The sequence below is a fragment of the Amblyraja radiata genome, chromosome 10, assembly GCF_010909765.2.
Source record: "Amblyraja radiata isolate CabotCenter1 chromosome 10, sAmbRad1.1.pri, whole genome shotgun sequence".
In the NCBI taxonomy this organism is placed as follows: Eukaryota; Metazoa; Chordata; class Chondrichthyes; order Rajiformes; family Rajidae; genus Amblyraja; species Amblyraja radiata.
Window position 1 is genome coordinate 25,085,198 of NC_045965.1, and position 144,179 is coordinate 25,229,376.

General features: G+C 41.9%; 1 protein-coding gene across 2 annotated transcripts; it reads right to left on the minus strand.

Annotated features, from left to right (window-relative positions):
• Nucleotides 1–9,024: 9,024 nt before the first annotated feature.
• fam20b (FAM20B glycosaminoglycan xylosylkinase) lies at nucleotides 9,025–84,713 on the minus strand. 2 transcript variants are annotated; one of them, XM_033028380.1, is made up of 8 exons: nucleotides 84,394–84,713; nucleotides 52,576–53,069; nucleotides 46,104–46,190; nucleotides 38,827–38,936; nucleotides 34,412–34,583; nucleotides 19,467–19,658; nucleotides 14,024–14,083; nucleotides 9,025–10,962 (listed from the first exon to the last, which is right to left on the minus strand). In XM_033028380.1, the coding sequence occupies exons 2-8, from the start codon at nucleotides 53,019–53,021 to the stop codon at nucleotides 10,728–10,730; spliced, it is 1,302 nt and encodes a 433-aa protein (XP_032884271.1). In that variant the 5' UTR covers nucleotides 53,022–53,069; nucleotides 84,394–84,713; the 3' UTR covers nucleotides 9,025–10,727. The 2 variants fall into 2 exon arrangements, with proteins under 2 accessions (XP_032884271.1, XP_032884270.1); XM_033028379.1 differs by lacking the exon at nucleotides 84,394–84,713 and adding an exon at nucleotides 84,258–84,275.
• Nucleotides 84,714–144,179: the final 59,466 nt, after the last annotated feature.

Sequence of the window (144,179 nt, forward strand, 5' to 3'; positions counted from 1 at the left end):
CGAACAACTGGCACCGGTCTACACAGACATTTTCAACCGTCCCTGCCTGCTTCAAACTCTCCACTATTGTCCCTTTAACCAAAAAGACAAGGATTACTGGTGTTAATGACTACAGGCCTGTCGCACTGACCTTTGCGGTCATGAAGACCCTTGAAAGACTTATGCTGCCCCAGTTGAAAAATATCACAAACCCCCTGTTGGACCCTCTGCAATTTGCATACCGGGCCAATAGATCAGTGGATGATGCAGTCAAACTAGGCCTGCACTTCATCATCTAGCACCTAGACTGCCAGAGGACCTATGAAAGGATTTTGTTTGTGGATTTTAGCTCTGCATTCAATACCATTGTGCCAGAGCTACTACACTCCAAACTCTTCCAGTTGACTGTGCCTGAACCCCCCTGTCAGTGGATCACCAACTTCCTGACAGACCGGAAGCACCATGTGAGGCTGGGTAAGCACATCTCGGACCCGCAAACGCTCAGTATAGTAGCACCGCAAGGCTGCGTACTCTCTCCTCTCCTCTACTCTCTCTACAACACCTCCACAGACTCCTCTGTCAAGCTTCTCAAGTTTGTGGATGACACAACCCCGATTGGACTGATCCAGGATGGGGAGGAATCTGCCTACAGACAGGAAGTGACACAGCTGGCATCCTGCTGACACCGTAACAACCTGGAGCTCAATGCTTTTAAAACACTGGAATTGATTGTAGACTTTAGGAGAGCTACCCCTCCCCCCACCCACAATCAACAACACCACAGTCACATCCGTGGAGTCTTTTAAGTTCCTTGGAACCTTCATCTCCAAGGACCTTAAATGGGGGGCCACCATCGACTCGACAGTCAAAAAGGCCCAACAGACGATGTACTTCCTGCAGCAGCTGAGGAAACACAATCTGCCACAGGCAATGGAGTAGAGCTTCAAAGTAGGAGAACTACCCGCCGAACCGGGGGCTCCCCCAACATGGCCGCCGCCGCAACGCACCCGACTCATCTCGCCGCCGCCCCGCCGACCATCCACCCACCGGGACCTCCCACGCATCGCCCGCGGACCCCGACTCAACTGCCACTGGACTCCGACCATCGGGTCCGCTGACCCGCGCCACTGGACTCCGACCATCGGGTCTGCTGACCCGCGCCACTCCACCCCCCTCCAGCAACCCGCAGCCGTCGCCTTACCTGGAGCCTGGACTCTGCACTGGGCCCAGAGCCTCCACGCTGCTCACTCCCACTCTCCTGCACTTAACTCCACTGGGTCCTAGTGCCCGTCTGCCCAGCCTTGTTAACCTCAGTGGCTGTTCCACTGACTCTCCCCCATCCCCCTCCAACCATGTCACACCCGCTCTTCCCCACATTACAGCCCTCTCACCCCCCCACCCCTCCAACACCCACAACCCCCCCCCCCCCTACACATCGCCCCGTCCCCAGTCCACCCACCTGCCTTCCTCTGGCCCCAACTCCCATCCCTGCCGGGTGTTCACCATCCCCCCCGACCTCCCCCTCTCCCACACCGAACGGTCTGTCCTCAGCAGAGGTCTTACCTTTGTCCCCCTCCGTCCCCATCTCAATGAGTTCCGCGCCCACCATGACTTGGAGCGCTTCTACCGTCGCCTCCGCCTCACAGCGCACTTACATGGGAAGGAGTCCTTGCCCCCCAATGATGACCCTTTTTCCCGTCTCCAACGCACCCCCTCATCGTGGAACCCCCCTCGTAACGTCCCGGCTCTGGAACTCTTTATCCAGAACTGCCGCCGCGACGTCAACCGCCTCAACTTCTCCACTCCCCGTCTCACTCCAATCTCTCCCCCCCTGAACGCACTGCCATTGAATCACTCCGCAAAAACCCAGATTGGGTTATCAAACCAGCCGACAAGGGAGGTGCCGTGGTAGTCTGGCGCGTCGATCTCTACAAAGCTGAGGCCACGCGCCAACTCTCGGACACCTCCTCCTACTTACCCTTGGACCATGACCCCACTGACGAGCACCAGGCCACCATATCTAGCACCATCACCGACTTCATCAATTCCCACGCCCTGCCCGACTAAGCTTCCAACCTCATCGTTCCCCAGCCCCACACGGCCCGTTTTCACCTTCTCCCCAAAATCCACAAGCCCGGCTCTCCCGGCAGACCCATTGTCTCTGCTTGTTCGTGCCCCACCGAACTCATCTCCACATACCTTGACTCCATACTATCCCCCTTGGTCAAATCCCTTCCCACCCATGTTCTAGACACCTCAGACACTCCGCCGCCTCCGCGCATTCCACTCTCTAGGCCCTCACCCCCTCATCTTCACCATGGATGTCCAGCCACTCTACACCTCCAATGTCCGGGGCAGCTGATTTGAGTGGCCAGTGCCAGTTATTAAAGTGGCCAGTGCCAGTTATTAAAGTGTCCGTGCCAAGCGTCAGAATCAGGTGGCTGTGAGTACAGAGTGACTGTTTAGCAGCCTCACAGCCTGTGGCAGGAAGCTGTTTAGCAGTCTTGTAGTCCGGGCTTTGATGCTGCGATATTTCTTGCCTGATGGCAGGAGATCCAGGTGTATGTGGAGGGGGTGCAGTTTGTCCTTAGCAATTCTCTGAGCTTTTTTCAGACAGCGGGTCTGGAACATTTCTTGTACCAAGGGTAGGGAGACGCCAATGATCCTCTCTGCTCCCCTCACTACCCTCTGCAGAGCCTTCCTGTCCGAGCAGTTGCAGGTGGAGTACCACGTATTTATGCAGTACATGAGTACAGACTCCACCGTACCCCTGTAGAAAGTCCTAAGGATGTTGGTGGGGAGTGAGGCCTGTTTTAGTTTCCTCAGGAAGTGCAGTCGCTGATGGGCCCGTTTAACAGTCCCAGTGGTGTTCCTGGACCAGGTGAGTCTGTAATTTGCACACCGAGGAACTTTATGCTCTCCACTCTCTCCACTGTGGTGCCACTGATGTTGAGGGGTGTGTGCTGTGGCTGCGCCCTCCTGAAGTCGACAACCATCTCCTTTGTTTTGTCGACATTTAATTCTAGATTATTTTTTGCCGCACCAGTCCACTAGTTGTTTTACTTCCTCTCTGTACATTGATTCGTCATCTCCGCTGATGAGTCCCACCACTGTTGTGTCATCCGCAAATTTGATGATCTTATTGTCCCTGAATCTGGCAGCACAGTCATGTGTGAGCAATGTGAACAACAGCGGGCTGAGCACACAGCCTTGAGGGGAGCCGGTGCTCAGCGTGATCGAGCCTGAGGTGTTCTTGCCAACACGGACTGACTGCGGTCTCTCAGTCAGAAAGTCCAAGATCCAGTGACACAGGGTGGTGTTGAGGCCCAGCAGGGTTAATTTCTCCACAAGTCTCTGTGGGATGATGGTGTTAAACGCTGAGCTGAAGTCAATGTACAGGATTCTGGCGTATGTGTTTTTGTTTTCCAGATGTGTGAGTACTGTGTGCAGCGTGGTAGAGATGGCATCCTCTGTAGAACGGCTGGGGCGATAGGCAAACTGGAGGGGGTCTAACGATGAGGGAAGGCTGGCAGTAATGTGGGGTTTCACCAGGCGTTCAAAACACTTCATTATTATTGGGGTCAGGGTGACAGGGCGGTAGTCATTTAGGCAGGCAACAACTGGTTTCTTCGCTATGGGGATTATTGTGGAAGTTTTGAGGCATGTGGGGACAATGGCTTGACTAAGGGAGATGTTAAAGATGTCTGTTAGCACATCTGCTAACTCCTCAGCACATTCCTTCAGCACACGTCCTGGGATGTTGTCGGGTTCGACTGCTTTCCACGGGTTGACCTTGGGAATGTCAGCTGATTTACATCTAAGACTAAGCGGAGGTTGGGCGATCGTTTCGCCGAACACCTCCGCTCAGTCCGCAATGACCAAGCTGACCTCCCGGTGGCTCAGCACTTCAACTCCCCCTCCCATTCCCAATCTGACCTCTCCTGGGTCTCCTCCATTGCCAGAGTGAGCAACACCGGAAATTGGAGGAACAGCACCTCATATTCCGCCTGGGTTGCTTGCGTCCGGATGGCATGAACGTTGAATTCTCCCAATTTTGCTAGCCCTTGCTGTCTCCTCCCCTTCCTTAACCCTCGCGCTGTCTCCTCCCATCCCCCCGCCCTCGGGCTCCTCCTACTCCCTTTTTCCTTCCTTCTCCCCCCCACCCCACATCAGTCTGAAGAAGGGTTTCACCCCGAAACGTCGCCTATTTCCTTCGCTCCATAGATGCTGCTGCACCCGCTGAGTTTCTCCAGCATTTTTGTGTACCTACCACAGGCAATGATGGTCCAAATCTATACTGCCATCGTAGAGTCTGTCCTCACCTTCTCCATCATGGTCTGGTTTGGCTCAGCCACCAAGCACGACATCCGGAGGCTGCAGTGAATCGTTTGATCAGCTGAGAAAGTTGTTGGCTGCAACCTTCCCCCCAATGCCAAACTGTACACTGCAAGGGCCAGGAAGCGAGCAGGTAAGATCATCTCTGACCCCTCTCACCCTGACCACAAACACTTTGAAGTACTTCCCTCTGGAAGGCGACTCTGGACTGTCAAAGCCGCCACAGCCAGACATAAAAACAGCTTTTTTTCCACGAGCAGTTCTACTCAATAACCAAGTCTGTAGCCTCCTTTTGCTCTGGTATTTTATTTCATTCACATGTTTAAACTATAATGATTTATTCTTAATGTTTTAATGTTTTATGTTTTATTCTTAATTGTTTACTGTATATCGTGTTGTTACTTGCGAGCGGAGCAACAAGGCAAATTCCTTGTATGTGTACATACCTGGCTAATAAACTTATTAATTCATTCAAACTCAGCTTCAAACTCCTGGATTGGAGTCAGCACACCCCTCTGTCACTGAATTCTCAACAATATTTGAAAAAAGACAAGCATTTAGGCAGTGTTATAATGATGAACTAATATTGATGTGGAAGGGGTTTAGCTTGATGCAAACCATGGCCACATCATATCCCTACTTCACAAAAAGAAGCTCCATATGATCTTAAAATTGTTGCGCTCCTTTATTTGAACCATTGGACTAACTACAAGATGGTTACATCCCTATCCATTCTTCTGCTTCACCAGACGTAAGCACAGATCTTACAGTATGTCATGTTATGTTTATTGTAGAGGCATGACATACGGTCAATGCATTTTATACTATGCTTTAGTTCTTTGTTGGTTTGGGCAGTTTAAATTAAAATTAAGATTAAATTAAAGTTAATTGACTGAATACAGAAATTAATCTATATGTTATATTCAATTCAACCACTAGATAGCCTCAGCATGCTTCATACACTTTTGCATTTAATCAACTCAAAGAAAAACAACTCCTTGTTATCAGCAACCATGCATGAAACCCATCACCACTTTTCTCCCAAATACTTCACTCATTAAGCTTGTGTGCTTATACATTTCTCCAACATTTCATTCATACATAGACACAAAAAGCTGGAGTAACTCAGCGGGACAGGCAGCATTTCTGGGGAGAATGAATGAGTGACGTTTCGGGTCGAGATCCTTCTTCAGACTGGTTAGGGATAAGGGAAACGAGAGATATAGACGATGATGTAGAGTGATAAAGAAGAATGAATGAAAGATGGTTTGCCAACCACCCCATCCCCAGGTACCTTCCCCTGTAACCGCAGAGGATGCAACACCTGTCCGTATACCTCCTGTCCAGGACTCTGTCCAGGACCCCTACAGTCCTTTTAGGTTAGACAGAGGATCACTTGAACCTCCTTCAACCTCATCTACTGTATCTGTTGTTCAAGATATGGATTCTTATACATCGGCGAGACCAAACATAGACTGGACAATCGTTTCGCTGAACGCCTTCGCTCAGTCTACCAGTCTACCTGAACCTACCTGATTTCCCAGTTGTTAAACACTTTAATTCTCCTTCCCATTCCCACACAAACCTTTCTGTCCTAGGTCTCCTCCATTGTCAAAGTGAGGCTAAACGCAAATTGGAGGAACAGCATCCCATATCTCGCTTGGGCAGCTTACAGCCCAGTGGTATGATTTTGATTTTTCCATCTTCAGGTAGCCCCGGCATTCCCTCTATCCCGCCCCCATCCAAGTCGCACTAGCTTCTCGTTTTAATTCAACAGCTAACAATGGCTTGTTTCCTTTATCATTGTTACTTTTTTGCATATCTTTCATTCATTGCTCTTTATCTCTCCGCATCACCGTCTATATCTCTCGTTTCTCTTATCCCTAACCAGTCTGAAGAAAGGTCTCAACCCAAAACGTCACCCATTCCTTCTCTCCAGAGATGCAGCCTGTCCCACTGAGTTACTCCAGCTTTTTGAGTTTATCTTCGGTTTAAACCAGCATCTGCAGTTCCTTCCTACACATTTCATTCGTACAACTGACCCCACTGCCTGCCGTTTAGCTCCATCTTTGGTACCCAGGACTGAAAATGTGAAGGTACACAAAAATGCTGGAGAAACTCAGCGGGCGCAGCAGCATCTATGGAGCGAAGGAAATAGGCAACAGTTCAGGCCAAAACCCTTCTTCAGACTTCTTCTTAAACACTGAAAATGTGTCTGCATTTCACCTATAATTGGCCAGAGCTTTCATCACCAATTCTAATTTAATCTTGCTTTCTTCAAGATCATCCAAGAGGGCAAGGTCTTCCTGGACTAATTTAGTTAGAACAAAATAAAAGAAATAAGAACTGCAGGAGGATGGGGACATAGATGATGTTCCCGCCTGCATCCACCCAATTCTGACCTCTGGTGTTATGTGAAGTTTACACCCTCACCACGGCCACATTGTTTTACCCCAGGGGGCCTGGTTTTTTCTCCCATGTTGCGAGTTAATTCAATACTGCAAATTGCCAAGAGCACTGAAAAATTAAGGAATGTTAATGGGGATGTGAGAAGAGGCTACAGGAAAATAACTGTGGAAAATGAGATTGATGAGATTGCTACTAGGAGCTGATGGACTCAATAGATTCCAAATTCCTCAAATATGAGAAATGTGACATCCACTTCTGTCATTCAATAACAATATAGCTAAATTTCAATGCCAATTTCTTTTTGCCCCAATCCAAAATCCTTTGGTTGCCCTCGTTTCCACCTTTCCTATCTTTATACATAAATGTACTTTTCCATCCCTAATAGCTCTGCTCTCTACATATATTTTTAAGCTGACACAACAGTAAATTTGCTGCCATACAGCGCCAGAAACCCAGTTCAATCCTGACTATGGGTGCTGTCTGTATGGAGTTTGTATGTTCTCCCCGTGACCTGCGTGGGGCAGGCAATACAGGTGCGTGGGCTAATTGGCATTGGTAAAATTTTAAATTGTCAATAGTGTGTATAGGGGATCACTGGTCGGTGTGGACGGTGGGCCGGAGGGCCTGTTTCCGTGCTGTATCTCTAAACTAAACTAAAAGTATGAATATTGAATTCTCCCATATCAAGTAAATTCCAAACCACACTTCTCATTAATGACCCCCCCCTCGCTCGGTGGGTACACCATTTCCCCAATACCCTATTAGCATTTTCCCTCCTTCTTCCACTCATCTTCCACCCTCCATACTCCGAGATGCCATTTCCCATTTATCCTTCCTCAGTCCCCTTCCACCCGTATCCTTCCCTCAGCTTTAGTTTTAATCCCCCCTCTTTCTTATCTGGCATTCTTTTGTCTCCATTTCACCTCCAGCCTTTGTCACTATCTCCACCCATCTGCTAATGACCCATCTTCACCTGCATCCACCCATCATTTGCCAGGTCTTGCCTTAGCCCTACCCATCTTTAACAGCTTTCACCCCTCTACCCCTTCAGTCTGAAGAAGGATTCTGACCCAAAACATTGTCGTGATCATTTCCCTCCACATATACCTGACCCAGAGGTCCTTCAGAATATTAAATTTGTATTGCTCTTCCTGAGCATAATTGCCATTTTGTTTTTTACATAACATTTCTATGGTTTTATTTCAATCCTGTCTGAAGCAGAATTGGTAAGTTAATGAAAATCATTAATATTTTAACCTCTTAAACAATCAGCATAGATGCATAAAAAAAGCAAAGTTTACCAGTTAACCAACATCCTCAGACTTGTTTTTTAAGGAAATAACATTCCAAATAACTATATTGCTTCGAGACTTCAGAATGGTATATGTGGTTTATAGTTCAATTCAAAGCTGAGGGGATATCATAAACATATTGATAATAGATAAGAAATAATCTAAAGAGTAGAACCCACAGGTACTCATTTCAGTAGTAATGTTAAAATGGAGAAGAGGAACTTAGGGTTTGCAAATGAACAGTTCTGAATGATTGTCACTATTTCTACTTCACCTGACAAATGGCAAATAGTCCAAAATATTAAACTTGTATTGCTCTTCGTAAGTGCTGGTTAAATTCATGAGCATATGTGGCATTTTCTGTTTTCATTATTTCAGAATCTACAGTAATAAACTGATCAGGAGATATCAGGCAGTGAAGAAATATGGGCTTTCAATAAGTGATACGAAATAAAATAATTACCAGTAAAAAGGAAGGTAAAATCTGAAGTTGCCCAATATGAATTTGTACAATAGGACAAATATTGCAGGAATAAATATCAGTTTTGGAGCATTTCATTTACAATACCTGTTACAGTTGAAGTCTGATCATCACATTAAAGGAAATGCCTAGTTACACTCAAAAGGGTGCAGAAGAGATTTTGTATGGGGAAAGTGGGTACTCAGTTAAACGTACAACATCAACTCATGTCAAACTAGAAGAATAACACAACATAATTTTCCAGTTGCTATTCTAATGTCAGGGAGAGCTGCAGGTCAAAATCTGGAGCAAAGTGGGCAACTGACTGCCAAGAGACTGGCCACCTTAAGATACGTACAGGCTTTCCATGGATGGAATCCTCTTGTATAGAACATTTTTAAGAACGAAGGATTTGTCAGTTTTAAATAGGAACATAAATATTCCAGCATTAAACCCATCCAAAATAAAAATTCAATGACAAATACCGTTACCAACTGATGACTATTAATTGACCTAAGAATTTTCTAATATAATTAATGAAATCGCAAATTTATTGAAGCTGTGCTTTATTTTTATATATTAATAAAATAGAAGGGCTTTATCCTACAGATATTTTAAACAGTTTTTGCACTGAAGTTGATCAGAACATTTTCCAAAGATGATTTATCAGAGAAGTTAAACCAAAGATGTACCCATTCTCTCCGCTAAAATAAGGAACAATCTACCATTTATATCAGTTGCATTATTGTAAAGCCCAGTTAGAAATGGCTCATGGCTACTTCCAACAAATAAGTTATCTGAATAATTATTTTTACATTATTTTCCTACTATACTTCAAGTTTCCACATCATTGTGAAATTTGTACCATTGATTTAAGCAGTACATACCTTCCTCATTTGCAGTATTATTGTAAACATCTAATCAAAGGTGGTGCATCTTAAGTTGAGGGAAAGGGAATCACTATTGACTTTGAAAGTTCTACTGTTAGGTTTTGGGTAATTCACATGTACGCTTAACACCACAAATATGCACATATTAAACCAACAGCTGAAACTTGTCAGTATATAAAATCCTAAAGTATTTTTGAACTGACAATTGGACATACTTTTTTTGTTATATTTAACCTGGGACCCGATATCTTTAAAAAAAAGAATCAGTCAAAACGACAATAAATATATAAATTCACGACTTTTTAATCCAACCTTTCCTAAAAGAGCAGTCTGAATTGTAGACAGAAATTGTTCAATTGGTCCCATGCTTATATATTGCGTAGTTCTCAGTTTAACTCCCTCCCTCATCATGACTGGCGTGCCCAACAGAGGGGCCTGGCAAAAAAAGCAAAGTCTATCTGCAAGGTCAGGTAAATCTGAATTATCCACGGTGCCCCAGAATGCAAGCTGGTTGGGATTTGAACAATAGTGCTAATGTGAAAAAAATTATGGTGTAAAGTTTGCCATTACACTTTAAATAGGACAAGAATGACTGAGCACTACTTTTACAAGAAAAAAATAATCCCCATAAAGATTTAAATACTCTGAAGTTAAAGTAAGAAAATATTTTTTGTAGTTTGGGATAAAATTGCACTCACAGATTCTGTCTCTTGTACATCTTGTTTTTTTTAAGCAATTACGGTACTGTATCATATGACCAAATTTTGAAACATCTTAGTTTCTACAACAGATGAGGTGAGACAATACCTAAATGTGTGGGGTTTATAATGTGTCCATGACATATATTAAATATAACCCTGGTAGGCTTGTAAGTAAAAATTTATCTAGTTGAACAATAATCTGGATTTCACTATTGGCAGTGCAAGATCAAGGATTTAAATAATCTTTAAATTCCCTGCAGGTAATATATACGCAGATTAAGCATAGATTTATCAACTTCCTTTAAGACACTTAAAACAGGTCTGCATTATTTGACATAAGATAAAATCACAAAGACATGCTTATATTTGCATTTAAGGTCAAGTTAAAGCATTACTTCGGAAAGCATTTTATTGCTTCCTTTTACACTTATCTATTTGTCAGTGCTTCCAGGGTCAGTAGAAATCAGTCCAGCCAATAGATTTTCCAGTACTTATCCCAGGTTAAACCTACTTTACCAAATAATTTATAACCCTAAAGAGAATGAAATGATTTTCTTAAATTTCCTTGAGTTTGTACACCATAATGTGCAAATTCACATTGTTTATGCTTCTTTGACATATGCAGGGAAATTAGTGGTGCTCCGTTTTCATTACGAGCACCTTATTTTAAGTGAGATAATTGCATTCTGTCTTCCACCAGCACTGTGTCTGTACCAAATTGTTCAATGCACTGTTTGATAGTTGCCATGACACTCATCAGCCGCCGATCCATGGCTTCCAAATGGGCATCGGTCAAAACAGGGCTAATAGGATCATGAGACATGGCAGTTCGCATTGTTGTACTGAGAACTCCATTCTTTAGGTAATTTAGCCTGTTCCAGGTGGATACTCTAATGCTGTAAGAAAGAAAGACAATCACAGGTTAATATAGGTCAAAACAAGACAGTGAAAACCGTTTAGAAAAATTACAAAGAATCACAGTTGAGCACAAAAACTTAAATAATAAGAATTTATATAGAGTAAAAGATGCACAGTACATGCAAATGTAATTGGAAAAATAATGTTTCACATCCATTTTAGTGTTTCTAAAATCAGAATTTTAATAAGTATTTTGCACTCAATGTTAAATTTAAAATTTCAAACTTAAAATTTCATTTTGCAATCTTTACTTCCAATTTTAAGAAATATATTGCTTCTTTGGATTTGAGAATTGGTTGTTTTTAGGTCTACACTTACGGTAGCATTGGGAGATGAAACTGCTACACTGAATTGTCCACAACTTGATGAGGTTTGTTCATATATCAACTGTGTGTGGGAGAATTTCTGATACAAATCATATCTGATTATTGCCATGTGTCTCTTGTAAAATGCATTTCAGTAACTCTATGTTCTCTGTTATTTAGATATCTTTGTTTAAAAATGGGCATACCATAGAATGGTTCATGATTTAAACCTCTATCAATGTTGCTCTTGTAAGTTAGTAAAGGTCCCCACATATTCAGATGCATTCTTTATTTCCTACAGCTCTGGGTAAGAAGGCAATTCATTTGGCTGAGATACATGATATTTATCTTGAAATGTCGTTGAAGACATTAACAGTTGTCCTATAAAGGCACAAAGAAGGTTTATTTAAAACCACTATTCAAGTCCCACTGTTTCTCACCCCACAGAGAAGATGCCACCTGTTTCCAACATAATTTGCCCCATGTGAGCATTTCTGGGATGTTGCCGCATGGGTTGTTAATTGCACGGGTCTCAAAATGTGACTGACAGATTCACAAATTCAAATCCATTGTGTCACAACTGTACCCTGGTGATATTCCTAACATTTATGTGCAGGTCATCCTTTGGATCCTGCACTATGCTATTTAACCGTGCGCCCCTGCTGCTGTTTGGACTGTTATAGGTTGCAACATGGTACCTCTCACAACTGGTTATGTTAAGAGTTGGGTTGGGGAGGTTGCAAGCAATGGTTCAAGGTAGTGGGTTCAGCCCAGTAAAATTTTGTCCATTCGGTCTATTAGTTTTGAGTACAAATATGAGGTATCACTGATGGGGATGAGTCAGAGTATAGAAGAGAGATCGAGCGACTGTCCATATGGTGCCAGCACAATAACCTGGCCCTCAACACCAGCAAAACCAAGGAACTGATTGTGGACTTTGGAAGGAGTACGATGGGGTCAAGAGCTTCAAATTCCTGGGCGTGCATATCTCTGAAGATCTTTCCTGGTCCGAGAACACTGATGCAATTATTAAGAAAGCACATCAGCGCCTCTACTTCCTGAGAAGATTACGGAGAGTCGATTTGTCAAGGAGGACTCTCTGTAACTTCTACAGGTGCACAGTAGAGAGCATGCTGACCGGTTGCATCGTGGCTTGGTTCGGCAACTTGAGCGCCCTGGAGCGGAAAAGACTACAAAAAGAAGTAAACACTGCCCAGTCCATCATTGGCTCTGACTTCCCTTCCATCGAGGGGATCTATCGCAGTCGCTGCCTCAAAAAGGCTAACAGTATCATTAAGGACCCAGACCATCCTGGCCACACACTCATCTCCCCGCTACCTTCAGGTAGAAGGTACAGGAGCCTGAAGACTGCAACAACCAGGTTCAGGAATAGCTACTTCCCCACAGCCATCAGGCTATTAAACTTGACTCGGACAAAACTCTGAACATTAATAGCCCATTATCTGTTTATTTACACTTTATCAGTTTATTTATTCATGTGTGTATATATTTCTATAATGGTATATGGACACACTGATCTGTTCTGTAGTCAATGCCTAATATGTTCTGTTGTGCTGAAGCAGAGCAATAATTTCATTGTCCTATCAGGGACATATGACAATAAACTCTCTTGAATCTCGAGACATTCTTTGAGCTGTTAAAAGTTTTAATCTGACTGTACAAATCATTTTAACTACTAGGTGCCAGAATATTATCAAGACTAGAAATGTAAGTGCTATCTCGTAGATTTTTAATTCAAATCACAAAATGTGCAAAACCAAATAAATAGCAAGGCACTTTCACATTATAATTTGGACGACGGAAATAATTTAAAACACTAAAATGTCAAGGTTTCAGCCCAGGACAATCTACCCCACCACATTTTGCCACTCAATTTCAAAAATATAGTCTTCATTTAAAAAAAAAACACAAAATGTATTTCATCTGCATTCCTCACATTCATATGTAAACTGCCGTATTTTAATGTATGATAATTGCTGGACATTTCAGAGATCAATTTCATCTTTCAAACCACATTATCAAAGATTTTGACCTTTATTTTTACATACAAATTCAATTAACATTAAAAAAATCTATGTATTTTCCCTTTATACATAAAGGATTGGGATTTACTACTTGGAATTTACATTTTCATTACACTTTGAACTGAAATATTAACTGTTTATCTTTCCATAGATGCTACCTAACCTGTTGAGTTTTTCCAGCCTTTTCTGTTTTTATTTTGTATTCAGTATCTTAATGAACTCACCAAACAGCTTTGTATATTTCTATCAGCATTGGACAACCATTTGTGAATGTACTGGCAGAAGTCACTAAGTTGCCACAAAATTCTAAAGGTAGCTGAATTTATTTTCCATTTGCTGCTAGGGTCCGTGGCCAAAATTAGTTTCTGTTCTGCCATACCAGCAGAGATCAGTAAACCAGTATTTTCAGAAATCTTCCGCAGAATTTTCATGATCTGTCCATCTCATGCCAAGTTACGCAAAAGATTTATGATTCCCTTTCACACATTCTAGCTTGTTTTGGGTGTGATCTTGACTATTCAATATCCTGGACAACCAACAACCAATGCAAAATAATTTTCACATTTCAAGGAGACATCTACTTTCATGTCACAATGGACATCTGCAATAAGAATGTTAAAGCTACACAATAATTCATATATCAGTAGTGCAATACTTTACAGCAACCTTTAGTAATGTATAGTACTCACATGCAACATTGGTAAACAGTTGCTAAAATGCTTCTTTCATCTAAACTTGGATTCCCAAAGCTGAAAACAGAAACACAGATAACTTTAAAATCTTGTTGGTAAAATATTATTTACCTCGTTTATTCCCAACATTAATGCAAATCAATGGAATTTTCTGGTTTTGTACAAAATGTGAACATTGAGGTTCTGAGTTAATTACAAAACACTTTTTTTCCACTGATAAACTCTATATGTATATAAGTTTCCCTTGCAGATTCAAAATCAGTCACAGATGAATATTTTTTTGTGTGCTATCTCCATTTTCCTGAAAATTACTGGAAGCTCAAACTTGCAAAAGTGAAGAAAACATGATGGGCCCAATCATTTGATTGGATTCCTCCCAACAGTTTACCCTGGATTTACAGCTGCAACATGCTTTGCTTCTCAATTTTAGCAAGCTGCTGAACTCCCAACTGAGGCTTGGCCTCTGGTGAACTTCGTTCTCAGAAGGGGGTGTTGTGCACATGACCTGCCGTTATCCACAGTGGTGAGTTTTAGCAGTTAGTCCTCTCAGACTACCTTGGCATAAACTACCTTAATGTAAACCCTTGGTAATGACTCTTAGATTTGTCAATTTTGGGGGATGACAAAGGGCCACATAACTCATCACATCTCAGCTGAGAAACATAACCAAAGTTGCTATATCAATTACCTAACAGGAAGGGTATATTATAAAAGTAATCTTTCAGCCAGAAGTACACATTTAAGATTAACCACCAAGGTGTTTCGTTGATCGCCCAAGAGGACTAAATATTAAATGTCATCATTGTACACAAGGCCCAGCCACTTGCAACACACGCCCCCTTCGATGCACAGAGTTCACCAGTGCCTCGTCTCAGTTAGGAATTCAGCAGATTTGGTAAAGATTGGACAGCAGAGTGTGTTGCAGCTGCAAATCCAGAGTAAGTTGTAGGAAGAAAGTCCAATCAGATATGTTTTAGTCACAGGTTCAACTTGATCAAGTTTGAGTTCCCAGTGGATTAGCAAATTTAAAATGCAGGGATCACCTAGTAATTTTCTCATGAGGCTCATCAGGCAATTCCTGAACACAAAAGCAGAGTACCACATTCCTTCCACCCCAACCCATTCTCCTGAAAATAAGATTCCCTTCTTCAAATGACCTCCTTTCCTAACCCAGACAGCCTTACATCCTGATCTGCTGAGTCTCAGACTGCACTAGAAATTCTGCTTTCTTCCAGGGCCGAGGAGCTTTATTCCAGTGTTTCGTGACCCAAGTCACAGAACTACATGAAATTTTCACATATTGTGTAAAAATATTATATAAATCACCCCTGAAAATCGTCATGAACAAGACTTGCACATTTTAAAATTAAATTAGAGAAAACATTTTGGGTATTTTTCGTCCAATCAAAGCATGTGTAACATTGAGTTGTATGCCAGTTGGCCAATCATGCGCTTTGCTTCAGGCTAGCACACAACATGGCTGAGAGGACTTCACTGATGCCTGGTTTACTGGAGATTCCGATGAAGGTTCTTTCTAGTTCTGTGGAATACATGTCGTGGAAACTTGCAGCACGGTAATTGAATTTAGTGAGAAAAGCATTAAGAAGTCTTGAAAATGTGCAGCTAAGTGGATAGAAGTGGAAGAAAGTCTTGAAAGCAAAGTCCCTGCTGAGATGCTGCAACACAAAGTTGTGAAACCAGTGAAACTTTGTGAATTAACTCAAACTGAAAGGTAAGATCTAGTCTAAATTTATGAAAATTAATCTGTATGGACTTTAATTAATTTAATTGCACCCTTTTATAATGTGAAAAAATGAGATTTGGAGGCTGTACATTCATTCATTCACTCACTCACTCATTCATTCACTCATTCGCTCACTCATTCATTCATTCCTTCAATCACTCATTCATTCATTCATTCATTCACTCACTCACTCACTCACTCACTCACTCATTCACTCATTCATTCATTCATTGAGGGCCTAAACTATATGTATCCATAACACAAGGTAAATTAAACATTTTCACTAATGCCAGCTTGTTGTAGTTTAATAAGTCTTTAACATCTAATCTCGGAGCTGCCTGCGATAACTTATCGGGAAAAAGTGCTCCGATCGCGGAGCCTAAGTACTTAACATAGTGAAGCCGCGGTCTCAATTAAGAAGCGGCCGATTCGCGAACGCGGATCATCTCCGCGGGTGGGGGCGGCTGCACACAGTGCCGTCCGCAGTGGCCGTTTCCATGCCCCGACCACGGGAGAAAAACGGAGGAATATTAATTGCACTTTATAGGCTGCCATTGAAGTGAGAAATGGTCAGAAATGGCTGATGTTTATGTAGAAATGAATTGGTGTATGTGAACTTGAACTTGAACTAATTTTTCTATGGTAGTAACAGTGTTATTCTCATTAACATTAAGAAGAGGTTGAAATGTTATGAATTGAAGTCCATGCAGACTTAATACTATGAGATGTTTTTTTTTGTAGCCTCTGCCTGACCCTTATACTTAATTATATATGATTACAGTCATATTTACAAGTCATATATATATATAGGTATAATAATATATAGTTTAAATGGACTGCAACACGGAAATAGGCTGCCCATGGTGTAATATGGGCATTGGCCACTAGATGGCGCTTACTTTCCCAATCTCATTTTCTAATTAGTTTAATTAATTAATGTGCAACGTTTGGCAATGACGAGTTATGACATCCTTCTCAATTATATTTCATCTAAATCTGTGGAAGATTTCATGTAGTTTGGTGACTTGGGTCATGAAAACTGATTTCTAGACACATGTTTGATGCTCGGCCCACAGCCTATTAGTCTTTTCTTTGTGATTCTAGGTAAGCCAATAATTCTCAGTAGAAGGCTTCCTATCATGCACAGGCTAAATGATAGTCCCTCGGTGTTCTGCACTCTATTTGACTGTAAGAGGAAAGTGGACTGCTTGTCAATCTTTACAATTTGACCAACCTTCACCTGGAAAAAAAAATGCAAGTACCAGCGATCATATTTATAATTTGCAATTCAGGCTGAAGATCCTGTTCTTTAGCTGGATTTGCATAGCACACAGCATATGGCATGACAACTACCACAAAGCATTCATGGTTTTGTGTAGACACTGGCTCCAATTTGGTATTTGATTTATAATGGCACCTTCTACACGACATTTGTGGCTAGATCAAGAAACTTGGTCACGGGGGAGATTGTAGATGCTGGAATCTGGAGCAAAGAACAACTGCTGATGCAAGTCAAGCAGCATTTGTGGCAGCAGAGCGATATTGAATGTTTTGCGGAGTGATCCTGCATTCTCCCCTTCCTCACCTTGTTTCACTCAGCATCTTCCTTACTTATCAACTTAAGTACCTGTCCCACGAGCATGCGACTCCATGCGGCAAGCGCGACCTAACGTGGTCGCTTGAGCCGTACGGCCTCGCGGGGCCGGCCCCACTTCGATCGGCGGAGCCGTATGGAGTTGTGCGGAGCTGGTCCCGACATTGCGCGGGGCTCCGAAAAACTGACACTGTTCAAAAGTTCCGCGCAGCAACGGCCTGCCGGCCCCCAGCCGTCTCGACGGGCGTGCCCAGCGTCTTCACGCCGAACGTCACGCGCGGACTTCGCTCGAAATTCACGTCACTCACTCTACCTCCGCGCGGCCCCCGCTTCCGGGTTGGTCGCGCTTGCCGCATGCAGGTCGCATGCTCGTGGGACAGGCCCTTTACTCATCTGCAACCTCCTGTCTCAGTTTGTCACGTTTCAACCGCTGTCTCTAATTCCACCCTCATCTGCCTTTTTGTTCTCTCATCTGTTTCTACATATCATCCATTAGCCTGTCTTCCAACTCCATCCTTTCCCGTCCACCATCTCCATCTGCCCATCAATCTATCTTCACTTGGATCCACCTGTCACTTGTCTTGTCTCCTCTCCCTCCCCCGACTCACATCTTTATAACAGCAATCTCCCTTCTATATTTTCAGTCCTGATGAGGTTTTGACTCGAAATGTCATGGATCATAACATAAACCTGAATGCTACTATAATGAAACAATAGGAGATATCAGGCCTAAAAAGGATTAACATTTTCTAAAACTAGGTGAATTCAAACAACTTACAAGATAATGTTAGGTTTGTTGTTGATTAGAAGCCAAGTTGATGGAATGACAGTTTGTAAAACTCTTTCAACAATGTTTGACCGCTGAAACTGCCAGGTGAGACAGAGGTTTGCATGCGTCTCTTCTAATCTCATCGACATTTGGTGCTCCCAATGTGGCCTCCTTTACACTGGCTGTACCATGTGTGTCTAGGCGACAGCTTTACCGAATACATGCACTTGGTCTGCTAAGGCTTGTTGGATCTCCCAGTTGCTAACCAATTTAATTTCCCTCCCCATTCCCAAGCAGCGTTGTTGGAATGCATCCAATTTATTTTTCATCTTCACATGGATGCATTCCAACAACGTTGCTTGAGTAAGATCTTGAAGACTAGCTACAGAGACCACATCACAAACGAGTAGATCTACTGGGAAACTGCAACAAAGCCACTCAGCCAGTACATAGAGGTAAGCAGGACGAAATTTGCAGGACATGTACTCAGAATGTCACCAGAGCGTGCACCTAAGATAGAAATGACATGGCAACCAGACAGAAGAAGGAAAAGAGGCTGACCAAAGCTCACGGAGGCGAACATTCCAGGAGGATTTGGAAGCCCAGGACGCAAGCCTATCGAGGGTGGAAGACGTCACACATAACCAAACAGAATGGTGAAAGCTTGCTGCCCAATGTACTCAACAGTGTGGGAGGAACTAAGTCTAAGTGTAAGTGTCCCATTCCGACCTTTTTGGCCTGGGCCTCTTCTGCTGCTGGAATGAAACCACATGCAAGCTGGAGGAACAGCATCTCATATTCTGCTTGGGTAGCTTACAACCCAACGGTATGAACACTGAATTCTCCAGTGTGAAGTAACAACCTCCTCCACCTCTCTTTCCAGACCCCCCCCCACCTCACCTATATCTCTCCCACTGGCTTAACATCTCACTCCACTTCTTTCCTATCTGACACCTTTAATCTTTTCATCTCAAGCCTTTGTCCACCCATCTGCCAAACAACCTCCCCTCACCTGTATCCTGGATAATTTGAGATAATTGAATTATGGCATTGAATCCATAAAAGCAGTCAAATAAGCAACAAAATAAACAGGTATGGGAACTTTTCATCTTTTAACATCACATCCTTGCTTAATTTATATACATACAGTCTGTTTGCATATAAAGAACATGTAAATATGCAGTGGAGGTAATTAGTGTCAATTTATTCAAATAATTTGTTCTGTCATTTTTATTTATTCTCCTTCCACAAGACTGTGTGGACAAATAAGCACAAAAGCCGATCCGAATATGTAATGTACCAATTAGGAGAACTACAATTAAATTTAAAGTACCTTTTTGCATTGTCCAACAAAATTAACATACTTGCTCCACCATCGTCTTGAAAACTTTCATAGTGATGACGGTCTGCATTACCAATCAAGTAGTCAAAAATAGCAGTATCTACAATATCCAGGAGTCGAGGACCTGAATCATATGGCGGGGTCTTCTTTACAGCATCACAATAACTTTCATCATATTCCCACCTGTAGAAAAATTCAGATTAGTTTATCATATACGCTAGGGTGCAATGAAATTTCTTGTTCATTTGAAGCTCACAGAGTAAACAGAATACATACAGTAATGGTAAATACAATAATAAATCCTCCAACAAGTGCAAAAAAGCAGAAAGGTGCAAGATTGTGCTATAATCTGAAATAGTGCATTAAAAATTAAAGTACAATTACCGAATAATGGAATGCGGTAAAGCTAAGATTTAAGAAAGTGGCAGTGGAAAAGGTGTAATCTACATATGGGGAGCAACCTACAGTCCCAGAATAACAACGCATTCACTGATTGTTGCAAGGCTTGCTTTTTGCCTAATAGCAAAGGGGTAGTAATTCTGTTAGGGAATGAGTTACGCCGCATGTGAAGAACATGAGTAATGAGTTATGCAGTTGATCAGCATAACATTTGGGTTGGTAACGGAAAAGACCTAGAAGAAATTTAAAGTAGATCTAATTTCAATGTGAAGAAAAGTGATCTGGCTCAGAAGACGTGGAACCAATGCCAGCAAATAAAAATTATTAAACTGCAGTATAAAACCGGTTAGGTCGTATTTGAAGTATTACTTGCAGTTCTGGTCACCTCATTACAGGAAGGATGTGGAGACTTTGGAGAGGATGCAGAGGAGATTAACCAGAATGTTGCCTGGATTAGTTTCAGGTACAAGGAGAGGTTGGATAAACTTGGATTGTTTTCTTTGGAACGTCAAACGAAGAGGGGAGACTGATAGGTATATAATATTATGAGGCGCATAGAGTAGACAGAACCTTTTTCCACAGGGGGGTTATGTCTAACACTAGAGGACATAGCTATAAAGTGAGAGAGGGAAATTTTAATGGAGATATACGGGTTACACGTGGTGGTGTGCTGGAAAGGATGACCAGGGATGGAGGTGGAGGCAGATACGATAGTGACATTTAAGAGGCTTTGAGATGGACACATGGAAGTGCAAGGAGTTGAGGGATATGGATCATGTACAGTCAGATGAGATCGGTTTAACATTGCATCATGTTCGGTGCAAACATCGTGGGGCCTGTTACTGTGCTGTACTCTTCTATGTTCTATAGCAATTAAACAATTAAAGAGGTGTTTTTAGTGCAGGCTAGGTGTACAGTATTTCCAGAAGAGGTTAGAGATGGGGACCAAAGTGTACTTGACTAAGGAGATAGAATATATGATGGAACAAAATTCAGTGAATGGTAAAACACTGGGGATTGCTGGAGAGAAAGGGATCTAAGAGTACCACTACATAGTTTCCTGAAAATGGCGTTGCAGGTAGATAGATGAGTAGAGAAGGCTTCTCGTACATTGGCCTTCATCAGTCATGGTATTGAGTATAGGATTTGGGAGTTTATGTCATTGTTGTACAAGATGTTGCTTGAGTATTGTGTTCAATTTTGGTCACCCTGCTATAGAAAGGATGTCATTAAGCTGGAAAGAGTGCAGAAAAGACTTTCAAGGATGTTGCCAGGACTTGAGGGGCTGAGCCACAAGGAGAGGTTGGGCAACCCAGGACTTTATTCCTTGGAGCACAGGCAGCTGAGGGGTGAACTTATAGTGTACAAAGTCATGAGGGGATCAGATTGGGCAGATACACAGAGTATGTTAACCAGGGTAGGGGAATCAAAAGCAAGAGTACATACTTTTAAGGTGAGATGTGCAAGATTGAATACAAACTTGAGGGGCAACTTTTTCCACACAGAGAGCGGTGAATATATGGAACAAGCAGCCAGAGGAGGTAGTTGAGACAGCTTTTAAAATACATTTGGACAGGTACATGGAAAGGAAAGGTTTAAGACAATAAAGGAATCAAATCAAATCAAATCAAGAGGGTATAGGCCAAACACAGACAAATGGGACTAGCTTAAATAGGGCATCTTGGCTGGCATGGATGAATTGGGCTAAATAGCCTGTTTCCGTCCCTATGATTCTACAAAAGAAGGTGCTTACGATACACGACAAGTGAATAAATCATCTGAGAAAAGTCCATTTGACATAATACGCTGGCTGACTTGAAATAAAGGAGTCAGTAGCATCAGGAATAACAAAAAATTGGTGAAAAGACTTAAAACAGAATCATGGTAAACAAACCTTTTTCCAATCTGGAAAATGGTTGGCAGTGCTGTTCCCCATTGCTGGGAGCCCATCTTTAACTTGATCTTTATTAATGATTTGAGAATGAGTAAAAGAGGTAAAATCGCAGCCTACAAACATTACCAATCAGAGATGAGATGAACAGTGAGGATTGTCATGGACTGCAAGAGAACATGGGTGTGCTGGCCAAATGGACACATAACTAGCAGATGTCATTTAATTCAGACAAATAAGTTCTGCACTTTCACAGAAAGAATAAGGATGAACACATTAGATATATGCATAGTTCCAAAAGGCTTGAAAAAATAGAAAAGCTCGACATTGTTCATTAACCTTTGAAAATAGAAGTTGGGAGAGTACTAGCCCAGGACTTCATAAGCTGAGACAAAGCACAAGAGCAGAGGAATTAATATTGCATCTTTAGAACCCTCACCGATCAGTGTGTTATAAGAGGCCACAAAAGGGATTTACTGAACAGTTAGAGTTGAAAGATCTCTACTATGTTTAAATTTGAGAAACTCGGGACCAAACATAAGAATTGAGAGAGTACACAATTGTAATAGATTTAAATGAGGTAATTGAAATAAGTTGTTCATATTAGTGGATGGCTCAAAAACCAGGAAACACTGATTAAATGTGTTGGACAAAAAAAAGACTTGGGGAAATGTTTAGAAAACCTTATTTTAAGCAGAGAAAAGAGATAATATTGAACTTACTATTTCCAAGTGTGGTGGAATCGAAGTAAATCAGTGTCCACAAAAGGAATTTAGATAAGGCCTTCAGGGAAAATAAATTACAGAGCTATTGGGAAAGACCAGAGGAATAGAACTAAATAGATTGCTCTGTACTGAGCCTGCATGTAATGTACCAAATAACCTCCATTGGTGCTGTAATGAATCTATGATTGTACGCATCCTAGTTTGTATTATTGTATATCATACTGATAACTGTTAAGTTAAAATAAATTAATCAGATTTCTTGATGGTGCTAGCAAAATACTGAATAAATTTGAATGAGATCAGTCATTGTTTTTGGAATACTATTTTGAAACTCAACAGTTTTTAACAATACCCAATCTTTTAATTGTTCTACACAAGCAAATATGTTACAATAAACATCCTCCTAGTTGTTCAAGGCCACAACAGACACAGGAAGTAGATTCATCATCAATACTTTATGAAAATGCATTTAATAATTCAGGCAAATTAGACAAGAGTATGCAAGCATGTAATTGCTGAAGGCAATAGGAAAGGAAAGATACTCAAGGAGATCCAGGCAAAGAATTGATATTAAGAATTTGGTCGTTCGGCTAAGGGATTAATTTTCTGCTCTAGTTCATTGGAAAGAAATACTGTAGTTATTTTCATTTACATAAAATCTCCATTCCAGCTAGCTGCAGAACTATTAACCTTGAATCACTGGATGCAGTTCTTGTCACCGAGAAACAAGGCTTATCATCAAACACATTACCAATAGAAAGCTGATTTTCACTACATTGAACTTGGACATTCTGCATAAGAGAGTAGGAGGGGTATTCTAAAGGAATCACAAAAATATAAATTCTGAATTAAGTTACATGGGAGCTTTATACCTTGGCGGTCATGGAAACATAATTTCAGGCTAATTCAAAGGTGAGTGCGAAGAAAAACTTTAAAAAGAAATTGAGAAGTATGTTGATTTTTCATTAGAGCAATAAAAAGGAAAATATGATTTTTTTTTAAAGCATTCACACAGGAAAGAAAAATATCCCAAGGCAATTAATATTTTTTTAAATGAAAATACAATTTGACGGTGAGACGCAAAATGTTAGATGACAAAAAGCTTAGCCGACGAGGTAGTTTTTGTAGAGGAGGGAGATAGAGGTGGGAGGGTTCCAAAGAAAAATTCAGAACTTAGGCTATAAGCAACTGAAGTCATAGTTGATTATGGACTGAAAAGAATCAGGAATGGGGATGAGGCCAGAAATAGAACGCAGTGAGAATTCAGCAAATTGCAGGACTTTATAGAGGCAGAAAGGGCAAGGCAATAAATGAGAATTAGGATGAAAATGTTAAAATCAAGATCTCATTGGAACAGAGACCACTGTGTATTACTGAGCAGTCAAGATGATAGATGAATAAGACTTTATAGTTCTTAGGATAAGTTCATGTCATTGGAGTAGAATTAGGCCATTCGGCCAATCGAGTCTACTCCGCCATTTAATAGTAAGATTAAACGAGAACTTACCAGTTTGAAGTTTGATCTGTATTTTATGAGTTACGATGAGGGATTACGTGAAGAACCCCGCCAGGACGCATGCGTGTCATTCTTCAAAGCAGCGGTGTTAAATCACAGATAACTGTAATGACTAAACATAGTAAGATTAGAGAAGAGGTACCAGTTAAGTATATGATCAGGGTGGGAGCGGAGGGCACGTAATCCCTCATCGTAACTCCTCATAAAATACAGATCAAACTTCAAACTGGTAAGTTCTCGTTTAATCTTACTATTTTACTTCGGAGTCACGTGAGTGACTACGTGAAGGTTTTAAAGCTCTGTGATTTCATGCCGTGGAAACGAGTCCATGCATCACGTCTGCCTTGACTGTGGGAGGAATTGTGTTAACATAATTTGGACATGATTCGACATTGTAATCATAAAATTTTTTAACACAAGTTTATAACCCCTTTTATGGGTTTAAATTAATTTACAGAACTTAAATTGTTCCTGCAAACGTTCCAGGTTTCATTACTGGTTTATTACAAAATAATTGGAATGTTTTCCCCTCCAGACCATCTTGCTGCCTTGAGGATTTGGTCCATTGGTACATCCAACTGTATCGCTGCCGATGTAGCTGCAGCCCTGGTGGAAAGAGATTTTTAAAGTTTAGTATCCACCCCAGCCTGTGTTAGCAACTGTTTCAGCCATCTTGAGATGGTCTGGACCGTCACTCTTGGTGTGGTTGCTAGTGGCTGACCAAAATGTGCCTTTTCATTGCCTCTTAGGATATTCGTTTTCTCCATGTATAACGACAGATGTCTTATTATACACAGACGGTCATCTGTTGGGTATGACCTAATTGTATATTGAGGCCTGCTGATCCCTTTTCTGTTCTGCTTACTATCTCATAAATATGAAACGTAATATTTTCTGTTGAGAAAGTCATGTTGTCCAGTCTAATTTTTACAGTGACTGTATCCTCTATGCCGTGACCAATACCATTAGCATGACTGTTTTAATGTCAGTCTGTGTAGGGACAGAACTGTTGCTGGAGACCAATTCCTGAGCATCTTCAGGATTATTCTCACATCCCATATTTGGGAGTATCTGGTTCCCCTCATAGGTTTTGTACCAGTGGGTGAGTCCCAACAGTGTAATGGTCTGTCCCCTGCCATAGGTAAGTCGATAGGGCACTTCTGGCGCAGTAGATGGCACTGTAACTGAGCCCCTCATCATAGTGGAGGCCTGCCAGATATTCCAGAACAGATGGGATGTTCATGTCTGATTCCATGTTTGATACCACTGGGAACCATGGTTGTGTAGGCCAATCGGGTACTACCAATACCAGATGCAGAGTCTTGTTGTATTTCCTTAATACCCGACTGATGAGGCAGGAAAGGAGGGAATGCGTAAATAAACAATCCCCCCCCCCCCCCCCCCCCCCCCCCAATGCAGCGAAAATGCATCTGTCGCCACTGCCCCAGGGTCTGGTCCCTGTGTAACATAACTTGATAACTGGTGGTTAAGTCTGGATGCGAATAAATCGATATCTGGTGTTCCATATTTTGCTGTGATATCAGCAAATACTATTTTATTCAACATCCATTTGGTGTTTTCATTAAATTTGCGTGACCTGGTGTCTGCCACTGAATTTAGTCTTCCTGGGAGGTAAGTGGTTGATATCCAAATATCTCTCTGGATACACCATTGCCAATTTGTATAGCCAGATTGTCACATGATGTCGATTTGTTTCCACCCTGTGGTTAATGTATGCTACCACGGTGGTATGGTATTGGTGGCTCCGCACCCAAGTGCACTGGCATCAGTTTGTAGGACCATGGAAAGGTTACTGACAATGCTTGGATAGGAACAAGGCCAGGTGTTATCTATCCACCATTTTAGTTCCATTTTAGCTTGATTGGCAGTTTCACAGATCTGTCAAAGTGACCTGCATAATTTAGAGTGCTTGTATTTTGCTCTCTGTATGTTTTGGTAATGTAGAGGTCCAAATTGTGTGGCTGGAAGGCAGCCATCATTATCCCAATTACTTTAGCTACCAATCTGATGGATGGTTTGCCGATGTCAGTGAGGTTATTGCAAGCCTCTATTAAATCTCTAGCCTTTCCCTTAGGCAGAGTCATCGACATGTGAACTGAGTCAATGGTGAAACCCCAGGTAGTCCATAGTAGTGGAAGACGTTAGTTTAGATTTAACTGGATGAAAAATGAATCCCAGTTTTCCAAATAACTTTTTTGTGGCTGTTACAGTTTGTTTGGCCAATTCCAAAGTTTTGCCCATAATGAGTATGTCATCTAAATATGCCATGACCATGTGTATACGTTTCCGTAGAAACGCTAGGGCTGGTTTCAATTTGTTTGTGAACAGCCTGGGCTGATGATAACCCATTTGGCAGTGCTTTATACTGTCAGAGTTGTCCCATCCAGTTGAATTTTAAGTAACTTCTGTGGTCACCTCGTATAGGCACTGAATAGTAAGCATCTTTTAAATCGATGCTGGCCATTGAAGTATCCTTTGGGAATTAATTGTTAAGCAGTAACAAAGGTATCTATTTTGTCAGATCTATGATGATGCGATGACCATCATCTTTTTGTTTTTGATAAATATATTGGACACAAATTCTAATGGTTCGTGTTGAGTTTTCTCAATTACACCTTTTATGTGAAGCCGCTTCAGTTCAGCTTGCGCTTTTGATTTCCCTTTATCAGAAAGCACGAACATTCGGTTCAGTATATGTTGAACTGGAGGGCTGTACTTGTGTATAAACTCTGTTGTATATCCCTGGATACTGCTTAAGATGTAGATATCGTTTGTTATCATGCTCCATGCATTCAGAAAAGAGTGTAATCTCCACCCAATCTCCGTGCCCATTGTATATTGTAGGGAACCAGACCCACCTACCTCCATAGTTACTAGTGGCAGGTTTACTTTTTGTAGGTTCTTCGCTGTTGTTGTAGCGCTGGGGTCTGGATTTTCGGTTTGGTTGGGTTGGAGGTCCCACATCTTCCAAGAAGGCCGGCCTGGGCCATGGCCTCCTGCACACTTGTCTTTTCTTCTGCGGACCCCTCTTCCAGGTCAGCCCAGAACTGACCCGCAGTGCTCCCCTCTGATGGGGTAGAAGCACTGTGCAGCCCTCAAAGAGGTACTGCTGTGGGTTTATCATAGGGCCCACAGTGACCCGACTCCATCTCCCGGAGTCTGTCACGTTGGAGCAAAGCTCCATACACCGCTTCTTCCCGCTCCAGCGCTCTCGGGCGCTGGCCGCCAGCGGTTATTCAAAGTCGGACTCCTCTGAGTCCACGACCTTGTTTGTTTTGTGTCTAGCCTTTCCGCCTGGCCGCGTGAATCTGGCCGGTGCGGAGGCGACATCGGGCACAGCTGATCCCACTACGGGTGATCCAAGTGCCGCTGGCTGCTGCTGGTTGCCCGCTGCTCCACGGTCCTCCTTCTCCAGCTTTGTCCTTACTGTCCTTCTGTGGAGTGGATTTGGCCGGTGTGGAGGACATCTGGCACGGCTGATTCCATCTAGCCCACCAGCTTTGTCGCAGCCCGTTGTTTCTGCACCTGCAATCAGCATGGAAATACAAAAAAGACCGCAGCTCTTCCCTGCAGGTCCAAGTTAAAATCGTTGCTACGGGTGAGCGTCGTTCCACCCCGTCTGCTGCCGTTATTGACTGGTCAAAAGTCAACGGCCCCATTTGAATGGTCTCCCGCCCGGCCGTGGTGTTCTGGCCGGCGCGGGACCAAAAGTCGGCACTGCTCTTCCTATTACGGGAGATAAACGTGCCTTCAGCTGCTGCTGGCTGCCTGCGACTCTGCTGTCTTCCCCAGCCAGCTTCACTAGCAGCACTTGTGGACACTCCTTTGTCCAGCTTCCCCTCCTGTACAGACCCAGCGCGGGGAAACATTAGTTTTGCTCCCACTCCCGCCCGGCCCGGTGCGGGAGCGGGTCGGGAGCGAAAGTCGGGCACAGCTATTCCCATTACGGGAGATTAGCGTGCCTTTGGTTGCTGCTGCCGGCTGCCCGCGAATCCGCGGTCCTCCCCAGCCAGTTTCACTAGCAGCATTTGTGGACGCCACTTTGTCCAGCTTCCCCTCCTGAGGAAAACCCCCAGCACGGGGAAACATTAGTTTTGCTCCCTCTCCCGCCCGGACCGGTGCAGGAGCGAGTCGGGAGTGAAAGTCGGGCACAGCTGTTCCCATTACGGGAGATTAACGTGCCTTTGGCTCCTGCCTTTGGTTGCTGCTGCCGGCTGCCCGTGACTCCGCGGTCCTCCCCAGCCAGCTTCACTAGCAGCATTTGTGGACACCACTTTGTCCCGCTTCCCCTCCTGTGGAAAAAACCCAGCGCGGGGAACATTAATTTTTGCTTCCCTCTCCCGCCCGGCCGGACCCGGTGCGGGAGCGAGTCGGGAGCGAAAGTCAGGCACAGCTGTTCCCATTACGGGAGTTTAGCGTGCCTTTAGGCTGCTGCTGCCGGTTGCCCGCGACTCCGCGTTTCTCCCCTGCCAGCTTTCCCGCAGCCTTCATGGATCCGGTCCATGTTTCCACCTAAAGGTGAGTGGAAGGAACGCAGAGTCTTCTTACCTGCTGTTCCCGACTTTCAAATTCTGGAACGCAGTCTTCTTCCCTGCTGTTCCTGGTTTTCAAATTTTGTCGCTAGGGGAACGTCGTTCCCCCTTGCTGTGACTTGTTGCAATGCGTGTAGCGATATGGCACGCATGCGTCCTGGCGGGGTTCTTCACGTAGTCACTCACGTGACTCCGAAGTAAAATCATGGCTGATCTATCTTTCCCTCTCAACGTCATTCTTCTGCCTTCTCCCCATAAGCTTTGACACTCTTACTAATCAACCTCCATGGTAAAAATACCCAAAGACGGCCCCCACAATGTCTGTGGCAATGAATTCCACTGATTCACCACCAACTGGCTAATGAAATTCCATCTTGTCTCCCTTCTAAAGGTACGTCATTTTATTATGGCTAGATTCTAACATCCACTCCAATTCCACTTTATCCAGGCCTTTTATTGATCGGTAAGTTTCAATGAGGTCACCCATCTTTCTTCCAAACTCCAGCAAGTACAAACGCAGAGCCATCAAGAACTCATCATACGTTAACCTAATCATCTCAGGATCACTCTTGCAAACCTCCACTGGACCCTCTCTAATGCCAGCACATCCCCATCTCAGATATGGGATCCAAAACTGCTCACAATACTCCAAATGCAGTCTGACCAGTGCCTTATAAGGTTTCAGCATTACATCCCTGTTTTTATATTCTAGTCCTCTCGAAATGAATACTAACATTGCATTTGCTATGCTTACTACGGATTCAACTTACAAATGAACCTTTTGGAAATCTTGTGCATAGAAATAAAGGCATAGACTGTTTTTCAAATGGGGAGAGAATTCAATAATTGTAGGTGCAAAGGGACTCCCCATTTGAAAAACAGTCTATGCCTTTATTTCTATGTAACATATTTATTTGTAACAGGGAGTCTTGGTGATGTGTAGATATCTAGTAATAACAGATAGTAAAATGGATATTGTGAGTGCATTGTTCACTCTTGATGGATGGAGAAATTAAGTTGAGCAACATTCATAAATTATTTTGAATTTATTGTACAAGTTGAATGAGAGCTCAGAGCTCTTTTTTAAACAAGCATTTAACTGGTGCTGCACTATCACTCCAGAGTTATTCCACAAACACATCTAAAACATCATGTTTTATAGCAATTTAATTGCCATAAAATATCACACTGTAATTAACAGGAGTGTGATGAGATGACTTAACATCCCACTCAGGGCGCACCAGTGACGCAACGGTAGAGTTGTTGCCTTACAACACCAGAGACCCATTTTCGATCCTAACTACTATTGCTCTTTCTACACAGTTTGCACGTTCTCCCTGTTACCGCAATGGTTTACTCTAGGTGCTCGTTTCCTCCCACATTCCAAAGGTATGCAGATTTATAGGTCTTATCCTTTATAACTATAAAACTCTGATCTTGTGTGTGTGTGTGTGTGTGTGTGTGTGTGTGTGTGTGTGTGTGTGTGTGTGTGTGTGTGTGTGTGTGTGTGTGTGTGTGTGTGTGTGTGTGTGTGTGTGTGTGTGAGTGAGAGCGAGGTTGGTTAGTGTGTGTGATGCTGCAGGCCACCCCCTCCCCACGCTGAGGGGACGGGACCCAACGGGTCCCACTTGGTTTAGTATTCTATGTGTGTGTGTGTGTGTGTGTGTGTGTGTGTGTGTGTGTGCGCATTTATTTGTTTGTGTGTGTGTGTGATCACATCTACTCAAAGAAACGACGCGTTAACGGGAAAATTTTTACATATTCCGGTAGAGATTCACCCCCTGGAGTCAAATATCGACTTACCTGAAAATTTTGTGCTTTAATTCTTGAGTTATTAATAAAGATGTTCACAAATCTGAAATGTCTTTGAAAATAAAACCGAGCGGCTTTGGCTGATAACTTCACAATGGCTCTGCGTGCTGCGTCTGCGTTGCGTGCTGCGTCTGCGCTGCGAGCTGCCCCCCCCCCGCGAGCCACCGCCCCGCGTGCTGCTGCTGCCCCGCTCCTCTCCCCTCCCCTCTACCCCTTCCCCCACCCTCCCTCCACTCCCCCAACTCCCCCCTCCCTTCCCCCCACCTCTCCCCCTCCCTACCCCCCCACCCATCTCCCCCCTCCCCTCCCTTCCCCCCCTCCCCCCATCCTCCCTCCCCTCCACCCCATCCCCCCTACCCACGCCCCCTCCCATCCCCCCCACCTCCTCCCATACCGCACACCCCCTCCCTTCCCCATCCCCGTCTAGACGCGCCTGCGAGTTGGAGGCTATGCGTCAGTGGATAGGGTGGGTACGGGGTAAAAGGAGCCAATGAATAATATTAATATAATATCCAGGGGGGTGGTTAGTGTGTGTCTGTGTGGGGGTGTAGTTAATGTGTGTGATGCCCCCCACCCCCCTATCCACCGCAACCGCGCATTGAGGGGACGGGACCCAACGTGTCTCACTTGGTTTAGTATTCTATAAATTGCCCTTAGTGTGGAGGTTCGAACGAGTGATTGCTGGTGGACACGGTCTCGATGGGTCGAAAAACCTGTATCCATGCAGTACAGGTATCTCTACAAGCTAAAACTCTAAACATTGTGTCAATCACTGTTGCAGAACAAATGAATTTGTACAGCACATGTAACTGCAGATGCTGGTTTAAAACAAAGGTAGACACAAAATGGTGTAGTAACTCAGCGGGTCAGGCAGCTTCTGCGGGATATCCCTCAGCTCCGTTCTTGCTCCCCCTCCCCCATTCGCAACAAGGACAGAGTCCCCCTTGTCCTCATCTCCCACCCCATCAGCCGTTTCATACAGCATATAATCCTCCCACATCTTCCCATCTCCACCCCTTTCTGCTTTCCGCAAAGATCGTTCCCTCCGAAACCCTCTGGTCAACTTCCCACCCAAACCACCCCCTCCTCAGGTACTTTCCCCTGCAACCGCAGGAGATGCAACACCTGTCCCATTACCTCTCCCCTCGACTCCATCCAAGGGCCCAAACAGTCTTTCCAAGTGAGGCAGAGGTTCACTAGCACCTCCTCCAACCTCATCTACTGTATCTGCTGTTCCAGATGTCAACTTCTCTACATCGGCGAGACCAAGCGCAGGCTCGGCGATTATTTCGCTGAACATCTCCACTCAGTCCATCTTAACTTACCTGATCTCCCGGTGGCTCAGCACTTCAACTCCTCCTCCCATTCCCAATCTGACCTTTCTGTCCTGGACCTCCTCCATTGTCAGAGTGAGGCCCAGCGCAAATTAGAGGAACAGCACCTCATATTTCGCTTGGGTAGTTTACACCTCAGCGATATGAACATTGACTTCTCTAACTTCAGATAGCCTTTGCTTTCTCTCTCCATCCCCTCCCCAGTTCTCCCACTAGTCTTACTGTCTCCAACTCCATTCTATCTTTGTCCCGCCCCCTCCCCTGACATTAGTCTGAAGAAGGGTCTCGACCCGAAACGTCACCCATTAATTCTCTCGAGATGCTGCCTGACCCGCTGAGTTACTCCAGCATTTTGTGTCGGCTTTCTAACTGGTATGGTTTCAGAAATGAAGAATTTACATGAGACACCAAGTAGGAAAACAGGATTAGACATGGAGGTTTGGATAGAGATGGAATGCAATGGCTCAGGTCTTCAAAATGTTTAAAAGGAGAAAGTTCTGATTCATGTAATATATCAAACAAATTGTCTGAAAAAGTAGAGGCAGTAGATATTGAGGTGAAGTAGAGCTGGATATGGAGATCTTGACATGCATTCAGGTGACATCATCAAGGGTCATGGTCAGATGCTTGGCATCTCCAGAAGACATATTGCAAGTACTAGATAAGAAAACATTGCAAGAAATATGCTGGCTACGTCTGGAAGGTTGAGATGGGAACCGGGTGATTGGAGATATTGGAGTTAGAGTCAGCATTGTGAAAGACTGCAATCGTGCATCGATGGATGAGCTGGCATATTGCACCATAGTTATAGAGACCATTTGTGATTTTAATTAGGACTGTACTGTGATCAGTGCAGTCTGATCTGCACTGAATATTGCATCGGTGATGTATCAGAAGTGGAAACATGATTAAAGAGGTTCAACTCCTGTTCCAGCAAAGATGGGTGTGGATTAGAAACAAGACAGATCAGAACAGGAAGATTGAATACAGGGTGTTAATTGGCAAGGATGTAGGAAGATGTTTAAAGATGGGTTATCAGGGGAATTCCGATGATGACACCAGATATGAATAAAGGCATGACAGGCCTGAGGAGACAAAATCACTTATTGGTGTCTAACACAATGGTCAGGAAAAATCAATTGAGTGGACAGAGACCGTAGTGGAAACAAGGTTATGACAGCATCTGGACAAAATAAAATTAAACGTCGTATGAAAACTATTTAGAAGAAAAACAAATTCAGGTCTAAGACTATAAATTAGGCTTTTTGTAGTGGTGAGGAATGGATTGAGTTAACCGCGGCAAGAGCAGATACTGTAGGCGTTCTAGGTAGGTACGGAGAGGCAAGATAAAGAAATGGAATTTAAGAAATTAGCTCTGAATAATCAAGCATCATGAGAATGTCAGCAATTGATTTAATCCAAATTTTCTCTCCAATCTGAATTTTTGCTAATTCCTTCAATAATCCTTCATGTAAGTACTCGCATTGCTCTCAAGCTTGCTGCAAAAGCGAAGACCAAGTACATGCAAAGCTGAGAGCAGGTTGAAAAAACGAAGACAACAAAAGCTGTTGGAGGCAACGAAAGCTGCCTTGCAGAACACTGTACAAGTGAGTAACAGAAGCAGGCCGATAGATCTGTTTTGCCTTGTTCTTCTTTGTGTTGTTAACGTGTGCACGCGAAAAAAACAAACAAATAGCTCGCAGGAAGCATTTTTGAAAATTTCAGCAAATAACATAAAATTCCAGGAAATATGTGATTCTATTTAAGGAAAAAAAATTTGAGGTGTGGAAGCACTGGTTGCATCAGCGATGGGAGGGAACCGAATGCAGAGGTGTAGTCAACGACTTTGTTGAGTGGTGTGGGCTGAATCACCTGCAGCTCAACACCGACAAGACAAAGTAGTGGTCAACTTTAGGAGGAGAGGAACACCTCTGTCTCCGTCAATGGTGTGGATGTGCAGTTTATCAGGGTGTACAAATATCTTGGAGTGTACCTGGACAGTAAACTGAACTGGTCCAGAAACACAGAAGCCCTGTACAAAAAGGGACAGTCATCTGTACTTTTTGAGATGGCTCCGCTCATTCAACATCTGAAGTAAGATGCTGCAGATGTTCTACCAATTGATGGTAGCCAGTGCCATCTTCTTCGCTGCTGTGTGCTGGGGCTGAAGGGCGAAAGCTGGAGACGCCAATAAGATCAACAAACTCAACAGGAAGGCTGGCTCTGTCCTGGCGATGGAGTTGGATTCTTGGGAGGTGGTCTTTTGGAGGGGAGGATGCTCCTCAAACTGCGGAGCATCCTTGACAATACAGCTCACCCCCTCCATGACACACTGGTCAACCTGAGGAGTACCTTCAGCAACAGACTTGTTCCACCAAGATGCAGGACAGAACGCTACAGAAGATCCTTTCTCCCTGTGGCTATCAAACTGTACAACTCCTCTTCCTTGTCGTGGGATATACTGAGGCTGACCCCCTCCCCCCTCCCCAATCTTTGCACATCCCCAATCCTTTCCATTCGTCACTTTAATTTCATGTTTCATGTATTTTGTGTTTTTATGACGGTTGGCAGATCAATTTCACTCCTGGGATAAATAAAGTTCTATCGTATCGTATCATATCGTATTATTCGATTATGAGAAATAAAGACAATATGTATTAACAAGACCAGTACGTATGAACAGAAGTAGTAATTAACAAGGCCTACCTGGCTAGTTTCCCCTCTCGGTAGGTCCTGCCCCATGGGTGTCTATGTTTTTGCAAAGGCCAGATATCAGGTAGCCATAGTGTGACAGATCCTTCCATTACATGTCCATCTGCACAGGCTGGTTCTGATTCTCTGCAGTAGTAGCATTTTCCATAGAAGCAACTACTGTTCCCTTTAGCAGCAAAATAAATAATTTAGAGAAATACTTAAAAAAGTGCAATTTTAATTTAAAGTAACCCAAAGCAATGGAGATATATTGTATTATTGAAATGGACAAAAGAATATCAGAAATCCAAGGTGTTACCCAAAACACCCTTGATCGTGCTTGACATTCAGTGAAATCCTGGTTCATGCTTTCTTAAGCCCACTTTCCTGCTTGATCTCAGCATACTCCGATACCCATTGTGCCCACAACCTCAGCCTTGACTCTAATCAGCGACAGAGAATGTACATCCAACTTGAGTAAAACATTCCAATTGTTTACAATGATCTGCTTGAATAAATTTATCTTCATCCACTTTCTAAGTAGTTGATTCCTTATCCTGAGACTAGGCTCTCTGATAAACAATGAGGGGAAATCGTGCAATCTTTGCTATAATAAAAAAACACGTGACAGAATATGTGATAACTGCCACAAAATTAAGAAAAATCTCTGATATTGATGTGTGCTGCTTCTTCTAGCATCTACTTATCAAAGCTATGGATACATCCAAGGACGGGCTAGATGTGATAGAAAAATTGGCAGCCAAAACTGGGAGAACTGCAACACATTTCCACAGACTTGTGAAGCTGCAAGGAGCCACGCATAGGTTGAACACAAGAACTGTGAACACATTACAATGGCACAATTGCAATATTGAATTGTAACATATATGCCATTGCTTAACACTGAATTAATGCAGGCATTATATGAAAGATTATATTAAAAGAAAGCTTAGAAAAGACATTAAGTAGCTTTATGCTGTTCTTCAGTTTCCTATAGTTGTCACACAGTCCTAAGCTATGTAACTACATCCAGCAGTTGTGAATCTAACCAAAGGAGCTAAATTAAATGAGAAAGGGGCACGTTGGACAGCTTGGGCCGTCTGACAGAAGGGTCCCTACCCAAAACGACACCAATCCATTTTCTCCATAGATGCTGCCTGACCTGCTGAGCTACTCCAGCATTTTGTGTCTATGAGCTAAATGAAACATCAGGTTTTAATTGAGCTCCCTTAATTGGGCATCCAAGTCAAGCAATTCTAGACTTAAAGATCTTGTCCTGTACAGATTGTGCCCATTGTTAACCTTGACCAACATAGTTGTAAATCGTTGGCTAATTATTTTTCATAAATAGTAGAGAAACCATCTTAGTATGCTTTCAAATGAAGCCAGTGTCATATGGATAAGAAAATAAACTGGAAGTCAATTAAAGTTTAAGTTCCTAGGAGTAAAAATCTTTAAATTCCTAGGAGTAAATAACACCAGCAACTTGTCCTGGACCACCCGTATTGAAGCAATGGCCAAGAAAGCACCTCAATGCCTCTACTTCCTTAAATGGCTAAGGAACTTCGGCAAGTCCGCAACAACTCTCACTAACGTCTGCAGATGCCCCGTAGAAAGTATTTTATCGAGGTGCATCACAGCATGATTTGGGAACAGCTCCATCCAAGATCGCAAGAAATTACAGAGAATTGTGGGAGCAGCCCAGACGATGATACTAACCACCCTCCCTTGCATTGTCTCCATTTACATTTCATGCTAGGTCACCAGCATAATCAAGGACGAGTCACTCAGTCACTCCCTCTTTTCTCTTCTCCCATCAGGCAAGATTTGCAGAAGTGTGAAAATGCACACCTCCATATTCAGGGGTAGTTTCTTCCCAGCTGTTATCAGGCAACTAAATCAACAACTAGGGAGAGGTCCTGAGCTACTATCTACCTCATTGGAGACCCTTGGATTATGTTTAATGGGACTTTCCTGGACGTTATTTTTTACTAAACACTATTCCTTTCATCACGTATCTGTACACTGGATAGTTCATGTATATCATGTACAATCTTTCTGCTGACTGGTTAGCATGCAACAAAAGTTTTTCACCATACCTCGGTACACATGACAATAAACTAAACTAATTATGTACAGTTTGAAGGGTTAACAATTTTCTTAGAATTGTTAAGTGTCTCATCTACCCATGTTAATTTATACTACTTTCATGGTGTTCCTAAATGGAAGAGCAACTTAAATTAGAGCAACATTTGGTTGCATAGCCATGAGTGTATCGCAGCAGATGAACACAGTTGGGCAATGTCATTGTGCTGGAAGTACATACTTTAAGTGATAAAGTGTGATCCGAAGATAATCTCTGGGTCCAATATGAGGCCAAGTCTGATCAGCCTAAGATGACTGCCACAGAAAGAAAAGGAGCTGATGGATTGGTGACAGTCGCTTCACTACCATCAAACTAACAACAATAGTAAATCTAACAAATATTAGAAATTAATTAAAACAAAAACACAATGCTGCTTTTTTAAAGAACAATACAAGATTGTTAGACAGAGCACACATACATTTAATTAATAATAGATAATACAGCGTGGAAACAGGCCATTCGGCCCAACTTGCCCACGTCAACCACACTAATCCCACCTACCTGCATTTGGCCCATATCCTTCTAAATCCAGCCTATCCATGTACCTGTCCAAACATTTTTTAAACATTGTGATAATACCTGCCTCAACTACCTCCTCTGGCATCTCGATCCATATACCCACCACCCTTTGTGTAAAAATGTTGCCCCTCGGGTTCCTATTAAATCTTTCCACCTTCACCTTAATCTCATGTCCTCTGGTTCTTTAAATCCCCTGAAGACCTTTCAATAATCTTTCATTCATCATTAATTTATCGCTGAATTTTATTATACATCTCAATTGTTACATTTAAAATTAAGGTCGACAATTGACTGACTTAGCAGTACACATGAAGAACTTTCATTTAGAGCCTTTAGTGCATTGCTCATTTTACAAAAAATGTCAGAGAAGATTATTAAATAATGAAGCTAAATGAAGAAATACTTGATGAGAACCAGCTCTTCAAACAATTAGTTTATAAGGGCTATCTAATAGAATGTAAGGCAGAAAGACAGCAAGATTGAGGAAGGTGCTTCCAAAATTTAGGATCTTGGTAGTCAAATGAATGGCATGTACAGCAGAATGACTAAAATTGAGGATGGAGACTTTTGGAAGCGATAAGACTGAAGGTGATCAAAGAATTAGGACAGGCAAGATCATGAACAATTTGAAAAACAAGAGACAGAATTTGAAAATTGTTTAATCAGAAGTTATCGAAGTCAATTAGCACAGGACGTTGCTAGTTAGAATGCTTTGAATTATCCGTTTTACAAAGAGGGAACATAGGAAGTCAATCAGAAATGCATCGGAATAATCAAGAATGAAGTAATAATGACATACTGGTTCAATGTCAAATGTACAGGAAAAGGGATCAGTTACGTAGAATGAAGTGGCTTCTGTCTTCCCAGTACAGATAGAAATTCAAACTGAATTAATTGGAATATGGCAGGTAGAAAAAAATGTTGGAGAAACTCAGCGGGTGAGGCAGCATCTATGGAGCGAAGGAATAGGTGACGTTTTCGGGTCGAGTCCCTTCTTCAGGCAATTTTTAGATTTATGGATAAATTCAATCACAGTGAGTGGTAACAAACAAATTAAATGTTATTTGTATGTTTAAAAGTTAAATGTCATGAATATAAAAGTATTAAAAATGTTAAACAGAAACACACACAGATACTGAGTGTTTTCAACATTTTGTTTTTATTTCAGATTTACAATAATGCAGATTATGACCCATTAAAAACTTTATTAATTTATTGAAATTATTACCATTCACAAATATTTCTTGAAGAGTCACTAGCTTCATGAAGTTTGGATTTTGTATGTTTTGGATTCAAGATATTCACATCAGTGATCTACTGTGTTAAACACAAGAGATTCAAGGGGGAATGTTTCAGGAGGGAGAAGAAAAACCATTGCTGGATATATAAGAATGAAGCCTGGTGAACAAGGTCACACCCAGCTGGAAAGAGGGCAAATTAATTCAGTGAGCAGAAGAGAAAAGGAGGAAGAGGAAACGAGAGAAATTGCAAAAAATGAAATCCTATGATTTGAGGCAAAAATAATCCAAGCTTATTCCTGCAATTGCTCTGCTTGATATTTTTCATGGAGGGAGGTAATGATATTTCTTGATCTCAAAATAGACCCACGCACATTCACAGCCTAATAGTCTTGCCAAATTCAAAACTAAATTTGTGAAGAAGATATCTGTACTTCGGCAATTCCCTGACCATTTCAGCCCAAATTGTGCGTTACAGAGGTAAAATATATTTTAAAAATCACCTTGAATTAAAAAGTAGTTCCTACCTATTGTGAGGAAGGTGCTTAGAAGCTGCTCAGATGCAACAGGTTTTATCTCTGTATTTAGATTTACATATCTCCCGACAACTACTGGAGCACGCCGTAATCCTAAAATCCTGTGGGGGGAAAAATAAAACCGAATGGTTATCCCGACCATAAAATTTGCTTTTTAATTTAAAGCTGAACCTTCAAAATAGCTGAATTAATTATTAAATTGCTATCATGGTTGAAAGGAGGAAACAGTAAACAAAAAATGTTCAACGGGTCACATCCAGTCTGAAGAAGGGTCTCGACCTAAAACATCGCCTATTCCTTCTCTCCATAGATGCTGCCTCACCCGCTGAGTTTCTCCAGCATTTTTGACTAACTTTAACAGGTCAAGTACGCAGATTTGTCAGTCACTTCAACTCAAGGCTCGGTGAGAGTGACATCAATCCAGTCAGTTTGTGTTGGAATTGTGCATTTTCTGTACTTAGCTATTTTTAAGAGCTAGCTAAATCTATCTGGCAGAATAACATAATCGATCAAAAAATACATTTATAATTCCTGATGTAGGATGTGCTTTATATTAACCTAAATCTGATAGAACTGTGGGGATTTGTTTTGTGATTTTCAAAATGTGCAAGTTTCATGTGCAGTCACCTCACATTTTATGCGAGTTTGATTTATGCGTTTTTGGAATAACGCTCTTGTTTAATCAATACCAAAGCCTGCTTTACGCGTTCGTATTTTTAAAATAATGCTCTCAAATTTACACGTGACCTCAAAGTGGCTTGCGATACCTGCAAAGGTAATGTACAGTACAACAGTGATGATAGTCAAGTATTAGCATTTACATTCCCAAAAATAGATTTTAAATAAACAGTCTTTATTTCAGATTTCTTTATCGTTTCTTTTAAATTAATAAGTAAGAGAATAATGCAATCATAAATGAATTTTTTTTGGTGTCATGTAGACAGTTATATGACTTTTCCCCCAACCCACCATTTACATGCATTCTTATGGTAAAACTATTTAATTTACATGTTTTTGAGATACGCACTGCTTTTCAAGAACAAAACCCCTGCATGAAATGAGAAGTGGCTGTATATTCCTTATTGTAGAATTCTGGATAGATCATCAAAGTTGTTCGAAAAGTTAACACTTTTCCATTGCTCAAGGTCAACATTCACGTTTTTTTTAGATTTGTTTACCTGTACACCATGATGTCTTTGCTCTGTAACAACTCATACTTTCTCAATAATAAGAAAATAACCCAGCTGTCTTCCCTGTATCCCAAATACATGACTTCATATTGCCCAAGACTGAACACCTGCCACAATGTTTCCCACTCAGTCTGTCTAATTAACCACGTAATGTAACCACAATTAGACTGTCTCATTCTCTTTGTAATCTCCTCCAACCACAGATGTTTGGTGCTCACAGTACAGCATTTTAATCTAAACACAAAATGCTGGAGTAACTCAGCGGGTCAAGCAACATCTCTGGAGAACATGGAAAGGTGACATAGATCCAGATAGGTGACGGGTCGGGACCCTTCTTCAGACTGATTGTGGTGGGGGTGGGGTGGAGGGTGGAAAGCTGGAAGAAAGGAGGAGCAGGACAAAGCCTGACGAATAAAAAGTAGATGCAGGTAAGGGGGGGGGGGGGGGGGGAGTTGATAGGCAGATGGTGTTGTTTCTCCAGTTTGTGTGTGGCCTCACTCTGGCAATGGAAGAGGCCCAGGACAGAAAGGTAAGTGTGTAAATGGAAAGTGGAGTTAAAATGGTTAACAACCGGGAGATCCAATTCCCATGGTCCTCACCTTTCATCCCACCAGCCTTTGCATCCAACACGTCATCCTTCGACGTTTCCGCCACATTCAATGTGATCCCACCACCAGTCATATCTTCCTATTCATACCCCTTCCTGCCCTGCAGAGACCATTACCTCCGCAACTGTTTTATTCACTCATCCCTTCCCACCCAAATCACGCTCATCCCAGTTAATTTCATCTACACCCGTAGGATATTTAACACCTGTCCCTATGGTTCCTCCCTCACATCCATCCAGCTGCCCTTCCAGGTGGAACAGAAGTTCATGTGCACCTTCTCTAACTTCATTATACTGCATGTGGCGTTTCCGATGTGGCCTCTTTTACTTTGGCGAGACCAATTGTAGATTCGGCAGCCGCTTCACCGAACACTTGCACTTCGTCCACCAAAGCCTACTGGATCTCCCGGCTGTTAACTATTTTAACTCCACTTCCCATTCCCATACTGACCTTTCTGTCCCTGGGACCCCTCCATTGGCAGAGTGAGGTCACGCACAAACTGGAGGAACAGCACCTCATATTTCGCTTGGGTAGCTTACTACCCTAATGGTATGAACATTGAATTCTCCGATTTAATGTATTTAACCTACAACCACACCTCCTCCTCACTTCTCTCCTTCCTTTCTTCCTCCCACTTCTCTTCCCTGTGCCCCACCTGTGCATCTATGTTTCCCCTCCCCCTCCTTTCACTTATCCCTTCCTCTGGCTCCTCAACTCTTTTATCTTTATCTCACAGCATTTGCCTTTTCATCTCTGGCCTTTGTTTTACCAACTGCCTATCAAAATCCCCTCTCACCTGTATCTGCTGATCACACATCAGGCTTTGTTCTGACCCTCTATTCCAGCTTTCTCCTCCCTCCCTCCATCACAATCAGTCTGAGATACGGTTCCAGCCCAAATCTTCACCTATTCATGTTCTCCAGAGTTGCTACCCGACCTGCTGAGTTATTCCAGCACTGTGTCTTTTCTTGATAAACCAGCATCTGCAGTTCGTCTCTACAAATTTTAAATGTCTGATTAATTTGCGCATAGTACAAAAAGCTGAAGCCCTGGGGAATACTGCTCGTCTCATCAGATAGGAAATGCGTTATCCCTCTCCTGACTCCCATCCTTCAAGCAATTCCAAACCTAATTTTACCTAACTTTTTTGCTAATTAACTATCTCTACTGCCATTTTAGGAAACACCTTTCTGGCAATTCACATAATCCACCTCCAAATACATTTCCAATCCATATCTGATTGGACATCAAATAGTTTAAATAAATTGTTCACTTTAATTTAAGGATTTTTAAACTCTGTATGTTTGTTTGTTTGTGGGTGCATGTCAGATTAGATTTTCAGATTAGATTTTTGGCCTTTGATTCGTTGGTCCGCCAAAACCACACGCAAAAACTTTTTTTCCATTTCGCTAGCCATTTGACTTTTACATTAGCAAATCCACTCCTCATTAAATGTCATCGTTTTTATGTACACATTTTTAATAAAACCCTTCCCCCCCACTCACTAATTTTTTCGCCTCCTGCTGGCCAGCCACCATAACGGCTGCTGCCGCCCGGCTCTCCTCCAAAAATGCCGACATTTTTCCCAACGGCTGCTGCCGCCCGTCTCTCCTCTACTCCCCCCCCCCCTCCTCCCTCTGCTTTGTCACGCTGGCTCAAGCCAAAGATCGGCTGTTCCCCCGCTGCTTTTCGCCGTCCTCTGTTCGAGGACGGCGAAAAGCAGCGGGGGAACAGCCGATCTTTGGCTTGAGCCAGCTTGTCCGAGCCGGCGCGTCAATGGCCTGTCAGCCCATTGAGGGCGTACGCAATGTCTCGACGGGCGTACGCAACGTCTCTACGCCGTACGCAACGTTTGACAAGGCCAAAGCCAAACTGTCTGTCCCTAATTAACCCATTAGGAACCAAACGGGAGTAAATCCTATTCCAGAAAATCCCCTCCAATAGATTCCCAACTATTGACTTGAGGCTAATCAGACTATAATTCCTTGCATTCCCTCTCCTTCTCCCCTTTAATAAAGGAATATTAGCTACTCTCCAGTCCTCCAGTACCTCACTAGTGGCTAGAGAAGATGCAACGGTCTTCGCCAAGGCTCCTGCAAACTGCAATCTCACTTGTCTTTCACAATAAATCCCATCAAGTTCGGGGGAATTATCCACCTTAACGCTCTACAAGAGCCCCACGCTTCATCCTTCTTAATCTCATACCACTATTACGTATTAGTATTCTGCACACTGATCGCACTGTCCTTCATGTCCTTCTCCTTGGAGAATACAGATGCGAAATACTCATTTCGTACCTCACCTACATCCCCAGACACCAAGCACAAATTCCATTCTTGATCATCAAGTGGTCCCTACCTTCTCCCTGGTTAGCCCCTTGTTTTTAATAGTGGTATAAACAGATTTGGAATTTTCTTTAATCCTCCTGGCCCTTCTAATCGCCTGCTGAGTTCTTTCCTCCATTCCTTATATTCCTCAAAGGCTCTAATCGATTCCATTCTCTTAAACATTGCATGCATTTCCTTTTTCCTTTTAGACCAAATTTACAACCTCTTTGGTCATCCAAGGTTCCCTTACTTTGCCATTCTTATACCTCCTCCGAACTGGAGTCCACGGTTCTGAAATTCAATCAATAGGAGGAAGGACATATATCCCATCATGGAGAGGAAATAAATGAAACAAATTGGTTATGCATATTTGGCTGAAAAATAGTTGATGTCCACTATCAAATGACAGCAATGCTGAAGTTCTTGATTGTGTAAGAATATTGAAATTATTAGATAAAAGCCACAATCTATTTATTTCACTTGCTGTCATCCTTGCAGTTCTAATTTCAAATGGAATCATTCAGGCAAGTGGAGACCATTCTATCACAGTCTTGACTCATGGCAGAAAGGTTTTGAAGAATTAGTGGGCAAGAGAGTCATTGCAGGATACCCAGTCTCTAACCTATTTTTGCAGCTAGATATCTGTCTGAAGATGGCTTGTATAGTTGGACAAGAGAGGCTAAATGGAATTTAATCCAGGGAAATGTGAGATACTGCTTTTTGGAAGATGTGACAATGCAATAAATGGCACAATAAATGGAAAGATAATAATGGGTTTGGAGGATCTGAGCCTTACAGGCTGGCAGGAGAGTTACGTATGGTAGTTAAAAAGACACCAAGGATGTTCTTTATTAGCTGAAGCACAGATTATAGGAGTAGAAAGGTTATGCTAGAACTGTATATGACACTTGATAAATCAGTTGAATATGGTGCACATTTCTGGTCATTGATCGTACTGGAGTGTGCAGGGGTGATTTACAAGATATTGCCAGGTCTGGATTATTTTTAATGAGAAAATATCAGATTATGAGGATTGATCTGATAGAATAAGATAGTGTTTTTGGTAGCGGAAGACTGAGGGGATACTTAAGCCCCTGTCCCACTTGGGCAACCTCTGCCGCGACCTCTTACGAGTTTGCCCGCAACCCATAGTCGCGGCAACGTTGTCACGAGGTTGTTGGAGGTCTTCGTCATGCTCCTTCATGGTTGAGAGTGGTCTCCGCGTAGTCGAGGCTTCAGCTAGGTCGCGGCGTATTTTTCAAGATGTTCAAAATTGAACGCGACTGAAAATAGGTCGCCGTAGGAAAAATCGATATTTTTTTGGTCGTAGGTCTAGTCGAAGCCGGTTGTTGTAGGTCGTGATGCTAGTCGAAGGTGGTCGAAGGTAATAGCTCCGGGGTGAAAAAAGGTCAGTAGAAAAAAAAGGTAATTTAAACACAGAACGTCACCTCTTTCACTCCAAGGCATGTTCATTCATAGCTGGAGAGTTTTTTGGAGAGGAGACTTGTGTTTTAGAGATGGCACCAAAAAGGCAGCAGCGCAGGGGGAGGGCACAACCCTAAAAAAAAACTGCCATACAGCTGTTGCCCACCCAGGAGGAGGAGTGGCAGGAGGTGCTGCCACAGGAGGTGATAGTGCAGGAGGAGGTAGCCCTGCATGAGAGACTCCTGGAGGAGGAGACCAGGGTGGTAGTATATGTCCCCACCACCACCCCATCCTTCACTGCCTCACTTGAAGGCAGCAAAGCAGCCCTTTCTCCTGTGTCTGACACAGCATCAGAGGCAGATGCCCCATTGATGGTGAGGGAGGGCTGGAGGAAGGTTATGCCCTACACCTTCACCAGGCAGCAGGAGACCGACCTTGAGGAATGGTTCCAGTAGAATGCCATCCTGTACGAAAAGGAAAATGAGGGGTACAGGGACAGGGACAAGAATGGCATGCTGCCATCCACTGCCCCACATGTGTGCTTAAAGTTCCATCTTTTGTCAAAGCCCAGCGCCACTCTCTTCCAGTCATCTGGTGTACTGGGACAGTCCATCACATCATCTCCATTCACCCATTGAGACCTCTTCTTCGGCTTCCTCTTTATCCTTGCTCTTCCCCTTCTGCCTTTCTTAAAAGGCTGCTGAAGCAAAAGGACTACTGCAAACAGCAGTAGTTGTATTTTTACTAACATCCTCCATACTAGTTCCTTCCTTGCTTGCATGGTTCAGAATGATTAAAAAAAACAAAAAAAAACTGGGCATCATTTTTAAGTGAGAAAAAAAAATGAAGACATGACATCATTTTATCAGGTGAGCATTTGAGCTGTAGACACACGTCACTGGTCGTTGTTGGTTTTCGGTGTGATCCTCTGAGGTGGAAGGGGGTCGTGCTCATTCACGGACCAATTTGCCAGAGACCATCCTCGAGTAAAACGTACATGGTCGAAGCCAGTCTTCAACATAGTCGAAGGAGATCGAAGGTCTTCTTCATAGTCGAGGGAGGTCTTCAACATAGTCGTAGGAGGTCGTACGCATAGTCGAGGAAGGTCGTAGGAGGTCATAGGTCACCGCGACCTTGATTTTTTTTTTAGTCGCTTCAGGTCGCCGTGGAGGTCGCCCAAGTGGGACAGGAGCTTTAGTTCAAATGTATTAAATTATGAGTGGGGCAAAATTAAGTTAACAGGGTTGGCCTATTTACTTTAGCAGATGGGTCAAAAACCAATGGATACATATTTAAAGTCGTTGATAGGGGGGATTGATTGGGAAATACAATTTGTTTTCACCTTATAGGGTGGTAGAGATCTGGACATCACTGCACGAAAAGGCAACATTCCTCACCGTATTTAAAACATACTTGCATATGCAGTTGTAATTTTTCCACCTGCAGGGCTCTGGACCAAGTGATGAAAAGTAGGATTAGATTGGGTAACCAGCTTAATTGTGACAGTTGAATGGCCTCCCTCTGTGCCATCAATGATCTGTCATTGTCATATAGATAATAGCTTTGACTAAGAAAACACGTAAAAGATGTGTTTACCAGTCTGACTACAATTGAGAAAATTAATTTAACCATTTTTTAAACAAACATCAACTGAATATGAACACATAACTTAATTCTCATCCAATCCCTTGTCCCAAAAGCAAGCTTTTGTACTGTACCGATCCAGATGAAAAGCAGATATTTCAGCATTGTGTCTATCATATCCAGCGTATGGTTCCCCTTCAACCACATAAGCTCTGCTGTACCTAAAATTAAAAAATGAACATACAAACTTTGTTATTATGAATAATAGCAATTAATTGTTTTAGAAAGATTGTTAAGAAAACATTAAGATTATTCTTTCAATGGTCATTACCTCCTTTATCATACAAACAGAACATCTTGTTGAAAATGCATTTGTGTCTCATGAGTGGCCAACTATCACCAATATTTGTCAATTATAAATAACTAATTTTCAATACTGAATTGAATACCCTGAATGCATAATACTTATTCCAAATGAATAATACTTATTCCCCATATAGCTATTATCAACAGATACGTACACTTTGAAACTCAGTGAGCAAGTTGCAAGAGAGATTGAGTTGTGTTAAATATGTTTTTGTTTAAAATTCCATGCATTATCAAAACCTCACATTTGATTCTTGTAATTATGAAGAAAGACTTAGTTTTTCTTTCATTTCTGCAATGTTTTATGTAAAAAATAATTCAATTTGATTGAACTATGACATTTTCTTGAATTTAGCCTTTAAAACTATGCACCACTGTACTCGTTTTCAATTTTAGTTTTTATAAGAACACTCAATGACAAATTGGTTATACATAAATTTTAGTGCTTCATTCGTAAAGGCTTACGATAATTGTTTCATTTAAAAAAAAAACTACATTAAACAGAAACATAAATAGGTGCAGTAGGCCATTCGGCCCGTTGAGCCTGCACCGCCATTCAATATGATCATGGCTGATCATCCAACTCAGACAGTAGTTGTATATTATTGAATGCCACGTAAATATTACACTTCTTGCACATCTTGAATAAAATGTTAAATTTATCCAGATTCATCATAAAATAACCAAGCTTGTCTAAAAAGCATGCATTCACAGATGGAAAAAACTGCCAATTTCCTTTCCAAAGGTAAAAAAAGTTCATAGAAGAAGATTACCATCATGTGAGAAATGATGTCAGGAAATTCATAAGAAATTTGTTAGATGTCCTAAGCAAAAAGTTAAGTATTTGAAATGAAAGTGAAATCTGTAAGTATTCAATAAGTCAATATGGAAGACAGAAACTGAGGTAATGTTGCAGATCAATAAAACATTTTTTTAATTAGTTTGGTGAATAGTTACTGGCACAAATCATTAACATCACTTCACAGGAAACTTCTAATCAACTTGCAGACATGACCCTGAGTATCCAGTTGCCTGTCATTTTAATTTTTAATTTCAATTCCATATGCCCTCTGCATCCTCTGCCCTTTGCAGTCTTTGTCAGAACTTTTGTGTGTAATTTATGTATAATTTGTTTCTAAGTTTGTCTGAGACGATATGCCTGTAATGCTTCTACAAATAAGAATTTTATTTGTACCAGTACTTCACTGTGCTTATGTATACGACAATAAACTTGACTTGTCTTGTCCTTAGCTGTTTCAGAGTCAATTCTAACTTTGACAAATAGCATCTAATGTTCTAACTATATATACAACATTTTTTTAGACTCAACCAGCAATGAAACAATTTCAGACAATGGATGTTTTATTCTAGATTTCCAAATTTGTTCCAACCTTTGGACAGATATCATACATTTACCACCACTCCACAAGGTATTTGATAGTTTGCATCAACATTCCCTAATTAACATTAAAACTTTTCTGCTTTGCCTTTTTAGAACTTACTTTTTCTCTTCCCCCTTATTAGGATCTTCTTTTTTTTATTGATCACTGAATAATTCCATTTAAAGTTCTTGAACTTGAAATGATTACCTTGTTTCACTCACCATAAGTGATCGAATGTTTTGTGCTTAGACTTCAGATTTCTGACACCCACAGTGTTTTGTGTTTGCAGTGAACCAGACACCAATTATCCTATTCAGTTCCATTATCTAGAGAATCTCCTCAATGGTGTAATAACACATTTCAAATGTTGGTGAGGCTATATTTGAAGTATCGTGTTCTGTTTTGGTCACCCTCTTATAGGAAAGATGTTGTTAAGCTGGAAATAGTGCAGAGAAGATTTGCAAGGATGCTGCTAGGACTCGAGGTTGAGCTGGCTAGAACTTTATTCCATGGAGCGCAGGAGGATAAGGGGTGATCTTAAAGGTGTAGAAGCTCATGAGTGGAGTAGATAGGGGCAGGGTAGATTTAATAGGAACCAGAGAGGTAACTTTTTTCACAAAAGCGGGTGGATGTATGGAACAAACAGCCACAGGAGATAGTTGGGGCAGGTACTATCACAACATTTAAAAGACATTTGGACAGGTACAGAGATAGGATAGGTTTAGATGGGGCAGGTTGGTTGGCATAGCAAAGTGGGGCCGAAGGGCCTGTTTCCACGCTGTATGACTGATTCCAAATCCAAAAGGGAGAGGGAGAGGGAGAAGGAAAACGTGCAGTGGATACAGAAGAGGTGAACTTCAGGGCCGAACCCTGAACCCCATCGTAAGTTGAGGAGCACCAAAATTACAAATTCAAATAACCGTTCTTAACAATTGTTAGACCTACCATTTCTTGTCTCATGTAAAAGGTATAGTTTCAATTTTCCAACCTCAAGGGCCAATTCCTAAGTTTGGAGTGCAACGGCCAAAGATTTTAGTTAAAGCCATGAAATTTATTTAAGTGGAATCTATCAGGAACCTGGAATTTGTGAAACCTTTACGAGCAAATTCCTGTTTTTGGTTCATTCTTATATTCCCCCGAATTATCATTATCTCTTCCTAAATTGTGAAGATACAAAATAATCATTCAATAAATCTTCTTATTATCCCACAGGAACCTTGCACAATAATAATTTTAAAAAGTGCTATTATTGAGAACTGTTGCAAGATTGTTTTAACTCGATGGATATCTCATTTTCTCACATATCTTCACACACATTCTGACATATCTAAGATTTTCAACACATCTTGGGGGTCAGGAAAAAGGGGAACCTTGAAAGCTCCACATCATAATTCATAGTCCTTGAAGGAAATGCATGATCATGCATATGGCCATGAAAATATTATTTATTATTCAGTTGAAGTCTTGCAGATATAAATCCAAAATAATACCTCAGCTAAGCATCTAAAAATACAGCTGGTTGCCATTGATATTCATTATGCTGATTAATGCTTTTTTCTGCTGGTGTGCAATTCTGATCTTGAACAAATTAAATTTACGAGTAAAAAGTTTGCTATAATTTAGCCATTTACATCGTTTTCATTTCAGTGAACTAAAAAGAACAGCTTTTGCTTTTTCAATGGTTTGAACTGCAGACATGATTTTCATTTTAAGACGACAGAAGTAGGTGAAAAAATCGAAAAGGTGTCACACCAGCTTAAAATTTAAAATGACAATCTAGGTAAACTAACATGCAACAATCTATGTTTTAAATTCAGCAACTGCCACTGTTGACCATTCATTATAGGCAGAATGTGGAGGCATTTGTGAGGTTCCTGAAAAGATTTAAGAAAATGGCTCCTAGAATGAGAGACTAGATATAAGAACAGGATAGTTGGACTGGGACTTCTTTCTTTGTAGAAGTTTGAAAGAAGATCTAATGGAAGAATTTAAAACAAAGAAGGATTGTATAGAGTGGATAGAAGGAGGCTGATCCTGTTGATGGGGTATGAGAACGAGAGGTCGTAGATAAAATGTATAGGGGAAGAGAATCTGAAATGTGCTGTCTGAAGATAAAGTGGTAGGTATGATGAAGAAACATTTGCATGACAATGGAGCAGGAGAAAGGTGATTAAACTGTTCAATTGATCTGGTTCAAATACAGCAACAACAAAAAATGGTTGAATGGCATCCCTCTGTGCTTTAACCCTTTCATGATTTTAGGATTCTATGTTTTCTACAGGTGATACGCGCTATTATTGGAACTCTTAATACAAGAAAATTCCCCACGTTATTCAAGGTGTAGTTTTTTTTTTTTTTTAAACATGATTTTTACTTGGAAGCCTATCACTTTACAGAAGAAACAAATGTTGACTAAAGTATGATGACATACACTTTAAACTAACTATTAACAAGTTTTGCTGAAGTGAACTAAATGTTTATGAATTATCACAACTGAACTGGATTAAAATACATTATTTAATGTAATATTAATCCCACCCTGTTGTACTGTAAAATACTGATTATCATACACTGCTGTCTTGAATAGTTGAATCAAATACATAAGTTGAACAAGCATTACATAGAAACATAGAAAATAGGTGCAGGAGGGGGCTATTCGGCCCTTCGAGCGAGCACCGCCATTCATTGTGATCATGGCTGTTCGTCCCCTATCAATAACCCGTGCCTGCCATTGTCATTTATTTTTCTTGACGCTTGATTTGTGGTCAAATTCTGAATCAATTAATATTATGTGGGTAATAAAAAGGCAATAAAAATCCAAGGCATACATATCCAAAGCCCAAACCATCGGTAACACACCAATAAGAGGATTTGCTGCCATGAACTTTTAGAATTTATGTATCCTCATAAACTGAAAAATAAAACTATACAAAGCTTGCAAGGAAAAAAGTTACTTTCAAGGAAATTAGAACCTCTGGAAGTGGAAGTTTGCCTCATCTTATTTAGTGAGTCTGGGTTTACCCCCACAAAATATCTAGTCACAGTCACTGTTAGCATTCACACCTTTCCAGGGTATATGAAAGGACATACAGTACATATACAACTCTTATGATTAGACTGTATATATTTGAAAAAATAGAGCAAACATCATTAAATAGATGACAGCATATGTAGGCATTACAAGTCATAAAACCTCAAATGCTTCTCTGCACAGTGTATACACTAATGGACGATAATTTATTGCATTATAATTTTGGAACAAAGACATTTTTTTACATATTGCTCGGATGATAAATTGTATTCTTTATCTGCAGAGCTGCCAAGTTTTGTCAGAGGATTCAGTATTCTAGTACCTGAAAATCAGTATTCTGCTGAGGAAATCAGTATTTTTACACGGTGCCATTTTGCTGAAAAAAATGGTTTTTTTAAATGTGCGGTCATACCCATGTAAGAGTACAAGAATGCATAACTTTGCTACCAATTGACATGTCTTCTACGCACCTTACCTGACAGTGCATTCATTGCTATCTCTTTGTATACTGCTGTTTGAACGGCTGCTTCCTGCTTTTAGCACCAGATGATGATGATGTAGAAACCATTTTGGAAGCCTCCCTCTCCCTCCCTCCCTCCCTTGCTCTCTCTCTCTCTCTCTCTCTCTCTCTCTCTCTCTCTCTCTCTCTCACTCCTTCCTCTCCCTCCCTTCCTCTCCCCCTTTCCCTCCCACCCTCCCTCTACTTCATTTTTTTTCTCCCTCCCTTATTCCCTCCCTCCCTTCTCCATCTCTATCTCCTCCTTGAGCCCACCCACCGTACTGTGTCAAGGCCAATCCCAATGTAACGGCAATCCCACTGGTAACTTTTCACCACTAGGCTTATCCAGAATTCTATCACTGCCCGAAAAATAATCAATGGTTCAACTTCCACTGAGAAAGAGAATTCCAAAGACTCATTGTTATGCGAGAATTTTACTGAACTGTCTGTGACCCATAGCGCTGGGGCCTTAGCGCTATATGTAAAGCCCATAGCGCTATGTTCAAAGCACATAGCACTCCAGCCAGTAGCGCTATATTTAGAACCACAGTGCTTCGTTTAAATTCCCACGCGTTAAACTGACAGCGCTCTATTTGAACCTGGAGCGGACAAGCAGCGACTCTGGAGAGAAAGAATGGGTGACGTTTCAGGTTGATACCCTTCTTCTGAACCTAAACTGAACTCCATATTTAAAATCCGTATTTAACAACACAAAATCGTACATCTGCCTTCTAATCGCATTTTCGCACAAAATATGGAAAATCTCTGTATTGGCAGCTCTGTATCTGTTGTTGATTTGTGCAATGAAATATTTTGCAGACCAGAAACGATTAAATATGTAAGCATTTATTCACAATGATCAGAGACTATCACTTAATTTGAAAGCTGATGATTGTTTACATAGAAACATAGAAAATAGGTGCAGGAGTAGACAATTCGGCCCTTCGAGCCTGCACCGCCATTCAATATGATCATGGCTGATCGTCCAACTCAGTATCCTGTACCTGCCTTCTCTCCATACTCCCTCTAGCCACAAGGGCCACATCTAACTCCCTCTTAAATATAGCCAATGAACTGGCCTCAACTACTTTCTGTGGCAGAGAATTCCACAGATTCACCACTCTCTGTGTGACATTTTTTTTCTCATCTCAGTCCTAAAAGACTTCCCCCTTATCCTTAAACTGTGACCCCTTGTTCTGGACTTCCCCAACATCGGGAACAATCTTCTTGCATCTAGCCTGTCCAACCCCTTAAGAGTGTAATTAGCAAGGAGGGCGTGTTATGCTTTAGTTTAATTTCAGTATTTTTTTTCTTGAACAAATCAATACCTTTTAGGTTTGAACACAACCTTCTGTCCGCCATCAAGAACAAGCAGAGCTTTCAGCTGGGTTCCTTTGTAGCCCACGTCAGCCTTGATGATCTTTTTGGTGGCCATTGCATGTAGAATGGCTCCAAGCTCTGGAGTTTCTTCTGGATATACCTCCCTGGGAACAACCCATTGTGCTGCAATTTCCCATGGTGACTGCAGAGTGTGCTCCAGATTTGGATTCAGTTCGATTTTAAGTGTATCCATCATATGCTGGAAAGAATGTTGATCCTCTCGATTAGTTGCAGATGAGTCTGAATTGTCAATCAGGAACACTTTTGTGAAAATAAAAATAACTAGAAGGGCAGCTAGTAAAACAACACGCTGCTTTAGCTTCATGATGTCCTTAGTTCCAAGATGGTGATAGATATTACAAATGCCGTCAAAATGGTGACTGCATTCCAACATCAACTTCAGCTGAATTTTGCAATCATGTCCATGCCAATAATAGATGCCCTGAAAGAAAAATAGATCATTAATTTTTTATCAAAATATTTTTCAACACAATAAATGCACAAATAGTAGATAAGAATAATAGACTGATGGCTATAGATTTGATTTGTCCATCAATTCAATTGGCCAGCTAGAGAAAGGTCAGCGTGGTGCAGCATTTAAAACTGCTGCCTCACAGCTCCAAGAATCCGGATTCAATCCTAACCTCAGGTGCTACCCGTGTGGAGTTTGTTGTCCTCTTGATATCAGCTTCCAGTAGGTGCTCCAGCCTCCTCCGACAATCCAAAGATGGCTTGATAATTTATTAGCTATTGCAATACACTCCTTAGCGCAGTGTCGTAGAAAAACAATCAACGTGGCAATTAATAGCATACAAGAATAAATAAAGTAGCAGAGAAATAAGGAAATGGGACTGCTCTATTTGGAGCTGGCATGGACAAATAACCTAATTTTATGCTGTAATTAATATTGTGATTAATAACAAACAAGCTTAATCAATTTATCTTGAATCAATAGACAGTTTCAATGCTGCCCAGGGAAGAGAAAATAAGCATCTACAAAAATAATTCCAACAGCTGAAAAACATGAACAGTTATAGAATCATATTAATCCTGACCAATCCCCCCCCCCCATTAAAAAGTAGCTTAATTTAAAGACAAACCAAACATTCTCCAAAATCTTGACTTTCCAATATACTACCTCGTTAATATCAATTTGTATATTATTATTATTTTTTTTAATGTATATTATATAAATAGAGTACTTAAAATAATGTTGTATGTTAGCACATAAAATATTGAATTGGAAATTACACATGAGCAGCAATAATTCCTACAAAATTTGAAATGCATTGAACTAAGAGGTTACAACTGCGATAAGAGTCTAAGTTTGAGATTGGAGAAAAAACCTTAGCCTGAGGTCTGTACTGAGCTGCAAGCCTTAATGTACTCTGGCTGTCGCAGCTCCGTAAAATCTTCTGCATTTTAGAGTACATTAGCTTTGATCGAAAAGTATTGTGGGGTAGTAAACTTGAATATGTTTGAGGGAAGGAATATTGAACCCGATGAATCTGGTTGTACTGTTCAAAGTAAACAGTGAATTGCTAATTTCTAGAAAATATTTATAGATTATTAATATACATTGCAAAAACAGTGACTTGCTTGAGGTTGCAATGGCTTTGATTATTTCCCCTGGAAGGCCAGAAGTTGCAGGGTGGCCTGATAGAAGTATATAAAATAATGAGAGGCATAGATAAGATAGTCAGAACCTTTTTCCCCACAGGATGCAAAAATAAAACACTAGAGAGCATGGTGGTGAGTGTCTGGATCGCACTGCGGGTGATTGAAGCAGACACAATGGTGTAATTTATGGGACTGTTAGATACGCATATAGGTATGTGAGGAACGTTGGGATATGAATTAAGTGCAAACAGATAAGATTTGGTCTTGGCATCATACTCGGCAAAGACATTGTGGGCCGGAGGGCCTGTTCCTGGGTTGTACTGTTCTACGTTGTAATACTTGAACTACAATCAGGCACGGGATAAGTGGTAAATATGTTACACAAGTGCCATGGAAGACCCATCTCTAACAAAAGCATGTTGATATTCAGGAGAATTACCATTCCCAATTCATCCCCACTTAACATTGATCAGAAACTTATCAGGACCAGCTACATAAATACAGTGGCTAAATAAAGCTATTTCGTGTATGACACAACCCCTGATACCCAAAGCCACAAAGATCAGGTCAAGAGTATGTTGAAATGTTTTTCACTTGCTTGGATGAGTGCTTCAATAACACTCCACACTATTCAGAAGAATGGAGCCCATTTGACCTGTATACTGTTCACTAGCCAAAATCTCTACCTAACAATTACCAAAGGATTTGGAACAGTTCACAAGTTATCTTCTTGAAGGCAATTCAGAATATGCAATAAATGTTGACAAAGCCAGTAATGCCAATGTTCCATGCAGATACAAAAGGCAGGAAACCAACTTTGGAGCTCACGTTGCAGGAAGAAGCTCTTCAGTAAGTTAAAAGAGTATGAAGGAAATGCAGATAAGACACAAAATGCTGGAGTAATTCAGCGGGACAGGGAGCATCTCTGGAGAGCAGGAATGAGTGACGTTTCGGGTCGAGATCCTTCTTCAGACTAGTCAAGGGAAAGGGTAACGAGAGATATGGATAGTGATGTAGAGAGATACAGAACAAATGAATGAAAGATATGTTTGCAAGGTGAGAACGGGAACCTGGCGTAACTTAGGCAGGGAGGGATGAAGAGAGAGGGAGTGCAGGGGTTACTTGAAGTTAGAGAAATCAAAATTCATACCACTGGGTTGTAAGCTGCAAAAAGCTAAATATGAGATGCCTTCCCTCCAATTTGCGATTAGCCTCACTCTGACAATGGAGGCCTAGGACAGAAAGTTCACTGTGGGAATAGGAAGGGGAATTAAAGTGTTTGGCAACTGGTAAATCAAGTAGGTCCAGGCAGACTGAGCAAAGGTGTTCAGCGAAATGATTGTCCAGTTTACGTTTGGTCTCGCCGATGTACAAGCATCCACATAGAAACATAGAAAATAGGTGCATAGAAACATAGAAAATAGGTGCAGGAGTAGGCCATTCGGCCCTTCGAGCCTGCACCGCCATTCAATATGATCATGGCTGATCATCCAACTCAGTATCCTGTACCTGCCTTCTCTCCATACCCCCTGATCCCTTTAGCCACAAGGGCCACATCTAACTCTTAAATATAGCCAATGAACTGGCCTCAACTACCTTCTGTGGCAGATAATTCCAGAGTTTCTATAAGATCCCCCCTCAATCTTCTAAATTCTAGCGAGTACAAGTCGAATCTATCCAGTCTTTCTTCATATGAAAGTCCTGACATCCCAGGAATCAGTCTGGTGAACCTTCTCTGTACTCCCTCTATGGCAAGAATCTTTCCTCAGATTAGGAGACCAAAACTGTACGCAATACTCCAGGTGTGGTCGCACCAAGACCCCGTACAACTGCAGTAGAACCTCCCTGCTCCTATACTCAAATCCTTTTGCTATGAATGCTAACATACCATTTGCTTTCTTCACTGCCTGCTGCACCTGCATGCCTACTTTCAATGACTGGTGTACCATGACACCCAGGTCTTGTTGCATCTCCCCCTTTCCTAATCGGCCACCATTCAGATAATAGTCTACTTTCCTGTTTTTGCCACCAAAGTGGATAACCACACATTTATCCACATTATACTGCATCGGCCATGCATTTTCCCACTCACCCAGCCTATCCAAGTCACCTTGCAGCCTCCTAGCATCCTCCTTACAGCTAACACTGCCCCCCAGCTTCGTGTCATCCGCAAACTTGGAGATGTTGCATTCAACTCCCTCGTCCAAATCATTAATATATATTGTAAATAGCTGGGGTCCCAGCACTGAGCCTTGCGGTACCCCACTAGTCACTGCCTGCCATTGTGAAAAGGACCCGTTTACTCCTACTCTTTGCTTCCTGTCTGCCAGCCAGTTCTCTGGGGCCAAGGAAAGAGCGTTCACGTCGCGGCCCTGTTTCAACCAATCTTTCCATCACCACGCACAAGAAGCACAAGAAGCGCAAGACAGACACCATTGTGCAGATGCCGAGAAGTGTGTTCAGCTCTGGCTGAACAACTTCTAATCTTGTGTGTGGACTCGATAATAATAATAAGAAGCCAGTTCTCTATCCACATCAATACTGAACCCCCAATACCGTGTGCTTTAAGTTTGTATACTAATCTCTTATGTGGGACCTTGTCCAAAGCCTTCTGAAAGTCCAGATATAACACATCCACTGGTGCTCCCTTATCCACTCTACTAGTTACATTGTCAAAAAATTCTATAAGATTCGTCAGACATGATTTACCTTTCAAAAATCCATGCTGACTTTGTCCAATGATTTCACCACTTTCCAAATGTGCTGCTATCCCATCTTTAATAACTGATTCTAGCAGTTTCCCCACTACCGATGTTAGACTAACTGGTCTGTAATTCCCCGTTTTCTCTCTCCCTCCCTTTTTAAAAAGTGGGGTTACATTAGCTACCCTCCAATCCTCAGGAACTACACCAGAATCTAAAGAGTTTTGAAAAGTTATCACTAATGCATCCACTATTTCTGGGGCTACTTCCTTAAGTACTCTGGGATGCAGCCTATCTGGCCCTGGGGATTTATCGGCCTTTAATCCATTCAATTTACCCAACACCACTTCCCGGCTAACCTGGATTTCACTCACATCTTGAACAATGGATACAGTAGATGAGGTTGGAGAAGGTGCAAGTGAACCTCGGCCTAACCTGAAAGGACTGCCAGGGTCCCTGTACATAGTCGAGGGAGGAGGTATAGGGACAGGTGTTACGACTTGCTTCAGTGATCTCATGGCTCTAGTAGAATTGTATGCCTATTGAGGTCAACTGAGCATTGCATGCTCTTGATCTTAGTGCATCTCCTGCGATTGCGGGGGAAAGTAACGGGGGAGGGTGGGAAGGGACGAGTTATCCATGGAGTTGCAGAGGGAATGGCCTCTGCGGAAAGCGGAAGGGGTGAAGATGGGAAGATGTGGCTCGTGGTGGAATCCCATTGGAGATGGTGAATAAAAGTTAGAGATAGGTTCCATATTGAGAGTAGCAAGCATGAACCCTTTCATTACCACATAAAAGGGCCCATCAAATGCAAACAGCTAATTGTTTAATGTACATTGATAAATGTGCCAATGAACAATTTTAAATAATTCTGGTGCAGAGAAATTATTTAGTCAAGGTTTATCCAAACCTCACTAATTAATGCTTTGGAAAGGATGTATGGAGCAATTAGGTATATGCGTTGGGACAAGTTGAGGGGAGAAGCAAGGATAATTAATGTGAATAAAGGTCAAATAGACAACAAAAGAACTGCATTCGGTCAGGATCCTCATCAAGATAAAAAATCGGCAAACTGACATTGGATAATCTTTTTCATTATTACACTAATTAAATTTGGTGTAACTGCATGGTGAATTATTCCCCACCTTTGACACAGGAACAAGAACTAGCTACTTTGTCCTTCAAACCTGCTCCACCATTGAATTACAGTTGATGTACACCTCAATTCTATTCTGCCACTATTTGACACATCAAAACTTTTCTGAATTATCTTTCCTTATTCTGGTTTCCACTCCAGAGGAAAAATGTTTACAATACCTAACTTATCACATTCTTTTCTATTAACATTATAAATGCCCCAATTTAATCAACCATCAAATTGCTTGCAGTGAAGTTTATACATTCACTCTTGGTATTTAACACTTGGTACGATTTTACTTAATGTTATGCACTCTATTCAGCACCAATGTATCCTTCAAGTTCGTATTCCAAAATTATAAACAGATTCAATACAACATAAGACATAATTCTAAGCCCTTCCATTCCATTATTTTTTATTTAAAAAAAAGGTAGTACTCATTAGAGTAAGGACATGTAAAGTGTAATTTATGGCCGTTAGCAATTCTTAATTTGATTTTCTGAAGAATATTCCTAAAGAAGGGAATATTCTACTCTGCATGAGACCAAAGGATTACATGACAGGCCAGAACATTCCTTAAAAATCCCTAGGTGTTATGCAGAGTAGTGCAAATAACATGATTTGAATTGCACGGAGTGGCAAAGTTAAGCAGATAATCGGGCAAGGGATGTTGTTGTCAAAGATGTGGGACCGAAAGGTGCTGGGACTGCAGCTATTTACAATATACATCAATGATTTGGATGAAAGGATTCAAAGTAACATTAGCAAATTTGCAGGTGACACAAAGCTGGGTGGCAGTGTGAACTGTGAGGAGGATGCTATGAGAATGCAGGGTGACTTGGGCAGGTTGGGGGAGTGGGCTGATACATGGCAGATGAAGTTTAATGCAGATAAATGTGAGGTTATCCACTTTGGTAGCAAAAACAGGAAGGCAGATTACTATCGAAATGGCGTCAAGTTGGGAAAAGGGGAAGTACAACGGGATCTGGGGGTCCTTGTACATCAGTCAATGAAAGTAAACATGCAGGTACAGCAGGCAGTGAAGAAAGCGAATGGCATGTTGGCCTTTATAACAAGAGGAATCAAATATAGGAGCAAAGAGATCCTTCTACAGTTGTACAGAGCCCTAGTGAGACCACACCTGGAGTATTGTGTGCAGTTTTGGTCCCCTAATTTGAGGAAGGACAGTCTTGCTATTGAGGGAGTGCAGCATAGGTTTACAAGGTTAATTCCCGGGATGGCGGGACTGTCATATGCTGAGAGAATGGAGCAGCTGGGCTTGTACACTCTGGAGTTTAGAAGGATGCGAGGGGATCTCATTGAAACATATAAGATTGTTAAGGGCTTGGACACGCTAGAGCCAGGAAACATGTTCCAGATGTTGGGGGAGTCCAGAACCATGGGCCACAGTTTAAGAATAAGGAGTAAGACATTTAGAACGGAGACGAGGAAACACTTTTTCTCACAGAGAGTGGTGAATCTGTGGAATTCTCTCCCTCAGAAGGCGGTGGAGGCAGGTTCTCTGAATGATTTCAAGAGAGAGCTAGATAGGGCTCTTAAAAATAGCGGAGTCAGGGGATATGGTGAGAAGGCAGGAACGGGGTACTGTTGGGGATGATCAGCCATGATCACATTGAATGGCGGTGCTGGCTCGAAGGGCCAAATGGCCTACTCCTGCACCTATTGTCTATTGTCTAAGAAGTAATGTGAGCTTGAAATGATCAGTGATGAAGGGAGATTCATCACAAAATCTACCTAGATTTAAATAATTCCTGACAACCTGGCAGCAATCTAATGAAGCCAAATGCCAAAGAGTTAATAGCCCTTGGATTGCGACTTGCTTCAGTGATCTCATGACTCCAGCAGAATGTTATACCTATTGAGTATTTTATCAGTATTGAGGTCCACTGAGCATTGCATGTTGATGATCTTAGTGCCAATGCCCAGAAGTCTCTCTGCATGTGCCATACACAAAAAAAAAATCCTGTTAATATTCTTGGCCAGCAGGTCCAAAGAGAATATAGCTCTCTAAACAGCAAGATTTAGGAACTCCTCCAAGTATTATTTTTAATGTTTTACTCGACCAAGGGGGACCCATTGGGTCCCGTCCCCTCAATGCGCGGTTGCGGTGGGGGGGCGGCATGCAGCGTCCCACACACACTAACCATCCCCCACACTCACTAACCACCCTCCTACCCACACACACTAACCACCCCCCTTGATATTATATTAATATTATTTATTCGCTCCTTTTACCAGAGCTGCCAAGTTTTGTCAGAGTATTTCAGTATTCTAGTACCTGAAAATCAGTATTTTGCTGAGGAAATCAGTATTTTTACACGGTGCCATTTTGATGAAAACAATTTTGTTTTTTATGTGTGGTCATACCCAAATAAGAGTACAAGTATGCATAACTTTGCTACCAATTGACATGCCGTCTACGCACCTTACTTGACAGTGCTTTCATTGCCATCTCTTTGTATACTTCGGTTTGAACGGCTGCTTCCTGCTTTACGCACCAGATGATGATGTAGAAGACATTTTGGAAGCCTCCGTCTCCCTCCCTCGCTCTCTCTCCCTCCTTCCTCTCTTTCCCTACCACTCCCTCCCTCCCCCTCCCACTTCTTCCTTTTTTTCTCCCTCCCTTTCTTATTCCCTCCATCCCTCTCACTCCCTCTCTCCATCTCCCTCCCCAAACAGTCTGTGGCCCGTAGCGCAGTGGCCATAGCGCTGTGTGTAAAGCCCAAAGCGCTAAGTGTAAAGGCAATAGCGCTCCAGCTGGTAACGCTATAATTAGAATGCACAGCACTAAACTGACAGCGCAGTTAAACGTGTAGCAGGACAGGCAGATCAAAGCTTACAAAAATAATCATCCAGATCTTGAAATTTAAAATACTAATAGATTTAATCTGCTATAAATTTTAGAGTTACAGTATGTCTATTTATATCCTTGCATTTTTAAAGCAGCAAGATGAAAGAGGAAGACGGGCCAATTTTTATAAAATCCGTATTTTACAAAGCAAATGGGTACATCCGTATTCTTATCGCATTTCCGTACAAAATACGGAAAATCCATACGAGTTGGCAGCTGTTTTACCCAATCCCCCGCCCTATCCACTCATGTATAACCCCCAACTGAGCAGGCGCAGCTAGAAGGGGGGTGGAGAGGGAGGGGGGTAGAGAGGGAGAGGGAGGGGGGGTAGAGATTGAGGGGTGGGGGGGGGGGTGCGGCATCACAGGGTAGGGCTGGTTCCCAAACGCAATACTCCACCACTCACCCATAGGTCCCAATATTCACCATTCCCTAGAGAGGGAGAGGCAGAGAGGGAGGGGGGGGGGCAGAGAGGGAGGGAGGGAGGGGGGGAATGATAGGGAGGGAGGGAGGGGGGGGATGAGAGGGAGGGGGGGGGCAGAAAGAGAGGGAAGGGGGCAGAGAGGGAGGGAGCAGAGAGGGAGGGAGATCAGAGAGGGAGGGGGGGGTCAGAGAGGGAGGTCAGAGAGGGAGGGGGGGGTCAGAGAGGGAGGGGGGGTCAGAGAGGGAGGGGGGGTCAGAGAGGGAGGGGGGGTCAGAGAGGGAGGGGGGGTCAGAGAGGGAGGGGGGGTCGGAGAGGGAGGGGGAGGCGGATAGGGAGGGGAGGCGGAGAGGGAGGGGAGGCGGAGAGGGAGGGGGAGGGGGGCGGAGAGGGAGGGGGAGGGGGGCGGAGAGGGAGGGGGGCTGAGAGGGAGGGGGGCGGAGAGGGCAGAGAGGGGGGCAGAGAGGGCAGAGAGGGGGGCAGAGAGGGCAGAGAGGGGGGGCAGAGAAGGGGGAGGGGCAGAGGAGGGCAGAGGGGGGGAGGGGCAGAGGGGGGAGGGGCGGAGAGGGGCAGTGGGGGGAGGGGCAGTGGGGGGAGGGCAGAGGGGGCGGAGGGGCAGATGGGGGAGGGGCAGATGGGGAGAGGGGCAGAGGGGTGAGGGGCAGAGGGGGAGGGGCAGAGGGGATGTGGCAGCGGGGGGAGGGGCAGAGGGGGGAGGGGCAGAGGGGGGGGGAGGGGCAGAGGGGGTTTCTTCAGTTATATAAGGAGTAAAAAAGAAGCAAGCGTGGACATTGGACTGCTGGAGAATGATGCAGAAGTGATAATGGGGAATAAAGAAATGGCAGAGGAGTTGAATAACCTTTTTGTATCTGTCTTCACAGTGGAAGACACCAGCAAAGTGCCTGAAATTCAAGAGAGTCAGGGGGTGGAAGTTAGTGGAGTGGCTATTATCAGGGTGAAGGTGTTTGGGAAGCTGAAAGGGCTGAAATGTGGATGTCACCTGGACTGGATTGAGTGCATCCTAGGGTTCAGAAAGAGGTGGTTTTAGAGATTGTGGAGGCATTGATAGTGATATTTCAAGCATCACGAGAGACAGGATTGGAACCAGTTGATTGGAAAATTGTCAATAATACCCCACTGCACAAGAAGGTTGAAAAGCAGAATTAGTGGGAACTATAGGTCGGTTAGTCTGACTTCGGTAGTTGGTAAGATTTTAGAGTTCATTATAAAGAATGAGGTTACGGAGTACTTAGAAGATCACAATAATAGGCCGAAGTCAGCATAGTTTTGTGAAGAGGAGGTCTTGCATTCAAATTTGCTGGAATTCTTTGAAAAAAATAAATAGCAGGACAGACTAAGGAGTCAGTAGTTGTTGTTTAGATTTTCAGAAATCCTTTGATAAGGTGTCACGTGTGGCTGCTAAGAAAGATTAGAGTCCACGGGTATCAAAGAGCAGATAGCACGTTGGCAGGATGGCAGAAGACAAAGAGTGACAATAAAGGGGCCTTTTTCTGGTTGGCTGACAGTGACTAACGGAGTCCGCAGGGGTCGGTGCTGGGGCTGCCACTCTTCACATTGTATATTAATTATATGGACGAGGGGATTGAAGTCTTTGTGGCCAAGTTTGCGGATGATACAAAAATAGATGGAAGGGCAGGTAGTGTGGAGAAAGCAAGGACTCTGCAAAAGGACTTGGATAGGTTGGGTGAGTGGGCAAAGAGGTGGCAGATGGAATATAGTGTAGGAAAGTGTGGAGCCATGCATTTTGGTAGCAGGAATAAAGGCATAAACTATTTTCCAAATGGGGGGGGATAAACCAGAAATCGGAGGTGCAAAGGGATGTGGGAGAGCTGGTGCAGGATTCCCAAAACGTTAATCTGCAAGTCGAATCGGTAGTAAAGAAAACAAACTCAGTGCCAGCATTTATTTCAAGAGGGCTTGTACAAAAAAACAGGAATGTAATGCTGAGGCTCTATAAGGCGCTGGTAAGGCCACATTGTGAGCAATTTTGGGCACCATATCTGAGCAAGGATGTGCTGGGTCTGGAGAGGGTCCAGAGGAGGTTTACCAGAATGATCCTAGGAATGAGTAGGTTAACCTATGATGAGTGTTGGTACTGGGCCTGCACTCGCTGGAGTTTAGAAGAATGAGGGGGAACCTCATTGAAACATACAGAATAGTGAAAGGCTCGGTTAGAGTAGATGTGGAGAGGATGTTTCCACAAGTGGGAGAGTCTAGGACTAGAGATCATAGTCTCAGAATTAAAAGATGTTCTTTTAGGAAGATGATGAGAAATTTATTCAGTCAGAGGGTGGCGAATCTATGGAATTCTTTGCCACACAAGGCTTTGTAGGTAGGAGAATGGGGTTAGGAAGAGATAGATCAGCCATGATGGAATGGCGGAGTAGACTTGATGGGCTGAATGGCTCAATTCTACTCCTGTGACCTGAATTGCGGATCAGGTTGGCTTGTAGACAAAACACCAGTTTAGTTTATTGTCACGTGACCAAAGTACAATGAAAAGCTTTACAATCGAGCCATTGTATGGATATGATAAAGGAATAATGTTTAGTGCAAGGTAAAACAAGCAAAGCCCGGTCAAGGATAGTCCGAGGGTCACCAATGAGATATACAGTACTTCTGCACTGCTCTCTGGTTGAGGTAGGATTCCGTTGCCTGATAACAGCTGGGAAGAACTGTCCCTGAATCTGGAGATGTGTATTATCACACCTGTACATTTTGCCTGATAGGAAAGAGGAGAAGAGGGAGGGGCCAGGATGCAACTTGTTCACCATTATGCTGCTGGTCTTGCTGAGACAGCGTGAGGTATAGAAGGGAGGTTGGTTTATGTGATGGTCTGGGCTGCATCCATAATTTCTTGCGACCTTGGATGGAGCTGTTCACAAACCAAGCTGTGATGAATCCTGATAAAATGCTTTCTATTGGTGCATCTGCAGATGTTGGTGAGATTTGAAGGGGACATGCCAAATTTCCTCAGCCTTCTAAGGAAGTAGAGGCGTTGGTGTGCTTTCTTGGTCGTTGCTTCAATATGGGTGGTCCAGGAGAAGTTGTTGGTGATATTGACTCCTAGGAATTTGAAGTATTCAACCATCTCTACTCCGGCGCCATCAATGCAAACTGGGGTATGTGTGTCGCTTCGCTCTTGAAGTCAATCACAATCTCCTGTCTTTCCGAATATTGAGAAAAAGGTGTCAAAAGTTGCCACAACTATTTATGCCATAAGTAGTCCGATGTGATAATCTGAAATTATTTGTCATCCAAACCACATAAATATTTCTGTTAACACTAGACCAAGTGGGACCCATTGGGTCCCTGTCACACGGGAGGCCTGGTCCCCCAACGGTTCCCCCAATATACCACTCACCTATAGCCCCCACGGGAAGCCTGGTCCCGTGGGGGAAACCCGTTCCGCAACGCAATATTCCACCATTCACCCGTTCCCCCAACGCAATATTCCACCACTCACCCGTAGCCCCCATCTGTGCAGGCATGACTCATTTCCCCTCATCCCCCAGCACTCCCTCCCCTCCTCTTCCTTTGCCTTTCCTTTACACCGTGGACTGCGTGCATGTGCTGCGCAGCGTGCTCAGCCTACTAAGCAATCTTATGAGGAAAAGACCAAATTAATTAAAAATGGCAGACCAACGCCAGAACTTAAAGAACGTCAACAGTGCGAAGGAACAAAAATAATTAGAACATTTAAAATAGCTTGGTACAACAGGAAAGAGTGGCTATGCGGTTGTATTTCAACAAATAAGACTGTTTTGTTTCCCGTGCCTGTTATTTTCTGTATCTAGTGGAACTGTATGGGTAGCAGATGGATACAGTGATTTAAATAATTTGCCTAATGCTTTAAACAAGCACGAGAGATCTGCTGCGCATTATGAAAGCCAAATAGCATTGAAGACATTTGGGTCCACACAGTTCGACTTGCTCATAGATAAGCAGAAGAAACTTAGCATCGATGTTCACAATGAAAAAGTTAAGGAGAACTGAGAGATACTAAAAAAGTTAATATGTGCTACCTACTTTTTGATCAGACAAGAACTTGCTTTTGTGATAATGAAAACAAAGAATCTCTAGATCATGGAAACTATATTGAGTTACTGAAATATACAGCAAAATTTGATGAAAAATTGGTACATTTACAGAATTCATGTTTTTTCTGGCATTTCTAACAAGATACAAAATGACGATTGAAGCAGTATTAGAATTAGATCCTTTATTTGTCATTCAGACCTTACGGTCTGAACGAAATGTCGTTACCTGCAGCCATACATACAATAATAAACAACAGAACAGACAGTAAACACAAATTAACATCCACCACAGTGAGTCCACCAAGCACCTCCTCACTGTGATGGAGGCAAAGATCTTAGGGCTGCTGTCTCTTCCCTCTTCTCCCTCTGCGCTGAGGCGATACCCCACCGGGCGATGGTAAGTCAGTCCCGCGGCTCACCGAGCTCCGCGAACGGGCCGGTTCAAACTCCGCGGCCCGGTGGTGGTCGAAGCTGCCGCCCGGCAGTCCAGCGAACGCAGCTGTTGACAATGTCGTCCACTGGCCCGCGGCCGAACCCCGAACTCAGGCCGCCGCTGCCAGAATGCCGTCTCAGCCACCGGAGCACCGTTCCAGCCCCGAGCCGGGTCGCCCTCACGTGAGCGCCGTTCCACCCTCGAGCCAGGCCGCCCTCACGGGAGCGTCTCAGCCCCGCGCCAGGCCGCCCTCACGGGAGCGCCGTTACCCTCAAGCTGGGCCGCCCTCACGGGAGTGCCGTTACCCTCGAGCCAGGCCGCCCTCACGGGAGCGTCTCAGCCCCTCACGGGAGCGCAGTTACCCTCGAGCTGGGCCGCCCTCACGGGAGCGCCGTTACCCTCGAGCCAGGCCGCCCTCACGGGAGCGCCGTTACCCTCGAGCCAGGCCGCCCTCACGGGAGCGCCGTTACCCTCGAGCCAGGCCGCCCTCACGGGAGCGCCGTTACCCTCGAGCCAGGCCGCCCTCACGGGAGCGCCGTTACCCTCGAGCCGGGTCGCCCTCACGGGAGCGCCGTTACCCTGGAGCCGGGCCGCCCTCACGGGAGCGCCGTTACCCTCGAGCCGGGCCGCCCTCACGGGAGCGCCGTTACCTTCGAGCCGGGCCGCCCTCACGGGAGCGCCGTTACCTTCGAGCCGGGCCGCCCTCACGGGAGCGTCTCAGCCCCTCACGGGAGCGCCGTTCCAGCCCCGAGCCGGGCCGCCCTCACGGGAGCGAGCCCAGGGCGAGTCCTGCCAGGCTCTGCCTCCGGAGCCTCGAGGTCGCCAGCTCCGCCATTAGGCCTCAGCGCAGACAGAGGCAGAGAAGGGGGATACGACAAGAAAGTCGCATTCCCCCAGTAAGCACAGTTGTAGAAAATAATATTAAAGAGGAGATCGCAAAAGCCCCATTCATTGCCACAGAAGTGGATGAATCCACTGATATTTCAAATACAACTCAGTATTAAGGTATATATTGGACTTTAAAATTAAAGAAATGTTCATAGACTTTGACAAACATAAGGACAGAACTGCTACTAGTGTAACAGAATGCATATTCAATCATTTAGACAAATATACTTGTGCTGAGAAACTTGTAGCACTGACATGATGGAGCAATGATAATGGCATCAAACTTAAATGGTGTTCAATCTAAAGTAAGAGAAAAGGCACAATCAGCTTTATTTAGCCACTGCTATGTTCATAAGTTGAATCTTGTTCTGTCTCAGTCAGTTAAATTCATACCTGAATGTACAAGCCTTCTCAAGACCATTGACGCTCTTCCCTAATTTTTCAGTCATTCTACAAAACTAACCCAATTTGTTGAGGAAATAGTGCAGAAACGCATTCCAAAGGCCGCACCAACCAGATGGACTTCAAACTCAAAGCAAATCCAAACTTTTTTGCAATATCATGGAGACCTCTGTAAACTTTTTGACAGCATTAACAGTAATCCTTTATTGTGGGATCCTGAAACTTTGGTGTGGAGCAATGGGTTTTATGCTTGGCTAACGAAAGATACTTTCTTCTCATGGTTTGTAATGAAATTGACACTCTCTACAACATTTTGCAAACTAAAATGATAGATATTTCATATTGCATTGACAGAATCAATGAAACAATACATTTGCTTGAGGATCTGCGCCAATATTTTGATGACATCCATGAAAAGTTTGAAGAATATTGCAAAGAAAATGACCTGACTGAATCAAAATCTCATTCAAAATGTCCAAGAGATAAGAAATAAGAGAGCACAAATATTTGATCTGATATTGGTTGATATATTGAAGCATATGGAAGCAAGATACAGCGACTTCAAAAATGTACAATTCATTTCCTTAGTTGATAGAAACAGGTTTCAAAAACTTCCTCGTCAAATTGATCAGGAAGCAATAGAAAGTTTAAAATCCTTTTGAGGAAAGCCAGGGCACCGGGATATGAATCTTCGATGTTTGCCAAGAACACAACAAGGTAGGACAGATAGCAGAGTAATTGTGACCACCAAAGGTGAAGAAGAGATCGGGCATAAGAAACAGACAGTGCAAGTACAACGGAAAGTTGTTCTCTTTCACAGACCTAATCAATGAGAGCAATCCACACAGAATCCATGTACGACAACCAAAATTGTGCAGTCTTCCCGAGAGATCATTTTCGAACATCAGCTTTGAAGCTCTCATACGACTCCATCAATGTGTTGAGATCTACATTGGCCATGACTTCAGCAAGTGCCTGCTTTGTTAGCGATCGGATTAGCTCTTGAAAGATGTCCTTTGATTCCTTTGGTACACCGGACAGCATTGCATCTTTTCCAGCCATAGACAGGAATTCATCAAAAAGGAGCCTCTCCAAGCACTCCACCATCGACTTGTGGCAGTGCTGACTTCTATCGTAGTTCTTTACTGTCATAACACCTTTCACAGAACCAGTAGACACAAGTCCCGATTCGATGGGGACATCCTGAAGTCCGGATCCTCCATTTCCTTTCCAAGCATTTTGAAGTATGCACAAATTACATGAAATGTGCGAATCAACACAATGTGTTTCTTGTACTTTGCAGGATGACTCCACACGAGAGGATATGCTTTCATGCAGATACCCAAGTCGAAAGTTGTAATGACATATTCTTGGCCAACCTCATGACTTGCTTCTTCAGAAACTTGTAAACACTCTTGAACTGTATTAAATTTTGGGATGATTGATCACAGGATAGTAGTCAATTATGGTCACATTTGAAGGCACCTCACCTGTTGCTGAGATAAATCCAGCCCAAGCTGGAAGCTCTTGACCTTTCTCACAACTCGCTTTCCAGGAAAGCATCCATGCCAGATCTTTTCTTGTACATTGTCTGAATGCTTCATCCCCATCATCACGCTTTCAGTGCTACACACAAAAATCTGGATTTGCTTTCCGATTGACATTGGATGATGGAAGAGGGCCACAAGAAAGAGGACAAAGTGTGAAAAAACACAATTTTGACATAGATTGAAATAAAGAGTTAAAAAACATAGTCCAAATGAGTTTTTTCTTGGGAACATCCTTTTCCGACAGAAGAGATACCAATCAACAAAATGACACCCAATAAGTAGGATCATAGGGGGGGTGCATGGTAGGCCCCTCTGGACCACGGACTATAGACCTCAAAAGCATTCCAAATTATTACAGTTACAATATCCACAGTTATAGAGTTGGGAATAGAGTAGGGTGGAGCAAAGAAACAGAATGCAGAACTAGTAGAAGAACACCCGATGACTGAAGTCCAGACATCTGCTTGTTGGGATCTGAGCCGAGATGGCTAGGCCTTTACTGCCCACTGCAAATTGTGAAGGGAACAAATTGCTAGGCCAGTACAGATGGCATTTAATAGTTAACCACATTGGTGGGACTGGAGTGCATACGGGTCAGACCGGGAATTAAGACAGATTTCCTCCTTGATTTTGATTTTCATGACAATCGGGCAGTTTTGCAATCAATTATATATTTTTTTGCAAGGACAAGATTTTCCCTTGCAGATTATGAACAAGTTGTAATCCCACAGCTACCAAGGTGGGCTTTGGCATCTGGTCTTTGGATTGCCGTCTGGGTCTCTATACTGCTACTCAGCAATGTCAGCAAGATGAAACCTAGGGATTTACCTACCTTAATGGCACCAGTCTACACTCACATTTTCAACCAGTCCCTGCAAACCTGTACTGTCCCTTCCTGCTTCAAAGTCTCCACTATTGTCCCTGTACCCAAAAAGGCTAGGATTACTGATCTTAATGACTACAGGCCTGTCGCACTGACCTTTGTAGTCATGAAGATCCTTGAAAGACTTGTGCTGGCCCAGAGGACAAATATCATGAACCTCTGCAGTATGCATATCACGAGCCTCTGCAGTTTGCATATCAAATAGATCAGTGGATGACAGTCAACCTAGGCATGCACTTCATCCTCCAGCACCTAGACTGCCAAGGGACCTATGCAAGGATTTTGTTTGTGGATTTTAGCTCTGCATTCAACACCATTGTGCCAGAGCTACTACACTCCAAACTCTCCAAGTGCACTGTGCCTGAACCTTTCTGTCAGTGGATCACCAACTTCCTGACAGACAGGAAGCAGCATGAAAGCACATCTCGGACCATCAGCATAGTAGCATACTCTCTCCTCTCCTTTACTCTCTCTACACCAACGACTACACCTCCACAGACTCCTCTGTCAAGCTTCTCAAGTTTGTGGACAACACAACCCTGATTGGACTGTTCCAGGATCCACAGCCAGACATAAAAACAGCCATTTTCCATGAGCAGTAGCTCTATTCAATAGCTAAAAGTCTGTAGCCTCCTCTTACTCTGGTATTTTATTTCATTCACATGTTTAAACTATAATGTTTTATTATTAATGTTTTAATGTTTTATGTTTTATTCTTAATTGTTTACTGTATGTCATGTTGTTACTTGCAAGCGGAGCACCAAGGCAAATTCCTTGTACGTGTACATACTTGGCCAATAAACTTATTCATTCATTCATTGGTAGACAGATGAGTCGGTAATTTTTTTAATGGAAACAAGCAGGCATTGGTTTAAAACAAACTGCTGTGGGAACTCTCAAACAAAAGCATGTTTACATCTTAATACCTGACACGGATATAGTGAAAAACATACAGATTTCTTTCCATTAATTCAACAATATTTTCTAATCCTATCCCCAATTCTATTCCCCTCTGTTCACGCATGCAAACTGATCGATTCTGATAATTTATATTTAATGCCCTCTACTGTTAAGTCACCCCTGTAGAAAGAGAATTTTGATTTCCATCATAACAAATGTCTTCATAGTTACAAAAGACCTAGCTTTAAGAGATTTATTTTTTAAATTAGCAACTTTGGAATTCCCCAAAACCTTTAACTGCTGCAGATATGCAATATGCTGTTGAGAATTCTGAAGAACTATGTGACAGACATCCATTTCATCTCTTATATTGGGTAGGATTGAACTGCAGATGTTGGTTTAAACTGAAGATAGACACAAAAAACTGGAATAACTTAGTGAGTCAGACAGCATCTCAGGAGGTGACGCTTCGGGTCGCGACCCTTCTTCAGATTGAGTCATCTCTTATATTGTTTACTCCATGGGCCCAGTATTATTTTCCCTATAGGTTTTCAAGGCCTCAACCAGGTGATTCGCAATTTCTTTCAGACACAATGCAGATTGGAGAAAAGATATATTTTAAATCATCACGGATGCAGTTGATTTAAGAAAGCTATTCACTAGACAACAAGAACAAATAGCTCCATGAAGAACGCAGACGTCCAAGTGAATTAACATGCTCACGAAACAGGAATCACTTCCTCTTGCTCCAGGTCCCTAACCAGGGTTTACTTCAAAACTATCTTGAGTAGGTGGACTGGAACATATTCAAGACCACTTTATCTAGCCCAAATTAGTATATCATTCATCACACTGGTTTCATCAAGAAATGCCTTGACACCTGCATTCTGAAAAAGACAACTAAGTTCTATCCCAAACAGAAACCTTAGATGAACAGGGTGATTCAGAATTCTGCTAAACTCCAGATTCAAGGCTCTCAATAAGGATGATCCCACATGAACAAGACAGCCAAATATAATTTGAAGAAATATAATCTGAAGAAGGGTTTCGGCCCGAAACGTTGCCTATTTCCTTTACTCCATAGATGCTGCTGCACCCGCTGAGTTTCTCCAGCATTTTTGTGTATTAGCCAAATATAATCTTCACAGTGCTACCTGAGATGCCATGAGAGAATTCCAAAACAAGCTGGAGATCCAGAATGCCAGATAACCGTGCAGAGCATCAATAACATCACCACATGCCAAAATCGTGGATGATCTCAGACATCTATACTGGAATAGTTTAATGCTTTTTATAGCCATTTTGAACAGCAGCAAAGCTCCCATCAAGGCGAGTCACCCATCGACTTGGCTCTGTCCCTATACATCTTGGTGGCAGGTCAGATTTGTTTTCACAAGAGTACACTATAGACCCAGATGGAGTCTGGAATTATGCACAGATCAACTGGCCAGAGTCTTTGCCAAAATCTTCAACCTCTCACCTCTAACAGTTTTCTGTCCGTATCTGCTTCAAGAAAACTTCCATTATTCCAATACCCAATAAAAATAAAGTGACCTGCCTCAATCACCCAAAAACCTCCAACGTCGACCACAATGAAATGCTTTGAAAGACTGGTAATGGCCTATATTTACACTAGTCTTCTGGGCAATCTAGACCCCCTGCAATTTCAGACAGGAACAATAGGTCTATGGAGGATGCCATTTCATTTGTATTCACTTCTGGATCATCCAAACAATAAGAAAACCTCTTTCAGGATGTTATCCAAATGACTCTAGCTCAGCCTTCAACACCATCATACCCATTAAGCTCATACCTAAACCTTGGGTCTCTGACTTCAACTGGCTAATGGACTTCCCAACCGGCACATCTTAGGCAGTTAGAACGGGTCACACCAATTCCTCCACCCTGACCCTCACTCAATACAAGTGGTCCTCATGTTTTTGTGCTCAGTTTCGTGCTCTACTCCTTATGCACCCATGACAACGTGGTCAAGTACATCGCAAACCCAATCTTTGCGTTTATCGATGATACTGTTGTTGTCAGGTGGATCGCCAAAGATAAGATGAAGTACAAGATTGAAAACCTTGTGTCATGGTGTCAGAAAAACCTAGCCCTTAACACCAAAAAGATGAAAGAGTTGGTTGTTGACCTATGGAAGCAAGGGGGTGAACATAACTACATCCTGTGATTTTCAGTTCATCACTGTGATAATTCAATATTTTCACTCTCCCATGCACTCCATCGCAACGTCCTTCTCAAGCTTGGTGACCAATTTTCACACTCCGCTTGTGGGTCTCCAGGTTCTTGTGAACATTCTCCACCACAACTGGTACAAGTACAAGTCCCCAAACACTGGAAATCTCATATTTGGCTCACTGTAATTGCCCATAAGAATGTGGTAATGAATTAGCTTCATGAACTGTTGCCATCGTTCCGGTGAAGATGCTCCCAATAAAAGAGTTAGATTAGAAGTCCCTGGATTTGAATCCAGTGACGATAAAGAAAATAGAGACATTTTTTGAACACAGGATGCTGTGACTTGTCCTTGTTTTTCTTGGTGTTAGAGATCCTGCAAGTTACTATAGTGCATCTTACAGATAATACACACTGCAGGCACAATGCTGGTGATGGAGGGAATAAATATTTAGGTTGTTAGATGAAGCGGCAATCAATCAGACAGACGGCTTTGCCTGGAGTTGTTTCAAGACTATCGACTGCTGTTGGAGGAGCATTCCTTTTGGCAAGAGGAAAATATTTAATCATACAATTGACTTGGAGCTTACTGATGGTGGAAATGCTTTAGAATGTCAGGATACGAGTCATTTGGTAAATAAGACACAGCCTCTGACCTGCACTTTTAGCCACATTACTTGTGTAGCTGGTCTGCTTGCACCTTTTTTTTCTCTAAGCTCCACCCATTCCACCTTGGTGGATGAACCATCCAGCAGGTTCTCTCCGAGTGCCACCATGATCATCTCCCTGATCCGCAGCGCAACTCCTCCACCTTTTTCCTCCCTCACAATCACGTCTGAAACATCGAAACCCCAGATCATTAAGCTGCCAGTCATGGCCCTCCCACAACTATGTTTCCACAATGGCCACAACATCATGTTCGTATCAACCAAGCTGCTTCTTCTGCTTTCTGCACAATACTCCATGCATTGAAATAAACACACTTCAGTCTATCAGCATCACCATATTCCTTCACCTCTCCCCGCCTGTCCTTCATTTGAGAATTATTGGTCTTAACCTCTATCTTCCCCTCACTTCTTCCAATTTTTGACCTGCTATTCAGCTCCCCTCCCTCCTGCCTCCCTAGTTTAAACCCTCCCAAGTTGAACAACCTGGCAAGAATATCCAAAAGAGCATACTGGTGGTCGAGGGGAATGTCCCCAGAGGATTCCTGCACTTTCTGTCTACCCCTTTCCTGACGGTCACCCATCCACTTCCTGCCTGTACCTTAGGCATGACCATCTTACTGTAGCTCCTATCTATTACTGATAATAATCCTAAGGACACCAGCTTCAGCTCCAGTTCCTTAATGAGGTCCTTAAGGAGCTGCAGCTGAACACACTTACTGGAGGTGTCATCCTCAGGGGCACGGGAAATGCATGCGACTTCCAACATTCTGCCGGAGGAACATTCCACTATCCCACCTGCCATCTCTATGACACTAACAATTTTCATCATACATAACAGCAAGATTCCATTTCCAAGCAAGCAAAAAAAGTCTGATCTATCAACATTAGTCCCGTTATGGCCCTTCTGTGACATTGTTCATAGAAAATTCTATTAAATGTTCAATTTTGTACTGGGGGCGCCACATGATGGCAGCCTTTGTCTACAGTCTGTTGTCTTTCTATCTTTTTTTATTTTTAGTTTGTTTAAAGTATGTTTTGGAGTTTTTTTTAAAGTATTTTATGTGGGGGGGGGGGGATAGGGTAAGAGGGAAACCGTTTCCCAGTCACTTCCTGGCGAGGATGCGACTATTCTCCGAGTCACGTCCTCGCCCGCCTCCTCATGGCCTACCAACTGGATTGGCGCTGCCTTTCCTCCCGGGGACCAGACCAGAGCTTCAGCAGCAGTGGCGCAGCGCTAGATACATCGCGGAGCAGGCGATGCCTTACCTGGGATCGCCGTTTGAAGCTCCGGAGTGTTGGGCCTGCTGCATCAACATCGCGGAGCTGTGGTTTGCAGAGCTCCCAGTGCGGGCGGCGCTGACCAACATCGCAAAGTCCTGGGGCCCTTTGCCGAGGGCCGCCAGCGTTGAATCTCCACCCAGCTCGGCCTGTGGACTTCGGGAGCCGCGGTCTTCGGTAGGAAGTGGCTGATTCGGAGGTCCAAGCCGCTGAGGATGTTCTTCCTTTCCGACGTTGGAGTTCCATCATCCCGGCGAGAGGGCCTGAACATCGGGCCGCCCGTAGCAGCGACTGCGGGGAGGCCCCGACCATGGGTGAATATCAAAGAGGAGGTCGACTGAACTTTGGTGCCTTCCCTCACAGTGGGAAACTTTGATACCGCTGTGTGGAGATGTTTATGTTATAGACTATCGTGTTCTGTGTTCTTATTTTTTTTTATTCGTGTGGCTGTATGGTGAAAAAGCATTTTGTTGACTCTGTACATGTACTCTGCACAATGACAGTAAAATGGAATCAAATCAAATCAGGATTTTTAATGGACCATATAATCCATAATATATGCTGATGTGATGCGATATTTAACAAGGTTTAACCATTGCGAATCACACGAACCATCACAAATATAGTCAAGACTTTGTTGATTGATGTCTCAGTTTCATAGTCAAATTGGGAAGCACAATGTGATGGCACAGCGTACTTTCTGTGACTATATGGATTTCCTCTGGGTACTCATGTTTTCTGCCAAGTCTCAAAGATGCTGCTGTGATTACTGTCCCCATCAGGGAGGGCGAAAGTCATGGAGGGATTTCAACAGAAGGACAAGAATTAAAAAGTTTAAATGTCAGTCAGCTAAAATTAGCAAACATATGGGTGAAAGATGGGGAGGGAAGATTGGTGAGAACAAGGATAGCCAAAGTCTGTATGAGTGCAAGATGGAAGTTGGCAGCTTGGTCAGAACAACACTGGAAGGGTCAAATTGTGAGGTGACTAAAGCATGGTGAAAGTATTAACAGGTGGGCTTGGTTTGTGTAGTGAATATCAATGATGGGCATGAAAGGAACACATTACAATTAGAACACATTTAGCCAATTATTTTCTATATTGTGCACAGTATACAAGAATGCAGTATAGTGCGCTATAAAGAAAATAATTAGCTAAAACGTGCACCTTACACAAATTTTGGACCTTGCACTTAATTTATTGTCTTATATTGTTCCATTCGCTCCTGGTAATGAGGCATCAAGAACTCAGTATTTTATAGCTCACGATATTGGTTTCAAAGTTTCAAACCAAAAATTGACACACAAACTTCAGTGATATCCTCTGGCCAGCATTGAGGTCTCTAAAATGAATTCCATTATAATATTGTGAAATCAAGAAGCAGCGTTAACTGAAGACTGTGTGTGACTTGAGGAAAGTGACAGTTCCGAAAGTAGAATTATATAAGGTAAAGGTACTCCTCAGATTAACAATGTTTTATTTTCACTAAAACATAATTGCTTCTTTAAGATATGCGGGCTTGATATAGGATCTAATAGAAACTTACAAAATTCTTAAGGGGTTGGGACAGGCTAGATGCAGGAAGATTGTTCCCGATGTTGGAGAAGTCCAGGACAAAGGGTCACAGTTTAAGAATAAAGGATAAATCCTTTAGGACCGAGAGGAGAAAAACATTTTTCACACAGAGAGTGGTGAATCTGTGGAACTCCCTGCCACAGATGGTAGTTGAGGCCAGTTCATTGGCTATATTTAAGAGGGAGTTAGATGTGGCCCTTATGGCTAAAGGGATCAGGAGGTATGGAGAGAGGGCAGGTACAGGATACCGAGTTGGATGATCAGCCATGATCATATTGAATGGCCTACTCCTGCACCTATTTTCTATGTTTCCATTAACTTTTCTCACACCCACAAATCATCTTTAATGTTAGGTGGCAGAGAGAAAGAGGATATAATTGGTAGTTACTGTTAATAGTAATAACAAACAACCAACAGCTTTCAACCTATTTCTATTGTATCCTATATTGGCACTGTCAGCCACAAGATTACCTTCTGTGGTATTATAAGTAATGTGGTAATTTAAATCACTTCATGGGGTAATAGTTATGCTGTGTTGATACAACACCCTGAAATCACAGACTGCAACCACTTCACTTAATAGATCCCTGAAACTAACCACAGTTTTTACACAGACCATGATTGGAAGTGGAAACAATGGAAATAAACTTAGGGTTTCTTTAGAAATAGACCTTTGTTGGATATATCAGAATGTTATCCCTGTTGGTACATCATGTGAGGATAAAGATATCATAATGGAGAGAATGAAAATAGGATTAAGCATATGACTAAAAGACTAGAGTTAATGGCATATGGCCCCGAGTTTGATGATTACCCAGGAAACAGCAAGACAAATATGCAAGAGTTGAAATAAAGCAAAAGGAACTGAATTTTCTGCAAGTTCCAATATGTTACGGGCAAGCCCATCAGTTTAAAGTGTGCAATCCTACCTGCATAATAGTTGGCGGAAGTAGTGTTCAAATAATGTGGTCAAGGTGGATAGTAGGATATAGATCAATACATAACTGTCAGAGAAATGGCTAATGGAGTTTAATCCGACCAAGTGTGAGTTGTTCCATTCTGGGCGGTCGAATGCAAAAGGAAAGCACACATTTAATGACAAGGTCCTTAACAGCATTGATGTGCAGAGGATCCTAGGGTCCAGGTCCATAACACCCTGAAAATAGCAACACAAGTAGATAGAGTTGTAAAGAATGTGTATGGCATTCATCTTTCACTACTCCTTAACAACTGAGTGTAGTGCAAGGCATCCTTGTGCAAGGTATGGGATGAAAGGATCAGCTTCCTCATCAACACCTCGTTGTGCTTGGTGGTGACAGCCTTGACAAGTTCCTTGTCCACAGATCTGGAATATTCAACAATTAAGTGCTATCCTTATTACCTGCCACGGGAATTCACTGTGGCTACGCTGACAACAGTTTACGTCCCATCCCACGAGGGCGTGCACTGGATGAACTGTACAATGCTACCTATAGTCTTAAATAAAGTACCCCGAGGCATTGTTCGTCATTGCTTGGGACTTAAATCAGCCCAATCGCAAGAGTATGAGACCAAAATACAATCAACACATGTCCTATCCAACCAGCAGCCCAAACATACTTAACCACTGCTAGACAACCATCAAAGATGCCTATCATTAAATCCCCTGCCTGCATTTTGGAAAAACTGCCCAGCAAATCATGCTTCTCCCCTTGTATACAAGCAGAAACTGAAACGCGAGGATCTTGTACAGAAAGTTGTACAGTTCCTACGTGACAGTTTTGTTAATGGCCTGATCCACATTGAAGGACTCAGCAGCCAACCTAAAAGAGTATGCCACTACAATCACAGATTTCATCAGCAAGTGTGCAGAGGACTGCATGCCAAAGAAGTCAATCTGAGAGTCTCCCAACCAGAAAATATGGATGGACCAGGTGAGCCGTTTGCTACTTAAGTCCAGACCGGAGGCATTTAAGTCAGGTGACCGTGAACTTTACAAGAAAGCTAGGTACAACTTTCGCAAAGCCGTCATGGACGTCAAGAAAAATTACAAGACCAGAGCAAATTAGAGTCCTTGATTAACCACACAGACACCTGTTGATTGTGGCAAAGTGAAGTTAGACAGAATCACTGGCAACATAGCATTCTTCCCCGATGAGCTCAATGCATTTATGCTAATTTAAAAAACAGCAGTAAAATGACATCACCATGACAGCCTTCTTGAGAGTGGACCCGTGGAAAGCAAGAGGCCCAGATGGAATCGCCATCTGTGTCCTCAGAACAGACAATAGACAATAGGTGCAGGAGTAGGCCATTCGGCCCTTCGAGCCAGCACCGCCAGTCAATGTGATCATGGCTGATCATCCTGTTCAGTACCCTGTTCCTGCTTTCTCCCCATATCCCTTGACTCCTCTATCTTTAAGAGCTCTATCCAACTGTCTCTTGAAAGCATCCAGAGAACCAGCCTCCACCGTCCTCTGAGGCAGAGGCCACAGACTCACAACTCTCTGTGTGAAAATGTATTTCTTCATCTCCGTTCTAAATGGCTTATCCCTTATTTTCAAACTGTGGCCCCCAACATCGGGAACATGTTTCCCAATAAGATCCCCTCTCATCCATATACAAGCCCAGCTGCTCCATTCTTTCAACATATGACAGTCCCACTATCCCTGGAATTAACCTTGTGAACCTATGCGGCACTCCCTCAATAGCAAGAATGTCCTTCCTCAAATTTGGAGACTAAAACTGCACACAATACTCCAGGTGTGGTCTCACTAGGGCCCTGTACAACTGCAGAAGGACTTCTTTGCTCCTATACTCAACTCCTCTTGTTATGAAGGGCAACATGCCATTCGCTTTCTTCACTGCCTGCTGCACCTGCATGCTTACTTTCAGTGACTGATGAACAAGGACCCCCAGATCCCGTTGCACTTCCCCTTTATCCCCCAACTTGACACCATTTCGATAATAATCTGCCTTCCTGTTTTTGCCACCAAAGTGGATAACCTCACATTTATCCACATTAAACTGCATCCGCCCACTCACTCAACCTGTACAAGTTACCCTACATCCTCATAGCATCCTCCTCATAGTTCACACTGCCACCCAGCTTTGTGCCATCTGCAAATTTGCTAATGTTACTTTTAATCCCATTCATCTAAATCGTTAATATATATTGTAAATAGCTGCAGCCCCAACACCGAGCCTTGGGGTACCCCACTAGTCACTGCCTGCCATTCAGAAAGGGACCGTTAATCCCTACTCTTCGTTTCCTGTCTGCCAACCAATTTTCTATCCATGTCAGCACCCCATCCCCAATACCATGTGCTCTAATTTTGTCCACTTATCTCCAATGTGGGACCTTATCAAATGCTTTCTGAAAGTAAGTTCTGAAAGCAGAACAACCGTGTGAGTATTCAAGGACATTGCTACCTCTCCCTATTCCAATCTGAGATTCCCATCTGCTTTACAAAGACCATCATCATCTTGCAGCCAAGAAAAACAAGATCATGTGCCTTAATGATTACCTCCCAGTGGCTCTGATATCTTTCATCATTAATTGCTTAGAGCAGGCAGTCAGGGTATACAAAGTATCCAGCCTCCCAGACAGTCTTGATCAACTGCAATTCGCCTACCACCACAACAGGTCCACAGCAGATGCCTATCCCTACACTCACCACTGTAACATTTAAATAACAAAGACACCATGTCAAACTCCTATTTATTGACGACAGCTACGATTTCAATCACAATTCCAATCTAACTTATCTCCAAACTTCATGACCAAGGATTCAGCACATCCCTCTTCAGGGATCCTCAATTTCCTGTTGACAGGCTGCAATCAAAAAGGATAGACATCAACAGCTTATCCGCGATAATTCTCAACACCAGTACCTGACAAAGCTGTGTACTCAGCACCTTGCTGTACTCCCTATACACACACACACACACACACATGGATGTGTGGTCAAATTCTGCTCTTACTCCATTTACAAATTTGCAGATGATACCACCATGGTGGGCACGTTCTCAAACAATGATGAGACGGAGTACAGGAGCGAGATAGAGAGCTTAGTAGTATGGTATCAAGACAATGGCCTCTCTTTCAATGTCAGAACAATGAAGGAGATAGTTATCGACTTCAGCAAGCAGTGTGGAGTACACATCCCTGTCTGTATCAATGGTTTTGAGAAGGAGATTGTGGAGATTTCAATTCCTAGGTGTAAATATCAGCAACATTTTGACCTTGTCCAACCACATTGCCTAAGGAAATTTGGTACGCCTCTGAGACTCATCAATTATCGCATCAGGATGCATCATAGCAACTGTTCTGCCCAAAATCGCAAGTAATTGAAAGAGTTGTGAACATAATCCAATCCAACAGGCAAATTAGCTTTCCCACAATCAGCACTTCCCTCTACCTTTGGAAAGCAGCCAACATGATCAAGGATGACTCATACCCGTCCATTCTCTCTTCTCTCCACCCTTGACAGATCTTTGTACCGGTGACAACGATGATAAATCAATTACAAACCTTGATCAAGTTTATATCAGAATCTGCTGTGAAACACCTGCCAATGACCAGCTTCTCTCCATTCATTTTATGTGAACTCCAGTCTCACACTTCCACCAAATTTCTTCGCAACTTGTTTACGTTTATTATTGTCAAATGTACAGAAGTACAGTGAAAAGCTTTGTTTGCATGCTATTTTTTGATCAGATAATCCTACACATAAATTCAACCAAGTCAAGCTCAAGTACAATAAATAGAGCAATGGGGAAGATACGCCATGCAGAATATAATTCTCAGCATTGTAGCACCCCAGCCAAATCCCCTGCAAGAGGTGAATCGGAGGTAGAATAACATAAATCCCCAAACTTTGCATGTAATCTTGCATCACCCAGTGTTTATGCATCCTGCAAAGAACCCCAAGACTTTGCAATGTCTTGACCACCTGTAACATACATCATTTCCTGACAACCGGTGGTACATCCAGACATAATTTTCTGTCAACCCACAACCTGTAATGTATCCTGACTTCTTTACACATTCTTATACGACTTATTTTGACCTCTTTAAAGTGGCACCTCTTAGACGTTAATTTGTTAACAGGATTTTAGTTTGGAATTAGGATACAAACATGTGTTCTCTTAATGCAATTAAGTGAAATACCTTTCAAGGCAACTTACAAAATCTTTTTGCTTCACATTTCATCTGTAGTTTTTTGATTTCCAAATTAGCAAATCTCTGGGGCATGGTAGGATTCAAGCTAGTCATTCATGGCGCCTCAACTGCCAACGTTACAAGGGAACAAAGCTATTTTACTGAATATTGGATTGGACAACCTAGGTGAATACTCATGGAGGACAGGAACGGTGGGTCGACTTTTTGATCGGGGAGGACAAACTAAACGCTGAGAGAGAATATTCTTGGGGGATCATCCAGTGGGATTTGGGGTTAGTACGACAGTGGTACTCAGATAAAAGAACACCCGTGATTTTCTTGAATGGCATTGCTGCTGCCAAAGCTCAAGTGATCTATTCCTGATTTTATTTCTTACATTCTTACTTTTTATTCACTCTAGATAGATTAAGAGGGAGTCAGGGCACTGTCCATCCGTCAGTAAGAATACTTGGGAATAATCCATTTTACTTCCTCAGTATTCTTAGAATGCTAATTGTTCATAAAACATGGGAGGAGAATTAGGCCAATCAGCCCATCGAGTCTACCCCGCCATTCAATCATGGCTGATCTATCTATCCTTCTCAACCCCATTTTCCTGCCATCTCTCTGTAACCTTTGCACACTTACTAATCAAGCACCTATCAATCTCCTCTTTAAAAATACCCCAAAAGGTGGTCTGTGGCAATGAATTCCACAGATTCTCCACACTCTGGCGAAATAATTTCCTATTTAACTCCTTTCTAAAGGTGTGTCCTTTTATTCTGAGGCTGTGCCCTCTCGTGCTGTGCCCTCTGGTTCTAAACTCTCCCATTAGTGGAAACATCCTCTCCATGTGCACTCTATCCCCCCCTTCTTGTAAACTCCAAAAAGTACAAGCCCAGAGCCATTAAACACTTCATCACACGTTAACCAATCATTCCAGGGATCATTCTCGGAAACCTGCTCTGGAACCTCTCCAAAGCCAGCACACACCCTCCTCAGATATGGGGTCCAGAAATGCTCACAATATTCCAATTGTAGACAGTGCCCTATAAAGCCTCAGCATTACATCCTTGCTTTTATATTCTAGTCCTCTCGAATACTAACATTGCATTTGCCTACCTTACTACCGTTTAAATCTGCAAATTAACCTTTTGGGAATTCTGCATCAGCGATCCCAAATCCATTTGCACTTCAGATTTCCTAATCTCTCTATTTAGGAAATAGTTTGCACCTTTATTCCTACTACAAAAGTGCTTGACTGCACATTTTATGAAGCCGTATTCCATCTGCCACTTCTTTACCCAATCTCCCAACCTGTCCAAGTCCTTCTGCAGACTCCTTCTTCCTCAACATTACTTGCCCATCCATATATCTTCATCTCATCTGCAGACTTGCCACATTCCCATCATCCATATTAATAATATCCAATGTGAATAATGGTGCACCCACCACTGACCCGTGCAGAACTTCACTAGTCACTGGCAGCTAACCAAAAAAATGCGCTCTTTATTCCCAATCTTTGCCTCTACCATTCAGCCAATCTTCTGTACATGCTAGTATCTTCCCTTTAATACCATGGGCTCTCATCTTGTTTAGCAGCTTCATGTGTGGCACTTTATCAAAGGCCTTCTGAAAACTCAAGTAAATAAAGCATCTTTACCTATCCTGCTATTTACTTCCTCAAAGAATTCCAACATATTTGTCAGGCAAGATTTCCCCTTCACCAAACCATGCTGACTTTGGCCCATTTATCATGTGCTTCTTAAGTACTGGGAAACCTCATCCATAATATTGGACTCTAAAATCTTAACACCAAAAACTGGCTAGGTTAACCAGTCTATAGTTCCCCCTCTTTTTGCCTCGCTCCCTTCTTGAACAGTGCAGTAACATTTGCAATGTTCCAGTCCTCTGGGACCACTTCTAGCCCCAGTGATTACTAATACCTACACTATTTCTGAAGCTATCTGTTTCAGACCCTGGGGGACGCTTGTCCACCTAGTCCAATTATCCACCTTGAGACCTTTTGGCTTCCCAAACATCTTCTCTTTAGTAATAGCAACTAACTAACTTCTGCCTAACTCATGCCTTCTCTTTTACATTTATGCTGTAACATTATTACAAATAATTTACAGCGGATCGAACAGCGACTTTTGAAAGACATCTGGACAAGAAGGCTTGGTGGGCTATAGGCCAAATGTAGGAAAATAGGTCTAACCCAGAATGCCAACTGGGTCAGCTTGGACAAGATGGTCTAAAGGGCCTGCTTTGTGCTCTACAGCTGAATGACTCTATGAAGCAAGGCCATTTGGCCCTATGCTTTACATTGGTTCTCATGTTACACGAGACATCAACAGAACCTTGCAATATTTTCTCCTTCGTGGATTTATCCAGCTTTTCCTGCAGAAGCTTTTATGCAATTAGCTTCAACTACAAAAAAAAGGCACATTGCTTTTACCAGCTTCCTTCGTTCAGCCCAAAAGTATTTGGGTGTTCCAGATAAAACTATCCATGGGACATTGCACTCGAGTGACATGCTGGCGAGATTTGAAATGGAGTCTCCACAGAGGATGTCTTTAACTCATAATAAACCTTCTCACCCAAGAGCAAAGGTGGCGTCAAAAAAAATAAAGGCGATAGATTTTTTTTGGGAGGGGGGGCAGAAAAGGTGTTGGTGGGAATTAGTAAGCCGGAAAGGCGTGGGGATGGGTGAGGAATATCGACTGGAAGGATAGGCGACCCAGAGAGCTGAAGGGTTGGAAGGGAATCAGAGCCGGAGCCGCATTCATCGATTCCATTGGTTTCAGTCGTGCCTCTCAGTCAAGAGTAAACAAGATACACACACATCATCTCCAGCCGGAGCCCTGCAACCCCACTAAACCCCCGGCACTTCAACTGCCTACCGAGGCCTGTCCTCCCCCGGCCCACTCGCTTTCCCTCCGGCACTCGAGGCCCCCCTCCTTCTCTGTCGAGGGAAGCTCCCCATGCGCCCGCTCCATTACGGCCGCCTGTCCGTCCGTCCGCCCGCGCGCCGCTTACGTTGACAGAAGCTCTGCCCGCCTTCGCCACGCGCCGGTTCCGTTAAGACTCCCCGCTGCCGCCGCCGCCGCTGCCGCCGCCGCCGCCGCGCGCCCTGTGCGTGCCTGAGCTCCGGCAGCCGAGCTCTCAGAGCAACGGTCAACAACAATGCGACACTTCCGCCTCCTAGCGTCGGCCGGCCGGGACCGTCCTGAATGACGGCCGTCGGTAAAACGATCTCAGCGATTCATGTCCGACCTTCTGTGCCAGAGCCCCACATCAACAAGAGCCGTGCTGAATTCACATAGCCACCTTCTGCGGCGTTATGGACCGCGGGGCGCACGCACCAGGCGAGGAAGCCCGCTTGGTGGATAAGATGAGTGCTGCAGAGCGTGTTAAAAGGTGGAGAGGTTGGCTCTATATACGCTTCAGAAATTTGTCTTTCTCATAAGATCATAAATAGATTTGAAAACAAATCATAAATAGATTTGAAAATGTTTAAATCCATGCAAGTGCATGTCCCCCCCAGGTTACGTCCATGAGAACTGTTCGTAAGCAAGGAAGGACCACGCGTAGTTCACCCAAGGCATTAACTCAATGATTTAGTTCGTGACCTGGACCAAGATCCCTCGCAGCAGAATATACCAGGCTACCAGTATTGCAAACATTCGTTCCTATATATAGGCTGTACATAAGTCTGACATTCGCAACCAGGAGAGGACGTGTATATTTATGACAATTATAAGCGTTTCGACTCTGGAACATACGTGAATCGGTAACCATAGGGCATTGACACTTTCAAGGGTACTATTCCATTCATGAAGATCAGAACTGCTCAAACTGAGTCCTATTTTCTTTCAGCCATCACCACTTCCATTGATTGCATCAATAATCAAATAAATTCTTTTTCAGATCAGTTTGTCATTTAAACCAGGTGTAATGAAAGTTCTTATTCGCTTGAAGCTCAGAGTAAACTATACATGATAATGAGATACAACAATAAATATGGAAAAAAAAAACAGTAGCATGGTGCAAAGATTGTAGTGCAACTGGAAGTAGTGCAAAAAAATCTGGTGTAACAACAGAATAAGGTAGAGCTAAGTGTAAGAGAATGTGTTAGGACATCTGGGAATGGGGTGTAAAACACACTATTGGTTCAGGACTCAATGGAGAAGATGCTGTTCTCATGTCTAGGTTTTCGAGTTTTCGAGCTTTTATATTTTCCCCTGGACAGAGAAGTGAGAAAAAGGAATGACATGGATAAGAAGCATCCTTGATGATACTTCTAGCCTTCCTGATGCAATGCACTGTGAAGATGGACTGGATGGAAAGAAGTGAGGAGCCTTTGATGGACTGGGCCATGTTTACTACTCTATATTTTGAACTAACGCAATGACTGACACTCCACAGTCATCTGAGATAGAAGATTCCAAGAGTTCACCACCTTTTGGATGAACATGTTTCTCCACATTTCAGTCAAAAACATCTCCTATTTCCTACTCCGCACATGATCCAAGACCATTCAGTTAGGGGAAATATCCTCTGCCTGTAAACCCCTGAAAGAACAGTGCAAGTTTCCATGAGATAACCTCTTATTCTTCTGAATACTAAAGAACAGTCACAATCTACTGAATTAGTCCTCGTATGACAAACCTCCTGCCCCTAGAACCTGTCTCCTGAATCTTTGTTGCATCTTTCAATAGCAAATATATCCTTTGATTTGTAAGGAGACCAAAATTGTACACAATACTCCAGGGACGGTCTCACCAAGGTCCTATACGGTTGTAATAATTGAAATTCAGTACAAAATCTACTATTAATTTTTAATGGCAAAGCACCTTTAATGGGCTGTATACCCTAATCAATTTATGAGCCAATACAGGACAGAAAACAACATAATTAGATGGTATTAAATTTAAGGTCAAATGTGGGCAGCAGAGTTCTTAATGATCTTAACTTTATAAAGAGGTAAACCAGGAAAAATGGAAATCTTATGCGGGGACATACTCAGAAGTTTGATCTTTGGTTAAGCATCTTAAATACTTTTATTACGTTTATTGAACTATATATGGTTATAGAGACATCTAACAAGGAAACAGACCCATTGGCTTATTGAATGCCTGCCCAAAAAGTAGCGCCCATTTACAGTAAACCTACTTTATTCTCCGCACATTCCCATCTATTTCTCCCTTCCCCGGATTCTACAACTTGTCAAAACATCAGGACAATTAATGTGCCCAATTAGCTTAATGACCTACACATCTTTAGAACGTGGGAGCCGACAAGAGAACCCAAGGAAGCCCTTGTTGTCATTGGGAGAACATTCAGACTCCACATGAACACCACTAGAGGTGAGGATTGAACTCGGGTTCTGGGAGTCATGTAGGAGCTGCTCTAATAGAATGCCACAGTGCTGCTCTTCTCTACATGCACATCCATCATCATATACATAAAAGTACATAGTGGTATGCCCAAAATGTAATTAAAAATCTTGTGAGGGGAGATTCATTCCAAATACCCATGCCAGTAAGTGTGCATGTGTTCATAACTTGATGTCGGGATTAAATATGTTCAGTTTGATCACGACATTGAGAAAAAGCACAAATGCAGCAATTTGACCTGTGGAAATGTGTATATTTTTTAATGATAAATAGAACCCCTTGTCCCTGATACTACCCCCTTATTACTTAATATTCATGTTTCAGAACCAGATGAGCTATTCTTCTTACCACCCAAGCAAACACACGTGCAATGTAACGCATTGTCAAGATCCATAAAAAATGGTCATTTAAGCAAGGTGACAAAGGATGTAGAAACAGCAAAATGCTAGCAACTTTCAGTGGTCGGGCAGCACCTATGGAAAGAGAAATATATGCAGAGGATCTCAGAGCTGCTGAGCATTTTCAACATTTTCTGTCCTTATTTCATTTTGCCAGTATCTGCAGTTTATAGCTTTGCAATTAAATAAACAGCTCTATCCCCTGTCATTGACCTGTAACAACAACTTTTCCTCTTTGTAAAGATGCTGCCTAACCTAGTATTTCTAGCGCATTCTGCTTTTAAGATTTCCAGCATTGCATTGTAAATTTTAATTCCCAGGTGATAAAGGATGTCTGGCACTGTGGAATTCTCTTCCAGCATCAGTGTGCACTGCCAGGGTATTTAAAACAAAAAATTCTTAATTACAAAAGTCTGTATGTTTTCACGAAGATGTGAAATAAAAACAACCTATTGAAAAAATGTGAGTTATAGACTGGTCATCACTTTAGGTGAGCTGGTATTAAAATGTTTATTATCTACATCTTTTTTGATAATATATATATCTATATATATTTTTTTGAATTTTAAGTAAACAGAATTGTTTGATTCACAATCATATTTCTTAAGCTTTATCCAATGAATTATACCTGCAATGGGATTAAACAAGAAGGGTGAATATAATGGAGTGTTGTCACACTGCAACATCGAATACCATACAGTTTCCACAAGAAATGCCGGCATGCCTCCAGCAATTAATTTCTTCAAAGGAACATTTCATGCCATGCTCATAAACTTGAGGGTGCTGGGTGCCAAGAGCTAAAGGCAGACATTGCAGTTGACGACCATCTTGGAACCTGAATTGAATCGAGTCTAAACTCGTGAAGTTTGGAAGATCTCCATCTACCAATGATTTGCAAACAGCAATTTGGTGGGGTTCCTAGATTATCATCATACAGTTTGATTTTATCTCCAAGAAACTAACCCTGTTCATTATTCCAAATTATAAATTTATTGTGCATAACATGGGTACTGCCTAAAATTAAGAAGCTACACTTAAAACTAACATTTTCCCATTAGTTGAAAGCCTAATTAGCAGTATAATTATTGTCATGACTGCTATACTGATTTTTTTGTTGCAGGATTATACAGATCCGGCATTCTCGTATAAATGCTTCTGTGAGTTCTTTGTTTTTACAATGCCCAACACTTTTAATTTAGACAATACCTGTTTTTCATTTTGGCCAATTTTCTCCAAGTTGAGGCGTTGTTACTAGTACTTAAACACAGCATAATTTGCATGTAACAAGGTTTCATAAAGTGCAGCGTAGCAGGAGATTCATTTAATCTCTTTTCACGACAGCCATTCAGGAACATTTCTCTCTCTAAACACTGGGAAATATTCCATATTTCTTGCAAAGAATAGTAAATCCAGCAAAATGTTCTCCTTGGTGACTCTTTAGCTCTGATTTATCCCTTCTAGAATGAATAATGGTGAAATATGTTAAGGTAGCAGCATTGTAAAAATGTTTGCATTCCCATAGCATTTGAACCCTGGAATTCGGGTTACCATATTTTGGGGGATACTTGGATAAGAGACCTTATAAAATGTTGAAGTCTGATAACATAATACAGATCTTTAACTTTAAGTTTAGCTTTGACGTACAGTTCATTCAGGTTCTCTAAATCCTAAACAATATCAGGTCAGAAATATGTAGGAAGGAACTTCTGATCCAGGTTTAAACTGAAGCTCGACAGAAAATGCTGCAGTAACTCAGCTGCACAGGCAGCATCTGGGAGAGAAGGAATGGGTGATGTTTCAGCCTGAAGAAGGGTCTCGACCCGAAATGTCACCCACTCCTCTCAATTACTCCAACATTTTGTGTCTATCTTCAGGTCCGAAATAGTCTGGGAGACTGTTTCCCAGGAGTTCTGTTTTCACCTGTTACCTTTATGGTTTAGGGCAGAACATGAACTATTTAAATTAGATTTTGGAGTTAAAATGACATGGGCATCATGCACATGCTTTTGTAAATTTCCATCACAGCTGGTACTAACAGTGGAGCTTTGCATTAACTAAAATTAACTAATGCATACTCATCTAGTCCCACACAACTAATTTCTAAATTATTGGAGAGGTGAGGATTTAAGAGACAGATTGGAAAAGCAGAAAAGCTGCAAATACTAGAAATCTGAAATAAAAACAGAAAATACTGAAAACAATCAATCAACAGGTGAATTTGTGAAGTTAATATTTTGGGTCGATGAGGCGACTCTTGCTTCTCTTTTTACAAGTGCAGCCTGGCGTCTGAATATTTACCAAATACTGTATATACTGAATAGTGAAAGGCTTGGATAGAGTGGATGTGGAGAGGATGTTTTCACTAGTGGGAGAGTCTAGGACTAGAGGTCATAGCCTCAGAATTAAAGGACGTTCCTTTCGGAAGGAGATGAGGAGGAATTTCTTTAGTTAGAGGGTGGTGAATCTGTGGAATTATTTGCTACAGAAGGCTGCGGAGGCCAAGGCAATGGATATTTTTAAGGCAAAGATAGATAGATTCTTGATTAGTACGGGTGTCAGGGGTTATGGGGAGAAGACAGGAGAATGGGGTTAGGAAGGAGAGATAGATCAGCCATGATTCAAATGCAGAGTAGACTTGACGGGCTAAATTGTCTAATTTTGCTCCTATCACTTATGAGCTTATAATATTTCCAGCATGGTCTATTTTTAAAAGATACAACTTGTTATGTGGTGGGTTCTCTAGGGAAGACCTAATTTTTACTTCATCCATTTCTCACTCTGTATTTATATTATATTTACTTTCTTTCTCCATTGATCTTCTGCTCCCCTTTTTTCTCTACCTGTTCTTTTAAATTGAAAAAACTCACTTCTACATTTTGATTTTCTTTGCATTGTGTTGTGATAGAATCATTGCTAAGAATTCTGCAGAAGCTTACTCTTTCCAAGAATATCATAACTGTTCCATACCTGATTGGCTTTTGGTTTTATTCTCTTCCATCATTTTAAGGCTTTGAAATCCTTAGAGTCAGAGTCATACAGCTTGAAAACAGGCCCTTCGGCCCACTTGCTCACACTGACCATGATGTCCCAGCTACACTAGTCCCATCTGCCTGCATTTGGCCCATATCCCTCTAAACCAGTCCTATCCACGCACCTGCCTAATTTTAGTTTAGTTTAGAGATACAGCGTGGAAACAGGCCCTTTGACCCACCAAGTCTGCATCGACCAGCAATCCCCACACATTAACACAATCCTACACACACGAGTGTTAATTTACATTTTTATACCAAGCCAATTAACCTATAATAATAATAATAATACATTTTATTTTGGGCGCCTTTCAAATCTCAAGGTCACCTTACAAAGATTAAACAGAAGAGAAAAAAAACATAGTCGGAGAAAAATAAATAATAAGGACATCATCAATACACAAATTAAAGATAGAAATCGCTCCAAAGACACAAAATCAAAAAATCAAAAAAAACACAATGTGAAGAGAGAGCAGCGGCAGCTAAAGCACGCCAGCGTCCACTCTCTCTTCCGACAGCCATCTTGGACACAGACTAACAAAGTACCTTACACACAGAAAAATCATCCCCTCACAGTGGTTACCACTGTGGGGGAAGGCACAAAAGTCCAGTCCCCAACCCCAGTTCTCCCAAAAGTCAGGCCTATTAAGGCCACCGCTGTTGCCTCAACGGAGGCCCGATGTTCCTGGCCGTTCTAGCCGGGTGGTCTTGCCCCGGCGTCGGAAGAGTCCTCACAGCGGCTGGGCCACCTGGAACGGCCGCTTCCTAGCAGGGGATTGTCGGCTTCCGAAGTCGACAAGGACGCACCGAGTTGGAGCTCCCAGGCTCCCGATGTTAATGTCAGCGCCGCCCGCTCCGCTCCGCAGACCCGCAGCCCGGAGGTGTTGCTCTCGGCGGTCCAGCTCACCGGAGCTCCAGCGCGTCGATCCAGCGCGGCAACCCAGGCAAGGCATCGCCCGCTCCGCTCCGCGATGGCGCTCCAGCGCTGTGCCGCCACCGAAGCCGAGGTGCTGGGCGGTCCCCACCAGGAAACGGCGCTCCAAGCCCGCTGGTAGGCCACGAGGACGGGTCGACGGGCAGCCCAGAGGAAAAGCTGCCTCAACGACCAGGTAGGGACCTAGAAGTAAGGTTACCTCCTTTCCCTCACAATAAGAAGTCAATTTCTCTGAAAAAACGACGAACAAAACTAACTAAAAACTGAAAAAAAAAAGAATTAAACGGACGGCTGCTGGTTAGCAGCCGTTCCCCAAGATGGCTCCTCCTCCAACCTATAAACCTGTACGTCTTTGGAGTGTGGGAGGAAACCAAATATTTCAGAGAAAACCCACACAGGGAGAATGTACAAATTACATACCGACAGTACGCATAGTCAGGATCGAATCTGGCATTCCGGCGCTGCAAGGCAGCAACTCTACCTATTAAATCTTTTCCCCATTCACTTTAAACCTATGTCCCCTTGTCCTGGATTCCCCTACTCTGGGCAAAGGATTCTATGCGTCTGCCTGATCCATTCCTCTCATGAATTTATACACATCTATAAGATCACCACTCATCCTCCTGTGCTCCAAGGAATAGAGTCCCAGCCTACTCAACCCTCTTCCTATTGCTCAGACCCTCGAGTCCTAGCAACATCCTCTTAAATCTTCGCTGTACCCTTTCCAGCTTTGCAACACCTTTCCTATAACATGGTGCCCAGAACTGAACACAATACTCTAAATGCAGCTTCACCAACATCATATTTATATAACTGCAACATGACCTACCAACTTCTATACTCAATACTCTGACTAATGAAGACCAATGTATCTAATGCCTTTTTGACCACCCCATACTTCTCCACCTTCAAGGAAGTATGTACCTGCACCCCTAGATCCCTCTGCTCTATAAAACTCCCCAGAGCCATACCATTTATTGTGTAGGTCCTGCCCATGTTTGACTTCCCAAAATGCAACATCTCACAATTAGAGTCATAGAGTGATACAGTATAGAAACAGGCCCTTCGGTCCAACTTGCCCACACCGGCCAACATGTCCCAGCTACACTAGTCCCAACTGCCTCTGTATTAAACAATTCTCTGTATTAATTTCCATCAACCACCCTCAGCCCACTTGACCAACCAATCAAGATCCTGCTGTAATTTTTCACAACCATCTTCACTATCTGCAATACCATCCACTTTTATATAATCTCCAAACGTGCAAATCTTGCCATGTATGTTCTCATCTAAATCGTTAATATAGATGTCAAACAGTAATGGGCCCAGTACTGAACCCTGAGGCACACCACTAGTCACAGGCCTCCAGTCCAGAAGCGACCTTCCAACATCACCCTCTGCTTCCTTTCATTAAGCCAAATTTCTATCCATTCAGCTATCTCTCCTTGGATCCCATGGAATCTATCCTTCCAGAGCAGCCTACCATGTGGAAACTTGTTGAATGCTTTGCTGAAGACCATATATACATCTACAGCTCTGCCTTCATCAACCTTTTTGGTCACATCTTCACAAAACACAATCAGATTCGGGAGACACATTCAAAACCATGCTGCTATGCCTAATCAGCCCTTGTCCATATATACCCATGCATATCCTATCTCTCAAAATACTCAGGTAACTTTCCAACTCAGATGTTAAGCTCACTGGCCTATAGTTCCCAGCCTTTTCCCTGCAGCCCTTCTTGAATATAAGCACAATATTTGCCACGCTCCACTCTTCCGGCACCTCTCTTGTATTTATTGACATCTCTACAATTTCAACCAAGGCTCCTGCAATTTCCTTTCTAATTTCAAGATGAATAAGCCATTCTCCCTTATTCTGGTGGATGTTTCTACAATGTCTTCACATGCAGAGTGTCTTGGAATATCCCCCTTCACTAAGGGGCAGACTGTTCTCGTGTCATTAATGTCAAAATCAGCACCACATAAATCTAGGTCAGACTTAGATGCCAATGTGCTATTAAATTTCATAATACAACAGAGATTTCTGGCCACAGTTTTCTACAATGTTTTTATTTTGATTGGGTAGGAAGGAACTGCAGAAGCTAGTTTAAACCGAAGGTAGACACAAAAAGCTGGAGTAACTCAACAGATCAGACAGCATCACTGGAGAAAAGGAATAGGTGACGTTTCAGACTGAAGAAGGGTCTCGACCCGATATGTTACCTATTCCTTTTCTCCAGAGATGCTGTCCGACCCGCTAAGTTACTCCAGCTTTTTGTATATCTTATTTTCATTGGCATTGATTTACTTGCGAACCAAAGATCTATTAACAGCTGGAAAACGGAACCAAAAATATTAGAAAATGATCGTTCTGTAAGAATTAAAGAACTTATTCAATTTTTCAGTAATCCTTAGCCATGAATATCTGGTTCAGGAATCAGACATTTGAAACATTCCCTAGTCTTCTGTCGATTGCTAAGATGTGACTGAAAATAACTACGAGACTCACAATTAGTCATTATAAGAGCAATAATGTGTGAGGAAACTATGAACACTTACTTTTCCTTTCATCGTAATGTTTTACATTTTCCTAAAGTAAATGGGAGGAGCACCAGCTGATACCTGCAGGTGTTAAATAGTTCTTCTGATTATGGTGACACTAGCAAGGAAGCAAAGGAGAGCAGAATTTAGAGTAGTAATTGCCAAAGATAGGGTCAGTCCACTGAGCAATCAAATCACTTCCTGAAAGGAAAGGCTGTCATTTAAATTAAACCCTTTCACGCTACGATTCCTGCATGAAAATAGGGTCATCAAAGATGAAATATTATTTTAATAGATTTATTTTAATCAAGGTTTTAATTGGCCAAAATGCTCATTTAAAAAGAATGTCATCTTGTGAAATTGATTGACAATAGTTTACCTTTGTTCTCATGCATTTGTCCCACTTTGGCATGGTCTGGGGTGCAGGCTCTGACCAGTTGGTTGGATGAGTGCTGAAAACCCAAAAGCATCAGCAAGAAGGTATAAAAGTCAAGTAAACAATTTACATTTAAGATTTAAAAAAATATCTTTATGCCCCATGGTACTTAAATGTCAATTCCAGTTAACAGAAATTTTTATTTTTTTTAAACAGATATTGTCCTTGGGCCTATCAATTGCTGACATGGATCTCTGACCTGAAATCCTAACTCAGTTTTTCTTTCCACAAGTACTGCCTATCTCAAGCCGTGACACCTTTTCCCTACTGGAAATCTTTGGGAATGGAAACGTCAGATCTCACCTGGGCTTTGGGAATTGGAAGGGCAAGGGAGCCATCCAGTGGCTACTTCTGCAAAGTGCATCTTTCTCTTCAGTCACAGATTTTGTCTCATTATAACTCATGGGCCATGGCTAACATCTGATGCTTGTTCTGGACAAACCATTTGATGCATATCAAGGAATAATGACAATGAATAATACTAGGTTAAGGGTATATGTAATCCAGCTCTTCCTATGCTAAGTTGCTAGCTAAAAGGTTCAAGAAGTACAGGTATGTGTACTATTATCAATACAAGGTTGTAGATTTATTTTGTTTTTTTTGTACCATTTTTGTCCTTGCTGGAAACACTGGTGCCTGACAAGGATCTGCTATCATCCAATGCAATTGCTCTATTCTTATAAATCTCTTTTCACTTGAAAATCGATCATTATATTTAAATGTTCTAATGATATAATAACTGTTGCACTAAAATGCAAGAGAACTTTGTTCTGCACTCTCCCTTTGCTCCACCTATTGTACTTGAGTTTGACGTGATTGTATCTGATTTGATTTAGCATGCAAAACAAAGCTTTTCACAGTACATGGCAGTCATAAACTAAAACCTAAATCTATGGCAAAATGGACAACCTTAGTTGCAATAGATATCTACCTGTTAATTTGTTGCAGGAGGTCAATATCAGTCATTATACCCACAAAAGCTGGGATCGGTTAGCCAGGACAAGCTATTTCACCACTTATCATAGCCAAGTCTGTCACATTGATGAAGACAGATTGACTCAGGAAGATGAATGCCTTGCACCTCCATCGCTGCTTAGTAATTGCACAGACAAAGGACATTTCCAATATATACAATTTCTACTTAGCTGAAAAGGAAATAATTCTTGAATAATGCAAAAATATAAAATGAACTAAATATAATTTTCTTTTAGGATACAAAATATATTGTTCTTACAGTATATTATACAGCATTGTGACAACATTTAAAAACCTGCCAAAGGATTCCAATCATTATTTTTACTCTTAGGCCGCATAATCTAGGCATCACTACTATGACATTTACAAAGGAACACATATATATTTGCCTGAAAGATGTGCCTTGGTCTTTTGAGGAATGAAGATTGTGTTTCCTGATTAAAACCAGACTGAAACAAAGAAAATAGTTGAATACTTTAGTTTAGTTTAGAGATACATTGTGGAAACAGACCCTTGGGCTCACCGAATCTTCACCAACCAGCGATCCCTGCACATTAAAGCGATCCCATACGCACTGGGAACAATTTACACTATACCAAGCCACTTAAGTTTCAAATCTGTATGTCTTTGGGGTGTGGGAGGAAGCAATAGACAATAGGTGCAGGAGTAGGCCAATTCGAGCCAGCAGCGCCATTCACAGTGATCATGGCTGATCATCCAGAATTGCATTAGATGAAACCAGTCATCGAAATAAAACCCACGCGGTCATGGGGAGAATGCACAAACTCCATATAAACAGCACCCGTAGTCGGGATCGAACACAGATCTCTGGCGCTGCAAGCGCTGTAAGGCTACAACTCTACTGCTGCGCCACAATGCCGCACACTTGCAAAATGAAATAATACAATGAGATAAATACAATGATAATAAATAAGATCATCTATTCTTTTTCAGATTAATTGACAGCATGTTTCAGATATTTCCAGATGAAATACAATTCAATTGTCTTGTACTCTTCAACAAATTTTAAGGTAAGAGAAACACCACTAAGGTTAGATTTAACATTCATTTAAAATAAAATATTATCAGGCTCAGTATAAACAAATATTTGATCTACAACAGATTTATGTAGAGAAACATGGCATATCAGGTGGTGCGATTCAGGCAAAAAAAAATTCTGGCTGGTAAACAGCAGTAATTTGGCTGGAATGGTTTGTTGCCTATGCAAAAGCAACAGGGACATGGCCTGCATTAAAACCGATCTCTCTTAGCTCAGTAATTTTGCCTTTTTTTTGTATTGTTTGCTGCTTGTCTTCTGCTTTCTTTATATTATACTGATTACCCAATGGGCCCTATTGTCCTGGATCTGGCCCGCTTCTTAGACTTGCTAACTGCATTCTCCATCCTCCCACAATTACAGGAATTTCTCAATTTACGGATTTTTGCTTGAACATCACTGACTCTTTCGTGCATGAATTCTTAAAATACAAAGCTATTTTCCATCATAATTAATAGCATGTCACTTTCTGTGCTTAGGAATACATTTTATCTAAATGGGTATATAATATGCAAATATTTATTTAATGAAATATTTTCCCAATAACACTAGCCATTTGTAAATCCTGTATTGGTCTGGAAGTGGTGCTGAGCAAGTTCATCCAGTCCTCTAATCTGATAAGCTTCCAGTGATGCAGGCCATGCTCTGAGCAGTGAGTGTTTGTGAGTCCTTGCCCCCAGAATGCCCTGACAGCCTTCAACAGTTTGTCTGGTGTCAAAGGTTTTTTAACAGTATTTGAAAGGGTCCGATTAAGTTATTTGCAAATGATCCAAATTGATTTAAATAGTCTAAAAATAAATACAATATATTTTCAAAATAAACACAGAAAATATTAAAAGCATGTTAAAATGCAATTACTAACAAATATTTAAGACACTAAGATAAATAAAATAATTCCTACCTGCACATCATTCAAATGAGGATTGGAATGTTTTCTTTTCCATTCTATTTGATCACAAATTACCAAAATATTGGCTAAGAGGGATAGTCAAGAATCTGACAAACAGAAAGCAAAGATTCTGTTTTCCAACTATCTTGGTAAGGTTGGCACTGAAAAGGTCAAGATGCCGGGAAAAGAGCATTAGGGTGGTTGGCAGTCATATGAAAAAATCTCCTGGAAGATGTACAAACCAACCTTGCTGACCTAGAATAACCCGCATTTTTCCTAATGCATCTTTTAAAAATTTGACTGAAGAAGGATGACAAAATGTTGCTAAAGCAGAACTGTTACTGACACAACTATGTATGATCAGTGTTTTCCATACAGTGAAAGGCAATGCAGGCCCAGCTACATGAGAGAATGGTGTTCATGTAGTTACAGTACATGGTCTATAACATGAAAAGTGCTCCTGGATGGATGGATATACTGGCTTTCTATCTGTTAGAACCACAACTCTCTTTTTTATCCAACAGCTTGGATTATGTATCACGGATAATCAGTGGATGGGAATCCTCAGGGACAACAAATAATTCTTATTCGGCGAGCTGCAACATCCTTTCTGATAAACAAATCTGCTCAGCTACATTGAGAATTTACAAAGAAGTCTAAAGTTTCTATACAATTCATTTTACCTCCTACCCCAATTTGCTGATAATTGATCAGTTCGAGGTGTGGAAACACATAGATTCCTGGAGAGTTGTATTTTTGTCATTTCTAGTATTTGACTTAGATTGACTCCAGCAACATGAGAAATAGTAATCATTTTTTCTGAAATCTTCTTCGTCAGAGAAAAATTAGGAGGAAAAAAAAGTTAAAGGTTTGAAGCACTGAATTGCTGATGGAGTCACTGGAATTATTTCCTCATAGTCTACAAAAAAAGTGTTAATCTGCCACTATAGCCTGTAGTTTTGGAAGACCAGGGTTTAGATATAACAAAACTTCTCTCATTGCTCTCAAGTTGTTAAAACCTGAGCTGAGAATGAGTTAAAGCAAAGTTACAGGACCAGACAAATAATATCCCTTTAAAATAAAAGTTGCTAGGCAAAGCTTTTGTCAGGGTCTGAAACTTTGCAGGAGGAATACTCAAAACAGATTTAAGTCCAGCAAGTCAGCCCTCTGATTAACAGAAGCATGAAGAATTTGTTATTTCATATAAACATATATGATTCATATATGATCAATTGTTTGATTGAATTATATTGATGTCCTGCATATGTTCATTTTGTATGAAATAAAACTGGTTAATAATTTGCACCGCCTTGTTTTGTCAGATGATTTCCAAGTCCCTTTCGGAAAAAAACGAATAAGCTAAAATAAGTGAAAGAAAAAAAACTCTTGTTCAAATCATGTGTCATTGTATAATTGGTTGTTGGGCAGGACAGTTGCACCATTGCAATCAATTTATGCGACTGGCCTACACTGCTGTAGCTGAAGGAATACATAAAACAAAATTATAAATCTGTAACTGCACCTGAAGTAGATGAAATTCCTTAAAATTCACAGGAAAGTGAGAATAGAAGTTATTTTAACATATTTTTTAGATATCGGCAAATACCAGCCTCGCTTGCAATGCCTCCACACCATAAATTAATTTTAAAAGAGCCCTACACTTGGAATCTACTTTGTTTTTTTAATCATTTTTGGAACTGCTTCACAAATTGATTCAAGAGAACTCAAGAATGTCTAGCCATCCGTGTACTTCCACTGTATAATCATGGCTACCTTCCATAAAATAACTCGCAAATAGCTGAAATGTAAAAAGAAAATGTGGAAAGTTCACACCAGTTTGGGCAGCAGTTTGAAGAGAGAAACAGTTTAATGTTTGAAGTTTATTACCTATTATCAGATATTTGTCTTTTATTTCTAAAGTGTTGTTCTTCAACACAGTTAATGACAAATCTAATTGGGCAATGGGCTTGACTTCAGCCTCCCCCCTTCCCCCCCCCCCCCCCCCCCCCCCCCCCCACCACCACCTCGCCGACTTCCTATCATTACAAACATTCATCACCATTTTCAATGGAAATCACCCCTTCACTTTATGAATTTGTTCCTCCAAGCTATATTTACTGTCCAAGTCAAATAGTCTGCTTGTATAGCTGTCATTTGGAACATTCCTTGCTGTGAATGGTTTGAAGCACACTTTAATTATTTGACATTATTCTTATTATACTGAGCAGTTTGTTCAGCTGGTAAAGCAACTGCGAAGTTCAAGCTACGGGAGAAAAGAATCCTTGCTGCATCAGCTCTGAAATTTCCTGTTCATTTATGCCACATGTTTATGTTCTATTACTGTGAAGTTTTGCTTCTGTATTCAACAATTGTGATCGAATTAATAACTCTGCTAAAACCATAAACAAAAGTCAAAACCAGACATAATGCTTTGAGTCTTCCATTCAGCTCAGATAACATTAGAAGAGCTTAATGAACCTAAAATACTGGACATACTCAACAGCTCAAGTAGCATTTGTAGAAAGTGAAACTCAGTTAAGATTTTTGTTCATTGATTTTCTAGGAGGTAGACTTGCTTACAAAATTACAAACTTGGAAACTGCAGATGTGGAAATCTGAATAAAAACGATATGCTGGAAATATTCAGTGGAATGGACAGCATAGAGAAAGAGAAACATTTCAAGTCTTTCATCAGAATTGCTTAAATGCATGAAATGGATAACCAAAAACTTAAAACGTGATAGTGTTTGATAGTGGATATGAAACAAAGGATGCATTTAGTCAATCACTGTGGAACCAAAGAAGCAAGAGGATTTAAGGAATTGATTACTTAGGACAATATCTCATAACTACCTTCCCTCCCACCAGGGTCAGTACCATTCATTAACCTGCAATGAATAAAATGCCTCTATTGGGAACAATGTGTTTGTTTAATCAATATGATATCATAATTTGGAACCTTCGTTGTTATTTTAACATAACTTGGTTTTCAATTAGGCAAAAATATCTTTCTTGATTTGCTAATTTAGCAAAAACATCTCTTTTGGCTTCTAATTTTTCATCTGAATTACTCAATGGAAAATAATTAATCATAAAACAGCACTGTCACCATTTAATAAACCAGCTGTAGGAAGAAATCAGAGGAGATGAATCTGGAGAATAATTTAACACCAAGTGCTCTGTACTACCAAATTTTGAGAAATAAATAGAATTTTATATCAAAACTTGCACTGTTATGATCGTGGAACCTATTTCAGAATAGTTTCAGATGTGTTGGTTTCCACAGTTTAAGGACTTTTACATTAGATATTCTCTTCTATTCATAATTGCTGATCACTCCAGTGAGTTGATTTTGCATTCCCCGTGTGCAAGAATACATTATTTTTTGCACAGTGTTTAATTAAACAATAGTGTGATACAAATATTTTACACTGAACCTTTATGTTATATATGTTCACACTGAATATATTGTATTAAGCTGTGCTATGAATTATCTTTTCTGAAAAGGCCAATGAATTGACTGCCGGTTGAAAATTCCACATGTACAATTTGAAAAATTACCCATTTAAGTGACACTTCAACCCCTGAAGCTGACAACCCCAGAGAGCTCAGCTATTGAAAAAATATCTTCCTTTCAAACTACATGGAAGCAGCTGTCAAAGTTGCTACCCAGTCTAGGGATCTGCCATTTCAAATGTGGATAAATGCCATACCTTTCACATACAGAAACAATCTATATTAATAGCCAAGTTGTTAGGCAAGTAAATGTGGTCACTTCAGAATCTTGACCCTTGAGGATTTCAATGGTTTCTTTGTGCAAGCAAAACTAACATCAGAGCACATAGAGTTGTACTGCTATGAATGTCTGCAATTGGGCATGATACAAATATAACTCTTTACATTGCTGATGAAAAGATAAGTGCAGATAGATGACTTTTCTCATTTTTGGCTTGCAATCTGACCAGTAACATGATGCAAATGGTGGCCTAGTGGTGCAGCAAGTAGAACTACAGCATCTCCTGTGATGTGGGTTCAATACTGATGTCTGGTGTTCCCTGTGTGGAGTATGTACTTTCTCCCTATGACCATGTCGGTCCCAAAATCACACTAGTTGGTAGGTAAATTTGCCACTGTAACGTTGTGTCGATGAGGAGAACAATCAAGTAGAATTGATGAGAATATAGGAAGAATAATATAAATGGGTATTTGATGGATCTGTGTGGATTTGGTGGGTTAAGCTAGAAGCCAATAATAGATATTATCCAGCCTTCCAGTAACATTTCCAAGGACCAATGTTAATTTTAACAATGCAGTCTCTCCATATAAATGGAAACTTCACAACATTATGGGCTATATTCATCCACTGCCTACTCAGGAAATCCAGAATAATCAGGAATTTCATTTATGCAGCACATTGTCTGACAAACTTGTAACTGCACGTCACATCAATGCCTCTTCACCCATGCTATGTCCGTTTAGCAGACTGTTTGTATATATATTGGACCAGGAATATTTGGCTGAAGGAAAATACAACTATGAATTTAGAACTGGGAGAACATCCATGTTTTAATTTTACAATAGGATCAAGATTTTTTGTTACTGTTCAGCAAGCAACATTGTTCCATAAACTCTCCACCAACTATTAAGACATAAATTTTGAATTTCTCCTTCAATTTGCTTGTTGGAATTGGACAAAGCCTCATTTACACATGGATCCAGTTCCTGCTGATCTTCCACCAGAGTTACATCAGTTGGGCAAATTCCTTGAGGAAATTTCTGGATCATGCTCAAAAAAATCAGTAGGCTGTCAAATTTCTCAGAATTGGCAAAGTTATGTAATTAAATTAATATTTTTTTCAAATTAGCCATTTCTGTATTAATTTCTGATTGGATTATTAAACATCAATATTAACAAAACGGGAATAACTGAAACATTAAGTATTTTTTTATTCCAGAAATCTTTGATATAGAATACTAAACTCACTGCTTGGCTGCCAACAACTTAAGAAAATGTGTATTAACTGCAGCCAATTTTGAAGTGGTCTTATATCAAAACTAATATTTTCATAAAAGAAAATACTCTAGATGTTCAACTGAAAAAAATACCCACTGGCTTAAATATCTCAGTGAAACCAGGAATAGAAAAGTTGAGAGCCTACTGCTGAATATGTTCTTAATCCTATTTATAATATCACATGATCTCTTGGTAAGATTATGCAGACATCTAGCCAATGACTGAGATGATATAACTACCTGGCAATATTATTCCTTATTCCTTATGTATAGAATAATGCATGAGCTGCTACAGTTTAACAAAAATCCAGAACAAACCAGGATATCAAGGTTTTTGGTGAGCTAGTACGTAATCTCAGAAGCATGCACATGTTCTCGAGAAATCACCCTTTGATGACAGGAAATATAAATGCAGCCTCTCTCAATACCAAAGTGGCAAGGTGCAGCTTTCAGTTCGGCTTTTAAATATAACACCGCTTTGCTTGCCAAAGGGGGATAGAATTGCCCTTGTCCCATTCTACCTTCTTCTTTCTTCTCCTCCATATTCAAATACCTCAATTAAAATAGCTGGAATAAAACTGGTGGGGGTCATACTAAACCAATAATTCAACCATTAGTCAGGCAACAAGTCTATGTAGGTTGGGAATATGCAAGGAGAAGAAAAGTAATGACTCAAATGAAATTGGAAGAAAATGATTACACAGGAAGGAAGTGAGATACCAGAATAATGGGTCAGATAGTGTGTGACCAACACATATCTTACATTTCCATAACTCTGTACAATCCATAAGGCTTCCGTAAACATTGTTGGCCTCTAGGCCTCTAGGCTGTAACTGAGCTCAAGATCATGCTGCTAATCTGCTGAGCTTTCCAAGATTTTCCGCCATTAAGATTTAAGGCCATTCTGTGCAGCCGATCATCTGCAAGCAGAAGAAACCACTTCAACTGACCGGCTTGATGGGCTTTTTACAGTTCCATAGAATAGTACTGCAATAGATTTGCCAGTCGTTGCAGGATTAAGCTGAACTGTCAGTTATGATATGTATTTTCCCATCATTGGAGGACACATAAGCTCCACTGGTGTTGAGTCCAGCAGTAGATAGGGAGATCAGATGATTTGGTATTGGCATTGACATCTTAGTTCTAATGCAGTCTGCACATCAGTACTGCAATGCACTGGTGTGGAAGTTAAGATTATGCAAAGCAGTGAGCAGAACCGCACTGACACTTGTTTTACAAAAGTTGGGTCCATTCTGGCCCTTTGTATTGACATTTTTCCAGTTTATGGAAGTTTAGACTTAGTTTGAAAGAATCATATATGGCATCCAGTTGAAGTATTATGAAATAAACACCATCCCCATTGTTGATTGAAGTATGTACCACTTCCTTCACTTCAAATATTTTGTAAAACTTTCTGCCAGAATAATCACAGCTGGATTAGTTAAATTGTACAATCTCATCATCACTATCAGAAGACATCCAAGTAATCTGTTTTTGGCATAATAATTTTGCTGGAAAGAGGCCGCCATAATTTTCTTTGCAATTATCTCCTCATAAAGATTTTTTGTACTAGGATATGGCTCCACAATTGTGTTGGCTGACCACCCATACCTCACCTAATGAACATACTTCACTTTGTGAACCTTGCCAAACTCCAATTACTGGATCATAATCATGAGTGGAAACCTTGGCTAGTTTCTCACTCCCCACCCGAGCCCACCACTATATCCATAACCCAGTGGTTCCAGGGCTGGTTATATAATTCTCTCAATATAATTTGAAATAAATCTTTTGTCATATGTGATGCTCAGCTCCACAGTGAATAAATTCCCTGGGACAATGAGTATTCTCAGAATTGTTCCGAATGACTAACTTTTCAATGTGTTTTCAAGTATTATTGCAATATCAGATTTTTTCTTGTTTCACGGACAAAATTCATAACACTGAGTGAGTCAACAGGTGGAATTAAATCAGTACCAGAGTGGGATGTGGTGTCCCATCTCTCTGCCATGTGATTGTAACCCAGCAGCTGTATTCATGATATTAGCAAATATTTGTGGAATGGAAAACATAAAAAAGTTACTTATCTACAGCAGAAAGATGTTTTTCTCCCTCAACCCTTGAAATCCTCAATTTTAATCATCATGCCATAGTTAGGTGGATGCGAACCCAAAGAGTTTATCAACTTCTGGCAGTTCTGCACAGTATCTGGTCACGTGGGAAGAATGAAGGAGCAGTGATTTAAATAAACACCCAATGCCCCTTCTCCTTGGGCAAATTTTCTGGGCAAATTTAACCAGCTGTCTCATTATTTTCATTGAACAAGCCTTAGAACACATGCTGTTAAAATCTAGCACTTTGAAAATATACATCCTTGACTAAGGAAGAGGGTACAAGCAATAGAGACGTTTTCTGATTTATGTAACCGCACACTGTTATAGTTCAGAATTATTGTTTAAGATTGACTTGACATGATCCTTCCATTAATTTCCTTTTCTACTGCAGCTTCATTTAATACATCTTCATAATTATTTAAACCTAATGTGTAAACAATGCCACTACCACCTCTGAAAAACTCCTTTACTTGTAGATGACACCAATATTAGCGGTATAGTGCACAGTAAGGAAGGATATCTAAGTTTACAATGGGAACAAAGTAGGCAATGAAATGGAATTTATTCCTGATGAGTGTGAGGTATTGCTCTTTGATATGTCAAACCAAGGCAGAACTTATATAGGAAAAGGTAGAGTTCCATGAGTGTAGCAGAACAGAGCTGTTTGGGAGTACAAATGCATGGCTCCCTGAAAGTGGCAGGTCAGGTGGTCAGTGTGGTTAAGAAGGCTTTTGTCATGTTTCATTAAGTACAAACGATGGGACATCATGATGCAGCTGTACCAGTTGTTGGTGAGACTAGGAGTACTGTGTGCAGTATTGGTCACAATGCTTTCGGACGAATGTCATTAAATTGAAAAATGTGAAGAGAGATTGACCAGGATGCTGGTAGGATGGGACTTCCTTCTTTGGAGCATAGGAAGCTGAGGGGTGCATTTATTGAGATATATAAAATCATAAGGAGAACACAAAGAATTGCAGATGCTGGTTTACAAAATAAAACACAAAATGCCGGTGTACAATACCTCAGCGGATCAAGCAGCATCTCTGGAGGTCATGGATTATTGACGTGGGTGTGGGACACAACCAGTTAAGTGGATACGGGCCTGGGGGTTTGATTTGCAGATGGGTGGACAAAGGCTTGAGATGAAAAGGAAACAAAAGGGTGCGGTAAGAGGGGGCAGGATAGGAGGAGCATTGGTGTGCACTGTTAGGGGGGCATAGCGAAGAGAAGGGGGTAGAGAAATCTAATGGGCTTGGCTAAAGTGAACAATATTTTTCTCAGGGCAGAAAATTCTAAATCTAGAGAGCGTAGGCTTATGGAAAGAGAGGAGAGATTTAAGAAGGACCTCAGAGGCAACTGTAACAATCAGGCGTTCGTGAATATATGGAATGAGGTGCCACAGGATACAATTACGACTTTTAAAAGACATTTGGACAGATATATAAATAGGAATGGTTGCGAAGGATTAGGTCGAAATGCAGGCAAATGCTATACCACCATCAGGAATTCCTACTAGTTCAGAACCCTAAGTATATAGGTAATTATTGGTTGCATGCAGGAGAGCCTGTGTCAACTAATTTTCAATGTTGTGTTAAGTTAATGGGTATTTTCCAGTAGGCTGAGCACCTGGGTACCATCCTAGGAGCAGCAGCTGCTATACTGTCAACCCTTGACATTATGCCTGCATAGGAGACTGGCGAAGACTGCATCAATCAGGGGACTGAGTACATCAATCAGGGTACAGTTATAGAAGTTGTGGCGTTACGTTACAGTTGTACAACATGTTAGCCACGTTTGGTCAATTTGCTATAGGAAGAACGTCATTAAGCTGACAAGAGTTAAGAGAATAATTACAAGAATGTTGCCAGGACCTGAGGGCCTGAATTATAGGGAGAAGTTGGACAGGCAAAGATTTTATTCCTTGAAGCACATGAGGCTGAAGGGTGATCTTACAGAGGTGTATAAAATCAGGAGGGGAATAGATATGGTTAATGCGCACAATGCAGAGATAGGGTTAATGCATTGTCTTTCACCCAGGGTAACTATATTATCCCATTAACTACATCCAAATTCTCCAACTCACCTACAATGGCTAATTAACCTACCAACGTGCATGATATGTGGGACAAAACTGGTGCACTTGTTTGTATATACATAAATGACTATTAATAATAGTTCTTCAGATGTCATAACATCCATATCTGTATCCATGGAAACTTAAAATGGGAAACTTGGCCCAGATAGTTGAAAAATGCTGAAATTGATCATGAAGGGGTTTATAGCAGATGTTTAAAATAAAGCAGAATCGACATAGTTTTATGAAAGTGAAATCTTGTTTTGAAAATTTGCTAGAAATCTTTAGGAATGTATCATCAAGATAGATAAAGGGGAACCAATAGATTTAGTTTATTTGGTAAAGTACCACATAAAAGGTTATCAATAAAGGCACCGGAGAGAGGCACCATTTTTCAGGCAGCATGCAGGAGAACATTCGTCTACACACATACCTTTTAAATCTGGAATCTGCAGCAGTAGTACTACAGTAACAAATGGGCTTTTAAACCATTTAAATGCATATGCGATCTTAAAATCACTTACAGTCACAGCCCACCATCAAAACCATATACAAAAGGCACTTCCTCAAGAAGACGGCATCTATCATAATAATAATAATAATTATTATTATAATTTGTTTATAGGGACAGTGCATATTAATGAACATTTGCATGTAAATATGCGAGATTGTAGCCAATCAGTAGCTAATTTCCGTCTCTAGTCCCAGGCAAAGGTAGGTGAAGTGTCTTGCCCAAGGACACAACGACAGTACACACTCCAAGCAGGATTCGAACCGGCCAAACACTAAGTGCCAGCCAAACACTTAGCCCATTGTGCCATCTGTCGTCCTAATCATCAAGGATCTCATCAAGGATCTTCACCATTTGGCTCATGTTGCTACCATCAGACAGGAGGTACAAACGTCTGAAATTGCAAACAATCAGGTTCAGAAGCAGCGACTTTCCTACAATTATCAGTTTTTGAATCGACCCTAATCCTATTTCAACAATGGAATATTGCAAACCACTTCTTGCACTACCATGGACTTGTTTTTTAATTATGTATTTTTTTGTACAAATATCATGTTTTTTTCTGTCTTTAATAGAATTTGTGTAATTTATGTATAATTTAAATATCATTTGTTGCTGTATGTTGTCTGAGTATGTGCCTGTGTTGCTGTTGTAAATAAGATTGTCACTGTACCTCTACCTCACCATACTTGTGCATGTGATAATAAACTAGACTTTGACAGAAGAAGGCATGGGATTGGAGTAGTATATCCGCATGGGCAGTGTATACATTAACTAACAAAAAACAGAGTCGCCCTATCGGGGTTAGTTCCAGAGTGTCAATTAGTAATTAATGGGTTGCCACAGGGATCAGTGCTGGACTCTTATTCGATATTAATCACTTTGTTGAAGGAATCAAATATATCACAGTCAAGTTTTCTGGTGATCCAAAGATAGATTGGCTAGAAACTTGTGAGGAGCATACAAAGGGCCTGTAAAGGATAAACATAATTAATTGAGTGAGTAAGAAGTTGACGAATGGAATATATTTTGAGAAAATGTGAGATTATCCAATTTGGAAGAAGAAATTGAAAATAAATGTATTATTTAAATGGAATAGACAAAAAAAATTTGCAATATAAAGGAATCTAAGTGTCCTGATAATGAAACACACAAAAATGCATGCAACAGCAACAACAAAGAATTAGGAAGGTGAATGGAATATTGGCTTTTATTAGGAGTATAAAAGCAGAAAAGTTTTGATGCACTACACGGGCCCTGTTGGACAGTCTTGGTTTTAATTAAGGAATTATATAGCTGAATTTAATGTAGCACAGAGAAAGTTCACTAGCTTCAGGATGTTGCTTCTGGGATGAAGGGACTGGCATACGGTGAAGGGTTGAGCAGGTTGAACACATAATCATTGGAGTTGGGAAGAATAAGAGGTGATTTAATTAAAATATACTCTGAAGATGATTGATATGAGAGAATGTTTTCCATCATTGGATTATCTAGAATATAGGCCCATAGTTTGATCAAAGGAGTTGTCCATTTCAGCCAAAGCTAACATGGAATTTATTCTCTCAGAGGCCCATAAATCTTTGGAATTCTCTACTCCAGCTCTGTAGAGGTTGAGTCATTGAATATATCCAAGACGGAGATTAACAGATATTTGAACCTCAAGGTGGTCAAGAGAACACATTTAAAAAAAAAAAATTGATTTTTGGGCCCTCCTCATAATTTTGTAAACCACATATATTTGGATCACCAACACATTTGGCTGCATATATTTCATTCCTTCATCGAAGTCATAGAGTGAATCAAGGGGTATTGGGAGATAAAGGGAAAGTGTTGTTGAGGCCAAGATTGAATCACCCATGATCTTACTGAATGGTGAGCAGGTTTCAGGGACCAATGGCATATTACTGCTCCTCATGTTCTTAAATCACCAAAACACCTGGAAATACCTTGTTCGGTTAATAAGACAGTGACAGTCAGATGGCAACAGGATGAGAGACTACTTGAATTGTTTTTCATCTTATTTGTTGAAGGAGTTTTGAATGTTTCCCTCAAAGGTCTCTGTGGGATCATTACCATCCACCTGAGCCAGAAGAAACTGGTTCATCAATCATATTGGTGAGACCCATTTCCCCTTCCAAAATAATGCAGCAAATCTTTCCTTCATTCTTAGAATTAACTAATCATCTTTCTACATTTCATAGGCTTCTATTAATCCACTAGGGTTGATGGAACCCTGGCAGTTAACATTGTTCCTCTGGTATTTCCATAACAGTTATAATGAATCACAAGAGAAACTATGTGGCCATGTGGAAGAATTTATTGAAAGATGGCTACAAATCAGAAAATTGGATTTAAGGATTTTCATCGCAGATAGGATACATCCAGGAGTATGGTTGTTCACTACACAATCAGAAATGTTAGAATACAACGGAGAACTCCACCAAAATACAGGTAGACTAATGGAGTGCAAGAGTGAATGGTTAATTGACAATCCAAATTAAATTTTGGAGTGTGGCTGATTTTTTTGCAATAATAGATTGACAATTCTGATTATTCTTTACAAATGTATGTATAAATTGTTTAAAAAAAAATAGCAGATGATAAAGTCAAAATGAATGCAAGGACATTCAATAAGTTGTAGTGAGTTCAGAGAGGGATACGCCGGGGCAAGACCACCCGGTGAGAACGGCCAGGAACATCGGGCCTCCGTAGAGGCAATTGTGGTGGCCTCAATAGGCCTGACTTTGGGGTGATCATGGGGTGGGGACTGGACATTGTGCCTTCCTCCACAGTGGTATCCACTGTGGGGGGATGATTTTTTTGTCTAATTGTAGTCTTGTAGGTCTGTGTCCAAGATGGCTGCCGTGAAGGGAGAGTGAACGCTGGCGCGCTTTGGCTGCCGCTGCTCTCTCTTCACACTGTGTTTTTGATTTTCTGTTTTTGGATTGAATCCTGTTTTTTAATTTGTGTCTCTGTGATGTCTTTATTACTTGTTTTATTCCGATTATATGTTATTCCGATATACTATGTAAGGTGTCCTTGAGATGTTTGAAAGGCGCCCATTAAATAAAATTTATTATTATTATTATTATAACAATTGGCTTGGTGATAGGAAGCAGATGGTGGTGATAGAACGTTGCATTTCTGATTGGGAGTCTGTGACAAGTGGCATACCACAGGTTGTTTGTGATTTATATTAACACATTGGATGTGAATGTAGGAGAAATAATTAATAAATTATGATAAGTTACCAGATGATGTGGCAAGCAAGGAAAGTTGTCTGAGGCTGCAGCAGGATATCAATCAAAGGAAAGTTGGGTGGAGCATTGATAGTATGTCAGGATAAAATTCTGTCTAAGTGATACATTTTTGGAAGCTAAATAGGGGTAGGGCATTCAAAATAAATGTGGGATGCTGAGGAATGTTGATGAACAGAGGCAACTTGGAGTTCAAATCCATAGATCCCTGAAAGTAGCTTCACAGAATGATGGGGTGGTGAAGAAGACATGTGGCAGGATTGCACATTGGTTCGGGCAGAAAATATATTGGCATGTTATCTGATAAATTTAGAAACCACTGATAAGGCTGCATTGGAGTATTGTGCACAGTTTTGGTCACCGTGCTATAAGGATAGGTTTGATAGGAAGGATATGCTTGCTCAAGAGAGGGTACAGAGGAGATTAATTAAGATATGGCTTGAATTCGACGGCTTTAGTTATGGAGAGATATTGGATAGGCTGGGCTTGTTTTCCTTTATGCAAAATTAGCTGAGTGGTATACTGAGACAGGTATATAAAATTATAAGATGCATGGATAGAGTAAGCAGTTAGAGTACCAAAATAAGACTGTATAAATTTAATGGTGAGAGGAAGGAGTTTTTAAAGGGGATTTGAAGGGAATTTAAAAAAAATCTGGATCTTGTGACCAGAGGAGATATTGGAACCAGAAACAATCACAATGTATGAGACATTTAGACACGTACTTGAACAGGCACGACATAGAATGATATGGCGCTAATGTCCGCAATAGGATTAGCGTAGACGGGCAAAAAGGTCGACATAGACATAGTGAGGCAAATGGCCCAGTTCTGTAATATAAAATTCCACGGCTCTAAGTTGGTTGATGGGGAAAGGGTAATATTGCAATGCCCATCACTTTCTCCACACCCCTTCATTCTTGGACGTTGGAGTAAATGAATCAGGCCATCATGCAACAAGTCAGTATTCTATCAACAGTACACATGTAGAAGGTCAATGGAGTATTTAGCAACATGTCAAATCTTCTCAAACCTCTGAGGAAGTAACTATTTTATACTTTTGCTAAAGCAGTAACATTTTACCAATTCAATACACTTCATCGCATTGTCCACTGTCCAAGAAAGAAAAGGGGCACTGAAAGAAGAGCATGTCTTATGCAAAACTAAATAAACCCTTAATCTAAAATAACATCTTTAACACTATAGAATATTGTGACACACTTTATAGAGGCATTATCAAACAAAATTAATACTGAATCACATCGGGAGATCTTTTAAAGCAAAATCCTGTCATACCTTAAAATGAAGGAATCCTGCCGCAAGTAACTCACCTCCTAAGACTGCCCATCATCTTCAAGGCTTAAGTGAGGAATGGAATGGAATATCTCCACTTGCCTGGATGAGTATAGGTTTAACAACATTCGAGAAGCTTGAAATCATGGGGTCTAGCACTCCGTCTGAAAGGCACCGGATCCACATTGACACACAGCAGCAAATGTTTGTAACATCTATAGGATGCACTACAGCATCTCACCAAAACTCGATAGATCGCACCTTCGAACTCTGTGACCTCAACCAGTTAGAAGGATATCACCAAATGCATGGGAACACCATCACCTGGAGGTTTCCCTCAGAGATTTAGTTTAGTTTAGTTTAGAGATATTGTGTGGAAACAGGCCCTTTGGCCCACCGGGTCCGCGCCGACCATCGATCCCCGCATATTAACACTATCCTACACACACTAGGGACAATTTTTACATTTACCAAGCCAATACCTGTATGTCTTCGGAGAAAACCTACGCAGGTCACGGGGAGAACGTACAGACAGCACCCGTAATCGGGATCGGTGCTGTATTCGCTGCTGAATTCGCTGTTATAGCCCTGTCCCACGGTATGAGTTCATTCCAAGAGTTCCCCCGAGTTTAAAAAAAATAATTCTCCGTGGTAACCACGGAGAATGAACGTAGCGGGTAGGTCGGAGCTTGGGGACGTCTCTTAGCGCTAACGGCAGGTACTCGGGAAGACTCGCTAATGCCGGGTAAGCACGGGAAGACTCATGAAGATTTTTCAACATGATGAAAAATGTCCACGAGAGCCCCGAGCACCGACGAGTGGCCATTACCGTAAATCTCCGAGTTCGAATCAGGGCAAACTCGGGAGAACTCTTGGAATGAACTCCGGGCCAATCCAAGGCCTGGTTCTAAGGGCGCCGATGGCTGATGCTCCTCCGGGGCATGCAAGAAGGGAGAGGAGCGGCAACCTCGAGATCCTGTGGAGGGAGAGTGGGGGAGGAGAGCAGATAGAAGGGGGGGGGGGCGGGGGAGTAGGGAGTGGGGAATAGAGGGAGTGGAGGGCAGTGGGGGAGGTGAGGAGGGATAGTGGGGGGGGATAGGGGGAGGTGAGGAGTGGGTGAGGAGAGGGATAGGAGGGGGGTAAGGAGGGGAGAGGAGTTATGGAGGGAGTAAGTGAGTGACTGAGGGTTGGGGGAAAGGAGAGGAAGAGAGAGGTGAGGTAGGGATTGGGGGAGGGGATGAAGAGAGGGGAAAGAAGAGGGAGGGTGAAGAGGTGGGGGAGAGTACTTGGGATGAGGGGAAATGAGCTGCACCTGTGCAGTTGGGGGCTATGGGTGTGTGGTGGAATATTGCATTGGGGGACGACCAGGATGGGCTAGTTTTCGATCAAAGAGACTAAATAGCAAAAGTGAAGATGCTACAAGGCACATGGAGTAGGGGACAAATTGAGAAACAAATGTTGAATCCAGAGGGAGTGTAAATGAGAATTGCAAAACAGTTACTCATGAAAATAGGTGGGTGGTTATGATTTAAAATGATTGAAATTGATATTGAGACAGGAAGATGAGATACTGTTATTTGAGCTTTATTGAATGTTTAGAAGATGAAGATAATGAAATGAAAGTTGGAGTGGCATAGAAAACTAAAAGAACAGTGATACACCCACTTCCTCCCCTTGAAGGATTGGAGTCAAACTTGCAGGGAACAGAAATGTTGCATAGAACTTAACCAGTCTGCATTTGAACTTGATTTTTAGGACAAATGAGTTTGGTTACATACTTGCTGAGGTACAAGTAGCTACAATTGGATATGTGTAAATAACTGAGGACTGTAGTTCTGATGCAATTATAGAGGTAAAAGATCATCCCAGGCATAAAACTGATTTATTTCTATTAAATAGGATAGAAGAGGAAATTTACCAGTTTGATTTGAGGGAATTAAAAATATATAGATAAATTGAAGAAACAAAGATATTGGTTCAATTGAAATACACGGAAGAAGCTTAAGTGGAAAGTTAATTAAGTTGCACAGATTTGGATAGGGTAGGATAGAAAATGTTTTGATTTAAGATAGAATATATTGGGTCAAAACCTTACCATTGGTCAAAGTACTACAAATCAGAGGATGCAAATTTAAGATGTTTAATCCAAAGAAAATATATTGCAAATGTGGGAAATTATTATTGTTAACAGTTAATATGATGCGAGTTGCACTGTTGACAAGCAGATTTAAGAGCAACTTTTAAAATGGAATGAGATATATTTGAAAATGAGGGATTGATTGGACTATGGAGAATGATCAGGGTATTGGGACTAACAAGTAGCTTTTCCAAGGAACCTGCACAAATGAGCTAAATGGCTCAAGTGGCCTGTAATTTTCCAGGAATTTAGTTTGGCGTACAGCAAAATGACAACATGAATAAATAAAGAGTTGGAGACCTCAGAAAAGGTTCTGAGCAAGGGTTATGGAGGCAACATACACCTTAAACCCTCATAGACAATATGATCCAAGAGGAGAGACAAGAAAATAAAAAAATACTCAAAACTATTGATGTCTAGATGCCTTCTTAAAATGCAGATTTGTTTTGTCTTAATTTGGGCCAAAAGTAACACTTAGTATAGGAATTTATTTTCTAAAATATTTATGCCACTAAAGGCATATAAATATTTAGCTTTGAAAAAATATAGAAAAATAAGATACTTTATATGAATAAAAGTTTTAATTGCCTTATTTGTGATGTAATACAACACCAGTGTAAAGTGGAAATACATTTCCCACTTGATGAGGTAGTTTCAGTTGGTCTGTAGCTGCTGACATGTCTGAAACATTAAAGAACTGATACAGAGGACTTATGAGAAACACAAGGTCAGCTCAGCAAGTAAATTGCCAAGGACACATGAGACTGCAGATGCTGGAAGCAGGAGCAATAAACAATCTGCTGGAGGAACTCAGTGGGTCAAGCAACACCTGTGGGTGGAAAGGGATGGTCAATGTTTTGGATCAAAATCCTACATCATTGCAATATATTCCCAATATGTTTTGGTAGTGCATCAAGCAAGTCAAAGTAATTTAAGATGTTCATCTTAGGTCTGTACTAAAACTTATGTAGGAAGGAACTGCAGATGCTGGTTTATATCGAAGATAGACTTGGTTAGCTTGCTTAACTGACTTGTATATGTAGAGATTTTTTAGAGCTCAGGACATCCAAAAGCACTTAAAATCCAATTATGTATTTCTGAAATGTATTCGCAATTGTAATGTTTAACAACAATAACATATTTTTGCCTTCAGTGAAAACATGCTGAAATACTTCAAAGGAGCACTGTTAAATAAAATCTGAAACCAACGCACAAAGAAATACTGGAATTTATGACCAAACATTTGTTTACAAAGCTAGGTTTATAGGAGCAAAGAGATAGAGGCTTTGCAAAGGAATTTCAGAGTTTTGTGCCCTGGCACCACTGATGTCATTGATTAAGAGTGAGAAAGCACAAGAGATCATAGTTGACACTTAACTGCTAGGATGGGACTGGAGGCAGAACATTCAAAAGGAATAGAGATGTAGAATAATTTGTGGTATAAAAGGCATAATAACAGCATCAATTTGAACTTAAGAATCACCAAAAGGCTGTGTGTTCCTCTAGTGGGGGTTCAGTTCATGGGGTGACGTTGTCTTCTGTTTGGTGCATTTTCATTAAAGGCACTGTACATACTACGGAGTAATGGCTGAAGAAAATGGCTCATCGCCACCTTCTTAAGGGCATTTTGGAATGAACAGTAAATTCACACCTTGTCAAAAATTTAATTATCCTATGATTTAATGAAAAAAGGCTGTCCATTCCATTGCTCAACCACTGAGCAATTTGTAGTCTAGGTATAAGGAATCTAGAGATATCAATTATCAAAAACTATCTTGAACATTTATGTTTCAACCAAGAAGATGATCATCTTGTTGAGATTGTAGTACTGTATAAGCCTCCAAATAGTTTACTTCCCCGGGAAGTAGAAGAACAAATATGCAGGGAGATCGCGGATAATTGCAAGAATAATAGGGTGGTCAGAGAGGGGGTTTTTAATTTTAACTTTCGTAAAACATCTCTCGCAGATGGATGGGTGCCAACCAATATAGACTAGGGCAGTCAGAGTATTAAGGGCATAGATGAATTGAATTTTGTTGAGTGTAATTAGTAAAGGTTTGCTCACACAATATATAGAAGAACCATCTAGGGAGAGGGATGACACAAGATATTGAGGCTCTGGGCAGAAAAAAGGAGGCATGGGTCAGGTACGAGCAGTTGAGATCAAGGAAATCCCTGGAAAGTATAAAGGATGCAGGCGTGTACTTACATAGAAACATAGAAAATAGGTACAGGAGGAGGCCATTCGGCCCTTTGAACCAGCACTATCACTCATTGGTGAACGGAGAACTGTCACTCATTGGCCACTCATTGCTGATCGTCCCCAATCAATAACCCGTGCCTGCCTTCTCGCCATATCCGTTTATTTCACTAGCCCCTAGAGCTCTATCTAACTCTCTCTTAAATCCATCCAGTGATTTGGCCTCCACTGCCCTCTGGTTCTGGACTCACCCAACATTGGGAACATTTTTCCTGCATCTAGCTTGTCCAGTCCCTTTATAATTTTATATGTTTCTATAAGATCCCCCTCATCCTTCTAAACTCCAGTGAATACAAGCCTAGTTTTTTCAATCTTTCCTCATATGACAGTCCCGCCATCCCAGGGGTCAATCTCGTGAACCTACGCTGCACTGCCTCAATCACAAGGATGTCCTTCCTCAAATTAGGAGACCAAAACTGTATACAATACTCCAGATGTAGTCTTACCAGAGCCCTATACAACTGCAGAAGAACCTCTTTACTCCTATACTGAAATCCTCTTGTTATGAAGGCCAATATTCTATTAGCTTTCTTCATTGCCTGCTGAACCTGTATGCCAACTTTCAGTGACTGGTGTACAAGGACACCCAGGTCTCGCTGTATCTCCCCTTACCTAACCTAACCCCATTGAGATAACAATCTGCCCCCTTGTTTTTGCCGCCAAAGTGGATAATCTCACATTTATCTATATCATACTGCATCTGCCACGCATCTGCCCACTCACTCAACCTGTCCAGGTCACCCTGCAACCTCCTCTTCACAGTTCACACTGCCACCCAGCTTTGTGTCATCCACAAACTTACTAGTGTTGCTCCTAATTCCCTCTTCCAAATCATTAATATATATGGTAAACAGTTGCGGCCCCAACACCGAGCCTTGCGGCACTCCAGTTGCCACTACCTGCCATTCTGAAAAGGACCCGTTCACTCCTACTCTTTGCTTCCGGTCTGCCAACCAATTTTCTATCCACGTCAACACCCTACCCCCAATACCATGTGCTCTAATTTTAATCAACAGTCTCCCGTGCGGGACCTTATCAAAGGCTTTCTGAAAGTCTAGATACACTACACTCACTGGCTCTCCTTCATCCATTTTACTTGTCACATCCTTAAAAAATTCCAGAAGATTAGTCAAGCACGATTTTCCTTTCATAAATCCATGCTGACTTGGACTAATCCTTTTACTGCTATCCAAATGCCCCATTATTACTTCATTAATAATTGACTCCAGCATCTTTCCCAATACCAAAGTCAGGCTAACTGGTCTGTAATTCCCCGTTTTCTCTCTCACTCCTTTCTGCAAAAATGGGATAACATTAGCTATCCTCCAGTCCACAGGAACTGATCCTGAATCTATTGAACATTGGAAAATGATCACCAATGCGTCCACTATTTCTAGAGCCACCTCCCTGAGGACTCTGGGATGCAGACCATCAGGCTAAGGGAATTTATCATCTTTCAGTCCCATTAGCCTACCCAATACTATTTCTCGCCTAATGAAAATTTATTTCAGTTCCTCTACCCCCTCAGATCCTCTGTCCTCCAATACATCTGGGAGATTGTTTGTGTCTTCCTTAGTGAAGACAGATCCGAAGTAGCTATTCAACTCTTCTGCCATTTCCTTGTTACCCATAATAATTTCACCCGTGTCTGCCTTCAAGGAACCCACATTTGACTTTGCTATTATTTTTCCCTTAACATATCTAAAGAAGCTGTCCTTCTTTATATTCCTGGCCAGCTTCCCCTCGTACTTCATCCTTTCAGTCCGTATTGCCCGTTTTGTTTCCTTCTGTTGTCCTATGAAAGTTTCCCAATCCTGTGGCTTCCGGCTACTCTTTGCTGTGTCATACATCTTCTCTTTAATTTTATTCTATCCCTAACTTCCCTTGTCAGCCGCTAGTTGCCTCCTACTCCCCTTAGAATCTTTCTTTCTTTTTGGAATTAAATGATCCCGCGACTTCCGAATTATGCCCAGAAATTCCTGCCATTACTGTTCCACCGTCATTCCTGCTAGGATCCCTTTCCAGTCTACCTTGGCCAGCTCCTCCCTCATGCATTCATAGTCCCCTTTGTTCAACTGCATCACTGACACTTCCGATTTAACCTTCTCCTTCTCAAATTGCAGATTAAAACAAATCATATCATACTTAAGAAGGAAATCAGGTACTTTAAATGGGGGCATAAGATAGCTTTGGCGGAGAACATTAGGGAGATTCAAAATACTTTTTATATACGTAATAAGGGAAAAAGAATGACTAAGAAAGAATAGGGCTGCTAAAAGACCAAAGTAGAAATCTATGTTTGGAGCTGGAGGTAATGGGCAAAATCTTTGATAAATATTTCTCCTCTGCTTTGACCATGTGAAAGATATGTAGACCCGGGCATTTGGTCAAATTAACAGGGATATCTTGGGTTAGCCTCCATTACTGTAGAGATAAATCTCTGGGTCCTGATCAGGTATATCCAAGAACACTGTCGGAAGCTAGAGAAGAAATTGTGGGAGACCTGATTGAGATATATGCATTATTGTTAGCCATGGGTAAGGTTCCGTAAGACGAAAGGGTGTGGCTAATGTTGTGCCTTTATACAATAAGGGCTGTAAAGAAAAACCTAGGAACTACGGACCATTAAACCTGACATCTGTGGTCCATCGGGTGGTGCCAACGTGGTGGCTGCCTCGCCAACAGTCTGTCAGTCCCTCTCAGTTTTTATTTTGGGTTTCTTGGTTTGTTTTATGTGGGGGTGGGGGTGGGGGGGAAATCGGGGGAAACCTTTTTTCAGTCACTTACCTCGAAGGAGATGCGATTTTTCTCCGTGTCGCATCTCCGTCCCCCTGTGGCCCACAACGTGGAGTGGTGCGGCTTTTCCTGGAGACCGGCACGGAGCTTCAAGTCGTGGGTGTGGCGCGGACTTTAACATCGGTAGCTGCGATCCTTTGCCGAGGGTTGCCAGCAGAGCTCCGACCGCAGGACCTGTGGATTTAAAGGGCTTTCTCACGGTGCGACCTGACGCAAGACTTAACAAGAGTTTAACATCGTGGGAACCTCCTGCGATAACAGTACGGCATTCGTGGACCTCCGTGGCGCTAACGGCAGGTAGTCGTGTAACTTTGTAAGGTCGGGAGAAAATTCAAACATTTTTGAATTTCTCCAAGAGTGACGAACACTTTTTGGTGAGCGTTGCAACATTGTATGAACGCAGATGCCAGTGCGATATCCGTGCGATATCCGTGATGACTCTTGCGGGTACCGTGGGAACTCCTGCGAACGGTAAACCCGGAAGCTTGACAGAGGGGACATAAGGTGAGTAAAAAAGGTGGTCTCAATATCGCCAATGGACCATGTGTCCATCGAGGACGTCCCACCTAATTGTCATTGTTTGAGAATCTTTTTCACAGTAAGACTTGCAGAGATGCCTCTCAGAAAAGCGCAAAGAAAGGGGTCAAAGAAAGTCAGAAAGTTTTTAGCCATGCCATGCAGGTAAATGAGGAGGAGACTCAGCAAGAGAGACAGGTGGAGAGGCAAGAGGAGATGCCAGAGATAAAGCTTTTACCTCAGCATTTTGATTGTCATTGCTTGTTTACCTCACTGCTAAATAAATTTATTTTTTACTATCAGCTTGATGTCTGCAAATCGTCATTAATACATCACTACAAGATGAATGTCTCTAATGTTATAATCCCTCTCATGCTGAAACACAAAATACCTTAATGGAGGTGATATAATCACATTTTCACTCATTTACATTTTTGAGTGTGCAGGACCCTGAAATGTTCAGCTATTTAAACGTGTTCTGCACCTCTTGGTAGAAAATGAAATAAGACAATCAGCACGGTAAATGTGATACAAAGTCTTTATTCCTATTTGACAATATAAGAAGATGAATTCTGTCACATATTGAGAGGAGATGCATCACACAAAACATTTGTCTGTAAAAGGGCCTCGCAAACACGAAATACAACAAATGAGGCACGCGAGATTATTTAAAACACATTATATCCATCAACCTCCGCTACAAGCGTGAACTCAGGCATTTAAAGGGACAATGCAATGTTCTAAACGGCAGGTTTTGCGGACGAACATCTTATAGGAAGCACTTTTCAGAGGACAACACTAGGAAGTCAGCTTATAACATGCAGTAGTGTTCCTGTGGTCGGCTACCCATCAATATAGCTGTCCTGCCACGGCACACTCCCCAATTGTGAATTGTAGTAAGCGCAGAGATGGTCTCTTTGCTCTTTCACACTGGATGTGCCCGAATTACCTTTCAAACGCTGCAGTGAGACCATTTTCAACTTGTTTGCACCACTTCTCCAAGCACCTAGTGTTACTTCTTCTGTGTCACTGTCCACTATGTCACCGTCCTGGATGGATGTTGCTGATCCAGCAGCTGCACCTCTCATTCGGATCAGGTTGTGCAGAACACATGCTGCATATACTATACTCTCCACATTTTCGGGCCTCTGCTCCATTGTCTTGAGCAAGCATCTAAATCTGTTTGCCAAGATGCCAAAATAATTTTCTACTACCCTCCTGGCCCTTGACAGCCTGTAATTGAAGATCCTCTGTTCCCTAGTTAGATTCCTCTGTGGATATGGCTTCATAATCCAGGGCCGTAGTGCAAAGGCTTCATCAGCAACCATCGCATATGGGATGTCCGGGCTGTCTTCTCCTGACAGAGGTTCTGGATCAGGCATGCCTGCTGTTCCACCTTCCATTTTCTTTCCAAGCCAGGTTTCTTTCCAAATCCGGCCATCACCAACACTTCCAGGTGTGCCCACATCCACATACAGGAAGTTGTAGTTATAATCAACCACCGCCATGAGTACAATTGAGTGGAATTGCTTGTAATTGAATTAATTTGAACCACCTCCGGGTGGTTTACGAATTGCCACATGCTTGCCATCCAAAGCCCCACATGTGTGAGCAAAGTTCCACCTGTTTTCAAACCCCAGTGCAACTCTCTTCCACGCATCTGGTGTACTGGGGCATTCCATCACTTCAGCTGAATAAAATTGGATGATCGCCTCACAGGTTTCTCTGACAATACCACAGATGCTGTTGGTGGCGACAAGAAAGTTGTAAGATAGACTTTTATAAGAATCGCCTGAGGCCAAGTAGCGGAGGGTGATTGCTATGGGCAACCCTGGTTCCAGTGCCTTTCTCATTACAGTGTCAGTCTTCTTCAGCAGAGGTCCCAAATTATTCTTTAACTCATTAAAGAGCTCGGGTGAAATTCTGACAAAGTTTTTGAATGCACTTTTATCCTCTTAGCACAGCACATTAAGCAGTTGCTCATATTGTCCAAATTGAGGTCTCCGTTGAAACATGGGCTTAACCCAGTGAGACTTCCTCTTAATTCTCTTTTTATTTAATCTCACCCTTCTGCCTTCACGCAAGCGTTTTCGATGCACATGTGCGCTAATGCATACAGCGCGTCAATGAAAATAACAACCAGCCTGTACTCGAACCAACTTTGTATAGGCATGTCTGCAAATGAGCCAATTCTACGAACGGAGGATATTTATATAGTGTGTGAAAAAAAGTGACATCATTTGTGCCACGTGATTAACTACACTACAGTCCACGATGTTCATTCACGATTAACGGGAAAGATCGGGAGACGGACAAGTCACTCGCACAAATGACAGAATTGCCGAGTACCGTGGGAACTCTTTATCTACCCCCCGTTATATCGTGCGGAACTCGTGCTGGACCACGACCACTTCACTCTGGTGACATCTTGCGTCAGGTCGCACCGTGAGAACCGGCCATTTAACACCGTGAAGGTCTCCGGTAAGGAGAAGCCGACTCTGGAGCTCCATGCCGCGGAGTGTTCCGCTCCATCCTGATGCCAGAGTTTCGATCATCCCAACGCGACAGCTTGAACAGCGGACTGTCGGCAGCTGGCAACTGTGGAGGTTTCAACAGTCTGAACCAAGGGGGAACAAAGGAGGAAGTTAACTGAACTTTATTGCCTCCCATCACAGTGAGGAATGTAGATTCCACTGTGGTGGATGTTTATGTTAAATTTTATTTTATGTGGCTGTGTGTGTTGTTGCTTTTCACTTAGTATGGCTGTATGGTAATTAAATTTCACTGTACCTTAGTCGGTTAAGTGACAATAAATGCTAACTTGAACTTGAACTTGAGGTAAGTTACTGGAGGGGATTTTGTAGGATATAGATATATATGCATTTGGAAAGACATTAGTTGATCAGGAATAGCCAGCTTGGCTTTATACATGGGAGATTATGCCTCACAAATTAGTTTGCGTTTTTTGAGGAAGTAACCATGTAACCAGGAAAAATGTTCCCGATGTTGGGGGAGTCCAGAACCAGGGGTCACAGTTAAAAATAACGGGTAGGCCATTTAGAGCTGAGATGAGAAAAAATGAGAGTTCTGAATCTGTGGAATTCTCTGCCACAGAAGGCAGTGGAGGCCAATTCACTGGATGTTTTCAAGAGAGAGTTAGATATAGCTCTTAGGGCTAAAGGAATCAAGGGATTTGGGGGGAAAAACAAGAACAGGGTACTCATTTTAGATGATCAGCCATGATCATATTGAACGGCGGTGATGGCTCAAAGGACCGATTGACCTACTCCTGCACCTATTTTTCTATGTTTCTATAAGATTTCTATAAGGGCAAGGTTTGATTGCATGTGTGAGATGCAGGGTGAGATAGATAATTGGATTACATAATTGGCTTAATGGTAGAAAGAAGAGGGTAATGGTGGAAGGATGTTGTCTTGGACAGGAGGCCTGTGACTAGCATTGTGCCTCAGGGGTGAGCTGGATGCATTATTGTTTGTCATCTACATCAACAATTTGGATAGGAATGTGGAAGACATGGTTAGAAAATTTGGATATGATTCTAAAATGGGTGGAATTGTTGACAGTGAATAAGGATACAAGGAAATACTGCAGTGTCGTGATCAGTTGGGTAAGTGGGCTGAGGAATGGTAAAATGAGTTTAATGCAGCTAAGTAAGAGGTATTGCATTTTGGAACATTAAATCTGGGTAGGACTTCTACAGTAATTGGTAGGGCCCTAGGAGTGTTATAGAACAGAAGAACCGAAGAGTACAAGAACATGGTTCTGTTAAAGTGGCATCACAGATGGACAGGGTGATGAAGAAGACTGTTGACATCAGTAATGACATTGAGTGTAGAAGTTGGGATGTTGCTTTTGCAATTGAACAAGATGTTGCTGAGACTGCACTTGAGTATTGTGTTCTGTTTTAGACATCCTGCAATAGGAATGAGGCCATTAAGTTGGAAAGAGTACAGAACAGGTTGTTAAGGATGTTGCCAGGACTTGGGGGCTGAACTACAGGGGAGGTTGGGCAGGCTGGGACTTTATTCCTTTGAACATAGGAGAAAGGAGGAAGATTTTATAGAGGTATATAAATTCATGAAAGGCATTCTATTTTAGAATCATCTTCATAGGGTGAATGCATATGGCCTTTTTCCCCAGAGTAGGGGAATCAAGAACTAGAGGGCATAGGTTTGAGGTGAGGGGGAGATAGATTTGACAGAAACCTGTGGGACAGCTTTTTCATACAGATGGTGGAATGTACATGGATGAGCTGCCACAGGACGTTGAGGCAGGTACTATAACATTTAAAGACATTATCTAAAACACATTTGACCAGGTACCTGCATAGGAGCTGCATAAGAGTGGCATGGGTTAAATTCAAGCAAATAGAACCAGCATAGATGGTTAGCTTTGACAAGTTGGGCCAAAGGGCCTGTTTCCATGCTGTATGAATCTATGAGTTTAAGAAACATTGGCGAGCAGTTATAAAATATGAACCTGGCCAGATTGGTCTGCATATTTTGATTGACTACCAACAGTTCTGTTCTGAATTGGTGGCTTTTACAGAAATCATTAGGTGGACGTTGGGACTCTTGAGAGAAAGCTAGCTTCCACGCTGCTAATCACCAATCTTGAGATTGCTCCAGTCATCATTCAAGGTAACATAAACTTTACAAATCTCCCAGCACCTAGACTGGTGAAAGTAAAATGTTGGTAATAATAACACAAAACATATTGTCACTGTGTGTGGCAGTTTCAATGGACTATTTGGTCTTCCATCATTTTTGTACATTCATAATTAAAATAACAGTCAAACTGCTGCATTGATTTTAAAGGAAAAGATTTAGATGAAAATAAATAGCAATTACAAGACGGTTCCCTTTTTTGTCGAACAACATATAAAATGAAACAGTGCAGCACAGGAACAGGCCTTTTGGTCCACAATACCCATGCCAAGTTAAACTAATCTCTGCCTTCACGTGATCCATAATCCCTCCATTCCTTGCATGTTCTGGTCTAAAAGCTTTTTTATTGCCTCTATCATATCTGTCGCCATCACCACCCTTGGCAGCTTCTTTCAGGTTCCCAACACTCTCATTTTATGAAATTACGATGTTTTGAAAAATGTTTCCCAGTATTAAACTGTGTTTTTAATTTTTAGTTGTTTTGAATGTTTTAGAATATTTGTGAATGACGGTTTTGACAACTGGTAATCTTAGGATGGAGCTTAATTAATTCTCAAAGGAACTCCAGGGTCTGAAATGCCAGTTACAATGAAAGAAATTCTGTGCTGAATCAGGCCTCGACAAATAGCTGGGAGCTAGCTTCACATCAGAATTTTGATTTAGAACCCGGTGGAGGTAGCAGCATGGTCTGGGGCAGCTCACGTCAATGGAAATTCTGGATTAGTACATTACCATTCCAGACACACAAAAATAATCCAGTTCTTCAAAACAATCCTAGCTGAGAAGATGCAATGTAGGACAAAGCAAAAGTCAATCTCCCCCATATGCTGGGATGCATTTCTAGCCAGGAATTGTTGCAGTTTGTGTTTTTCCGATGGAGACATTAAGTTATGACACCGTTTCTCCATTTTAGGCGATGACAAAAGATACAGCAGGAATATTTCAAAGTAATGATAGAGGATTTTTTTTGGTGTTGGAGTCAACATTTATCCTTCAGTCAACATTTAAAATAATACTGGATTTGATGATGTAGCTCATTATTGTTTGTGGAAATTTACTGTGTGTAAATTGGCTGCCTGCATTTTTTGCATTCTGCAATGGCTATACTCCAAAAGTTTTTATTTATGATAAAGTGTATTAGAATATACTCCATTTCATACCAGCAATATGAAAATTATTTCGTTTTTTGCCGCCGGCTAGCCATTATATTTGTGAACAAACAACAGTGACATGCAGAAGGCAAGATAGTTATTGAGACTGCCTTACACAGTCGCAATCTGATTCCTAACAACTTTCTTTCATCAGCAGCCATTGAATCTTCTGGAAGAATGAAATAAAGATGTAAACCCCAAGGAGAATTTGGAGAGAAAATTAGGAAAATTCATCTTCACTCCTGCAGTGTATTCAAAATGAATCCACTGGACCATGTTGACGATCAATTCTTATGGATCATTTTTGCTTTCATTCTTGGTATGCCACAGGTTAGCCATCAGCAGACAGACTGTCTCCCACTCTCGGACAAAGAACACCAAAATATATATTTTTAAATGTTAGAATTTTTTTGCTCTCCTTAGCTGAAGTAATCAACTCCCATTAGGTTTCCATTCCACAGGTGGGTAACAATACCGCAGATCAAAAACTACAAACTACACACAGTGACTTCAACAAAGGTGACAAAGGTTAACATTTACACCCAATCTAACAATATAGGTTTGAAGCTGACATTGAGATCCATGCACAGCAAATTTGTTTGTCATTGACATGTTTGTCTTCGATGCTGAAACTTATTTTTGTTATAGTAAGGAAAAACATATTTTGATAAGACAATAGAAAATAGACAATAAACAATAGGTGCAGGAGTAGGCCATTCGGCCCTTCGAGCCAGCACCGCCAATCAATGTGATCATGGCTGATCATCCCCAATCAGTACCCCGTTCCTGCCTTCTCCCCATATCCCCTGACTCCGCTATTTTTAAGAGCCCTGTCTAGCCCTCTCTTGAAAGCATCCAGAGAACCTGCCTCCACCGCCCTCAGAGGCAGAGAATTCCACAGACTCACCACTCTCTGTGAGAAAAAGTGTTTCCTCGTCTCCGTTCTAAATGGCTTACTCCTTATTCTTAAACTGTGGCCCCTGGTTCTGGACTCCCCCAACATCGGGAACATGTTTCCTGCCTCTAGCGTGTCCAAGCCCTTAACAATCTTATATGTTTCAATGAGATATCCTCTCATCCTTCTAAACTCCAGAGTGTACAAGCCCAGCTGCTCCATTCTCTCAGCATATGACAGTCCCGCCATCCCGGGAATTAACCTTGTAAACCTATGCTGCACTCCCTCAATAGCAAGAATGTCCTTCCTCAAATTAGGGGACCAAAACTGCACACAATACTCCAGGTGTGGTCTCACTAGGGCTCTGTACAACTGCAGAAGGACCTCTTTGCTCCTATATTCGATTCCTCTTGTTATAAAGGCCAACATGCCATTCGCTTTCTTCACTGCCTGCTGTACCTGCATGCTTACTTTCATAGACTGATGTACAAGGACCCCCAGATCCCCTTTTCCCAACTTGACGCCATTTAGATAGTAATCTGCCTTCCTGTTTTTGCTACCAAACTGGATAACCACACATTTATCCGCATTAAACTTCATCTGCCATTCATCTGCCCACTCTCCCAACCTGTCCAAGTCACCCTGCATTCTCATAGCATCCTCCTCACAGTTCGCACTGCCTCCCAGCTTTGTGTCATCTGCAAATTTGCTAATGTTACTTTGAATCCCTTCATTCAAATCATAGATGTATATTGTAAATAGCTGCGGTCCCAGCACCGAGCCATGCGGTACCCCACTAGTCACTGCCTCCCATTCTGAAAGGGTCCTGTTAATCCCTTCTCTTTGTTTCCTGTCTGCCAACCACTTCTCTATCCGTCAGCACTCTACCCCCAATACCATGTGCCCTAATTTTGCCCACTAATCTCCTATGTGGGACCTTATCAAATCCTTTCTGAAAGTCCAGGTACACTACAACCACTGGCTCTCCATTGTCCATTTTCCTAGTTACATCTTCAAAAAATTCCAGAAGATTAGTCAAGCATGATTTCCCCTTCGTAAATCCATGCTGACTCGGACCGATCCTGTTACTGCTATCCAAATGTTTGGCTAATTCATCTTTTATAATTGACTCCAGCATCTTCCCCACCACCGATGTCAGGCTAACTGGTCTATAATTCCCTGTTTTCTCTCTCCCGCCTTTCTTAAAAAGTGGGATAACATTAGCTACCCTTCAATCCACAGGAACTGATCCTGAGTCTATAGAACATTGGAAAATTATCACCAATGCATCCACACTTTCTAGAGCCACTTCCTTAAGTACCCTGGGATGTAGACCATCAGGCCCTGGGGATTTATCAGCCTTCAGTCCCATCAGTCTATCCAACATCATTTCCTGCCTAATGTGGATTTCCTTCAGTTCCTCTGTCACCCCAGATCCTCTGGCCACTACTATATCAGGAAGATTGTTTGTGTCCTCCTTAGTGAAGACAGATCCAAAGTACCTGTTCAACATCTGCCATTTCCTTGTTCCCCATAATAAATTCTCCTTTTTCAGTCTTCAAGGGTCCAAATTTGGTCTTAACTATTTTTTTCCTCTTCACATACCTAAAGAAGATGCATTTCTCTCCACTTTTCTTGTGCAAATGAAAGCATTTGGTAAGGAACTGAGCTATAAATGTTGGTCACTACAGGTATTCCCAACCAAATGCTTTTAGCTGTTTACCTATGTGCGTGTGTGGCAAAGACAGATTTCACAGAAAAAACAAATCAGTATGACTGGAGTATTGAAAAGCAGCATGCGAGTTTAGGAGCAGTTTTTTCTGGACCACCAGAGCCTGAGGGCAGGCTTGGGTATCAAAGGCGACTCTGTGAGTGGATGGATGGTGAAATGCAGTCCACAGTATAAAACCATGTTCACGTCTTCAGCACAATGACTTGCCTTGTTACATCAACTTTTCTTTACCCACATTCCTCCTTCACTCTTCATACTTACACCTCCAAAGGGAATAACAAGAACTGACCACTTCATATAAAAGGGAAACCCATGAAAAATGTTCAACCAAGTAAAAGTGGACTTCGGAACTAGACAGAATATATTTGCAGTATCATGAAGCATTGCATTAAACAAACATAGTCAGCATTTCACACATTCATCTTTTCGCCATCGAAGACTACTTGATAATATTAGCATGCAGTTAGACATGAAAAGATCAGAGACAAATGAGTATATGAGAGAAATATGGGCTGGGCCCAAGTTGACTAAGAAGGCAAAGGGGCGGGGAGATTGGGGAAAGGCTGCACAGGGTAGAAACTAGAACTTGCCAGTCTCATTCACAGTTAAAATGCATCGATTCTAAGATTCAAGGGTTTAATTAAAATTTCAATGATTAAAAATTAAATTGAGATGGACAAGAGATATTTCAAGGGGAAAAAAGCATTTCAGGACTATTATCCTAAAATTAGATGGTGCTTGTTAGAAGTCACAGTGCCACCAAACACGAACTGATGGACAAGACATAAGGAGAATGAAACAATCGGGAAATAAATATAGATCAGGAAAATTCCAATTTCATCAGAAACAAGGTGAATAAGATGGACATCACAGAAGCAGAAATCATTATAATTTTTGATTATGTTTTGGAAAGGAGTTGTGAAAACTTAAGTTGCAATCCTCAAACTTTAGCTTGAATGCTAGGTGTGTTTCTAAAGTCCATAATTAAAATTAATTGAAAATGGTTTTAAAGCATGTGCCAGGTATTTTTAGTAACCTACCATATGGTGATGATGGAACCGAATAATAGGGGTAAAGGAATCACCTTAAAGCAGCCAGCAGGAACAAAGAAAACACAAATTTAGATCTCTGGGAGTTTAGGCTGCTTCTCCATAAGATATAGCACGCAAGACAAATTTAATCACACAGTTAAGGTCATAATATTTGGGATGATTTAGTGTGCTTGAAAACCATAGTTAATAGGAAGGATTAAATATGAAGAGGTGTCTGATGTTAATTAAATACAGATTTACAGCTAGATTTAGGAGGAAATGTTAACCTATTTGTTATGCTGCTTACAGTTAGAAATCAAGATGAAGAAAATCCATTGTTGTCGGCACAAGTAAAATAATTAATTTGTTAGCTATTTAAAAGGCACACAGATGTCAACCGCTCATCTTTTCAATCGATTGAATATATTGGAAGTGAAGCACCACCCTTTTCCAGTGCTGCAATTCAGGTAGATTTATTTTTGTTTAATATCACGTGTATTACATGTTCAGTATGCCATAGCTTTATGATGCTCTGAGCAACACATGCACATTATATTTTATATCTTTTTGCTGGAAATTAATTTTAATAAACATTCATTCACATCTGAAAGCTTGCGCATGAATAACTCCGTTAATTAATGGTTCCTTGATTATAAATCATTGTACTATGATTTATGATATTCATGAGTTTCAGAGAGTACCCATTCAGATTGCATATTGGCAATCAAAGTTCTCTGATTGAAAATTATATTGATTTGTAAAATAACTAATTTAATCTTAACTTAACAAATAGGTTCTGAGTGACTGACATGGAATCTTATTTTTCTTTATTTTAACTGAAGCCTGTTGGTATTACATGGCCCAGTATCAATAACATTGCAGCACTAGTGGACAAGCTTAAACATTTTTATTATCTTGGCAGTGATGGTTTATCTGGGCATGTTAGTGAAGATTTCAGAGGAAAGTTGTTCTTTGGTCGCAACGATGTTATGCAATATTGTGAGTGAATGCAAGCTGACTATTAAAGTCAAATATTTTACACTAGGTTAAATATGGGGGTGGTCAATTTAACAAAGGCAGAAAGCCAGATTACCACAGGCACTTTTTAATCTCATATGTAAATTCTGACACAAAAAACAAGTTCAAAGGCATATATGGAAAAGTTAATGACAGGGGGGAATGATCCGAGTAAAATGCGTGGACCAAAAATTCAACTTGTCAAATTAGGCGCAGAAATTGAATGGTCTAGGGGATATATACACATAACTTTGCTGATAAATGGCAGTGCAGGAACATATGTGGGAAATGTCTTGCGCATTGGGTGGAGACATCAGAGTGATAATGTGCATTATATTTATATTTTTTGTTGACATGAGAAGGATCACAAATCAAAACTTATGAACATGGTGGTGAAAGGGATGAGCATAGTCTTAGTGTTCAAGAAGGAACTGCAGATGCTGGAAAATCGAAGGTACACAAAAAAGCAGGAGAAACTCAGCGGGTGCAGCAGCATCTATGGAGTCTGAAGAAGGGTTTCGGCCCGAAACGTTGGCTATTTCCTTCGCTCCATAGATGCTGCTGCACCCGCTGAGTTTCTCCAGCTTTTTTGTGTACCTGAGCATAGTCTTAGTTTAGATTAGTTTTAGTTGATTGAAACTGAGATCAACTTTGGCAAGGACACGAGGTCCTGGGCTTTGCATACTTAAGACGTTTCTTAAATTCTACCTCTTTACCAAGTCTGTTCAAATGGTTTGCAAAGAACTTTCAATCAATAGTACACCTTGGACTATTGTGAATCTGACTACCCGCTCCTTTGTTACTCTCATCTCTGAGTCCAGTAATGCAGCATTGATGTGCTGTAGAGTGGAGAAGGATGGAAAACTTTATGTCAGGCAGGGCTGACATTTGAATGGCAACTGCATTCTTATGAATGTGGTTACTGAACCAGTGGAGGAATGAGGTTGTTTTAGTTTCTTTTCAAATAATCATATAGCATGGAATCAGACCAAACTCATCCATGCAGACCATGATCATATCATAAGAGATAGGAGCAGAATTAGGCCATTCGGCCCATCAAGTCTACTCCATCATTCAATCATAGCTGATCTATCTCTCCCTCCTAACCCCATTCTCCTGCCTTTTCCCCATAACCTCTGACAACCGTACTAATCATGAATCTGTCTATCTCTGCCTTGTATCTATCCACTGACTTTACCTCAACAGCCTTCTGTGGCAAAGAACCCACTCTTTCCCTCTGACTAAAGAAATTCCTCCTCAACTCCTTCCTAAAAGAACGTCCTTTAATTCTGAGGCTATTTACTGTTGTGGGTCAATGTTAAATTTGTTTAACTACATTTCCCTGAGTTGCTTTGAAACATAATATGACATTTAAGTTGTGCACAAATCCAAATTGTTCTGTTTCCTGCAGTATTGTTTTTATTTCCAAACTAGGCCCAATTTTCATCTCATGATGACCAGATGATTGTTGAGTTATCCCCATTGGATAAATTATTGACCAAAACAGCAGTTATAATGTTTATGGAGCTATTTGTTGCAATCAATTTCATTAGCTGCTCCTTTTGACTGATCCACGAACATCACAATGGTCAAATCTATGATGGTTAACACAAGTGATTTAACACTGTCAGCCATCCTGCAAAAGTCCCATTATTTCAATACTGCCAATGGAGTACATTTATTTATTTCGTCCTTAGTACACAACTTTTTAATTTAGAATTTAATAGACAATTTAGAAAGTAAGACATTTAGTTTGTTTCTGCTGCAGGATCATCTTTCTTTGAATCTGCATGCATCTTTCCTGATTGATAGGCCAGGCAATAGAACGTTGGTCCATCCAACATTTTCACCTTGTCTTTGCCAACTATTAACCCAGGAGCCAGACTGCCTGGAGCACAGCTGATGATCATACATTTGTTTAAGATTCAGCCGTCCTTTGATGAGTGATCCGAGAAAACAATAGCTGAGTGAGTCCTGCTAAAGCTCAACTGATGTCTGCCCTAATATCCAAATAGCTGCTATCCAAGCGCTGTGGGAACCTGGCAGTCTCTTGCTGATGCAGATTTAACACAGATGTTACTGATATTGTCACTAAATACAGCAATGACCTTCACCTCTCCCTCTTGGTTAGCCAAGCTGCCAGGAAACCTGCCTCCATGTGATGTAGCTGTTCCTTTTATTGAGTGATCCCTAGGGAACTATCAGAAATTGAGGTATTTTTCTTGTCGTGATCATTTGTTGTTTTGTTCCAGCAAAGATATTCATTCCATTATTCCATGCATAAAATAAATTGGGTGAGCAGTCCCATGCAACAGCCTACCATAGTTATACTTGCATGATGCTGGCTTACAGATAATTTACCCGAATCCTCCATTACAACTCTTTGGTATCTCCGCAATAATCATTGAAATAATATCATCAGAGGTGTTAATATTGTGGTACACATGAAGGAAAGAGTAGTTCTGGAAGTCTAAAGCATTGACTACAAACCTATGAAGACTCCTGACATCAGACAAAGAAACATCCTCCTGTTAAATAGTTCCTGACCTCCCTCTGATTATGAATCAGGCTTGACTTCCAGTGTTGTCTGCAGAGAGTTTAATGTTCTCTCTGTGACTGTGCGGGTTTCCTCCATGTGCTCAGGTTTCTTCCCATACCAAAATGACATGCAGGTTGGTACGAGATTTGGGCACTGCAAATTACCCCTTAGTTTAGTTTATTTTTAATTTAGTTTAGAGATACAGTGTGGAAACAGGCCCTTAAGCCCACCGAGTCCACACCGACCTGCAATCCACGCACATTAACACAATCCTACACACACGAGAGACAATTTACAATTGTCAAGCCAATTAGCCTACAAACTTGTACATCTTTGGAATGTGCGTGAAAAGCGGAGTGTCCAGAGAAAACCCATGCAGTTCACGAGAACTTACAAACTCCGTACCCATAGTCAGCATCGAATTCGGATCTCTGGCACTGTAAGTACCACTGTACCACTTTGCCGCCTTAGTGTATAGGTCAGTGGTAGAATATGGGGAAGTTAATAATAATGTGGGGAGAATAGTTTTCAGGGAATATCAGTGGGGAATGGGCTTGGTCTGTGAGCCAGCACAGACATGAAGGGCTGAACTGGCCTCTTCTATGTTGTATGGAAATTTGATTCTGTGGGGAATGTTCCAAGCAACATGAGGGATAAACTTATTTGAGCTAGTTCTCACAATGATACCTCTGTCCATCAGCATTAAATTAAATTGAATTGAATAAATGTTATTAGCCAAGTATGTATACATACAAGGAATTTGCCTTTGTGGTTTGCTCGCAAGTAACAACACAACATACAGTAAACAATTAAGAATAAAACATTATAATTTAAGAATGAAATAAAATACCAGAGCAAAAGGAGGCTACAGACTTTTGGTTATTGAGTAGAGCTATTGCTAATGGAAAAAAAGCTGTTTTTATGTCTGGCTGTGGCAGCTTTGACAGTCCAGAGTCACCTTCCAGAGGGAAGTGCTTCAAAGAGTGTGTGGCCAGGGTGAGACGGGTCAGAGATGATCTTACCTGCTCGTTTCCTGGCTCTTGCAGGACAGTTCATCGATGAGGGGAAGGTTGCAGCCGACAACCTTCTCTGCTGATCGAACGATGCGCTGCAGACTCCGGAAGTCATGTTTGGTGGCTGAGCCAAACCAGACCACGATGGAGAAGGCGAGGACAGACTCTATGATGGCATTATAAAACTGGACCATCATTGCCTGTGGCAGATTGTGTTTTCTTAGCTGCAGCAGAAAATACATCCTCTGTTGGGCCTTTTTGACTGTGGAGTCAATGGTGGCCTCCCATTTAAGGTCCCTGGAGATGATGGTTTCAAGGAACTTAAATTACTACACAGATGTGACTGTGGTGTTATTGATGGTGAGTGGGGAGAGGGGAATGGGAGCTCTCCTAAAGTTTGGAATCAATTCCTCTGTCTTAAGAGCATTGAGCTCCAGGCTGTTGCGATGGCACCAGGACGCCAGCTGTGTCACTTCCTGTCTGTGGGCAGATTCCTCCCCATCCTGGATCAGTCCAATCAGGGTTGTGCCGTCCGCAAACTTGAGAAGATTGACAGAGGAGTCTGTGGAGGTGCAATCGTTGATGCAGAGAGAGTAAAACAGAGGGGAGAGTACGCAGCCTTGTGGTGCTCCTATGCTGAGGGTCTGCGGGTCTGAGATGTGCTTTCCCAGCCTCAGATGCTGCTTCCTTTCTGTCAGGAAGTTGGTGATCCACTGACAGAGGGGTTCAGGCACAGTCAACTGGGAGAGTTTGGAGTGTAGTAGCTCTGGCACAATGGTGTTGAATGCAGAGATAAAATCCACAAACAAAATCCTGGCATAGGTCCCCTGGCGGTCTAGGTGCTTGGAGGATGAAGTGCAGGCCTAGGTTGACTGCATCATCCACTAATCTATTGGCCCGGTATGCAAACTGCAGGGGGTCCAGCAGGGGGCTTATGATATTTTTCAGGTGGGCCAGCACAAGTCTTTCAAGGGTCTTCATGATTACAGAGGTCAGTGCGACAGGCCTGTAGTGTTTAAGACCAGTAATCCTTGGCTTTTTGGGTACAATAGTGGAGACTTTGAAGCAGGCTGGGACAGTGCAGGTTTGCAGGGACTGGTTGAAAATGTCTGTATAAACTGGTGCCAGTTGTTTGGCACAGAGCTTGAGGGTAGAGGGGGAAACATTGTCCAGTCCTGCAGATTTCCGGCTTTTCTGTCTCCTAATAAACTTTACATAATCTTTGTGGAATCAAAGTTCCATCTTCACACTGAGGACACCTTCCATCATGTTATATGAACAAAAGATGATGCAAGTTTTCAACAGGTCAGACAACGTTGATAAAGAAAATATTATGGACAATTAAATAGCTAATGGCAGGAGTCAGCATTGAGAACATCTCAATTCTCAATTATGGCAGTACACAGAATGGGTGCAAAAAGGCAAGGCTGAAGCATTCAAAACTAGGCTGAGCTGAAGGGCTAAATTAATGATCCTTCTGATATTTTCATGATCGCAGAGCCAATTAAGAAATGACTGAGAGAAGTAGAAACACTAATAACTATGGAACCATAAAACTAGTGTACCTATGAGCATTGGCATAGGTCCTACTATCTTCACCGAATTTATCAGTGATCTTTCACCTACTTCTGAAGACATTTGCCCAATGTTCAATACCATTTCCAAATGTACAGCAAATGAAGCAGTGCGATACAAATAACAGTCAGGCATAGGCTGATCAATGGTAAGGACCATTCACGCCACAACAGTCTTCTCCAAAAAAAGAAAGTATAAACATTTGACTTTAATATTCAACTAGACTAAGTGGGACCCATTGAGTCCCAGTCACACGGGAGGCCTGGGAGAAGCGGGGGTGTGGGGAAGGGGGGGTGTGGGGAAGAAGGGGGTGGAGATGGGAAGAGGAGGGGGGGTGTGGGGAAGGAGGGGTGTGGGGAAGGAGAGTGTGTGGGGAAGGGGGGTGGTGGGTGAAGGGGAAGGGGGGTGGGTGAAGGGGGGTGTGGGGAAGGGGGGGTTATTATCAATTCTCCTACCCTCAGCAACTCAGCTTCACAATTCACCAGACAATCAACTGGACCAGCCGCAGAAACACTTTGGCTATGAGAGTGGATCAGAGCTAGATATCCTGTACTGAGTGCCTGTTCCTCAACACTAAAAGTATTTTCATCATCTAGGTGCTCAATGAGCTCTGAAGTAAGAGGGATAATAGTAAGACATCCTGCATTGTGAACCTTTACAAATTGCTATTTGTTTCACATCACTATGCATACATAATTTATACAATTTATCTCAATAAACAGTATCTATTGATGCTGTAATTACAATCAGCTTGACACTATCTGCATTAAACAGAGAAGAAAGATTTGTATTTATATAGCATCTTTCATGTCTTCAAGCTGCCCAAAATGTTTACCATCAATGAAGCATGGTTCCTATTGCAATGTAGAAAAGAAGGCAGCCAATATACAGTCAGCAAACACCCAGTTACATTAGAGGACAATGATGGTCTAAGAAAAGTTCAAACTCCATGAGTAAAGGTTGAAAATTACCACATATAGGGTGATTTCACTAAAGGTTACTGGAGCGTAGATCCGCACCCACGTGACCGCAAAATTTAACTGGAGTACATGCGTCACTTCCGGTACATGTTAGTGAATGGGAAAACACGCACTTTCACACCCGTTAAAAACATCGAAAACGGCCCGTTTTTGAGCTGCAATTAACTGTGCCAGTCGGGGTGACCGTGAGGCACAGCTACCTAAATTTACAGTCCAAAACAAAGATAGAAACTAAGGTAAATTCAAGAGGGAGCAGAAGGTGCAAAAACAGCGGAAGTGCTTAGCGGACATTTGCCGTGGAGATTTAAAGATCGAAAATATCGGGAATTATTGACTTTTTATCTTTATTCATTTGTTATATGAAAAGTATTAAAAGTTAAAAATCCGTCAGTAAAATTGCAACATCGCCCATGGTTCTCAGGTGGGTTTTAACATGCAAAATGAAAATGCTTCTGAAGCTCCATTTACCATTTAAATAATCGTAAACTATCAATGCGTTTTGAAATAAATTTTACTGAGATGCAAGCTAAGAAATGGGATAATTGTCAGCGGTTAGTTGGACAAAAGCAGGACATTTTATTATTTGCCAAAATATATTTCTCAATGTTTCTTGTTTAAAGCCTGCACAATCACCCAAACTACTTATTTATTTATTTATCATCTAATAACAGACAAGCCTGCAGCATGGAATGATGTCGACAATCCTGATTGGGCACCCATTGTGAGCAGGATAGACAATGTGCACAAGAACGCCATGCACATGCAACACGAAGAGAGTATTAAAGCAGATTTGGTCGCAGCTCAAGCATCTATAGCTCTGCAAGTTGATGCTGAACTGAGAACCATGGGCGATTTTGCAATTTTACAGACGGATTTTTAACTTTTAATACTTTTCATATAACAAATGGATAAAGATAAAAAGTCAATAATGCCTTACTTTTGATGAAATGCAGCGAGCAAACGCGATAATTCCCGATATTTTCGATCTTTAAATCTCCACGGCAAATGTCCGCTAAGCACTTCCGCTGTTTTTGCACCTTCTGCTCCCTCTTGAATTTACCTTAGTTTCTATCTTTTTTTTGGACTGTAAATTTAGGTAGCTGTGCCTCACGGTCACCCCGACTGGCACAGTTAATTGCAGCTCAAAAACGGGCCATTTTCGATGTTTTTAACGGGTGTGAAAGTGCGTGTTTTCCCATTCACTAACATGTACCGGAAGTGACGCATGTACTCCAGTTAAATTTTGCGGTCACGTGGGTGCGGATCTACGCTCCAGTGACCTTTAGTGAACTCACCCTATACAATGTTTGCAAAACATAATAATGTTCAATTTATATTGGTTTATAAAGATAATATACTATCTATACTATTACTAAAACTCTTTGTCTTGTTTGGGGCTGTCTGTGTGTATGCGTGTGTGCCAATTTCTATTTTCCTATTTTCTTCGAAACGCTAGGCCACAGGCTTCCCATTTTCACACATTCTACTCACATTTTCCCCATCGAGGCGATAAACATCTTGTCGTCGCATTCCCACCTGTTTTTCCGCACTTTTTAATCGTTTAAAGTTTTTTAAAAAGCCAGAGAACTCACCCATTTCGCCAAAAAAACCAGAGTGACGTCACAATCGACTCACAAGACAGGACGGGACACTCCGGGAGGGAGGGGCACTCCCGCGCACCCGAGTGGTGGCCGCTGCCGTCGCCCGACACCTGGTGGAGAGGTGGAGCCACGGGCGCTGGCTGGAGCGAAGCCTGGTGCTCGAGCTGGAGTGAGAGCCAAGCCCGGGGCTTGGGATGGGACCGTGACTGCTGAGGCACGACACCTGGTCGCGGGGGTGGTGCCGCGTATCCTGGCTGGAGCCCCCCCTCTCCCTCCCTCGCCCTCTCTACCCTCCCTCCCTCCCACTCTACCCCACTCCCTCTCTAACCCCCTCCTTCTCCCTCCTAACACTCCCCCCAACTCTACCACCCTCCTTCTCTAACCCCCTCCCTCTCTACCCTCTCCCTCCCTCTCTCTACCCTCCCTCCCCCCAACTCTACTCCCCTCCCTCTCCCTCTACCTCCCTCACTCACTGTCCCTCTCTCTCTACCCCCCTCCCCCTCCCTCTACCCTCCCTCTCTACTCCCCTCCCTCTTTCTCTCTACACCCTTCCCCTCCCTCTCTACACCCCTCCCACTCCCTCTCTACCCCATCCCCCTCCCTCTCTTCCCCCCCTCCCTCTACACCCCTCGCTCTCTAGGGATTGAAGAGGAGGAGGAAGGAGCGCTGGGGGATGAGGAGAAATGAGCCTTGCCTGCGCAATTGGGGGCTATGCGTGAGTGGTGCAATATTACCACTTTGGCGCCTTAGTGTATAGGTCAGTGGTAGAATATGGGGAAGTTAATAATAATGTGGGGAGAATAGTTTTCAGGGAATATCAGTGGGGAATGGGCTTGGTCTGTGAGCCAGCACAGACATGAAGGGCTGAACTGGCCTCTTCTATGTTGTATGGAAATTTGATTCTGTGGGGAATGTTCCAAGCAACATGAGGGATAAACTTATTTGAGCTAGTTCTCACAATGATACCTCTGTCCATCAGCATTAAATTAAATTGAATTGAATAAATGTTATTAGCCAAGTATGTATACATACAAGGAATTTGCCTTTGTGGTTTGCTCGCAAGTAACAACACAACATACAGTAAACAATTAAGAATAAAACATTATAATTTAAGAATGAAATAAAATACCAGAGCAAAAGGAGGCTACAGACTTTTGGTTATTGAGTAGAGCTATTGCTAATGGAAAAAAAGCTGTTTTTATGTCTGGCTGTGGCAGCTTTGACAGTCCAGAGTCACCTTCCAGAGGGAAGTGCTTCAAAGAGTGTGTGGCCAGGGTGAGACGGGTCAGAGATGATCTTACCTGCTCGTTTCCTGGCTCTTGCAGGACAGTTCATCGATGAGGGGAAGGTTGCAGCCGACAACCTTCTCTGCTGATCGAACGATGCGCTGCAGACTCCGGAAGTCATGTTTGGTGGCTGAGCCAAACCAGACCATGATGGAGAAGGCGAGGACAGACTCTATGATGGCATTATAAAACTGGACCATCATTGCCTGTGGCAGATTGTGTTTTCTTAGCTGCAGCAGAAAATACATCCTCTGTTGGGCCTTTTTGACTGTGGAGTCAATGGTGGCCTCCCATTTAAGGTCCCTGGAGATGATGGTTTCAAGGAACTTAAATTACTACACAGATGTGACTGTGGTGTTATTGATGGTGAGTGGGGAGAGGGGAATGGGAGCTCTCCTAAAGTTTGGAATCAATTCCTCTGTCTTAAGAGCATTGAGCTCCAGGCTGTTGCGATGGCACCAGGACGCCAGCTGTGTCACTTCCTGTCTGTGGGCAGATTCCTCCCCATCCTGGATCAGTCCAATCAGGGTTGTGCCGTCCGCAAACTTGAGAAGATTGACAGAGGAGTCTGTGGAGGTGCAATCGTTGATGCAGAGAGAGTAAAACAGAGGGGAGAGTACGCAGCCTTGTGGTGCTCCTATGCTGAGGGTCTGCGGGTCTGAGATGTGCTTTCCCAGCCTCAGATGCTGCTTCCTTTCTGTCAGGAAGTTGGTGATCCACTGACAGAGGGGTTCAGGCACAGTCAACTGGGAGAGTTTGGAGTGTAGTAGCTCTGGCACAATGGTGTTGAATACAGAGATAAAATCCACAAACAAAATCCTGGCATAGATCCCCTGGCGGTCTAGGTGCTTGGAGGATGAAGTGCAGGCCTAGGTTGACTGCATCATCCACTAATCTATTGGTTCGGTATGCAAACTGCAGGGGGTCCAGCAGGGGGCTTATGATATTTTTCAGGTGGGCCAGCACAAGTCTTTCAAGGGTCTTCATGATTACAGAGGTCAGTGCGACAGGCCTGTAGTGTTTAAGACCAGTAATCCTTGGCTTTTTGGGTACAATAGTGGAGACTTTGAAGCAGGCTGGGACAGTGCAGGTTTGCAGGGACTGGTTGAAAATGTCTGTATAATGTCAGTTGTTTGGCACAGAGCTTGAGGGTAGAGGGGGAAACATTGTCCAGTCCTGCAGATTTCCGGCTTTTCTGTCTCCTAATAAACTTTGCATAATCTTTGTGGAATCAAAGTTCCATCTTCACACTGAGGACACCTTCCATCATGTTATATGAACAAAAGATGATGCAAGTTTTCAACAGGTCAGACAACGTTGATAAAGAAAATATTATGGACAATTAAATAGCTAATGGCAGGAGTCAGCATTGAGAACATCTCAATTCTCAATTATGGCAGTACACAGAATGGGTGCAAAAAGGCAAGGCTGAAGCATTCAAAACTAGGCTGAGCTGAAGGGCTAAATTAATGATCCTTCTGATATTTTCATGATCGCAGAGCCAATTAAGAAATGACTGAGAGAAGTAGAAACACTAATAACTATGGAACCATAAAACTAGTGTACCTATGAGCATTGGCATAGGTCCTACTATCTTCACCGAATTTATCAGTGATCTTTCACCTACTTCTGAAGACATTTGCCCAATGTTCAATACCATTTCCAAATGTACAGCAAATGAAGCAGTGCGATACAAATAACAGTCAGGCATGGGCTGATCAATGGTAAGGACCATTCACGCCACAACAGTCTTCTCCAAAAAAAGAAAGTATAAACATTTGACTTTAATATTCAACTAGACTAAGTGGGACCCATTGAGTCCCAGTCACACGGGAGGCCTGGGAGAAGTGGGGGTGTGGGGAAGGGGGGGTGTGGGGAAGAAGGGGGTGGAGATGGGAAGAGGAGGGGGGGTGTGGGGAAGGAGGGGTGTGGGGAAGGAGAGTGCGTGGGGAAGGGGGGTGGTGGGTGAAGGGGAAGGGGGGTGGGTGAAGGGGGGTGTGGGGAAGGGGGGGTTATTATCAATTCTCCTACCATCAGCAACTCAGCTTCACAATTCACCAGACAATCAACTGGACCAGCCGCAGAAACACTTTGGCTACGAGAGTGGATCAGAGCTAGATATCCTGTACTGAGTGCCTGTTCCTCAACACTAAAAGTATTTTCATCATCTAGGTGCTCAATGAGCTCTGAAGTAAGAGGGATAATAGTAAGACATCCTGCATTGTGAACCTTTACAAATTGCTATTTGTTTCACATCACTATGCATACATAATTTATACAATTTATCTCAATAAACAGTATCTATTGATGCTGTAATTACAATCAGCTTGACACTATCTGCATTAAACAGAGAAGAAAGATTTGTATTTATATAGCATCTTTCATGTCTTCAAGCTGCCCAAAATGTTTACCATCAATGAAGCATGGTTCCTATTGCAATGTAGAAAAGAAGGCAGCCAATATACAGTCAGCAAACACCCAGTTACATTAGAGGACAATGATGGTCTAAGAAAAGTTCAAACTCCATGAGTAAAGGTTGAAAATTACCACGTATAGGGTGATTTCACTAAAGGTTACTGGAGCGTAGATCCGCACCCACGTGACCGCAAAATTTAACTGGAGTACATGCGTCACTTCCGGTACATGTTAGTGAATGGGAAAACACGCACTTTCACACCCGTTAAAAACATCGAAAACGGCCCGTTTTTGAGCTGCAATTAACTGTGCCAGTCGGGGTGACCGTGAGGCACAGCTACCTAAATTTACAGTCCAAAAAAAAGATAGAAACTAAGGTAAATTCAAGAGGGAGCAGAAGGTGCAAAAACAGCGGAAGTGCTTAGCGGACATTTGCCGTGGAGATTTAAAGATCGAAAATATCGGGAATTATCGCGTTTGCTCGCTGCATTTCATCAAAAGTAAGGCATTATTGACTTTTTATCTTTATTCATTTGTTATATGAAAAGTATTAAAAGTTAAAAATCCGTCAGTAAACGGGTCCCACTTGGTCAAGTTTATCATTAAAAACAGAAGTAATTAAAAATGTGATTATATCCAACATGCAACTAAAATGGTTTCGGTTCAGTACAGAAATACAGAGAATTCTGTTCTCACCTCTAATAATAAACACATTTCTAGCATTCATAATATTTCCCCTTTTGTGGCAATGTATTACCATACCATACTAAATAGCAGAAATGAGTGAGCATAATTATTAGACAGAAGACTTTATTACCCACCTTTTAAAAAATAGTTTCCATTTCCATTTTAATTGCAGCAACAGAATGGAGTAGAAAAGGATCAGTAATTTTAATTTGAGGTAAAATTGATATATTGATCTTTCTTCACCAAGAAATGATTGATTGGTAAAATGCACAGTATCTTGCCATGAGCTTAATCATATCAACAAATGCAGGATCACACTAATCTTAGTAATATCACTTACCATAAAATGCTTATAATATGGTATACAGTAAACAACAGCATGACAATTAACCCATCATACGACCACTTCAATGACAGTTTAATCTTCTAAATTCTAGCGTGTACGAGCCGAGTCTATCCAGTCTTTCTTCATATGAAAGTCCTGCCATTCCAGTAATCAGTCTGGTGAACCTTCTCTGTACTCCCTCTATGGCAAGAATGTCTTTCCTCAGATTAGGAGACCAAAACTGTACGCAATACTCCAGGTGTGGTCTCACCAAGACCCTGTACAACTGCAGTAGAACCTCCCTGCTCCTATACTCAAATCCTTTTGCTATGAATGCTAACATACCATTTGCTTTCTTCACTGCCTGCTGCACCTGCATTCCTACTTTCAATGACTGGTGTACCATGACACCCAGGTCTCGTTGCATCTCCCCTTTTCCTAATCGGCCACCTTTCAGATAATAGTCTACTTTCCTGTTTTTGCCACCAAAGTGGATAACCTCACATTTATCCACATTATACTGCATCTGCCATGCATTTGCCCACTCACCCAACCTATCCAAGTCACCTTGCAGCCTCCTAGCATCCTCCTCACAGCTAACACTGCCCCCCAGCTTCGTGTCATCCGCAAACTTGGAGATGTTGCATTCAATTCCCTCATCCAGATCACTAATATATATTGTAAATAGCCGGGGTCCCAGCACTGAGCCTTGCGGTACCCCACTAGTCACTGCCTGCCATTGTGAAAAGTACCCGTTTACTCCTACTCTTTGCTTCCTGTCTGCCAGCCAGTTCTCTATCCACATCAATACTGAACCCCCAATACCGTGTGCTTTAAGTTTGTATACTAATCTCTTATGTGGGACCTTGTCGAAAGCCTTCTGAAAGTCCAGATTTAACACATCCACTGGTTCTCCCTTATCCACTCTACTAGTTACATCCTCGAAAAATTCTATAAGATTCGATCAGACATGATTTACCTTTCATAAATCCATGCTGACTTTGTCCAATGAATTCACCACTTTCCAAATGTGCTGCTATCCCATCTTTAATAACTGACTCTAGAATTTTCCCCACCACCGATGTTAGACTAACTGGTCTGTAATTCCCCGTTTTCTCTCTCCCTCCCTTTTTAAAAAGTGGGGTTACATTAGCTACCCTCTAAGTCCTCAGGAAGTACTCCAGAATCTAAAGAGTTTTGAAAAATTATCACTAATGCATCCACTATTTCTGCGGCTACTTCCTTAAGTACTCTGGGATGCAACTTATCTGGCCCTGGGGATTTATCGGCCTTTAATCCATTCAATTTACCTAACACCACTTCCCGGCTAATCTGGATTTCACTCAGTTCCTCCATCTCATTTAACCCCCGGTCCCTTGCTATTTCCGGCAGATTATTTATGTCTTCCTTAGTGAAGACAGAACCAAAGTAGTTATTCAATTGGTCTGCCATGTCCTTGTTCCCCATGAACAATTCACCTGTTTCTGGCTGCAAGGGACCTACATTTGTTTTAACTAATCTTTTCCTCTTCACATATCTATAAAAACGTTTGCAGTCAGTTTTTATGTTCCCTGCCAGTTTTCTTTCATAATCTATTTTCCCTTTCCTAATTAAGCCTTTTGTCCTCCTCTGCTGGACTCTGAATTTCTCCCAGTCCTCTGGTAGGCTGTTTTTCTGGTTAATTTGTACGCTTCAGCTTTTGTTTTGATACTATCCCTGATTTCCCTTGTTATCCATGGATGCACTACCTTCCGTGATTTATTCTTTTGCCAAACTGGGATGAACAATTGTTGTAGTTCATCCATGCAGTTTTTAAATGCCTTCCATTGCATATCCACCATCAACCCTTTATCATTTGCCAGTCTATCTTGGCCAATTCACGTCTCATACATTCAAAGTCACCTTTCTTTAAGTTCAGGACCCTTGTTTCTGAATTAATAATGTCACTCTCCATCCTAATGAAGAACTCAACCATATTATGGTCACTCTTGCCCAAGGGGTCACGCACAACAAGACTGCTAACTAACCCTTCCTCATTACTCAATACCCATTCTAGAATAGCCTGCTCTCTCGTTGGTTCTTCTATATGTTGGTTTAGAAAACTATCCCACATACATTCCAAGAAATCCTCTTCCTCAGCACCCCTGCCAATTTGATTCACCCAATCTATATGTAGATTGAAGTCACCCATTATAATTATTTTACCTTTGTTGCACGCATTTCTAATTTCCTGTTTGATGCCATCCCCAACTCCACT

Bases quoted from the DNA above. Each gene is read 5' to 3' on its own strand.
- fam20b (XM_033028380.1), bottom strand. From the start codon at position 53,021: ATGTTGGAATGCAGTCACCATTTTGACGGCATTTGTAATATCTATCAC. The intron at 46,191-52,575 runs GTATTGATTTGT...TTTTAATTTTAG, and splicing joins GTTGTGTTCAAACCTAAAAG to GTACAGCAGAGCTTATGTGG. The intron at 19,659-34,411 runs GTAGGCCTTGTT...ATTTTTCTACAG, and splicing joins CGAGAGGGGAAACTAGCCAG to GTGGGAATATGATGAAAGTT.